Raw genomic sequence first — 144,179 nt, forward strand, 5'->3', positions numbered from 1 at the left:
GGGGTGAGATGATATCTCATTGTAGTTTCGATTTGCATTTCTCTGATGATCAATGATGTTGAGCACCTTTTCATATGCCTGTTTGCCATTTGTATGTCTTGTTTTAAAAAATGTCTATTCAAATATTGTGCCTGTGTTTTGATCAGAGTATTATATTTTTCTTATAAAGTTGTTTGAGCTCCTTATATAGTCTGATTATGAATCCCTTGTCAGATGTGTAGTTTGCAAATATTTTCTCCTGTTCTGTGGGTTGTCTCTTCACTTTGTTTATTGTATTCTTTGCTTGCAGAAGCTTTTTAACTTGATGTGATGCCATTTGTCCATTTTTGCTTTGGTTGTCTGTGCTTGTGGGGTATTGCTCATGAAATTTTTACCCAACCCAATGTCCTGGAGATTTTCCCCAATGTTTTCTTCTAGTAGTTTCACAGTTTGAGGTCTCGGATTTAAGTCTTTAATTCCTTTTTATTTGATTTTTATGTGGCAAGAGATAGCGGTCTAGTTTCATTCTTCTGCATGTGGATATCCAGTTTTCCCAGCACCATTTATTGGAAAGACTGTCTTTTCCCCAGTGTATGTTCTTGGCACCTTTGTTGAAAGTGAGCTTGCTTGTGAATTTGTTTCTGGGTTCTCTATTCTGTTCCATCGGTCTATGTGTCTGTTTTTATGCCAGTATCAAGCTGTTTTGTTTACTATAGCTCTGTAGTATAATTTGAAGTTAGGTAATGTGATTCCTTCAGTTTTGTTATTTTTGTTTAGGATAGCTTTTACTATTCTGGTGCCATATAAATTTTAGGATTGTTTTCTCTATTTCTGTGAAGTACTTCTTCCTCCTCTATTTTTTGGAATAGTTTGAGTAGGTTTGGCATTAATTGTTCTTTAAATGTTTGGTAGAATTCAGCAGTGAAGCCATCAGGTCTCAGGCTTTTCTTTTGTGGGAAATTTTTATTATGGCTTCAATCTCATTACTTGTTATTGGTGTGTTCCGGTTTTGGATTTCTTCCTGGTTCAATCTTGAGAGGTTGTATGTGTCTAGGAGTTTGTCCTTCTAGATTTTTCAATTTATTGGCATATAGTTTCTCATAGTAGCTGCTAGTGATCCTTTGAATTTCTGCAGTATCAATTGTAATGCCTCCTTTTTATTTCTGATTTTATTTATTTGCATCTTCTCTCTTTTTTCTTAGTCTGGCTAAAGGTTTGTCAATTTTGTTTAACTTTTCAAAAAACCAACTGTACATTGATTTTGTATCCTGAAACCTTGGCAAAGTTGTTTATCAGATCTAGGAGCTTTTGGACAGAGGCTATAGGGTTTTCTAGGTATAAAATCATATAGTCTTTGAAGAGAGATAGTTTGCCTTCCTCTCTTCCTATTTGGATGCCTTTTATTTCTTTCTTTTGCCTGATTGCTCTGGCTAGGACTTCCAATATTATGTTGAATAGGAGTGGCAAGAATAAGTATCTTTGTCTTGTTCCAGTTCTTAAGGGGAATGCTTCCAGCATTGGCCTGTTCAATATGATGTTTGCTGTGGGTTTTTCATAGATGGCTTCATTTTTTGAAGTATGTTCCTTCACTGCCTCATTTGTTGAGAGTTTTTAACATGAAGGGATGTTGAATTTCATCAAAAGACTTTTCTGTCCAGGTGTAGTGCCTTATGCCTATAATCTCAGCACTTTTGGAGACCGAGGCTAGCATACTGCTTGAGCCCAGGAGTTCCAAACCAGCCTGGACAACATGGCAAAGCACCATCTCTACCAAAAAAGCAAAAAAAAAAAAAAAAAAAAAAAAAAAACTACAAACAACAAACAAAAATTAACTGGATGTGGTGGCACATACCTGTAGTCTGAGCTACTCGGGAGGCTGACATGGGAAGATGGTTTGAGCCTGGGAGGCAGAGGTTGCAGTGAGCTGAGATCATGCCACTACACTCCAGGCTGGGCAACAGAGAGAGGCCCTGTCTCAGAAAAATAAATATTAACAAGTAAAAGGATTTTCTGTTTCTATTGAGAAGATCATGTGAATTTTTTCTTATTGTTCTGTTTGTGTGATGAATCATATTTATTGATTTGTGTATGTTGAGCCAACCTTGCATCCCAGGAATAAAACCTACTTGATCATGGTGGATTAGCATGTTCATGTGCTGCTGGGGATTCAGTTTGCTAGTATTTTGTTGGGAGTTTTTGCAGCTATGTTCAACAGGGATATTGGCGTGAAGATTTTTTGTTTTGTCTCTGCGAGGTTTTGGTGTTAGAAGGATGCTGGCCTCATAGAATGAGTTAGGGAGGAGTCCTTCCTTCTCAATTTTTGAGATAGTTTTGGTAGGACTGGTATCAGTCCTTCCTTGTATGTCTGTGAATTTGTCTGGTCCAAGGCTTTTATTCACTGGTAGGCTTTTTAGTACTCATTCAGTTTTTTGAACTCATTTTTGGTGTGTTCAGGGATTCAATTTCTTCCTCTTTCAATCTTGGGATGTTGGATATTTCCAGGAACATATTCACTTCTGGGTTTTCTAGTTTGTGTGCATAGAGGTGTTCATAATAGTTTTTGAGGGGTGTTCGTATTTCTGAGGGGCCGGTGGTAATGTCCACTTTGTTATTTCTGATTGTGTTTATTTGGATCTTCTCTCTTTTTTTCTTCATTAGTATAGCTAGAGTCTATCAATCTTATTTGTGTCCTTTTACTTTTCAAAGGAAGTTCCAATTTTACTATTCTGCCATCTTTATGGAGAGAACTTACTGCCATGGCTTTGTATGTGTTTTCTTTCACATTTGTATACATAGTGAGTCCTTTCACAGGTGGACCCCAGTGACGTCCCATTTCCTTTAATAAGGGTGGCGAGTCCTTCTCATTTGGGAAACCACTATTACCTTTGTGAACTGGTTGGGGTTCTGAGTCCTACATGTTTTCTGACCAAGACACAGGTGTTATTGTCATCAATTCTCAGCTACCTGGTGGATAACTACTTTCACAGAAAGGGATTGAAATTGTGACTGAAATGACATTTCAGTATTTTGGTATTTATTTTATACGGCACTGAAGTACTGGCATTTTATTTTTTTAAATATGAGGTAGAGTTGCCATTATCTTTACTATTTCATTTTCTTAACTTTTATTTTAAGTTCAGGGATACAAAAGCAGGTTTGTTACATAGGTAAACTTGTATCATGGGGGTTTGTTGTAAAGATTATTTTATTACCCAGGTATTAAGCCTAGTACCCATTAGTTATTTCTCCTGATCATCTTCCTCCTCCCACTCTTCACCCTCCAAAAGACTCCATTGTGTGTTATTCCCCTCTATGTGATGAAGGATAACATAATTGAAGTGTGCAAGTCTTAAACCTACAATCACCTCCCAGATGAAGTTATAGAACATTTGCAGTATCCTAAGAGACCCCTTCATACTTCTTCCCAGCTAATGTTCCATCTCCAGAGGTGATCAGTTCTTCTGACTTCTAACACTGTAGATTCATTTTGCCTGTTTTTGAACTTCACATAAAATCCTGAAGCAACAGTTCATCCCTTTATATCGCTGTATAGTTTTTTATTGTATGGATGTTCCACAGTTTATTTATGCATTCTTCCATTGGTGGACACCTGGGTTGTTTCCAGTTTTTTGCTATTATAAACAAAGCATGAACACAAGTCTTTGTGTGAACATATGTTTTCATTTCTCTTGGGTAATGTATTAGTCCTTTGCACACTGCTAATAAAGACATTCTGAGAATGGGTAATTTATAAAGGAAAGAGGTTTAATTGACTCACAGTTCCACATGGCTGGGAGGCCTCACAATCATGGCAGAAGGCAAATGAGGAGCAAAGTCATGTCTTTCATGGCGGCAGGCAAGAGACCTTGTGTGGGTGAACTCCCATTTTTAAAACCATCAGATCTCAACAGACTTATCACTACCCTGAGAACAATGTGGGGGAAACCGCCCCCATGATTCAATGATCTCCACCTATTGGGAGGCTGAGACAGGTGGATCACCTGAGGTCAGGGGTTCGAGACCAGCCTGGCCAACATGGTGAAACCCTGTCTCTACTAAAAGTACAAAAAAAAAAAAAAATAGCTCAGCATGGAGGCAGGTGCCTGTAATCCCAGCTACTTGGGAGGCTGAGGCAGGAGAATTGCTTGAACCTGGGAGGCAGAGGTTGCAGTGAGCTGAGATGGCATCATTGTACTCCAGCCTGGGCAACAAGAGCGAAACTCCATCTCAAAAAACAAACAAACAAACAATTATCTCCACTTAGCCCTGCCCTTGACATGTGGGGATTACTATAATTCAGGGTGAGATTTGGATGGGGACACAGCCAAATCATATCAGAAAACCTAGGAATGGGTTTCTTTGGGTTATAGGGTAGATATATGTTCAATTTTATAAGATACTTCCAGACTTTTTTTCTCAAAATGGTTGTACACTTTATATCCCCATTTGGAATGACTGAGTACTTGGCTGCTTCACATCCTAGCCAATATTATGTTGTCTGGTTTTTAGTATGCCATTTTGATGGACACATAGTGCTTTCTCATTGTGATTTTAATTTGTATTTCCCTGATGACTAATGTCATTGGGTACATTTTCCTGTGCTAACTGATTATTTGTATATCTTTTTTTGCGGAGTGTCTGTTCAAGATTTTTGACCATTTTAATTGGATTATTTTTTATTATTGAGTTATAGGACTTTCTTTTATATTCTGGATACAAGTACTTTATTTTAGACACATTTATGGTGACTATTTTCTCTCAATTAGTGGCTTCCCTACTGATTTTCTTAATGGTATCTTTTTAACGAGCTGCAGCTTTAAATTTTTATGACATCCAATTTATGAATTTAAAAAAATATGGTTAATGCTGTGAGACAATACATTTTTGTTGTTTTTATTGCCCAGTTATTACTTCGTTATAACTACCCTTGAAAACGCATACATTGGTCATTCGCTCTTTTGTAAAATTTTAAAATCAGCTTGTCAATCTCTTCTGTCTGGGATATTGATTTGAATTCCATTCAATCTGAGGAGGATGGGCATCTTAAAAATATTGGGTCTTCTGATTCATGAACATGGTATATTATTCCATTTATTCAAGTCTTCTTTAATTTCTCTCAGCATCCTTTTTTAGTTTTCAGTATACAGGTCTTCCACATTGTAAATTAAATTTATTTCTAATTATTATATCAGCAAAGATATATCAGCAAAGATATTTTTCGGCAAAGATAGATATAATAATTAGAAATAAATTTAATTTAAAATGTGCAAGACCTGTATATTTATATGCTTTAATAAATTCTGTTGTTTTCTTTGTTTTCCAATTGTTTGTTGCTTATAGAAATAAAATTTATGTTTATTATATATTGGCATGGATCTTGTGACCTTGATAAATTCATTTATTATAGTAGATTTTTTTGGATTAATTCATTAGGATTTTCTACACATAAAAGCGTGTTGTCTGTCATGGTTGACATTTGTTTAAAATAATTTGCAGTAGGATATAGCAGACTCCCTCTATGACCTTGGTCAGACATCTAATCTCACTGAACTTTGGGGGACCTCACTTACAAAGGGAAGTTATTATATAGACTCGTCTTTGAGGTTCCTTTTTGGATCTAAAATGTAGGGACCGGGCTCTACCATTTGCTTATTCTGTACCCCTGGGCAAAATACTATACCTTTCTGAGCCTCAGCTTGCTCATTTGTAAAGTGGGCATAATCATAGTAGAATATCTGTGTCATAAAGTAGTTATTAGTCTTATGCTTCCACACATAAAGACAGCTTGGGCTAGGGAAGTTTTGTAAAGGCCAGTCCAGGCACGTGGGGACATGGGGACACCATCATCAAGTGTACCCTGAGATGTGTGTATGTGTGTGCATGTGAGTGTTTATGTGGCTTCCCTAAATCCCCCAGCTTCAAACAATGGTTCTCAAAATGAAGTATTCCTTGGAATCCCCAGAGGAGCTTGTAAAAATACAGTTTCTTGGGCTCCACACCCATAGGTCTGACTCATAGCCCTAGAAGGACCCAAGAACCTTCATCTTTAACACTCTCAAGTCATTTTAATACACTGAGTTCCATGGGACTTACAGTTCCACATGGCTGGGGAGGCCTCAGAATCATAGCAGGAGGCAAAAAGCACTTCTTACATGGCGGCAGCAAGAGAAAATGAAGATGCCAAAGTGGAAACCCCTGATCAAACCATCAGATCTGGAGAGATTTATTCACTATCACAAGAACAGTATGGGAGAAACTGCCCCCATGATTCAAATTTTCTCCCACCGGGTCCCTCACACAACATGTGGGAATTATGGGAGTACAATTGAAGATGCGATTTGGGTGGAGACACAGAGCCAAACCATATCATCAGGTAAATATGTAAGCCTCCTCTCCTTACGTTTTTCTCTCTCATTCTGTATATCTCTTGTTTTGTGTCTTTGTATTTCTGTCACTCTCTGTGTTGGTCCCTTCTTTTGTCTGTCTTTCATGTGCACACATATTCTCTGTCTCTCTCGTCTGTCTCTGTATACTTGTGTCATCTCTCTGGTTGATGTCTCTGAAATGCTGCCTCTCTACATCTCTCTCATTTCTTCTTTTTCTCAAGTTGTTCTTGTGTGCTGCGGTCTCTGCCCTGTCTCTCTTGGCCTGACTCTGGCATCTCTTGCCTTTCTCTGGTCTTGCCCTGCTGTGCATCTCTCTGTGCATCTGAGCCTGTGTGTTTGTGATGCATACGTCTCTGTTATTCTCTACCTTCAGTCCTTTTCTTTTTCTCTTTTGTAAATCCCCACCCCTCTTCCACCCAGCCCGGCAGCTCTGCAGTTTTTCCTGTGAAATACAAGAAGAGTCTCCTGTGGAGAAGCCTGAAATACCAGGTCAGACGCCCAGACTCCTGTAGACCTCAGAATGTTTAGCTCTAATCAAGAGCCCCTATTGGAGTCTGACCCACTCTCCTTTAGGGCTTATCTGGGGCCCTCAGCGTCCTGTGCTGCCAGAGATAAGGTGCCTTTGGTGGCAGAGATGACTTGGGCATGACCCTCAGCAGACTAGATAAAAAGCACAGGCTCCGAGATCCTGGAGAGACCCCATCCCCCAGGTGGAAAACTGACCTTTCTATCATTGACCCTAAGCATCTCAGAGTGCACTCTTGGGGTTTATGACCCATTTAAATAGTCCTTGGAAAGATTAGACTAATTTCTTTCTTTGAGCTAATATTGTTAATTCATATTAATTAAATACTTGATTTACTCAATATTTATTGAACACACTATGAACCAGATTCTGTTCTGAGAATGTAGCAGTGAAGATTTTAAAATGCAATATTATAAATCTCAACACTCATATTATTGCGCCATGCATTGAGCACCTACTGTGTTCTAGGAGCTTAATTTATAGGAGAAGCTTTATACCAGAATTCCTTGTGGGGAGAGAACTGCCCCTTCACTGTAAAATACTTTAATTATCTGCATGTAATCATTTTAGTGATTAATTAATTACAGCTATTAATACAGTGGACAGTTAACTCCTAATATTCAGGGGTGATATTTAAATGTTTAATAAATGGTAACCTACTGCCATTGACCAATGAAAGCATTTGCCCCACTTCTCAGTTCTATTCCAATTATTTGAATAAACATCAAATTTGTCATTCATTTATTCACTCATGAAATCATTCAGTTATTCTTTCTTCCAGCATATTGTTAAGGGACTCCTGGGTATCAGCACTGTGTTAGGAACCGGGGATGTAATTAAAAGGACATCATAAGGAACTCAGAGGAGGGAGATAGAGAAAGATACTGACTGAGTTCATGGAACATGACAAAGGAAAGGTTCAGGAGTGCATACCTGGGTGTTTAACTTAGAAGAATCAGGGAAGGCTTTCTGGAGGAGGGACATTAATGCTGAGACCTAAGAGATGAACAGGGGATAATTCGATGAGGTCTGTATCTTGCCAGTTTTGAATATTCCATAGAATAGAGCCTGAACATAGTAGGGATTCACTAAATCAATAAATGAATAAAACATGATGATTCTGAAAGCAATTCTCTGGTTGAATGGTAATTGACTAGGGAAGCTATAATGGAGATGTATTATCTTTTTCAGAAACAGTACTATTAGCATGTCCTTTGTCAATGCCTGCACCCAGCACCTGACCAAGAATCAAGTGCCTTTTTCTCCACTCAAAATTCACCGTGATGTCAAAGCTTTCAGCAAATTATTCTCCTACTTACTAGCCCCAGACCAAGGGGACAAATAAGAGCCCAGGAAAATAGGCCTAGGAGGCAAAAATAGGTGAGAAAGAACATTAAGTCCTACATTTTCAAACTCATGCTTGTTGGAGGCCATGCTGATTTGTGTTCCTAGAACTTCTGTTCTTTTAGAAAAACACAAGTCTGAATTTTCATGTGAAATTTTCTAATTTTTATGTTGGAATCTAATTTTTTTAAAAAAATATTACACATAGCAAACCAGGTATCTATGGCTGTATTTGGCTGTTATTCCAGATTTAGAAGTTATTTCCTACAAATGAGGAAGGAATGAAAGGGACTTTTGTATTTACTATGCAGCCATGTTGTTTTGAACATTGTACTACATGTTCTATGGATCTTCATCATAAATATTCGTTACATGAAAATTCCTGTTATCTTATTTAATTATTGCAACAACCACATGGGACAGTTATCATAATGTCTGTTGAGGAAGATTACCAAGTTAAGTCTGCAGGGACTCAACATTAACCATAAGGAACTTAGTATTCAAACAGAATTAGAAGTAAACTAAGAAGAGGAGAATGGTTTTGAATTAGAGACCTGGTATTATAAGACTCTCAGTGGAAAGAGCCTTGAATAACCAGATAATTGTCTAGAAACCATCCTTTTGTTGGTTGGGCATCTTTTTAATTGCTTTAAATACCACTGCTCTTTTCTGCAACTTTCTTGCCTAGAGAGTTTTAACATCCTGGGATAGGAACTTGTCTCCCCTGTTATGTAAAATGAATGTAACTCATAAAGTGATTCACTATTAATTAATGTCGTGTCTGTGGTATTTCAGATCCACCTGGCTGAGCAACACTACTATACTGTCAGTTTCTGTTCTCCTGATGTTTCTGAAATAGTTAAATTGTTTGATTTAATTGTCTGTAGGAGTTGCATTTTAGAAAAGACAGTCAAAAAACACTTTCCTTAACCGTGGACTTCTGTCATTTTTGCCACTGAAGTGAGCATCCTATAACACTAGCATATCAAGAATTCCTGTATCAGTGAGGATTTCACCAGATGGGCTCTGAGGCCCCTTGGAGTGTCTCCAGGTGGGATTTAGCCAAGTTGTGGATCTGCAGATCATCCCTGTGGAGATGTTGTCTGTTCTAAGATCTGAACCCCATGAACAATCTGATAAAAGGGTTTAACTATTAATATCTCAGAGGTATTGGACAGTCAGAAACTGACCTCCCTCGTTGCTTAGCAGAATGAATCTCAAATGCCGGTGTGCATTAAACCATCAGGTTGCTTTTTAGATTGCAGATTCCTGATCCTGGTACCTAGAGAGTCTGATTCACTGGGAGTGTTTGTTACAGGAAAAAGCTAAGCAAGAGGCCCAATAATAACATGGCTTAGAAAACAAAGAAGTTATTTCTTCTGCAAGCACAACAATCCAAAGTGAGGTTTCCTTATTGGTAGAATCTGTTTCATGTGATGTGGCAGAATAAGGAGGGCCACATATTATTTGACAATCCTCTCATTGAGAAATGAGGTTGCTGTCTGCTCCCCTTGAATCTGGGCAGGCTCTGTGACTGCTTTAACCAAGAGAATGTTTTAGAAGTGACACTGTGCCAGTTCCTGGGCCCAGGATTTAAGAAACGGTAGGCTTCCACTTCTTTGATCATGTAATACTCACTCTTAGAACTCAGCAGCCATGCTGTGTGGAAGCCCAACACCCTGTGCAGAGGCACATGTGGAGAAGAGGTGGAGTTCCTAGCTGTCAGCCCTAGATGAGCTCAGTTTGCCAACTACGTGCAAGGGCTTAATTACCTCAGAGGCATTGGGCAGCCAGAAACTGACCTCTTTGTTACTTACCAGAGTTACCTTGGAAGTGGATCCTCCTGCCCCAGTTAAGCCTTCCCTCCTGGTGCCATCCTCATCAATCTCTGCCCAAATTGTACATTCACAGGTCCAATAAATGACTGTTATTTAAAGTGTCTGAGATGTAGGAGTGGTTTGTTAGGCAGCTGTTGATAACTAAACCACATAGGCATTCAAAGACCCAGGTTTCTTTCCTCTTGAGGCACCACCCCCATTCTCAACAAACATTTCTTAGTCAAGGTTAGTTATCATTTACTTAGTCAAGCTTAGGTTACAACCATATTCAGATTCTAGGCAATGGGAGAGCGTAGAGAGGCCATGCATATTTCTTATCCAGCTTGCTGAGGCCTGCCACGCATTACTTCTATTCACATTTCATTAGTGAGAACTTGTCACATGGCTGCATTCAATCACAAAGAGGACAGGGAAATGCAATCTCTAGATATGCAGCCATTTTCCAGCCACAAAGACAGAAGGGGAGAATGGGTGCTGCTGGAAGTCTAGCCGTCACCATCATACTGAGTCTGGAGCAAAGAACAGAGATCTGCCTTTGGCAACCCCCCAGGAAATTTTGATATAGGTGATCCAAGCATAGCTGTGAAAAGTATGAGTTTTGAAGTCAATCAGATCTGAGCTTAAAACTAAATTCTATTATTTACCAGCTGGGTGGCACCTGAGAGTTTTAAGTTTTTTTGTATATATAAAAATGCAGAAAATAGTAATTCCTACCTCAGGAGGTAGTTGTGCTGATTTGATAATGGCCTGCATGAAAAGTGCTAGCATAGACTTGGCACAAAACAAGATATAAAAATACGAAATAAAAATAAAAACGAGAAAAAGAAAAAAGAAAGGTTGTATTGTCAACTGAATCAAGCGTTCCATTCTATCTTTTAAAACCACCAATGTATTCAGTCATTATACTTAAAATATTCTTCTTCACCCTCATATCAACTCTAGGCTTATTCCCAATTTACAGATGAGAAAACTGAGATTCAGAGAAGTTAAGGAAGTAGACCAAAAACATCATTGGTAAGTGCTGGTGTCAAAATGTGAGCCAAGATCATTTCTGGTGGTGTTTGATTACAGATGCTGTATTAAAAATAAGTGAAGAGAAGTCAAAGGATGTTTTGGGGGCAAAGAAATCACATATCAGGACTTTGCTGTACACAGGGGAATCTGGGAGTGTTGCCATGAGATGTGTGGAATGGGGAAAAACTGAAGGCAGAAGGAGCAGCTTAGGAATAGGGTGAGGAGGTTTTGAACATGGATAATTAAAGTAAAGGCTAAGTGAATATCTGTCTTCCTGCTGCAGTTATTTACCTACACAGAGGCAAACCTAGAAATAGCAGTTCCATTCCTCACTCAAGAAGGCCCTGCCAAACTGACCACCCAGTGCTTCCACTCATGGGGGATATGACTGAAAATGTTTTTAGCATTGGTTCCAGAAACTAGAGACAGTTTTTGTGTGCCTCAGTTTCCCTATTTGGAAAACGGAAATTCAATGCCAGTGATGGCTATTTCACAGAGATTCAGTAAGAAAATGCATGGAAATAGACTTTTTAAAGTTACAGTCGTCAACCCGATGTTAAGGTTTTACTGTACCTTGAGCAACATGCAACAGCAGAAAGCACTCATATAAACTTCAACTTCATGATTGATTCTTTGTATCTTAATTTTGTAAATTTAAAATTTCAGATATTAAAGAATGAGGTAGTGGAGGGAGATTTTCTTGTGTTGTTTCCATGGTGACCAACTTGCAGGCATTAACTGCTGGCTGAAATAAAGATAAGTAAGAAAAAGATGGCAAAGTGACTGGATATGGTGGCTCACGCCTGTAATCCCAGCACTTTGGGAGGCCAAGGTGGAAGGAGTTTGTAAACAGGAGTTCAAGACCAGCTGGGGCAACATAGGGAGACCCTGTCTCAATAAAACATAAAAAATTAGCCCTGTGTGATGGTGCATGCCCGTGGTCCCAGCTCCTTGGGAGGCTGAGGTGGGAGGATCACTTCACCTCAGGAGGTTGAGACTGCAGTGAGCTGGGATCATGCCACTGCACTCCAATCACAGTGACAGAACAAGACCCTGTCTCTAAAATAAAAAATGGCAAAGTGCTTTGCACAGTGCCCGGATCATAGTAAACAATCACCACCTCTATTAAAGCAGCATAGACATAGAGGCTTGTCATGAAGAGTATCATGAGAAATTCTCTTCTGCTTTGGAATGTTTCAGCCTGAATATTTTGAGATTTAAAACATTTCTAAAGCAGGGAAACTTTACGGGATAAGACTTGGACAAGGAGTCTGATTTGTGGATTTCCCCTTATTCTGAGCCAACTGCACCATGGGGCTTCACCTATCCCAGTTTCTTTGTGTCTTGTTTAAGAAACCTTTGCCTATCTCAAGCTCAAGATATTCTTCTATATTGCCTCTAGAAGTTTTATCATGTTTCCAATCACATGGAGATCTACAATCCACCTGGAATTGATTTTTGTATATAATATGAGGTAGAGACCAAGATTCAAATTTGTCCATGTGGATGGCCAATTGACCCAGAACCTTTCATTGAGAAAGCTATTGTTTCTCCATCACTCTCCAATGGCACCTTTCTTATAAATCAAGTGTCCCTGGGCTGGGCACAGTGGTTCATGCCTGTAATCCCAGCACCTTGGGTGGCCAAGGTAGGAGGATTATTTGAGGCCAGGGGTTCGAGACCAGTCTAGGCAACATAGGGAGACCCCGTCTCTACAAAAAATTAAAGAATTAGCTAGGCTTGGTGGTGTCTACCTGTAGTCCCAGCTACTTGGGAGGCTGAGGCAGGAGCATCACTTGAGCCTGGGAGGTCAAGGCTACAGTGAGCCATGATCACACCACTGCACTCTAGCCTGGGCAACAGAGCAAGACCCTGCCTCAAAATAAAATAAAATAAAATAAAGTGTCTCTATGTGTGAGGGGTTTCATTCTGAGCTCTTTATGCTGTTCCACTGGTCTATTTTTTTTTTCCTGTATCAAAGTGTGCTCCTTTAATTCCTCTGGCTTTATTATAACTCCTGATATCCAGTCATGAAAATCATCTGACTTTGTTCTTCTTTGTGATAATCTTGGCTTTTGATTTTCCACACATATTTCAGAATCACCTTGTAAATTTCCACCAAAACAAAAACTTGCTGGGGTTTTCATTCTGATTACAGTGTCTATATCAATTTGGGGAGGATTGATGTCCTCACAGTATTGATTTTTTTTCACAATAACCCTGTGCAGTAGGTTCTGTTGTTATCCCACTTGACAAATGTGTTCTTCCTGTGTAGCTGGGGCACAGGAATGTGAATGAATCCTGTGATCTACCAAGGAAAAAGAGTGGGCATGGTTTGCCCCTCCTGGAAGATATATTTTATCATTGACTTTGTTTAGAATTACTGGCACATGACAGTAATATAAAGCACACTGATTGTAGTCAGTATGATTATATTGCTTTTAAATTTTTTCTTTCTTTTTTTTTTTTTTTTTTTTTTTTTGAGACAAGGTCCCATTCTGTCACTCAGGCTGAAGTGCAGTGGCACAATCATGGCTCACTGCTGCCTTGACCTCCTAGGCTCAGGTGATCCTACTGCCTCAGCCTCCTGAGTAGCTGGGAACCACAGGTGTGCACCACCATGCGTGGCTAATTTTTTAAGCATGTGTAGGGATGGAGTCTCCTTATGTTGCCCAAGCTGGTCTTGAACTCCTGGGCTCCAGCAATCATCCCACCTCAGCCTCCCCAAATTCTGGGATTACAGGCGTGAGCCACTGTGGCCAGCCCTTTTAAATTTTCTACTAATCATGCACCTGTCACTCTGTGCAGCTGGGGCAGGCCAGTCCCACTGCCCTTAATGTGCCGCCAACCTAATCTCACCAATTTGATTAACCAATGAAAGACATCAATCTGGAAGTGAGAAACACAGGTAGGTAAATATAAGTGATGTCTTTTTTTTGGATGAACATGGTGGAAGACACACTCAGCTTTTCACGGGGAGCAATGGCAGGGGAGTTGTGATATAAATGAGCCATAAATGGCCTCTGTATATTAACCCTAAGTTGGCCTCTGTATATTGGCCCTTGGTTGTTTATTTTTTCACTGTAGGCTGAGACCTATTAGGTAAAAAGCCCAAGAAATGAAATTCAAATTTTTGCACATCCAATTGTTTTAAAAATAGCCCGAACAGATTTCCCGTCATTTAGAGCCTATGCTGGAAAACCTCAGCTCTTAGCCATTGATAAGAAAGGGCCTTGTAATTATGAGGCCCCAGGCCACTGCTGCCCTTTGGAGCTCTCTGACTCAGAGACCACTGTGCTGATGAGCCCCAGCATCTAGACAAATAACCTACTGTCTGATCCCCTTTCTTTGAGGAGTCCCCTTGCCCTCCTCTCCTCTGGATGGTCTCCTGCTGTAAGGACTTCACCTGTCATGCAGCCACTTTCAAGCACTGCTCAGTAATGCTTGTGGTGTATTACTGCCTCTGCTGGTCATATCCTTTTCCTTGATCAGCTTCGAAATGGAAACCCCTAACAGAGGTGTTGTTTAAAACAGTTAAACTGAGGTGTCTGTAGCATAGCGGTAGCAGTTGTCCTTGCTGAAGTGTCGCAGGTTAGATTTATTCCTGACAATACAGCAGTCCCTCTTAATCCTCAGGGGATATGTTCCAAGACCCCCAGTGGATTCCTGAAACCACAGATAGTACTGTACCTAATTGCCATCCACTGGAAGACATTTCTGTTCATGTCTTCCACCTACAAATGTAATGCATTTTCCTTCTTAACTAAGCACTTATCACGCACTGTAGCCATGACTTTTGCAGTCTGAGATACAATAGCAAAACTCGCATGAATTTCTTTTTCCTTTTTCACAATTTCACGGATAGAAGATTCGTTCTTACTGTAGATCTTAGCAACCTCAGCATATGATTTTTTTTCTTCCGTCATTAAGTCGAGAACTTTCACCTTTTTTACATTAAGGAAGCATTTTGGCATATCCAAATTGCTAGCATCACCGCTCTTGTGCTTTGGGGCCATTATTAAGTAAAATAAAGGTTACTTGAACACAAGCACTGCAATACTGTGACAGTCGATCTGATGACCTAGATGGCTACTAAGTGACTGACAGGTGGGGATGCTGGACAAAGGGAGGATTCCCCGTGCGGGGTGGGACAGAATGAGATGGCTGGAGATTTCATCACGCTATTCCATGCCTCCCCAATCTAGTTCATTTGTTGCCATCTTTCTCTACTGCATGCCAACCCAGACTTCCAACATACCAAATTTTGCCCAGCTCACACACGTCAGACACCTCCTTGTCCAGAGCCAAGGATGAGAGAAATAGCAATTAGGATTCTGTCATTGAGCTGGAGTATAATGAATGGTGTCTCCCTTTGTAGTGGCCCCCCTTTGGGAATGACTCCATGTGTTCAGGAGCCCTTGAGCTCCCCCGTCCATTTGGCCAGTGTTCAATGACATCATGCAGAAGGAACCAGCATGCTGCTGGCTAAAGGACCCCAGTAAGTCATGCTGTGGATGTGAGAAATCAGCTAGGCCTTCCCAGAAAGGCATCCTCATCCAAGGTACCATTAGTAATGCTGCTATTTGCAATCATAATAAAAATAAAAGTAATAGGAAAATCGCATAGAGGCAATTCTGCTGCCTACTGGATTTTTAATTTTCTTGAGGATGCCAGCGGCAATCTTGGGCCCATTATGTCTAAATGAGGCACATTATAAAAGGCTTGCAAAGTCCAAACTGCTTTTACAGTCATTAATTAGCCAGACTTGTAAATAGGCCCATAAGATTAAGCTTGGGTATGGTCTCTGGTCTCTAGAATGGGGCTGTAGTATGCAGGGAAGTCAAATATCAGTTGTTCAGTCATTATCTGCCCTTCTTTCTTATCTCAGTTCTAATCAGATGTTGCCTTTTTGGGGGGTTGAAAGAGGGAGATGCTACACAACCAAACACCTGATGAGAATGCTCTGAACTTCCCTGCAAGGCTGTGGGCAGTGTGAGCACAGGGACTGATGGTGTCATCTTAGTTCCTGTACACACAGCATCTTATACTCAGCAGGTGTATCAGCCAGCATTTCTGGCAAGTGAAAGGAATTTCACTCTGGCTTTCTTCACCTAAAAGAAAACATACAAGAAGGATTTGGGGGTGCATGAAATGAATGAATGAGAAACTGAAGAATCAGGCTTGCAAGAGAATAAGCACCAGGAATTCCAGCAAATGTCCAGCAGCAGGAATGGTGTGGTTCATGACTTTAACCGTCTTCAGGCACTTGCTCAAGATTCAGAGCCTATATATATATATATATATATATATGTGTGTGTGTGTGTGTGTGTGTATATGTATATATATGTGTGTGTATATATATGTGTATGTATGTATATATACGTATATATACGTGTATATATATACATATATATGTGTATATATAGGCTCAGAATCTTGAATGTATATATGTATATATGTATGTATATATGTATATATATGTATATATGTGTATATATATGTATATGTGTATATATGTGTGTGTGTGTGTGTGTGTGTGTGTATATATATATATATATATATATCCTAACCACCAAGACCTCAGAATGTGACCTTCTTTGAAAATAGGGGTTTTGCAGAAGTATTAGTTACGGTGAAGTCATATGTATGGCAGGTGTCCTCATAAGAAGACAGCCATGGGGAGGCACAGAGATACAGGGTGAATGCCAACTGAAGAGAGAGGCAGAGACTAGAGTGATGCATTTGCAAGCTAAGGATTGCTGGAAGCTACCAAAAGCTAGGAGAGACGCATGGAACAGATTCTCCCTTAGAAACTTTGGGAGTAACCAGTCCTGCCATTCCCTTGATCTCAGACAGCTCGACTCCAGAACAGGGAGACAATTTCTGTTGTTTGAAGAAACCCAGTTTGTGGTACTTTGTTATAGGAGCCCTAGGAAAATAGTAGAGATGATCTGAAGGCTTGAACCTGAGCAACTACAAGGTTATGGTTGCCATTGATTAAGGTAAGGAACACTAGATAAGGTTCTCCATAGAGAGGGTAAATGACAATTGTATGCATATGTGATTCTGGGTTTACCAGACAGATTAAGTTTATTCCTATAGAACAGAGTTTCTCAGTCATGGCACTAACTATATTTGAAGCCAGATAATTATTTGTTATGCAGGTCTGTCCTATGCATTGTAGGATGTGTTTGCAGCATCCCTGGCTTCTGCTATACAGATACTACTAACACCAGCCACCCTACCCAAGTCATTACAATAAAAAAAGTCTTCAGAGGCCGGGCGCGGTGGCTCACGCCTGTAATCCCAGCACTTTGGGAGGCCGAGGCGGGTGGATCATGAGGTCAGGAGATCGAGACCATCCTGGCTAACAAGGTGAAACCCCGTCTCTACTAAAAATACAAAAAAAAAAATTAGCCGGGCGCGGTGGCGGGCGCCTGTAGTCCCAGCTACTCAGGAGGCTGAGGCAGGAGAATGGCGTGAACCCGGGAAGCGGAGCTTGCAGTGAGCCGAGATTGCGCCACTGCAGTCCGCAGTCCGGCCTGGGCGACAGAGCGAGACTCCGTCTCAAAAAAAAAAAAAAAAAAAAAGTCTTCAGTCATTGATATGCTTTAGGAGGTGTTTTAGTCCACTTGGGCTGCCGTAACAAAATAATCTTAGATTAGGTAATTTATAAACAGCAGAAATTTATTGCTCACAGTTTGGGAGGCTGGGAAGTCCAAGATCAAGGCACCAGCAGATTTAGTGTCTGGTGAGCATGCTCTCTCTCTCTCTCTCTCCCTTTGAGACAGGGTCCTGCTCTATTGCCCAGGCTGATGTGCAATAGCATGATCATGGTTCACTGCAGCCTTGACCTCCCAGGCTCAAGCAATCCTCCCACCTCAGCTTCCTGAACAGCTGGGACTACAGGTGTGTGACACCATGCCTGGCTAATTTTTAAATCTTTGTGCAGAGACAGGGTCTTCCTCTCTTGCGTAGGCTGGTCTTGAACTCCTGAGCTCAAGCGATCCTCCAGCCTCTGCCTCCCAAAGTGCTGGCATTACAGGTGGGCTTTCTCTCTCCTTCAAAGATGGCATTTCCCTCTGGTAGAAGAAGCAAGCAAGCTCCCTCAAACTTCTTTTATAAGGACACAAATTACATTTATAAGGGCAGAGCCCTCATAGCCTAATCACATCCCAAAGACCCCACCTCTTAATACCACCACATTGGGGATTAGGTTCAACATATGAATTTGAGGGGAGGGTGCACAAACATTCATATCATAGCAGGGGACAAAATTGTCTTTGGTTAAGAACCATTGTATAAAAAAACTGGAGCTAGGCTGGGCTTGGTGGCTCATGCCTGCAATCCTAGCATTTTGGGAGGCTGAGGTGGGCAGACTGCCAGAGCTCAGGAGTTCGAGAACAGCCTGTGCAACATGGTGAAACCCTGTCTCTACTAAAAATACAAAAAGTTAGCTGGGCTTGGTGGCATTCACCGGTAGTCCCAGCTTGGGGGGCTGAGGTAGGAGAATCGCTTGAGCCCAGGAGGCGGAGGTTGCAGTGAGCCAAGACACGCCACTGCACTCCAGTTTGGGTGACAGAGCGAGACTCTGACTCCAGAAAAAAAAAAAAAGGAAAGAGAGAAGAAGGAAGGAAGGAAACAGAGAGAGAGAAAGAAAGAAACAAAAAGAAAGAAAGAAAGAAAAGAAAAGAAAGAGAAGGAAGGAAGGAAGAGAAAGAAAGAGAAAGAAAGAAAGAAAGAAAGAAAAGAAAGAAAGAAAGAAAGAAAGAAAGAAAGAAAGAAAGAAACTCCCAGAACCTACATTTACTGAAACTTGAATCTTTATTCATCTATGGATTCCTCAACATATTTATTACTTCACTGAAAGTTCTCATGAGAGCCTCCTTTCGGTTTGAGCCAATTAATACCATCTGGTCATATTCATTTAATTGTTTATCATGTATTTCCATTCTAGAATATAACTCCACGAGGGCAAGGATTTTGCTTGTCTTGTTCCCAAATGTATCTGTCTCAAAAAAAAAAAAAAAGATTGACTAGAACAATATTGGTGGAAAAGGTTCTGAACTGTAGAATGCTGCACATATGGAAGCCACTAGACATTTCCTGCCTGGCCCATTTAGGTGTCTCTGCAAGTAATTCAGAAAGGCTCTTTTGAACCAATTTTTAAAAATTATTTTTGAGTTACACATGGCTATATTCTTCTTTTTTAAAAAAATTAAAACATTATAAATAAAGATAGAACTCTTTTAATCACCCCCTCAATCTTTATTCCTTTTCCACCTCTTTCTTCTGGAATGTATCCTTCCACACCTTTCTCTGTGTTGCAAAAAGTGTGCATAGAAAATATGTAGGGCTGGGTACAGTGGCTCACACCTATAATCCCAGAACTTTGGGAGGCCAAGGGGAAGAATCACTTGACGCCTGGAGTTTGAGAGCAGCCTGGGCAACATAGTGAGACCCCATCTCTATTTTTAAAAATCACAAATCATAAATAAATAAAGAAATATATAGCATTATTTCACCTGTGTTTTGTATATACAGACATAAATCATATTACACTGTATGTATCATATTGCAACTTGCTTTTTTTAATTCAAAGGGGAAAAGTATGTTGTTAAAATCCTTGAAAAGTAGTATGGCTTTTGGAGCTAGATGACCTGGTTTTGAATGTCCTGTGTACTCATGTGAACTTGGGCACATTATTTAACATCTTGGTGCCTCAGTTGTTCTGTTAGCATAATTTGGGAACCTCCTCAATAACTGTTGTAAGGATTAAGCTGTTTATTGTGGGTAGGCATTTAGGAGAGTTTCTGGAGCATCCCTGCCCCTGGACAAGTGTGCATGGATATTATTATCTATCTGACAGAGGACGTGGTCCTTTTGCTGCTACAAAGTATTTCACAGTGTGGTTATTTCCCCATTGATGGATATTAGATCATTTCCTGTATTTTGGCTATTACAAGCAACTCAGTGTTGAAAATCTTTGTGTAGCTCTCATTGTGCACATCCATCTGCATTCTTCTCTAGGATAGATGCCAGGGAAAGAAATCTCTGGATCCTAGGGCACATGCATTTTTTAGTTTTAATAAATATTGCCAAACAGTCCCCCAAAGGGGCTGAACCAAGGTACACTCCTATCTGTAGAGTGTGAGGATCAAATTCTTACCAGGTTGAATCTGTGTTTTTGGATAAACCTAACCCCTCTCATGTTCATTAAGCCACATCTATTTTCAGAGCTCAGTCGACATCTCTGGCTGCTCCCTCTTCATTTTTCCAGCTTTGTGTCCTCAAGCAGCTCCTTGCTATTGTTTTCCTTCCTGACTCTTGTTTAATGCGGCCAAGTGCTTTTGGAATCCTGGGTAATAATGGCAGACAACATGCAGTGGGTATGGGAAATTGGAGGTGCTGAATATAGCATTTGTAAGGAGTCTTTGGCATGATTTCAGCCTGAAACGGAGCACTTTGCACTCAACCTAAATTGCCTCAATTGCACCTGGCATGCTGGGTGGAGGTGGCACAACTCATACGGTCTGAATATTTCTCCGGAACAGGATGGGCTGTCTTCCCCAGCCTTCGAAGCAGGACACCAACTTACCACGGAGATAAGACTTAAACCTAGCTTTGGACTTGAAACAGCACTTTCCTTTTAAACCCTACAGATGTCAGCAAAAGACCTTTTGTTGGTAATCTTGGGGGGTGGTAATTCCTTAATATAAAGAAAAGAAAAATTTGGTAATTTAGGGCCTCAACTGACTATCCTAAAATCCACTTCATTTATTCATTATTATTTTGGGAGAAGTGTAAGATTTGCAAAACAGAACTGAAAAGATTCTCCAAAAATTCCAAATAAGCACCTTAGCAGCTCCCTGGGAGGAGAAGATGAATTTAAAGCGATCATATATTTTTATTTTTTCACCCAAAGTTTACCCCACAGCAACCTTTCATCATGATGATTGTGTTTAGTCAACTATCAGCTTAGGTGACTGTTTTGTTCTATTTGCTCTCCCTGCCTGGAAAAAAAAAGGGCTTTGAAATAAATTTCTGGAATAGTGCTTGGCATTCAAATGCTAATGAGATAGTGAGGCAAAGCGTTGGACGCTAAATGTTTACATTAAAATGGAAATATGTAATCGATTTTTCCAATAGGGTCTTCTATTCACTGTTAAAATATACTTTATGAGACTAAAAACAAAACAACCACAAAAAAATCGCCCTCTGTAAGTAATACCGGCTGAGGCAGCAACTTCTTGGTGAGCTACAGCCCCGACCAGGTATAGAGATAATTGTTTCCAATACTGCATCAGTACACACCATTGTCCTTGTTATAATAAAAAGAAAGGGAGATTCATTTCTTATCTAAGCATGGGATTATTATCACTGTAGGTACTTTCTTTCTTTCTTTCTTTTTTTGAGACGGAATCTCACTCTGTCACTGAAGCTGGAGTGCAGTGGTGCAATCTGGGCTCACTGCAACCTCTGTCTCTAGGGTTCAAGCAATTCTCCTGCCTCAGCCTCCATAGTAGCTAAGAGTAAAGGCACGTGCCACCACGCCTGGCTAATTTTTGTATTTTTAGTAGAGACAGGGTTTCACCATATTGGCGAGGCTGGTCTCAAACTTCTGACCTCATGATCTACTCACCTTGGCCAAAGTACTGGGATTACAGGTATGAGCCACCGCACCAGCCACTGTAGGTACTTTTTTAATGGTGGTGATTACTGAGTAAAATAATATCTTCTTTTTAGATGCCTCTCTCCAACCCCCCACCCCCAAAAAGTTGATCTTTCGAAATGATAATGTTGAAATTCTTTTAGTCTATTTGTTTGACCATTCTAGATGGTTTGAGAAAAAGTGGATTAAACACTAGTGTTTTGGAGTTTGAGAGATGTAAATTGGAATTGAAGCTCTGCCATTTCCTGGCTGTGCAGCTTAGGGTTTCTTTGAGCCTTGGTCGTCACATCTGAAAAATGCTGCTCAGGCTGAAAGAAGAGCTGGGTTACCAGAAAATATGGAAAAGAAAGCCCACTTTAGATAAAAATTCAAAATATCTTCCTATTATGGGCACAAGATATCAATAATAAAATGAACTAATGTTTATCTTGTGTTCATTATATGCCAGTCACTGTTTAAAAGCTATTTGCATTAACAAATGTAATTCTTCTAATAACTTTATTAAGTAGATACTATTATTAGGTAGGTACTTATATCAGTTTTAAACATAGTGGTTAACTTATTCAAACAAATATTTACTGAATGTGTTTGCATTTCTCAGCAAAATAGGATTAGTTGATTTATTCATTAAAATGTATATTAAGTACCTACTGTGTACCAGGCATATATAATTCTGGAGATATATTGGTGAGCAAAATTAAGAGTCTTTGCTCTTAGAGAAATTAGCATCTTGCCTACAACCATACCACCCTGAACGTGCCCGATCTCATCTAATCTTGGAAGCTAAGCAGGATCGGGCCTGGTTAATACTTGGATGGCAGAAGTTAGAGTCTGGGTAAAAAGGTAGATTGTATTCAGCTTCTCTAAAAAATGATGAATTGTTATAAAGTGAACAATATGTGAAGGATACAGCGACTTGCTCCTGTAAGAGAAGCTAACAAAGACATCTGTTGTAGACTGGGAAAGTGACTTGGGTGCTGAAATCTAAAGGAGATGCCAGAATTGATTAAGTGAGGAACAGAGCATAGGTGGGTGTGTTCCAGGCAGTGGGAGCAGTCCTTGCATAGGCCCCAGAGTGGGAGGAACATGGGTTGTGAGAGAGAGCCCCCCTTTAACCCATTTCCATCTCTCTTTCCCATCCTGGAAAGTGAAGAGGATCGGGGCATTTTTCCAGCACTTTAATTAAGAGGGCCACTGTGCTGTTGAGTGGTAAAGAGGAAAAGGTGTGTTATAAGATGTGGAATCATGACCATAACTCAGTTTTGTTCGAAAACGATTTTCTGGGGCTCTTGCCAATGTCTCCTTGCTTCCCTAGAAGCTGAGAGACCCAAGTCAAGGTAAAGAGAAGAAGGAACCTCTGTGAATGAAGCCTAAAGAACCAATATGGCAGCTCAATATGCCACAAGCTACAGGGAAAGCCTTGAGGGGAGCTGTTGTCTCAGCATCATGGAACAGGTGCGTAACACAGTACATGAATGATGGAGACAGCACCATGTAATTGCCTGACAGATGTTCTGGGATCTTATTACACCATGTTAGACTTGGGCAGGAGCATCTCAAAATTGCAATTCCTCCCATGGGTGGGGAGTGTGTGTGCACCCACCAGTGACTGAAAGTATGCCAAGTGTTCTAAGCCTCCTGAAACAAACTGGAATAGAAGTGTGAAATTTTGTAACTGTGATGGTTAATGATACTCTGCTTCTCAGCAGAACCAGAAATATTCTTGTTAAAATGCCCTGTGTTCTACCAACAAAAGCGGCAATGCGTGTTGAATGTTTCCAGCCTCAAGGGCCTTCCTCAGCTCTGTGTGTATGTGTGTGTGTGCATGCACGTGTGCCCACACATGCATGCATGAGGGTAAACACTAGACATAGAGATGGGGAAATGTATCTAATTTGGAAAATATCTCCGAAATTGCCACCGTAGCCTGTAAAATTGAGAAATAAACATGAAATTCTTGTATTTTTCCCAATAATTACCACAAGGACAGTCTCTGTTATACTTCCCACACTCATCTGGCCTTCTTGCTCCCTGGTAAGTCAATTAGATCCCATAACTTTTCAATCTCCATGGGCTATTAAAATAGCCTAGTTACTGGTCCATGTTTTTCTATTTTTTATTATATTAAAATATAACAAAATTTATCATCTTAACTATTTTTAAGTGTATAGTTCTGTGGGATTAAGCACCTATCGTTGTCCAACCATCACTACCATCCGTCTCAAGAGCCCTATTCATCAAGCAAAACTGACTCTGTGCTCATTAAATAACTCCCTACTCCCTTTCTCCCTAAATCCCTCGTAACCGTCATTCTACTTTCTGTCTTTGTGAATTTGACTACTCTCGGCACTTCATAAGTACGTGACATCATGAAGTATTTGTCTTTTTGTGACTGGCTTATTTCACTCAGCATAATGTCCTCAAGGCTCATCCATATTGTGGCATGTGTCAGAATTTCTTTCTTTTCTTTTTTCTTTTTCTTTTTTTGAGACAGAAGTCTTGCTCTTTTGCCCATGCTCAAGTGCAATGGTGTGATCACAACTCACTGCAGTCTCAACCTCCTGAGCTCAAGTGATCCTCCTGCCACAGCTTCCCAAGTAGCTGGGACCACAGACACACGCCACCATGCCTGGCTATTTTTAAAATTTTTTTGCAGAGATGGGGTCTCGCCATATTACCTACGTTGGTTTTGAACTCCTAGCTCCAGCAATCCTCCTGCCTCAGCCTCCCAAAGTGCTGGGATTATAGGCATGAGCCACGGCACCTGATTCCTTCTTTGTTTAAGGCTAAATAATAGTCAAATATATATATATGTGTGTGTGTGTGTGTGTGTGTGTATATATATACATATATATGTATATATATATACACACATATATATATACACACACACACACACACACACACATATATATATATTTCACATTATGCTTATCCATTCATCCATTGATGGACTCTTGGGTTGCTTCCACATATTAGCTGTTGTGAATAATGCTGCTGTGAATATGGGTGTACAAACATCTTGAGATCCTTCTCTCAGTTCTCTTGGGAATATGCCCAGAAGTGGGATTGTGGATTATATGATAACTCTTTTTTTTTAGGAACTACCATACTGTTTTCCACAGTGGCTGCACCATTTTATATTCCCACCAACCATGCACAAGGGTCCCAATTTTACAATCCAGTCGATTTTTAAACTTCGATTTTATACTCACTTCCAAGTTCCCCCTTTCAGTTCTCCAGCATTGGCTGGGCTGGCGAGGTTGGTCTGGCCTGCCCTCTTCCTGCCTCCCACACACTTTCCTGCTTCTTTTCTGCTATGTTAAAGTGGGAAGGAGGAAGGGGAGAAGAGGGCGTTTCCTCATGACATTGTTGTTGGTGAGCTGATCGTTTTCCTGTCTGTTGTCTCCACACGGGAGCATCTCCGTGCTAGGAGTTAGGGCTGCTTCTTTCTGTTGGTCATTTCCACAGATCTGGCTTCATTGTCCATAAACTCAGTGTGGTAGGTGGAGACCCCAACAGACTTTCCTGGTAATGAATTCAATCTTTACAAAATGTTATTGCTTTTCTTCCTACTGGGCCTCAAGAGCTATATATTTATGTTAATTTCTTGTCTGAGGATTTCTATATCATGTGGGGAGTATAAAAATCAGACCCACACACCATGATATGTGCATGCTTGGGGTTCCAGTTTCTTATAGGAGACTTTTTTCCACATTGTAGTAATGCCCTAAGCTGTATTCCTTTGAGACTTTTTTTTTTAAGAGACAAGGTCTCGCTCTGTTGCCCAGGCTGGAGTACAGTGGTGCAATCATAGCTCACTGTATCTTCAAACTCCTGGGCTCAAGTGATCCTCCCACCTAAGCCCCCTGAGTAACTAGGACAACAGGCATGCACCACCATGCCCAGCTAATTTTATTTTCTGTAGAGATGGGGTCTCACTATGTTGCCCAGGCTGGGAGTTTTTTTTTTTTTAAGCTGCAACGTTTCCCAGTGTGTGTCTGACAGCTTACCTTCAGCCTACCTTAAGTGCTTGCTTCTCCTTCTCTGTGTAGGAGCTCTCTTGGGTTTCATAGGAGCTTTTCTGGCTGAGTTCTGTACAGTGTGGAAACACAAGGGAAGTTAATACCCTCAGAGCAACCCTCAACATTTGGGGGATGAGAGTTGATGGATAAATGTACCATCCCCCATCTGAGGTGGAATGATTCCTAAGTGAGTTCTACACAGGCTCCCAGAGGTCCCCAGCAGGACTGAACCTCAATTGCCCACGACAGTGACTTGCTTATTATGAACCCATTACTGATTTTTCTTCTCTTTTCCTCTCTTTCTTCCCCCATTTCCTCACTATGCTTCCTGAGATCACCTCCTGAATAAACTAACTGAATCCAAATCTTTGTTTCAGAGTCTGCTTTGGGGGGACCCAGACTAAAAGACCCACCGAGAGCCCAGACTCATCTGTGCTAGTGGGAAACCTTTCTGCTTCTGTTCCCTTTGAGAGACCTCACTTTATTCAAGTCTCACATTCGGCTCCCCTCTTTGCAGAGCCCCAAATCCATGTCCCTTGTTGCCATAGTGACATTAGAACTCCAGCCCTCAGCCGCTCGGAGCTTGTGTTCTGTGTCTGAACTCCCCCGGGTTGCCCTGGTCTCAGCTGGAGTTCACCCACATAGTATTTAGTTCTTTTTGTTTTACTTTTGACCCTTTGGGGTGGGTGTTCTTTTGTTTGAGCCTGGCTCTCCATTACTTAATTATTTCTAATTAGCATTTTTGTGGCATTGAGGTTGCCTGTGCCCGTCAATGGGTCATGTTCCCAGGAGTCTATGTCTTTCAATCAGCAGTGTGGTTGGATGATTCTACTCACTGGAGTTACATCAGTGAAAGACCAGAAGGCCCTGCCCTCAGGGGTCTTACATTCTAGTATGGGGAGATGAAGTATAAACAATAAATAGATACACATGGAATATATAAGTCAGGTGATGATCTGTGTCATGGAGAAAAATAAAAGAATAAAGGAGGATGGAGGAGGAAGGGAAGGAGGGGCTAGAGGACTGATACTTTACATAGGGCAGCTGGGGAGTCCTCACTTATAAAGTGGTATTTGAGCAGAGACCTGATAGAAAAAGGAGAAGGAATGCTGTGGCTCTCTGGAGGAAGAGCATTCCAGGCAGAGGCAGTCACAGGTACGGAGGCTGTAAGGCAGGAATATGCTTGGCATGTTCCAGGGGCAACAGGGAGGTGGAAGTGGCTGGATTGGAATGAGGGAAGGGGAGTATGGAGGAGAAAGACAGAAGGTAGCTGGGTCAGAAGGTGGCAAGGACAGAAGGTAGCTGGGTCAGATCATGCAGGGACATGTTGGCCATAGGAGGGATTTGGTTTATATCATGAATAAGATTGAGGGGGTCATGAGTAGAGAAGTGATGGGATCTGACTTCAACCCAGCAATTTTGCTACTGGGTATTTATCCAAAGGAAAAGAAATCATTATATAAACAAGACACTTGCACTCATATGTTTATCGCAGCAGTATTCACAATAGCAAAGTCACAGAATCAACCTAAGTGTCTATCAATGGATGCTTGGATAAACAAAATGTGGTACATATACACAATGGAGATACTATGCAACCATAAAAAATAATGAAATCATATCTTTTGCAGCAACATGGATGGAGCTGGAGGCCATTATTCTAAGAGCAATAACTCAGAAACAGAAAATCAAGTACCGCATGTTCTCACTTATAAGTGGAAGCTAAACAGTGAGTACACACAGATACATAGATTGAAAGAATAGACACCGGGGACTCCAAAATGGGGGAGGATGGTGAGGATTTAAAACACTACCTATTGCATATAGTGTTCACTGTTTGAATGATGAGTACACTAAAAACCCAAACCTCACCATTAAACAATATATTTATGTAACAAACCATCACATGTGCCCCCTGAATCTAAAATAAAAATAAAATATTGAGCCCAGGGGCTCAAGACCACCCTGGGAAACCAACATAGAAAGACCCCCCCCATCTCTACAAAAAAATTAAAAAATTAGTCAGGTGTGGTGGCAGGTGTCTGCAAGTCCTAACTTCTCAGGAGGCTGAAGTGGGAGGATTGCTTGAGCCCAGGAGTTTGAGGCTGCAGTGAGCTATGATTATGCCATTGCACTTTAGGCTGGACAACAGAGTGAGACCCAAAATAAATAAATAAAATAAAATAAAAGTCAAAGGGGGAAAATAAATAGAATATAGGGAAGCAAGGGTAGACCAGGAGACTGCTTAGAAGCCTGTTGCATTAACCTGAGTGAGGGGGCACAGTGGCTTCGATCTGGGTAGCAACACCAGATTCTGGGAATATTTTGAAATGTGAGTTGCTGATGGATAAGATGTGGGAGATAATGAAAAGAGAGGCATTGAGGATAACTCCAGGGTTTTTGGCCTAAGCAATTGATTGGATAGAGTTGCCATTTGCTGAGATAAGAAAGACTAGGGAGGGATGGGTTTGGTAAGAGTATCAGGAGTTCAGTATTGGATATGTTAAGTCCATCATGTTACAGGACATACAGATGAAGACGTTGAGTAAGCAATGGATTATGAGACTATGGGGTTCAAGGCAGAGGCCGTGTAGCTCACGGTCTAGTGGGAAATACTGGTAAATAAATGGGCAAATTGTTCCAAAACAATGTGTAAGTGTGACTATAGTGTGAGTGTAATGGGCTAGGGAAACACACAGAAGGGACACGGACTTGTGCTGTTGGGAAATGCCATTGGAACAAGTGATATTTAAGCTGCAACCTTGAAGCCAAATTAGAATAAGGGGACAACATATTTTAGTCCAAGAAAGCAGCCTGTGCAAAGGCCCTGGGTTAAGGGGAAACATGTTGCCATTTTGGAACTAAAGACAGTTGAGTTTCACTCAAAGACAGTGGTCAGGAGGAAGGATGGAGAAAGAAGCATCACATGGTCACGTCTTGGAGGCCACAGTAAGGAGTTTAGATGATTTCATGAGCACACAAGGATATCACTGAAAAGTTTTAAGCAGGGCGCTGATGTGGTCAGATTTAACAGATGCTTCTGCTCTAGAGAGCTTTCCCCAGGAGTGTTTTGAGCCAAGTCCTGTGAGCTTATCTCCCTTGGGCCATCCCAGGCCTGCCTTCTTGTCCATCTCCATTAGCTCCACTCCCAACCTCATCAGGCTTGTCACATCTAAGTAGGTCAGGTTAGGCAGAGATGGTTCCTGGGGACTTTATCTTCCAGTGGTCAGGCCCAGACACAGGGGATAGTAATCTGCATGGACAGCCTGGCTTCCTACACTGAACTGGGGGCACCACAGGGAAAGGCAGCCTTGACTGCTTTCCAGGGCAACTCAAACAGAATAGATTTCTCTTCCTTGTGATCCATGAGTTTCCTAAAAAAGCCTCAGCCTTTGGCAGGTAAGACTGATAAGATCTAAGGCTCGAGTTTGTTGGTTTTGCCCTGGACAGCTCTTTCTCTCTATCACTAGATCATGCTAAACACTGCAGCATGGGGCATTTGAAATGCATGCGTATGTTATTCCTGGAAAGATCCTCAGAAAATCCCCCTGTGGTCTTTGGAAGTAGGATAAATCTGGATGAGGCAGATTAGGAGAAATGAACTCAGCACATAAAGACCTGAGTTCTGTTGATCTGTCATTTACTGTGTGGTCTGGGGCATAGTAATTGTCATATCTAAGCTTTAGTTTCTTCACCTTTTAAAGGAATGGGTTAAATTTGACAACTTAGGTGAAACGTACAAATCCCTCAAAGTATACAACTTAAAATTAACAGAAAAAGAAATAGAAAATCTACATAGCCCTGCATTTAAGATATTGGATTATCCTATTAAAACCTCTCCCTGCCTTTCCTCCCCTACAACTACAGGCACATTTCATCAAATATTTAAGAACAAAATAATGCCAATATCACATAAACTCCTTTATAAAATAAAGGAGAGAATTGTTTTCAACTCATTTCATTAGGCCAACATAACTCCAATAAGAAAGCCTAATGAGGATATTAATTTTTTTTTTTTTTTTGAGATGGAGTCTCTGTCACCCAGGCTGGAGTGCAGTGGCGCGATCTCAGCTCATTGCAAGCTCCGCCTCCCGGGTTCACGCCATTCTCCTGCCTCAGCCTCCAGAGTAGCTGGGACTACAGGTTCCCGCCACCACACCCAGCTAATTTTTTGTGTTTTTAGTAAAGACAGGGTTTCACCGTGTTAGCCAGGATGGTCTCGATCTCCTGACCTCGTAATTCACCTGCCTTAGCCTCCCAAAGTGCTGGGATTACAGGCATGAGCCACTGTGCCCTGCCAAGGATATTAATTTTTTTAAAAAAAGAAACTAATAGACCAAGATCTCTCACAAACACACAAAAAATTTCTTAGCAAAATATTATCAAATAGAATTTAGCAATATATAAAAATGATCAATGAGATTAGAGCAGTGGGTAATTGCCTTTCACTCTCCCATATCAAACCCTTGACAGACATCACTAATCAATTGCTTTGGTTTTTTATTCCAGCTGAATCATTCTCTGCCTAACTCTCCAGGCAGCTACTACCAATCAATTAAAGTTGGCATGTGAGAGGATATCTATTCAACATCATTGAACCAAGTAGACCCTACCAATGTAAGGCTGAGACACTATAATTCTATTATCCTATTATGATTTTGAGTTTATTTTACAGGCAAGCATTTCCTTCAGTGTGGGATGATTTACTCCAGACCAGACATGGAAAGACCAAGAATCAGTTGTTTTGCACAATTTATATGAAGGAAGAAGCCATAAAATATTAAATGCCTATCAGGACCATAACCTTGTCTGTTCTCATTTACAGTTGTATCACCAGCCCCCAAGGATAAAGTCTGACACACAGACATCCAAGACTATGGAATAAATGAGTGAATTCTGAGGGAAGCAGACAAGTGGTTCTATCTTCATAGAGTTGTTACGGTTACTGGCATTGAGTCAAGGAAAACCAGCCACAAATGATGAAACCAGGGATTAGGGTCCAACTCAAAGGCTTCCATGTGAGGTTTGGGCATCTATATCCTGATTATTCTTATATTAATAACTTCAGCCTTGTCTCTCCTCTGAATTGCAGACACATATATCCAGCTGCCTTCTTGATATTTTCACCAGGCTGCCTCAATCACTTCTTAAGCTGGTATTTTATTATAGATTACATTGCCTTCCTACTCCCCTGCCCCTAAACCTGGTCCTTTTCCATTATTTTCTGTCTCACTGAAACTCACAACCATCCATCCATTTATACATCCATTATCCATCAGACTATCTTCTAAATTTCTGAATTTATCCATTCAGAACGTAATTAATTCTCAGATATATTCACTTTTCTCTGTCTTCCCTAGGAGCGCGCTCCTCTGAGCTCCCATCCTCCCTTCTCTGAAAGACTGAAAGTCTGCTGATAGACCTCCCTGCATCTGTTCTATCCTACTCCACGCCATTTTCCACACTGCAGCTTAAGTGATCTGTTTGAAATACAAAGTACGTCATTTCCTCAGTGCTGAAAACCTGTTGGTGGCTTCTCATTGCTCATAGGAGAAACACAAAACTCTCCAGACTGGTCTACAAAGCCCTGGGTGATCTGGTCCCTGCTGTCTTCTTAAGCTGCATCACATACTACTTACCCTTTACTTTCTGTGTGTTTATCCCACGGGACTTTTCAGACCATCTGACACAGCATACTCCTTCCCACTTCTCTGCCCAGAACTCTCTTCCCCTTCCTCTTTATCTAGTTAATTCCTACATATGCTTCAGAATTCTTATCACTTCCTTGAGAAAGACTTTCCTAACCTTCCACCTTCCCCCTTTTCCCCACAGGCTATTATAAAATCTGTTCCATTCTCCCATTTATTTTAATTTATAATGAAACACTCAGTTATGTAATTACTTGATTAATTTATTAATGTCTGTCTCTCCAAGTAGAATATAAACTCCATTTGAACAGGAATCGTGTTTATTTTAGCTCCTATTATATCCCCAGGGCCTAGCACAGTGTCTGGCATTCAACAGACATTCAATAAATCATTGATTAGTAATGAGAAAAATGAATGAATGAATGAATGAATGGAGGAACCCAGTTACTTCTTATGGTAGGTTAGGGTTTCTCAATCTCGCACTGTTGACTTTTGGGGTGAGATAATTCTTTGTTGTGGGGGACTTTCCTGTGCATCGTACAATGTTTAGCAGCATTCTTTGACTCTACCAGAGATGCATCACCCCTGATGCAACAGCAAATAATGCCTCTAGACATTCTCAAATATTTCCTTGGGGACAAAATTGAGAATTGCTGTGATAAGTTACATTCAAGGTATTTGCTTGACATGTTGGGCTCTATAGTTTTTTGTTGTCCTGTGCATTATAGAATGTTTAGCAGCATCTCTGACCTCTACCTACTAGATGCCAGAGCCCTTCTCTAGTTGATAGACTCATCTGTCAATGATAGATTCATCTATCAACTAGTGCTACTTCCTGGTGTCCCTCCCTGGGTAATAAATACACTTCCTGCCCTGCTGATGTCATTACTTGGTAACACAAGTTGCTTTGGCCAATGGAGTTTCCATAGATATTAATTTCATGCCTAGAGAAGGAATTTTAAGAGCTAACAGTGATTCTAATACTGCTGCTCTTCTTCTGACTCATGACTGAGAATGGGACTGTCCTTCATTCAGTTCTGGAATAATGAAGATATGGATATAAGACAGAGCTGAACTCCGACTCAAGGAAAACTTGCAGATGACATGTACACAGGCAACAAATAAATATCTGTGGTTGTAACCCATGGACATTTTGGAGTTGTTTGTGACCACAGCATAACTTAGTGAAAGTGGTCAACAAAGACTCATTATTGGATGGTAATTGATCCAGTTGTATTCGGTTTTTTAAGGACATATGAATGGCAAAAGAATGAGGGGAAAAAGAACCAACTAGGTTCAGACTTCAAGATATTTATTCAGGTTCTTCCTGGGGCTTTTGGAGCTTTGGACCCACCATAATTGTGGAGATAATTTGATCTCATTTCTCACATTTATATGAATCTTTTCAATAATCCCTATTATCAAACCTGAGAGTGCTCCCTTTTTTTGCAACCCCAAAGAGCACATTAAAGCAAGAATGTGAACACTATATGGATAGAGAGAGAATCTGATTTATCCACTGAGGTATCACCAGCATTAGCACACTGTCAACCAGAATAGGTAGTCACTAAATGTTTATTGAGTAATTGAATCCTCATGGAGAGATTCCCATGTGCTCTTTCTCCCTTGTAGTTAGGCTATGGCCGGTGACCCACTAGCATAAGCAACACTTCTGGTCTGAGAAAGTCAAGAGGGGGGTGAGTTCTCCATTCTCTATCTCTTCCACATGCATGGCAGGAAGTGAAGAACTTTGAGATAGCAGAGTATAGATGGAAGCATCTAGGATCCCTGTGAACCATTACAGGGGAACTGTCAAGGATAGCTGATGGCACCTATTTGCATTCTCATGAGTGAGAAATAAACTTTTGTTGTCCTAACCTAGTGGTTCTCAACTGGGAATGATTTTGCCCCCCTTCCCCACCAGGGTGCATTTGGCAATGTCTGAAGACATTTTGGTTGTCATGACTAGGGAGATGCTATTGACATCTAGTGGGTAGAGGCAGAAATGCTGCTAAAAATCCTACAATGCACAGGATAACACAGGGCTGTCTAGCCCCAAAATGTCAATAACACTGAAGTTGAGAAACCCTCTGCTAAAGCACAGAAATTTGGGGGGTTTACTGGTACTGCAGCATAGCAGACCCTTTCCTCACTAAAATGATGAATAATTGAAATATATTACACATCTTACTTCTCTGACTAACAGGATATCTGTATTTTCTCCATAGAGCTAGAACCTTCACAAAGGCAATAAAGAAATTATAAATGAATTGAATAAACCAGCTGACTCCATGAGGAGCCAATGCATTTTCTAAGTGAAAACAGGTAAGTACAAGAAACTGTAAAGCCCAAATGGTGAGAATTAATGCCATGTAACTGTTAAGAGTAGAGGTTGTCATATTATGGCTCATAGGCCAAATCAGGTCCTGCCCCCCCACATCTGTTTGTATAAATAAAGTTTTATTGGAACACAGCCCTGCACATAGTCTGTGGCTGCTCTTGCACTAAAAGAACAGAGGTGAGTAGTTTCAAAAGAGACAATATGGCCTGCAAAGCCTAAAATACTTATTGTCTCACCCTTTAAGGAAAGTTTGCCAACTCCTGTTAAGAGCATAGGTTTGAGTCCCACCTCCAACACTGACTAGTTTTGTAACCATGAGAAAGTCATGTCACCTCTCTGAGCTTTAATTTTCTCATCAGTCAAATGAAGAGAGTAATAGGACCTCCCTCATATGATTGTTTAAGGACTTCATAAGTTCAAATACTTTGCCTGGCACATAAAATATGCTTAATAAATGATAGATACTATTAATAAGTTAGTACAATAAATGACATATAATAATAATAATAAAACAAAGCCACCATGTTTGCCTCAGGTGGAAGTAGATACTTCCCAGAGGCCTGGCAGTATGTTTTCTTCCTCCATCACAGACACTCCAGCAGCCTGTAAGGAAACGTGTTTATCTTGAATGCACCTGGCAGAGACGACATGGATGGGGCTGAGCTGGTGGAAAGACCCCATTTCTCAAACCCAGCTTTCTACGTGAAATTATTCAAAAGGAAACCTTATCAAGCAGCCTTCCAGCCCAGTGTCATCCATCTTCCAGAGGTAATTCAATAGCCCTTGGTAGCAGATGATTTATGGGGTGGGTGGCCGCAGGGAGGTTACTCTTTGTATTACAGGCTGTTTTTTTTAATCAATGGCCAGCAACCCACTGGCTGGGGCCAGAAGCAACAGGCTCTTTGTTTAATCCTGTTAACCTAGGCTTCGGCTGCAGCCAGCCCCAGGCCAGCAGAGGGATGCTGGCCAGTTGGACAGAGAAGAGACTTTGATCGTTCCGAGTTGAGTCTAGCTGTTAAAATAGGACTGCTTTATCTTAATGGTAGTAGAGTTCTGTCTCTTATATAAAGCTTATTTAAGCCCTCAAACCTCCTTTGATCAGTGCTACAGTCCTGTGAGGAAGAGATTGTCTTCTTCACTTTACAGATGAGAAGCTGATGCTGAAAGGTGGTTACTTGTCTCATGCCTATATTAAGAATACCAAGTGTCAATGTCCTTTATGAGGAAGCCTAGAGCGTGAGCTGTCTCTGATGTACTGGTCTTAGCTTTTGTCTCATTGCTGAACATACCAAGGCAACCTCCATGAGGCAGGATCTTGCTCTCTCATTTATAGCTTTATTTGCAACATCTAGCATTCAGTCTGGCACATAGTAGGTGCTTAATAAATATGTTTAAAGAATAAATGGTGCCCAGATCTTTGCATATGTTGCTTTTGATTCCTGAAACACTCTTCCCATCCTGTTACTTAACTAACCACCAGTTATTTCACAGCTTAGATACCATCTTGGGTCAGTCAGTGTCTAATCTGGAAAATAGGAATTATGCCAGTTAATTTAACTGAGAGCATTTAATATAGGGAATTGGTTAAATACCTATTGGAAGATGGAAAGATAAAGAGGGAACACTAAGACAATCAATAGTAATTGTGGTGGATTTGTTATCCACTTCTGCATAACAAATCACCCCAAAACTAGCAGTTTAAAACAACAAACATTCATTATCTCATATTTTCTGTTGGTCAGGAATCTGGGCATGGCTTCAATGGATCCTCTGCCTCAGAATATCCCACAAGACAACAATTGAGGGATCAGCGGGGGCTGTCATCTCATCTGAAGTCTCAACTAGGGAAGGAGCTGCTTCCAAGCTCATTCAAGTGATCGATGGCAGAATTTGGTTCCTCATGGGCTGTTGGACTGAAGACTTTAGTTTATCACAGTATGCTGGCTGCAGTCCCCACTCAGTTCCTTGCCATAAGGGCCTCTCCATAGAGCAGCTTGGCAACAGAGCAGCTGGCTTCATCAGAGTGAGTAAGCAAAAGAGAAAACCTGTGATGGAGGCCACAGTTTTATTATTTAATCTCAGAAGTAACATCCCATTACTTGTGCTATGAGAAGTGAGTCAGTAAGTCCATCCTCCTTTCCAGGGGATGGGATTGATGGCAGTGGCAGCCTGTTTGGAGCAGCCACGGCTGAGACACCAGCTGCAGTGGGGGAGATGTGGCTGGGGCTGTGTGCTTCATGGAGCTGGCAGGAGCCAGGAACCAGCAGGAGCTCCATCCCCTTCCGAGTTGGCAGGGTGAGAGCCCTGTGCTCCTGGACGCAGCTGCAGTCTCCCAGCCATGGCTGCAGACCCGGGCATCCCTGTGCTCTCTGGGACTCAGGAAGCCCCTCTGCCCCTGTAGGCTCAGAAATGCCTGCTTCTTCTCCCTGGCCTCTCCCAGCTCCTGATGCCCACTCTGGGGTGGAGCAAAGTAGTGGCCAAGCCTGGGTGCTGTCACAACCCAGCCAGGTGTGCACATGCCTGGGGTGGTGCTGACACATCAGCCCCCTGCTGCCTCAGGCCCTTCCAGACTTTGGGTGCCGAGGAGTGCAGGAGGGAGATAGTGGGGTAGGTGGGGGGTGTTGAGGACTGCAGGCACCCCTCAGCACGGACAGCCTGGGTGCTGTGGATAGCAAATTGATGGTGGCAGGAGGCAGACAGGCTCCTGGGTGGGAAGGGGCAGATTCCTAGTGAAAGCCTCCCTTCAAGCCAGGGATGGCCTGAAACTTGGGGGCGGGGCTGCCAGTTCCGGGTGGAGTCCACGGCCGTGAGTGAAATCTTATGGTGATTCTTCTGGGTTGCCCATGGCTGCTCATGGAGCAATCAACACGCACTTCCTCCCTTCTGAGCCCATAAAACTACCCCCTCCCCCAGCCAGGTTCACACAGATGTCGGGACTTACCAGCTGTGGGAAGGAGCTGCCCACTTTGGGTCTCCTCACTGCTGGACACTCGTCGGGGAAGACCTGCCTGCAGAAAGGAGCTACCCACTTAAAGTCTCCTGAGAGCTATTTTGTCACTCAGTGAAGTTCCCCTCTACCTTGCTCACCATCCAGTTGTCCTTGTACTTCATTCTTCCTGGATGTGGAACAAGAACTCCAGACCCACCAAATGGTGGGATTGAAAGAGCTGTAACACAAACAGGGCTGAAACACGCCCCCTGCTCACCCCATTGTGGGCGGTGAGAAGGAGAGAAAAGCTGGGGCCCTTTGGGGAGCCCAGACCTAGGGGTTCCCTGAGCCAGGGCTGTGACACTCTCTTTGGGACTCTGCAGATTCTGGCATCTCCAAGCTTCTGGACACCACCACACCCCCCAGTGCCCACAGTGGAAGCCATGCGTGGTATGCCTTGTCCAGCCACAGCCTCACAGAGCTGGCACCTGTGCCAATGCCTGGAGCTACACCAATGCCTGGAGCTACCTGCCCTTCCACAGCTGGCATGCCTGGGTGTACGCAGTGGCCAGACCCTGTGTTCACTCACCCCTCGCAGTTCCACATCTGGTTCACCCTTGGCAGGCATGGGATCCAGGCTGGTAGTGTGAGCTGAGCTCAGCCTGCTGGGCCGAGTGGGCGGGACAAGCCCAGCAGGCCTGAGCAAAACTCGGGCAAAGATGCCACCAGCCACAAAGGTTTTTGGCTGGAAAAGTGACACTGCAAGGATCCTGTGACAGTATTACCCAATGGCATGAATATCAGGGGACATGTGTCACTGAGGACCATCTCAGAGGATGCCCCTCACAGGCAGAAAGAAACTAATAAATCCCATAGGGCTGGAAGAACAAAGAGGAAAGATTGTGGTTTTAGAAACTAGATGTTCAGAGAAGGGTTCCCATGGGGCTGAGACTGACTCTGAGGAGGTGGCCCTGGCCAGCTAATACTGGTAAATCTGACAGGGTACAATGAGGTTGTTTCCGGGAGTATAAGGAAAAAACACCTGGAAACAGGACATGATGGCTGTTTCTGCAGCCATCTGGCACTGACAGGAACAGGATGCAGACTTCTGTTTCCATTATGGGTTGAATTGCATCCCTCCAAATTCATATGGTGAAGCCCTAACCCACAGTATCCAAGAATGAGACATCATTGAAAATAGGGTCATTGCAGATGTAATTAGTTAAGTAAAGTGGATTCAGGTGGATTCTAGTCCAATACAACTAATGTCCTTATAAAAAAGTGGAGATTGGGACACAAACACGAACACAGAGAGAAGTTAGTGGGAATAGGAAGGCCAGAAGGTATTTCTACAAGCCAAGGAATACCAAAGATTGACAGCAAACCACCAGGAGCTAGGGGAGAGGCATGGAACAGATTCTCTCTCACAGACCTAGGAAGGAGCCAACCCTGCTGACACCTTGATCTTGGACTTCAAGCCTCCAGAACTCTAAGATGGTAAATTTCTGTTGTTTAATCCACCCAGTTTGTGATACTTTGTTATGGCAGCCCTAGCAAACTAATACAGCCTCCTCCGTCCTTGAAGTCATCTCTGGAGCCATTCATCTTACAGAATCTACCAGGGAGGCAGGCAAGGCAGGATGTCGTTGCAGCCCAGCATCGCCACACAGATCAGAGGGTGGGTGGAAGCTGAGTGTTGGTATCGATAGCTGACACTCACTTCTTTTGGGGAAGCCTTTAGTGACCTCCTCCTTCATTCAGTCTCCAACGTGTACCCTTGGTCCCCAGCACCACCTTCTGTAAGGGCACTTGCTACTCTCTTGTACTAACTGATTGTATCTTTCCCTAGACTATAAACTTCATGAGGACAGGCACTCTGTTCTTTTTTCCGCACTGTATCTCTCGCATCAAGCATGGTTTCTGGAACACAGTGGGTGGTTAGTAAATATTTGCTGAATGAATGAAGGATGGTAGAAGTAGAGAAAATGATGCCTGAAGGCAGGAAGGTTGGGTGAAATAGATTGGGACACTATCATTTTATATACATAACCTCATTTAATGCTCATAATAATTCTGCAATGCAAGTACTTTTATTCCTATTTCGCTTATGAGGAAATTAGAGATCAAAGAGATAAAATGACTTGCCCAAGACCACATAATAGCTGGCAAGAGGCAGAGCTAGGGCTTGAACCTCCTTTCTATTATCCAGCTCTCCTCCTAAATTTTAAAGCCATCATGTATTAAGGATTTATGATATGCCAGGAATTGGGTGAGATGCTATCTGCATATCCCTATCTATATCCATATTTGTATTGGCTACATTATCATTTAATCCTCATTTCATAGAGTAAGCAATGCTGATTAAGAGCTAGAAACTAAAAAGAATATTCCAGTTAAGTCCAATTCCACCGTGCAGCCATTCAGCTCAAAATCAACCAATGTCCCTCCACTAAGAGTGGATTAATAGATTGTTGATACATCTAATGATTTGTTTAATTGATGGCTTCTGCCATTATTAGAGGAGAGTTTAAAGGGGTTTTTATGAGTTTAAGACCCACATCAATTAGCCTTGGAAACAAGAGTGTAAACACAAATGTTATTTGTCCTGTTGCCAAGGAAAATAAGCACCTATACTTGTAGCCAAAGCTTTAAGAATTTAGTCAGCAAATATTTGAGCGTGTACTATGTGTTTGGCGCTGCTCTCACAGCTGTGTGGGATATAAAAGTATAAGATGCACTTCCTGTCCCCAGGGACCTTGCAATGTAGTTAAGGAAGAGAGATATGCACACATGGAATGTTAATTAACAAAGCAAGGCCATCTAGGGTAAATAGCAAATTAATGGAATGAACAATAGGAAAATGGTGCTTAGGGAATTCAGAGGAGGGAGTGTTGATGGTGATAGTAATAAAGAAATTTAGTATCATTTTATTGAGCATTTATTGTATCCCAGACACATGGCATTAAGTGCTCTATGTGTATTACCATTTTACAGCTGAGGAAACTGAGGCTTAGGGAAGTTGAATGACATGCACAAGGCCACACAGCCAGTGGGTGATGACAGGAGAGTGATCTTGGGGTATCTCACACAAGAAGGAGCTCTTAATTTCTTGACATTCTTTATATTTAAAAAATTATTTTTAATTTTTGTGGGTACATAGTAGGTGTATATATCTATGGGGTACATGAGATGCTTTGATACAGGCATACAATGTGTAATAATCACATCATGGAAAATGGGGTATCCATCCCTTCAAGCATTTATCCTTTGTGTTACAAACAATCCAAGTATACTCTTTTATTTTTAAATGTACAATTAAGTTATTATTGACTATAGTCACTCTGTTGTGCTATCAAATAGTAGATCTTATTCATTCTTTCTAACTATTTTTTTTTTTTGAGATGGAGTTTTTCTCTTGTTGCCCAGGCTGGAGTGCAGTGGCACAAGCTTGACTCACCACAACCTCTGCCTCCCAGGTTCAAGTGATTCTCCTGCCTCAGCCTCCTGAGTAGCTGGGATTACAGGCATGTACCACCACACCTGGCTAATTTTTTATTTTTAGTAGAGGTGGGGTTTCACCATGTTGGTCGGGCTGGTCTTGAACTCCTGACCTCGCGATCCACCCACCTCGGCCTCCCAACATGCTGGGGTTACAGGCGTGAGCCACCACACCCGACCCTCTATTTTTTTGTACCCATTAACCATTCATTCTATTAATACATTTTGAGAATGGGTTGTATTCTGTATGTCCACAGGCAGCAGTGACTGTGTAGGGAGGCTGGGGAAGCTCATGTAAATCTTCTTAGAGTTGATGAAATTTAAACTGGGTTTTGAAGCATGAATAAGAGTACAATAGTTGGAGAAGGAGAGAAGCCATTCCATGCAGAAGGAACAGTGTATGTAAAGCATGTAGGCTTCTTCCTTATATTTTTCCTTCTTCCTTTAGCTATATCCACCACACCCCTGTCCTTTCTTTCTTTTCTTTTTTTTTTAAGTCATCCTCACTCTCTTATGTCCCTTCCTCCAGGAAGGGTTTGGATATTTACCTTTTTACTTTGCTGGCACTAGCCTTTTTGAGGGGGAGAGAGAACCCTCTGTGATTTCCAGAGTAGACCCTGATCTCATCAATTATTTTAAGCACTTGGAAGAGAAGGATGTATGATCCCTCCTCCCACAACACATACCTATTAAAAATGCTAGGAACATGTTGTTGAGTGAACAATCCTTGGGAGAACTAAAGTGCTTATTGCCAATTTTAAAAAAAGGCATTCTGAGAGAAAACTAAAGCAGATGGAAATAAATTGAATTTTCTGCCCTAGGAGATCTTGAGCTGTGAAACCCACATAACTGACCACTGGTTTTCAGAGGGGGTGGGTGGATATGAGAAGTAAGAAGGCAGGGGGAAAGAAGAGGAGCTCACAGGAGCTCAGAAGAGCATTTGCAAGGGAGGAAAGAATCATTTTGCAGAATGAAGAGTGCAGTCCCATAGGACATCCAGGTTCTTTCCCAGAGGCCAGAGGAAACTTGTTAGGCATACCAGACATGATAACCTCTTAGAGCTTCTGTTTTTTCATCTTTGTAATGGGGTAATAGCACTGAACCCGTGAGAAAATACAAGATGAGTTGTATAAAGAGTTGTTTGGCACATAGTAGAAGTTCAAAAATATTATCTATTATTAACAATAACATTGGGTTAGAGAGTAGAGTGCAAGGTTGAGATTTTAGGTTAGGTTCTGTAGAAGAAGAATATGAGATTGAGATTCTCATGAATGTAATATATTGAGTTAAGACCCTTAGAAGAAAAGGAGAAGGGGAGGAAAAGAAGCAGGAGTGATCAGGGGAAGGAGCCAAGCAAGGGTATGGCCTCAGTTGGAAACTATGGCCTGGTCCCACAGGGAGCTCTGGAGCATGAATTGTGCAGAATTGATCCCATGTTAAAGCAAGGGGATGAGCCTTTTAAAACTCCAGGTCAGTCAGTTGTTGGATGCAGGCTGTCTTGAAGGAAGTTGTGTACCTAAAATGAGCTTTCTGGGTGAGACAGTTCCTGTTTGGCTGACAGCAACTTTCCTCTAGGGCAGATGTCAGCCTTGCAGCCAATACTCACAACATCTAGGGTATGGACGTCTTGGGCTAGTAAAGTGGATCAGATTTGGGTACACCAAAAATTGTCAGGGTGAAGGATGATGAATGGGAACTCAACAAAGTGAGCATATCACTTCTGTTCTTATGTAGTGTGAGGATGAACATCTTGATGCAGAGATTAAGGGAAGACCCATGCTGATATCACCCAGGAGATTTCCAGCTAAGTCCTCATAAGGATCTCAAGAACTTCCAGCTTTCCATCAGGACCTATCTTATAGTATGCTGTTGTTTAAAGATGAACACTGTTAAAGATGAACACTTCTGATCTGTGACTTTTGAGATTCAATTGACTTCTCAGGGGCAGAAATGATGTCTTATCTTTCTTTGCATCATACATGTTGCCAAGCATGGTGACTTTTATGGACAGTTGGTGCTCAGCAAGTGTTGGCTGATTGAAGATCATCTTCCCCAGGTATTCTCAGGAATCCCAAGCTGTTGATTTTCTGGAGTAAATAGAGAAAACACTTTCAGTTATGAATGTCTAGGCTTCTTGGTTTGGCATTTGAGGTCCTCCCCTTTCACTTCACCCTCATGTTCTGGTCTCCAGAGTTATTTCCGAAGACCCTCTCGCCCACCTTTACAAGCCTTATGTTAATATTCGATGCTTTCAACCTTTTTATCATACTGTAGTATCATCATTTACTGTATTCCATACACATGGTATTCAGTGCTTTATGTGCATTACCATTTTACAGATGAGGAAACTGAGGCTTAGAGAAGTTGAGTGACTTGCACAAGGTCACACGGCCAGTGAGTGATGAAGGGAGAATTTGATCTTGGGTTATTTCACACAAGAAAGAGCTTTTAACTTCTTGCCATTCTCTATATTTTTTTAAAAAAATATTTTTAATTTTTGTGAGTACATAGTAGGTGTATACATCATACCTAGTTGTTCAGGCTAAAATCCTAGGAATGATTTTTGATTCCTGTCTTTCTCTGATTACGTCAAATACACTGGCAAGTCTGGTTTATTTTACTTTCAATTATGCCCGAATCTGCCCACTTTCTGTCCTTTTCTTTGCTATCATCCCAGCCTGTCTCTCCCCTATCCCTCACCCAGATTACAAGAACCTTCTCAGTGGTGTCCCTGGTCCAAATCTTGCTCAGAAAAGCAGGTTGTGTTGAGTACAGTGCCTGGCATATAGTGGGTTCTCAATGAATTCTTGCTGAATGGATAGGGAATGAGCATAAGGATCTCTTTTTGACATTAAAAAAACATGGATTTTTAAAATAGCAGGTATCTGAATAAATTTTGTTCAAGGAGCCATTTGTTGACCAAATATATCTACGCATTCAGTAACTCTTTCAAAGGGATGAACATACAGACATTGGCAAGTAATTGTACTGGGGATGAGACATTAACAGATGCCTTGCAATACCTCTGCAGCCCTCTAGGAGGCGGTGGCTTGCCGGTTAGATACCACTGCTCTGGTTAAACAAGGTCTTTGCTATTCCTGCAGCATGATTCATTCTGGGATTCTCTTGCCATCCTTGTGCCTTTGTTCTGGCTGTGTCCTCCACCTGGAATGCCCTTTCGAATTCACCTCAAACGCAATGTATACAAAGCTCATCCATCTTTAAAGTCTCAACCCAAATGTCAACTCTTTTGAAGCCTTTTCTGATTTCACCCAAGTGAGAAGAGATATCGCCCTCCTTGCTAAGCCTCCATAGAGCTTTATCTATACTGCCTTTATTTATAGCTGTGGCTGTCTGACTTGGAAATTTCATGATTTTTTTTAAAGAAGATGTCTGACATTGATTCGGCAACTTTGGATTTTGCTAAAAAGCCTTTGAAACAAACAGATCTTGTCACCACCCTCATTTTATAAAAGAAATTTAATTCTTTATCTTTTATTTTATTTTTAGTATTTATTTTTTAAAGATTTTTTTTAAAAATAGAGATGGGGGTCTCCCTGTATTGCCCAAGATGGTCTCAAACTCCTAGGCTCAAGTGATCCTTCCACCTCAGCCTTGCAGAGTGCTGGTATTACAGGCATGAGCAACTGCACCCAGCCAAGAAACTTATTTAAACATGAGAGAAAGGGAAGGAAGTGCATGATTTCAAAATAAAGAATTATTTTAACAAACGAATTTAGTTCTATGAAAAATTATTACAAGGGTGGTTCTTATTTTTCCCTTGTTTCTGAGTCCTAGTAAAGAATTCATCACAGCAAAGCCCTGGTCCAGAGAGGGGAATATGAAAAATTTGTCATCTAATTCTTCAGGTCCTTACTCCATTACCACTTCTAGCCTGAGCTTCTGAAGTGTCTGAATCACCACCATCTCCCCAACAAATCCTGTCTCATGGTGAATGGTGTAAGACTATTTGATAGAGGACAGTGCAGAGCAGAGACCCTGCTCTTTCTCTCAAATAGTTTTGGTTCCTCATCCTTTGGTCTCTGTGCCATTGATGATTAAAGAAAGCCCTTAGAGTAGGCTTACCCTTTTCTGGAAGGTGAGGGCATTGTAGAGCCCCTTGCATTTTTGTGCCACTTACTTAGCACTAAAGGTAATCACTCAGCCTTCCAGGAAGACATTTTCTGTCCAATGTGGGGGAAAGAGGCTATGATATTCTTGATTTTTTATGTTGTAGTAGGCTCAATAAATACTTTTCAAGTCTCTATGGCTCAACCTTGCACTCTGATGTTAGCTCTTCCTTTTGGTCCTGAGAGTTTTCTTTGCTGAACATGAGCCTTGCCATGGTTGGCATTATGTTGCAGAATACAGCTGTTCCTTTAAACAATGGCAAGATGCAGTGGAGACTAAAGGTGGCTGAGTTCTGGGTCCCTTCCAGCCATGGGAGAGTTCTTGTGGCTCATCCGGAGCTGCTTTTGATGACTGCTCTTTTTAGAGCCCCTGGGAGAACTTGACCAAAATAAACAGCATATTCTTGGGTCAAGGTGCTAATCACAGACACCCTAGGAATTTAGGGGACAGAGATGTCTCAGGAGGCTGAATGCCTAGTTCTCAGACCCTCTGTCTGAGGGATAATGAATTCTCATTTGATCATCTGCTGTGTAAATCACCAACGATGGGGAGTTAATCATGCATATGAAATGAATCCCTTCTCTGAGTTAATGAGCACAGAGCTCAGAGCAGCATCTGTTTACTCCCTCTACTTTCACATCTCTGGCAGTTTGAACAATTAATTGTACCCAATAATCTCCCTTTGTTTTCAAGCACTAGGGAAAGAACCCTGTTCTCCCGAAAACACATCTTTCTACTGAGCAATGGGTAGGGAAACTTCTGCTCAGTGTCTTTACACATTAAAAGTGTTCTAAGAATCAGAGGATGTGTGTTTGCTTGTGTGTGTGTGTGTGAGAGAGAGAGAGAGAGAGGGAGAGAGAGAGAGAAGAGACAGAGGAGAGAGGAGAAGAAAATCAAGAAGAAAGAAAAATTTTCAAGTTTATTTTATGAGTATTGCATAATGATTCACACAATGTGCCAAGTTGCCAAGGGCTTCACTTGTGGGATCGTGTTTCATCACCACAGTTACAGATAGAAGTATTATTATTTACCTTTTATAGAGGAGAGCGCTGAGGTTCAGAGGGGTAAAGTCACTTGCCCAAGCCACTGGGCTAGGAAATGGGTGGGGAGGGATTGGAGCGCAGGCTGCTCTGACTCCAAGGCTTAGAGCTTTAGTTAGCCCTTCTACTCTACTCACCCTTTCCTTGCAGTGTAGACCTCACTCACCTTCAAGTCCCTGTCCTAATGCCTCTTCTCTGATCCCTCTAGGACAGCCCACAGGCAGAGGCTCTGAACTTGCCACTTAGCAGTATTGGGCAAGTCATTTCACTTCCCTGAGCTTCAATTTCCTCATTTTTCTGCTGGGAACAACCCCAATGCCTTTGTAGATGTTGTTGTGAGGATTAAATGAGATAGTACAGAGAGAGGGGTAGAGGAGGAGAGAGAGAGGGAGAGAGAGAGAGAGAACACAGAATCCTTTATTAGTAATACTCTTATTACTGTTCTTTATGAAGCACTTACTATATCCCAGGCACTTTGTTAAGTATTTTATATACAGTATGCATCTCTAAGTCTCACAACCTCCCTGGCAAGTAGATATTAATCAATCAATAACCAGTCAATCATTCAGCAAATATTTACTGAGTATCTTCTATGTTCGGGCATGTCTTGGTGCTAGGGCTAGAGTCTAGTTGGGATGGTAGACAATAAATAAAATGATATAATTAAATGCTGGTGAAAGTTAGACAGGGGAAGTACATGTGCTGTAAGAGCACCTGGTAAAGGGAGGGGGACCTGACCTATGTTGGGGGAAGGGTTATCAGAGATGTCTGTTTGGATAAAATGACGTTTCAGCTGAGCCTAGAGGATTGAGTAGAAGAAAGTCAAACCAAAGAAAAAGGTGGGGGAGAACATTCTGAGCAGAGAACAAGGTATGTTATGCTTATTTAACCAGGATATTTCCTATTTTAATCCAAAGATGTAACCAAATGTGGGTGGCATTAGGGTCTGTGGCACACTGTTGGAGCTGAGGGAAGGGAATTGTTTGAGGCAAGAATATGTCCTATTCAGATCACCTGGACTATTTCCATGCACATGACTATAAGGTCATCAGTTGATTTTTTGCAGTGAATATTCTGCTCTCGGTAACCTTAGAAAATCAAAATTAGAAGGAAACTTGGATGTCATCTGGGGATCAGAGAGTGCACAGAGATTGCACCTAATGTGGCAGCTGTTGTCAACTGGTAGCATCTGTGATATGGTTTGGCTGTGTCCCCACCCAAATCTCATCTTGAAGTGTAGCTTCCATAATCCCCATGTGTCGTGGGAGCCACCCGGTGGCAGGTAATTGAATCATGAGGGTGGGGTTTTCCCATGCTGTTCACATGATAGTAAGACTCACGACATCTGATGGTTTTATAAAGGGGAGTCCCCTTGCACATGCCCTCTTGCCTGCTACCATGTAAGATGTAGCTTTGCTCCTCATTTGCCTTCTGCCATGATTGTGAGGCCTCCCCAGCCATGTTGAACTGTGAGTCAAACTCTTTCCTTTATAAATTACCCAGTCTTGGGTATGTTTTTATTCGCAGCATGAGAACAGACTAATACAGTCTGGCTACACTTACCTGTTGGGAAGAGGCCCTATTGGTAGCAAAGAGTGGTGAGATTGATTAGTGATGACTGTTTTGGGCATGAAATCAGAGATTGGTGGCAGGTATCAAAAAAAGCTCTTTGGCATCCAGAGGTCCTTTTAGAGAGAAAACCATCTTTGTCTTGGATATATTTTTACAGGTTGTTTTAGGTGTTAAAGACAGGGCCTGATGGACATAAGCTATAACAAAATAGCAAAACAAAATAAGAGGTCAATTGTTCTGCCAAATGAATAAGAATTCAAGATCATGGATGAGCAGGAGAGGCAGAAAAGAGAAAGGAAGTGTAGGAGAAAAGAGGCTGAGCTACATGCTGGGTAGTGGAGCTTCAAAGAGAATGGAAGAGAACACGGGAAATTCCTTATGGTAGAGCAGACAAAGATTTCAAAAGTCAGAATACCTCATTTCCAATTTGTTGATCAAAACTGACAATTCTAGTCTTTCATACTTGCTGACACTTGTGTTGGTGGCATTTGGGGAAATAAAGGAATGGGAGCAGTGTTCAGTATGAGATGACATAATAAGGGAAAAGAAGAGAGCATGTAAGGTGCTTAAGTGTTGATCCACAAAAGGAACCAACTCAGCAAAACAGAGAATCCAGGCTGGATGTGGTGGCTCATGCCTGTAATTCCAGCAATTGGGGAAGCCGAAGTGAGAGCTTCAGCGGAGCCCAGGAATTCAAGAACAGCCTGGGCAACATAGTGAGACCTGTCTCTTCGGAAAAAAAAAATGGCTATGCACAGTGGCACACACCTATGGTTCCAGCTAATTTGGAGGCTGAGGTGAGAGGATCGCTTGAACCTGAGAAGTCAAGGATCATGCCACTGTACCCCAGTGTGGGCAACAGAGACAGACCCTGTCTTAAAGAGAGAGAGGAGAGAGAGAGAGAGAGAGAGAGAAAGAGAGAGAGAGAGAGAGAGAGAGAGAGAGAGAGAAAATCTGGATATAAAGAAATACAAGCTCCACCTTCACCCTTAAGTTTCCCTGGACCAGTTTGGAAAAGAACCTGTCTTCTGCTGCATGTGGGATGAGGGTCTGGGCTAATTTCTTTTGAATTTTAAAAAATAGGATACTACAAGGTGATGTATGTAAGATAGATACCTACCTGCTTCCCTGTTCCCTGCTATCCTCCTAATTTTACAGATGGGGAAACTGAGGCCCATACATCAGGAAGAAACCTAACGGAGGTTTCATCTGGTGACTGCCCAATGAGCCTTTTTCTGTGAGACTGTGGTAGGAGATACTAGGCAAGGTTAATGAGCCAACCCTTCCTGTCTGCCGTCATCCTTGGTCTGCAGCACTCAGCTCCATTTGGGCGAAATATCACAGACTCTCAGATGCACTGTTATTTTTAAAGGGAGAATTGTCAAAACTTAAATGAAGGCTGTTTAGTCATATGCATGCTTGTGTGTGTTGGCATATTTGGGCAGGTTACGGGGTATAGTTGGGAATCTGGGTATGACTGGAAGGGAAAGGGAAAGGAAGGGGGTTTCATGGTCCAATTGCTTGCTTTTAGTTTTTGCTGTAACCTTCCTCCCCAGAGGGGTCATTTCAGTAGAATGCCCTGAAACATTAAGTCTTGCATGTAAACAGTGGGTGGTCACTTAGTAATGGGAATCTAGGGGAGCCCAAAGGGCGGCCTGATGAAAAACTGGTTCCTCCATTTTCCTCCCTACAGTGCCTAACATTTCCATCATGAGGTACCCCCTTGGGATGAAGCATGGCTATGCAAATGTCTTTGCTAAGAAGGGAGCAAACTCTGTAATATCTACCAATGCTCTGTAAGGATTCATTATTGATAAGCCCTCAAAATGTACTGCTGTTTCTGTTTTCAAAATATTTGCATGTAGACATTGTTATTTGAGCCTCATCACATTTCTATGTCAAGAACAAATAATGTCCCCATTTTTCAGAGGAATAAACTGAGCCTTGGTCCTAGAAGATAGTGACTTGTCCGGGAGCAACCTAAAGAGCAGAGGTGAGAATCCAGGTCTCAGCATATAAACTGTCAGAGTATTAGATGATTAGTGTTTTTACCTTCAAACAGGATTACATTAAAATGTTTTGCAGTTAGATTTTGGTTGTGCGAGTGATAAATTTTTGTTGTAGAAAAATCAGAAAATGAAGAAAATCCAACAAAGAAACAAAACTTTAGCCATCATCCTACAAAGATTGTCTTATTTTCATTTTGGGGTATAACCTTCTTGTCTTCTTTTCCATAGCATTATGACTTTTTTTTTTTACAAAAATGGAATAAGAATATATAGAATTCCATGATGTGAATGTATCATTACTTACTTGACAAGCCATATGGTAGCAAGCATTTACTGAGCTTATTTGTTGAAAAGCAAAATGCCAGGACAGTGATGGATATATGAATGGATAAAGCATGGTTCTTATAATCCAGATTAACATGCTGCTGAGCTAGGCAGAGGCAGACAATTCTCATTTGTTCAAAACTAGATTGAATATCTGCTATGTTCCAGGCACTGTCCAAGGCATCAGGGATGCGTCTGAGATCAGTATAGAAAAGGTCTTATGAGGCTCTTTTATTGTTGGATGGAGACGGATGATAAGGAAATAAATGCAAGAGTAGATGGGTATGTGTTTATAAATATGATGAGTTGGTAATAGGTTTTATGAAGGAAAATAAAATGGGTTCAGGAGAGAGAATGAGGAATGACAAGACATTATTTTATTTTGTTTTGCTTTTGTTATTTTTAATTGATGCATAACAATTGTACACATTTAAGAGGGAAAATGTGATATTTCCATACATGGATGCAATGTGTAGTGATCAAATCAGGATAATTAGCATATCCATCACCTCAAACATTTATCATTTCTTTGTGTGGAAACCATTTAAAATCCACTCTTCTAGCTATTTGAAAATATACAATAAATTGTGCTTCATGATAGTCACCTTGTAGTACTGTAGAACACTAGAACTTATTTCTCCTACTAGTTGTACTTTTGTTTCCCTTAACTAACCTTAGCTATCCCCCCTCCTCCCATCCTTCCCCACCTCTAATAAAGACTATTCTATTCTCTAATTCTGTGAGATCTGTTTTGCAGCTTCCACATATGAGTGAGAATATGGGGTATTTATTTTTCTGTGCTTGGCTTATTTCACTTAACATAGTGTCCTTTGAGCTCATCCATGCTTCTGTGAATGATAGAATTGTGTTCGTTTTATGCCTAAATAGTATTCCACTGTGTATATAAACCACATTTTCTTCATCTGTTGATGGACAGCTAAGTAGATTCTATTATCTTGACTATTGTGAATACTGCTGCAATAGATAGGGGAGTCCAGATATCCCTTTGACATACTGATTTCCTTTCCTTTGGGCATATACCCAGAAGTGGGACTGCTAGGTCATGTGGTAGTTCTATTTTTAGTTTTTTGCGGAATGTCCATACTGTTCTCCATAGTGCCTGTACTAATTTACATTCCTACCAACAGTATATGAGTTCCCCTTTCTCTGCATCCTTTGAGTGAAGAATGAACCAGCAGCAAGTTCAAAGGAGGTGGGAAGGAGGTTGGTGCTGGGGAGCACCATAGGAGGAGAAGAGTGGAGGAGAGTTAGGTTTGCTTGTAGATACGTTAGGAATACCCAAAAGTATTGTGAGCAGAAAGAATGTTAGTGTGGTTGAAGAGGTAGCCTGGGACAAGGTTGTTTAGGACCTTGAAGGCCACAGTAAAATAGCTAAATGGTGGAGGGATGGTGAGCTTTAAGAGAGGCTTAAGCAGATGAGTGATATGAGCTTATGTCAATTTTCAAAGGTTCATTTTGGCCTCTGTAGAGACAGTGAACATGGTGAAAGGCAGTAAGAAAAGCCAGAAGACCAATTTGGAGGGTGCTGAAATTATCCAGGAGGGAGACAATGGTGGCTTGGACCAGGGCAGTAATGAAGGGGATGATGTGGGTTCCAGTTCAGAATATATGGTGAAGGTTGAACTCTCAGGACTTCCCAAAGAATTAGCTCTGGGAGTGAGAGATGGAAAATGATCAAGGATGATTGAGACTGGGTGATTAGTGGTCCCACAACTAAGGTGGAGAGGACCGTGGGAGGAGAAGAATGGATGAGAGTTAGAGGTTTGGTTGTAGATAGGTTAAAATCATTGTTAGACTGCCAAGGGGAGATCCTAATCACTCAGATATACAAGCCTGGAAGTAAGGGGACAAGTTGCAATTAAAAATGTAAATTTCAGGCCAGACATGGTGGTTCATGCTTGTAATCCCAGCGCTTTGGGAGGCTAAAGTGGGAAAATGGCTTGAGGTTAGGAGTTTGAGACCAGCCTGGCCAACATAGCAAGACCCTGTCTTTAAAAAAAAATTTGAAGTAGCTGGGCATGGTCCACACACCTGTAGTTCTAGCTACTTGGAAGCCTGAGGCGGGAGGATCTCTTGAGTCCAGGAATATGAGTCTGAAGTAAGCTATGATTACATCACTGCACTCCATCCTGGGCCATAGACTAAGACCCTATCTCTACAAAACAATAAAATAAGATATAAATCTCAGAGTCATCAGTGTATAGAAGCTCTTGAAAGCTATGGGACTGGATGGGAAAATGACTCTTTGGTGTGGGGTTGGGAGAAGGGAGGCTTGAGTTTCAATGGGGTTGGGGGATAGTAAGAATATGAAGACTACCTTCACTTAATTTGTGGTTGTGCTGAAGACGGGCTGGTTCTATATGCTTGATGATAATGGGATTGATCTTGATGAGAAAGTGGTCCCAATTTTACCTCTAGAGAAAGATAGAGGTGAGGAGCACTGAGCATTGAACAGAAGGTTATAAGACCCTGAGAACAAGACAGAGGGAAAGGCAGGAAATTAAGATAAAAAGGAGGCCAGGTCAGGAAGAAGAGTGGAAGAAGAAGAAGGACTAGGTTATATTCAAGTTGGCAAAAATGAGCCCAGGGAGGCTTGTCTCTGCAAATAGGCTGTGGCTTTAGGTTAATCACTGACACCTAGGGAGCCAGTCATGCTGGTTGGCACAGATGCTGACACAGTCCTTTCACATCTTCCAACAGAGTCAGGCTTTCCATTGCCTCCCTCCTTTGTCCATTAGTTGGCATGGATTTTGGTGCATCCTGTGAATACAGTCATTGCATCTTGCATTATTCACCTGCTGAGATACTACCCATTATTTTATATCTATGGATTTTAAAAAATGCTTCTGAGAACTTGATGCAAGTTTGTGTGTAAACAGCAAGCTCTAGGAGACCCCAAAGTGATTTCTCCTTCCTCCCACCTTTGTTTGTTTCTCCCTCCCACCCTTCTTCCTCCATCCTTGTATACATACATGCATGCATCCATCCTTCCACTATCCAGTTCTCAATCCTTTTAGCCAATCAATAACTCTTATTAAGCTCTTGTGTTTTGACAGGTTTTGGGCTAGGTGTCAAAGACATAAAGAAAATAAGATACAGCTACTCTAAAGGAAATAGGAAGGACAAGATTGCTGTGATCTGCTCTAGACAGGTAGTGATGTCTTACTTGTAATTCCCCAAAGCAAGTCAGTCCACATACTAGTTACATTGTAATTACTTGAAGACCTTTTAAAAATACATATTCCTGCACCCACCCCAGAATCAAAATCTTCCAGGGAGTTGATTTTGAAAAGGTCCCCAGGCCATTCTAATGCTTGGTCAGGTCTGGGAATTCAGCCAACTGAGGTTCAAGTGGGTTCTGAGTCTCAGTTGCCTCTGATGAAGAATGGTGTGATTTATAATTGTTCCACCACCTTGTGGCATTGTTAGAAGTAAATGAGGTTGCATTAGAGAAAACTCTTAGCACAGGAATGCTTCCTAGTGGGTCTTCTGGACATATGTGTGGAGGCTAAGTCCTCCTCAAGACTCAAAGAACCAGCAGCATCAGCACCACCTGGTTAGAAATGCAGAATCCCGGCCCCACCCAGGAAGAACCAAATCAGAATCTCCCTGGTGATTCACATTTACGTCTGAGTTGGCTGGTAGAAAGGGTAAGCGGCTAGTCCAGCTTGTCACTGAGGCAGTCACACCTGGGAGCAGATCGTCTCTATTAAGGAACACTAATGAAACATAAAAATGATTTCCTCGGTTGTAATTGTGGGATGCTGCTCTGGAGTTGTAACTCTGGGTTGCTCTGTTTGTGGGTTATTGAAGTGCCCATTGCACAGCATGGTGTGTCATTCCTGGAAGGCAGAGGCAATAGACAGGCATGGGAGCTCTGGATAACTCCATCTCCCTGGCTGAAGTGGTCCTCTCCTCTCTATTTGAAGAGTCACACCTGCCCCTCCCCACCAGGGCAGGCTGCTCCTCTAAAGACACTGTGAGTGTCACAGGGCACAGAGCAATGTCTTCTCCCAAGAATTGAAGCTAGATTCGGGGGAGTTCCTGTCTCTTAACACTTCTTGAACTTGAATGTGCACATGAACCATCTGAATTATCTAGGGATCATCTGAAAACACAGATTGGGATTCTGCACGTTTGGGGCAGGACCTGAGACATGTGCGTTTCTAATACACTCCCAGGCAATGCTGACACTTCAGATCCATGGACCACACTTTCATGAGGAAGACACCAGCACTACTCAGTAGCCTTCAAAGAATGCCAACTTTTCCTCCCACCCACAATGAATTAAATCAGAATTTCTGGAGGTAGAACCTGCACATGAGTTGGCTTCAGAAGCTCCACAGGTGATTCAGATATGTAGTGAGGATTGAGAACTGCTGATTTAAGAAAACTCTTTTTCTTTTCTTTCCCCTTCCCTTCTCCTTCCTTCCTTTCTCCCTTCCTTCCTTCCTTTCTTTCTTTCCTTCTTTCTTTCTTCCTTTCTTTCTTCTTCCTTCCTTCCTACCCTCCCTCCATCCCTCCCTTCCTTTCTTCCTCCCTCCCTTCCTTCCTTCTTCCTTCCCTCCCTCCCTTTTTTCCTTTTTCCTTCCCTCTTTTTTTCTCTCTTTCCTCCTTTTCTTCCTTCACTTTTTTTGGAAACATTGTGATACAGAGCAGACAGGTGAATTGAGAAAGAGCTGTCTGCTCCAATTAAAGGAATGATCATGGAGAGACTATTGATAGGAATACTCTCCTTCAAGAGAATCTCTCGGTTAAGGAAGTCTTTCCAGGAGTCTAGTTTGAATCCTGCATGCTGCAACTGAATTATGTCCTACTTTTATTTCTTCTCCCGTTTATGGGAATTCGAATTCTCCTGTTGTTCATGTCTAAAGAGACACAGCCTGCACAGATAGCCCTTGGCATGACCCACTTCTATCTCCTACATTCCCAAAGCTTGCTGGGATGACATGCAGTGAAAGTTTGAGGAGAAGGGAGAATGCATCTGCAAGACTTGGCACTCTGGGTCCCAAGACACAGAAGCCTAATTCAAAGATAATTAGGCCCCCAAAATGATTTATATTTGTTCATGTAACTGAAACATTGGCCATTCCAGCTGGATCCCTTGGGTCAAATGACATCCTCTGTAGCCTCCTCTCTCTGTTCCTCTCTGTCTCCTCCCATCCTTTCCCCTTCCCCCGTCTCAGCTCTTAGTTACTGCATGTTGGTTTCATTCTCAGGCAGGCTCTCCCTTTGTGATAACAAGAAGATAACCAGCAGCTCCAGGCTCATATCCTATTCTTTTAGAAAACCCGCAGTGGCTCAGGCCTATAATCCCAGCACTTTGGGAGGCCAAGGCGGATGGATCACCTGAGGTCAGGAGTTCAGGACCAGCCTGGCCAACATGGCAAAACTCCATTTCTACTAAAAAATACAAAAATTAGCCAGACGTGGTGGCGGAAGCCTATAATCCCAGCTACTCGAGAGGCTGAGGCAAGGAGAATTGTTTAAACCTGGGAGGCCAAGGTTGCAGTGAGCCAAGATTGCACCACTGCACTACAAGCTGGGCAACAGTGAGACTCTGTCTCAAAAAGAGAAGAGAAGAAAAGAAAACCCAAAAAACAAAATGGAGGTATTTCCCTTTCCTGGCATTTCCCGCAAATTCAAAGGATAGAGTCTTGTTTGTTGTGATTGGTTCATAATCCTATCATTCAGTCAATCAATAAGACCAGGGTGATGTGAACACCTGATTGGCCAGTTCGGGGCTATCCTATCTGCAGATATGGAGCCAGCCCCACCCACCCAAACCAGAAGGAGTCCTGGATGCTGAGCAGACCCTGCAAGATGCCCTGTGCAGCCTCCTAAATGCTCATAACCCACAGTCCTGGGGCAATCAGGCCTTGCCCAGCCCAGCATGTCATTCCTCTAGGGCCCTTCATAAACTCTTCTTCAGTGTTTATTGTGTGAGGAGTTTTCTGATAACTTTGCTCTCTGGAGAACACAGCAGAGAGACTCATTTCCAGCAGGTATGGAATTGAAAAGATGGTAGGAAGGGGAGCAGAGCACACAAACATATGGAGAGGTTTTTCCTTCCTGTCCTCGTGACCCCACATTTAATTTCAAAATAGACTTCTATTCACCCTCTGGGAGAGTGGCCAAGGGCGTGGGATGGAGGCTGAAGAGCACAACTCCTGGCTAATTTTCCTCCCAGGATTCCAGAATGGAATCAACTCTTCAGTTTTGAAAAGTGCAGTCTTATCCATGGACATGAGATGATTAAAGTACTATAGGGGTGGGAGGAGGCCCTCTGCTGTTTTTGAAAGGTTGTAAATTCAGATAATGTCAATTCCCACTTCAAACCTTCCAGCAGCTTCTCACCTGTCTTAGGGTCAAATCTAAACTCCTGACACATGAGGACCTGGCCCTGTGTCCACTCCATTCTGAATTTGTGACACATTGATCAAAATGCTGATTTTGTGATACACTGGTCAAAATACTGCAGCCCCACCTGCCCGCCTTCTGTTCCTTGGTGCGTCTCTGCCTCTTGTCTTAGGTGCTTCACATGTGCAATTCCCCTCCTTGGAGCTCTTTCTTCCCTTCTCACCTGGATTCTCACCCCAGCCTCGTTCTCTTCCTTGTTCACTTCTAAACTTTTAATTAAAATGCTGCATCTGGTGATAACCTCACCTGGTCACCCACCTCCAGTCTGAATTAGGCTGACCAGCATAACTCCCTGATTTTCCCTTTTCCAGCTCCCACGTAATTTGACCTTAAACATTTCTTGCACTCTCTATGACACTTCCATTGTTCTGTTTGACTCTAGGCTCCATGAGTATGGGAACCTTATCTGGTTTTGTTCATCAGTATGTCTCTTGGTCTTAGTTTGACCCTGCCACATAGTAGGTGCTCTGCAAGTAATTGCTGAATGAATGAATGAATGAATGAATGAGTCTGATGATGTTCCCTGTGTCTCTCAAATTTGTCTACACATAAAATTCAATTTGGGGGTCTTGTTAAAAATACAGCTTTCCTGAGCTGCGTTGCAGCAGCTCACTCCTGTAATCCCAGCACTTTGGGAAGCTGAGGCAGGAGGATGGTTTGAGCCCACGAGTTCGAGATCAGCCTGAGCAACAAAGTGAGACCCTGTCTCTTTAAAAAAATTGCAGACTTCCTAAACCCTTCTCTTGGATCTTCAGATGCAAAATATCAGTGGATCCTGGGAAAACCACTAGGTACTTTTAAAAAGGTTTGCCAGGGTTAGAAATAAACAGGGCGCCCAGAGAGGACCAGGGGCAAAGATAATTTTTTGTTTTAATTTAGTTTTCAATGAATCAGAGGAGTGAAAGAAAACATGAGCAAACAGTATTAAAAATTTAGCAATGGAAGGAGAGAGAGAAATGTTTGTTTGTAAGAATGCTAAGTCATGGTTGTCCTGAACATCATAAGCAGAACCCTAGCTAAGTAGATAGGGTTCAATTTGAGTTAGTTTGTGTGCTGCTTGCAGTGTGTGCTTGTTTCTATCTTGATGACAATTGGGTGATTTCTATACACAGAGAGCTAGGAAGTCCAATAATATTCTTTTGCTGGCTCTATCGCATTTCTGATAGAACCTCCCACTTCCATGCCCAGACACTGCATTCATAGTGTGATATACCTACCTTCCCTGCTGGTTAGAATATTTTCAGCTCCTTTCCCCACACTCTGACAGAATGGATTCAAGGAATTCAAACACACTGTAGCTTCCTTTTGTTCTGTGAACACAGGTAATTAAAAGCCCACCAGCTTTCTATGCTGGCAGTAGCATGGATTAGCTTATTATTTCTTGGCATGTTCTATTAGCAACTCACTCCTGAAAAAGAAACAAATAAACAAACAAATCAGCCTTCATCTTAACTGATAAACTTCTACCTTCTTGAGGTCAGGAAGTGTTTCTTCCATTTTTCAGATATCACCTTCATTAGAACTTTGCACACATTTACCACGGCTTGTCATTAATTAATACTAAGGATATGCGTTATTATTATTATGATACTTCATAGCATTTTTATGTCACTTTGCAGTTTGCCAACACATTTCTGTATTATTTTATGTAATTTTGCAAGTGACTCATAATTAGAAACCCTTTGGGTATACTTTAAACATACATTCCTAAGACCTACTCCAGAAAGCCTATACGAATGGAATCTGAATGTTTAGCACTCTCTCGGGTGATTTTTAGGATTAGCCAGAAAGGGGGCCCACCAGTGTGGTGGCTAGGTATCTGGGCTTGGGAATCAGCCTGAGCTGGGATTATATCCTGGCCTCTCTAGGACCGTATACACATTACTACAGCTCGCCAAGCCCTAGAGTTGACCCATCTGTAAAATGGGGCTGATGAGACCAATATCAGGGGGATTAAATGAGAGCACATGGGTATAGAATGTGCTCAGTAAGCAGCACCATCTGCAATAATGTATTTCTTTCTTCTAGTGGCATAAAATAGCAGCTAAGGACCTACATTTGGGGTTCAAACCCTGTCTCTTCCATTTATAACCTAAATTACTACTGAGTCTCAGTCTCCTCATCTGTAAAATGGGGATAATGGACATATTTACCTCGAAGAATTGTTTTGAGGATTAAACTAATTGATTATGAAAAGTGGCACTTTAGAACAAAATCTGGCACACCCTGAACTCTGTATCAGGGCTAGGTATGGCAATTTTTACATCCATTTTATGAAAGAGGATGCATATACCTGCTAGGAGGGGAAATAAGACTGCAAAGCCTGTCTTCTCTGCCCAAATGCTGGGCTCTTCCCAATTGACAAAGCTAACTGTTGATGCTAACCTTTCCTAAGACTCAAAAGCAGGACAATGAATGCTCATCTCTGTTTTTTCCCTTGTGGGGAGAGAAAGGATCAAGTCTTTACCACACTCCATTGCCAGTTCTCCTTCCCTCCTGCAGCCCTTCTTTGTTTTCCTATCCCAGAGCCAGGCCCCATCACCACTTTTCAGAAATGCCATCTTACCGGGGCACCACCCTCAGAGGCCCTAAAAGACAGAGTGATTTGGGATTCTCATCTCATCTCCATTTGTCTGCTAGAGTCTGGGCAGACAGCAGAACACAGTCATCTAATTAGAAGTCTCGTCTCCTCTGGGGCTCGGGGCTACTGGTGCATGGCTCCCACATTTCCCAGGCAGGGATGGGATGCCTCATCAGCTAGGCTAGCAGTGGAGGCTTCCCCACAAAGGCCTGAGAGGCAAGAGTGTTTCCCAAACCCTGGATTAGGAAGTCAGGAGCCTGGATATTGCAGACCCAGGACCAGGGTTTACATGGATGTGGCTGCTGAGAAGGACATCACCCTGTCTCTCTGAGCCTCACTGTCTTTATCTGTATGGTAGAATTATCATTGTACCTACCTCCCAGGCTTGTTGGGCTTATGTATATAAAGTCATGACCTCAAGATCCCCTGACCTCTACCCCATTCCTTTAATGTCCCCCTTGCTTTTTCTCCTCCCTTTCTAAACTCTTTATTGGTATGGTTAGAGAGGAAGAATATAGCAGTGATTGAGAACATGCACATTGGAGTGACCTGCTTAACTATATATTTGGTCCCTGACTTTTTCAGCTATGATATCTTGAGCACATCACTTCACCTCACTGAAGCCCAATTTCCTCATCTATAAATTGGAGATGATCATCCTGGACCCTCCTTGTATGATTGTTGTGATTGTAAAGTGGGGCATATAGTAAGTGCTCAATAATTATCCTCTGTCATTATCATGAAGCAAATATGGGGATGCACTCTTACTTCTCATTTACTATGTGGATGATAGAGCAATGTTCTCTTCCAGGAACCTCATCATCTATGTGCTTTGACAACCTCAGGACTCAGCTTGTGGGGGCCCTCCTCTGCAAAGCTTTTCCTGAGAGTTGTCCTCCTCCTAACCTGTGTTCAGCTTTCCTTTCAGCCCTCTGAGCTTCCTCCATCATAGGGCTTTGCATATGGCATTCTTTAAGTCTGTCTTCTGTGCTGGACTTGGATTTCTTTGGGACAGGGCTCATGCATTAATACCTGTGTTTTTGGTACCTTGGGCAGCACCTCGGACAGCACCTTGCATCTATTTGGAACTTTGTTGAAAGAATGAAGACACTAAGAGCTTAAAGCAGTGTTTCTCAAAGCAATTTGACCATGCAAAATACATTTTACATGGCAAAACTGGTGATGCATGTGTGCACACACACACACGGTGGGAGATAAATGCTTATATCGGTTTGATATTTGTTTCACATTTCATTACACCCAATGCACTCTGATAATTCCTCCCTTCTCCCCTCCCCTCCTCTTCTCATCTATTTCATTTTTAAATGTCTGGGATCTACTAAATTCATTTCAGAACTAACTGTTCTGAGTTGAGAAGCAGTATCTTGTAATGCTAAGAGCATGAACCACTGGAAAAAGTTAGGCCAGGGTTCAGATTCCAAAACCATAGCTTACCAATTATGTATCCTAAGAACATCACTTTAACTCTATAAACCTCAATTTATTTATCTGTGAAATGGAGCTAATAATTGTACCTGCTTCGTAGGTTTCTTGTGAGAAGTTAATGAGATAATAGGAATAAAGCAGTAAGCATAGAGCTTGGTATGTATTGAGTCTTTAACAAATGGTTGTCGTTATCAGAATCATTCATGGAACTCTTGTATGACTTTACTCTTTTCCCTCAAGACCTTCCCAAGTCTCGGTATTCTCTTAATCTTTGTCCTCGGTCTCATTCACTTCCCCATAGGCCACTGACAATGATCTCACCACTCTCAGAAGCATAAGAATGAGCCATGGATTCACAGTGGTGTAGCCTGAGGAGGTGATTTGACGGAAGACAGCAGAAATCTCATCACTGACCCAGGAGGTGAAGGAAATACCCAGTGGTATGGAATCTGCCCTTTCCCTGATTCCTCCTGATGCTAGTGGGAAGTATTTAAAGATCTCAATTAATTGCCACATCTAATTTAATCCCTCCTCCAGTGACTCGATGGAGCCCAAAGACTTTCCTCCCCAGCTCTTCTCCCTCCGCCTCAGCAATTTCAAGGTCCAGGACCCTGGCCAGCATGAGAGGAGAGAGTGGAAACTAAGACATAAATCAAACTTACATCAGGAATACAGTCACCTATCACCAGGACCTCAGGATGCCTGGTCATCCCTCCAAGAACCATGAGCACTGTTAGAGAAAAGTCACAAAAACAATTCAACATTATTCCAATTCTTGCTTGCCATCCTGCATTTCTTGGCCTGGAGATTCCCTTACCCTCAAAGTCAATGCTTCTGGAGTAAGCAGAGCAGTACCAAATGGCTAAGGGCCCCTCTTGGAGGCTGGACCTATATCACAACAGTATATGCATGTGATACCTCCTAGTATGGTGCTTAGGAGTCAGGCAGATCTGGTTCTAACACAAACTCTGCCACCAACCAGCTGTGTGCCCTTGGTCCAGTAAGTTAACTTCTGTTTCTCCATTTCCCCTTTGGAATTTTAACAATATCAAAATACTACCTATTATATTATACAACAAAATAAAATAATGCACTTTAAACATCTGGTATCTTTGTTTCCTCAGTAAATTTCAGAGTCATCCTTATTATTGCTGTTACTGTTGTTGTTTTAATTAACAATAATTGCAAATAAGCACTTTAGCTTCTGAATTTAATGCTAGAATATCTTTTAACATGAAGAATTCTTGACCTCCACTCTCATCATCTCCTTTTGACCCGGGAGAACCCAGTTGTTCCTGTGGACTTGCAATCTTGTTATTTCCTAGGCAAGGGCACTAGATGCACTGACATTTGCTTGAACTTAAGCCTGCAAGGAAGGAAGAAGCAGTTCTTTCCTTCTGAATACCAGATAGTTTCTAACTGCTGCTGAATAGGGGTAGAATATAAATAGCGGGTCAGAGAAAAAATACCCTCGTTTCTTTTTTTTTTCTTCTTCTCTGGCCTCAAATCTTTCTCTCATCTCCCAGAAATGACTGATTTCACTGCTATCCTGCCACATACCTTGCACTGTGAGTTCCTTAAGGCCAGATGTGATCACTTCTTACTCTATTTCAATGTCCAGATCAGTGTGTAGCACTTAACAGAAGCTACATATATTGGGGGCTGAATCTGTGACCCCTGCTTATCTGGCCTTTGCTTTCTCTCCTCCATCACTTCCCCCAACTCAGACACATTTTTATTTAACTAATTAGTTTAAAGAGCAGAAATTTAGCAAGCTGTATCAGCTATTTCTCCCCCTCGCTGATGCTGAATTTTAGTAAATTCAGAGATGTTTCCTTCATAACTTTGAAGGAAAGAATCTCATTCTCTGATCTTGGTTAGCAATGAAAGAACCAGAGGTCAGAAGACACAGCATAAAGAATCAGAGCAATTTGAGCACCCATGTAACTACCACTCTGGACAAAAAAGAAGACATTGCCAAGACCTCAGAAGCTCCCCGTATTTCCCTCCTCCCTCCTTCCTTTTCCCTGGAGACAACTACTATCTTGCCTTTAACTGAAATCACTTTATTGTTTTCCCTTAGATTCTAACTACCTGTGTTTGCATCATTAAAAATAGTTTAATTTTCCTATTTTTGAACTTTATATGATAGAATTGTAATCTGTTATTATTGTTTTCTTCTTTCACTTGTTATGTTTGAAAGATTCACCCATGTTGTTGCATATAGTTCTAGTCCATTCATGTTTATTGCTGTGTAAGTCATTGTATGAATATACACAATGCATTTATCTATTCTGTTGATGGGCAGTGTCATAATTTCTTTACATGTTGTGGTACTGTGAAATATATATTTGGTCTTTGTTCTGGTTTCCCTTTCTTGGCATACAACTCCTAAAATCATTGCAATCTTCAAAGAGATGAGTGCCTTTTGGTTATGCTAGTAGATTGACTGGTGGGGATGGGAGGTGCTAGCAGAGAAGACCAAGGCAGGATTAGAGGGTTAGGACTTTTCAGCCCCACTCCCTAACCTCTGGAGAGGGGAGAGGGGCTGATCACCCATGGGCAGGGATTTAATCAATCGTGTCTACGTGAAGAAGCTTCCATAAAAAACCAAAAGGAGAGGACTTAGAGAGCTTCCAGAGAGATTAACAAAGGTTTCCAGAAGCTAGAGTGCCTGGAGAGGGCATGGGAGTTCCATGCCCCTGCATACACACCTTGCTCCTATGCGTCTCTTCTATCTGGCTGTTCATCTGTATCCTTTGTAATATCCTTTATAATAAACCAGTAAACATAAGTAAATGTTTTCCTTAGTTCTGTGAGCCGTCTTAGCAAATTAATTGAACCCAAGGGAGAGGGTCACGGAAACTCTGATTTACAGCTGATTGGTCAGAAGCATAGGTAGCAACCTAGTACTTGAAATTGGCATCTGAAGTTGGGGGCAGTCTTGTGGAACTGAGCCCTCAACCTATGGGATCAGATGTTATCTCCAGGTAGATAGTGTCAGAATTGAATTAGAAGACCTCCAGCTGGTGTCCCTTGTAGAACTGATTACTTACTTGATGTGTAAGGATAAAAACCCACATATCTGGTATCAGAAGTATTATACTGATTATGTGGTGAGAGTACAGTAAGAGAAAACAGAGTTTGTGTTTTCTTACATTATAACATGTTAAGGTTGTTAGTGACATTTTCTATTATTGATAATGATGGCATGGATATCTTTACAGACATCCCTAACTATTCAAATAGGACAGACTTCTAGATGCAGAATTTTTGGATCAAAGACTATGGCCACTTTTTAAACTTCCTCCAGAATGGTTGTACCAATTTGCACTTCCACCAGCAAAGTACATTTCTGTCTGTGTCCCCACACTATTGCCAATGTCAGTTTATTTGCATTTGTTTTAATTATGCCAATTTGACAGGAAAAGGATGTTGTCTCAAGATTGTAGAAATTTTCATTTGAGTGCTGGTGAGTCTGGGCACCTCCCTTCTTTACATTTATTGGCCATTTGTATTTGTTCATTTGTGTATTGCCTTTTTATATCTTTTTGCTATTGAAATACTTGATGTGTGTGCCTTTTAATAACAGTTCACCTTAGTGCCTGGCTCTGGTGAAGCATCAGTTAGTGATGTTGGAGTGTTTGGGAAGTACAGGGTGGATGGAGGAGAAGGAGGGGACTTCTCAGAGGCTCATAGATCTCAAGTGGATCTGCCAGGTGGATAGTAATTTGGAAGCTTATTGTTCAGAAACCAAAGAGGAGAGTTGTGCATTCAGCCCCATGCTGGGGCGAAAACAATGCTTCCTGGACCAGAGGCCATTTGAGAACAAGCGATCCTGCTCTGATTGAATCTGCCTTCTACCTCTTTTGTGCCCAAGAAGTCTCTTTATGATGATGACTGCCTGGGTTTCAGGAGTGTGAGGGGGATGTGGAAAAAGGGAGAGAATACATGAAGCTTGGCCTGAAGCTTAGGATTTGAATTGCCAGCATCCAAAACTGAATGTATACCTCCTTTTGTTCTCTCTGCCCTTATTCTTTCTTTGACAGATATCAATAGAACGTTCACGGTGTGCCAGGCAATGTGCTGGATGTTCGAGGTGTTTCATTCTAGTCGGCTGTGTCCCCCACTTCAGTAATTGTCAACTCCATCTTCCCAGTTGTTAAACTAAGAAGTTGAGAGTTATCCATGACTCTGCTCTTTCTGCAATATGTTACGGCCTATGCACCAGAAAATTCTTTCAGCACTGCCTTCAAAATATATCAAGAATATGAAAAATAACCCAAATGTCCATCAAAAGGTAAATGGATAAACAAATGTATTACCTCCATACAATGGAACACTACTCGGGAATAAAAAGGAACAAATGATTGGTACATGAACAACATGAGTGAATCTCAAAATAATTGTGCTTAGGGAAAAAGCCAGACATGAAAGAGTATTGAATGATGCTATTTATAGAAAATTCTAGAACTTAATCTATAGTGACAGAAAGCACATCGTGGGTTGCCTGGTGATGGGCAGAGACAGGCAGGATTTCAAAGTGGCACAGGAGACGTTTGGGAGGTAGGTATGTTCATTACCTGGATTGTGGTAGTTTCTCAGGTATACACATATATCAAATCTTATCAAGTTGTATTCTCAAGTATGTACAGTTTATGAATATGCCAATTCTACCTAGGCAAAGCCATTAAAAAACTTACCCAGAATCTGACCGGTTCTCACCATCCCTGCTGCTGCTGCTTCATCCAAACTACCACCACCACTCACCTGGTTAACCCATGCTCTTCCAGCACTCTCCCTTGCTTCCCCATGCTGCCTTCTCCTCCTCATCCTCCTCCTCCTCTTCCTCCTCCTCCTCCTCTTCCTCCTCCTCCTCCTCCTCATCCTCCTCCTCCTCCTTTTAGACAGAGTCTTACTCTGTCGCCCAGGCTGGAGTGCAGTGGTGCAATCTTGGCTCACTGCAACTTCTGCCTTCTGGGTTCAAGCAATTCTCATGCCTCAGCCTCCCAAGTAGCTGGGACTACAAGCATGCACCACCACGCCTGCTAATTTTTGTATTTTTAGTAGAGATGGGGTTTCACCATGTTGCCCAGGCTGATCTTGAGCTCCTGACCTCAAGTGATTTGCTCACCTCCGCCTCCCAAAGTGCTGGGATTACAGGTGTGAGCCACCGCGCCAGGTCCCCCATGCTGTCTTCTTAACAGAGTCCACAGTGATGCTTTCAAAACAAGGTGATGTCACATCATGCCTCTGTTCAGAACCATCCAATGGCCTCCATGTCTTCCCATCACACCAAGGGCACTTACCTGACACACTGTGAGCGTATTGCCTGTCCTGCCACCATGGTGACATAAGCTCCATGAAAGCAGGTCCATTTTTCTTTTCTCTTTCTTTCTTTCTTTCTTTCTTTCTTTCTTTCTTTCTTTCTTTCTTTCTTTCTTTCTTTTTTTCTTCCTTCCTTCCTTCTTTCTTTCTTACTTTCTTTTTTTTTAATGGAGTCTTGCTCTGTCACAAGGCTGGAGTGCAGTGGCATGATCTTGTCTCACTGCAACCTCCACCTCCCGGGTTCAAGCGATTCTCCTGCCTCAGCCTCCCGAGTAACTAGGACTACAGGTGTGCACCACCATGCCCAGCTAAGTTTTTTTTTGTATTTTTAGTAGGAACAGGGTTTCACCATGTTGGCCAGGATGGTCTCAATCTCTTGACCTTGTGAGCTGCCCGCCTTGGCCTCCCAAAGTGCTGGGATTACAGGCGTGAGCCACCACACCTGGCCAGATCCATTTTTCTTCAGTGAAATAGATAATGAGTACAATAGCAAACTTGAAGAGTTCCCAGACTATTGGCGGAGACATATGTAAATACAGTTTAAAAATAGGGCAATAATTTCTATAATAAAGAACTCCCAATGAAAGCACCTAAACCATCTTAGGGTGAAGTCAAGCATGGTTTCTTGGAAGAAGCAGCATCTAAGTGGAGGCCTGAGAGACACATAGGATGCCATGAGGAAGAAGACAGTTTTTGCCTTCATGGAATGGCATATATCACACCATGTGATAAATGCTTTAGTGGGGAAAGCAAGGGGGCTGAGGAGCAGAGAAGTGGGGGCTTGACCCAGCCTGGGGAGGGTCTGGTAACACTGACAAAGTTTCTTATAATGAATCACTTCCTTGCTGGGATGCGTCCACATCCTTTCACTCAGTCTCCACAATTCCACATTTGGGAGACTGTTGCCTGGATACAGACTGTGGCCTCAGGAACCAAGGAATTGAACCCAGATTTGGGAGATGCCCAGCTGTCACATTTCCCTGTTGCTTGCTTCCTTTTTATTTAAATTCTACTGTACTAATTTCCATCAAGTATAGTTGTTCTCCACCCTCATTTTGTATCAGAATTGCTGGGAACTTAAAAAAAAAAAAAAGATAATTGTGTTCCACCTAGACTGATAGAATCTAAATCTCTAAAGGAGTAGCTTAAACATGAGTATGTTTTAAAAACTCACTGTTTTAAAAAATACCCATTTTTTTAAACTGTTAAAAACAGCTTTTTAAACTGTTTTTAAAACATACCCATGTTTAGGCTACTCCTCTAGCCTATCTACTTTAAAACAGCTAGCTACTAGCTAGCACTAGTAGCCTAAATATAGGTTTAGGGTTGGGTGGGTTTTTTTGTTTTGTTTTGTTTGTTTGTTTTAACTCACTGTGCAGTGAGTTTAAAAAATTCATTGTGGGCCGGGTGCAGTGGTTTACAACTAATCCCAGCACTCTGGGAGGCTGAAACAGGAGGATTGCTTGAGCCCAGGAGTTCAAGACCATCCTGGACAACATAGTGAGACCCCATATCTACAAAAAATAAGAAAAAATTAGCCAGGACTGGTGATGCATGCCTGTAGTCCCAGATACTTGGGAGGCCAAGGTGAGAGGATTGCTTGAGCCCAGGAAATTGAGGCTGCAGTGAGCTGATTTTGCTACTGCAGTCTGGCCTGGGTGACAGTGCAAGATCTATCTCAAAAAAAAAATAATAGTTGTGCACCTGAGAACCACAGATGTTATTCAAGGGTCAGGGGCAGTTGTCTTACTTGGAGTCCAGTCATTCACTTATTCCTTCATTTCATTCCTGCCTCCGGGCCTTTGCACTTAACCTTTCCCTCTACCTGGAATATTCTTCCTTTGGTTTTCTGCACATCTCTGTGCTTCTCATTCTTTGAGTCTCAGTTCAAATGCAGAGGCCCTCACTGACTATCTTCCTTCTCCATCTAAAACACTTTCTCTCTATTCTCTCCACCCTGGCGAATTTCTCCCTATCACATCACTTGATTTATTTCCTTCACAGCACTTATCATAACTTGAAATGATCTTATTTACTGCTGTGTCTCTAACACTAAAGAAATGAACCATTTCAGTAAAGAGTGAAGAGATCTGAAACACATAAAGAAAGCACTTAGTGCAGTGCCCTTAACATGGTAAGGATTAGAAGATGGTTGCAATGTTTATGAATGAATTAATAAATGATTATTATGAATGAAGCAATATACAGGCCTATGATGAAAAAGATTAGCTCTCTGACATATAGAAAATGCTGTGAGACACTGAGCCACTACCTCATTTTTATTAATCAGTTAGATGCTAAACTCTCTGAAGGCAGGGACTGTGTCTTGTTCATTATGATACAACCAGAACTTAACAGAGTGCCCGGCATAACAAGATGTTCTGATTTAGAAACTGCTGGGTTACAAATAACAGAATCTCACTCAAGCTAGTACAAGCAGGAAAAAAAACGTATTTATCAGAAGAATAAAAGAGTCTCAGAGAACCCAACAATAGGAAGGGGAAGTGGGCCAATTATGGCACTTGAACCAAAAACCAAAAAGTGACCAGGAACCTAGCAGTTTTCTTGTGTCTCTCCAAAGCTGTGTGATCTTCGTTTCTTTCTGTTTGCAAACTGGTTTTCTCCCCTCCATGGGCACATGGTTGTTCCCAGCCCAGGCTTTACAATCCCCACCTGCTTCAAATGTCCTACACAGATTGAATAGTTTGCGTTCCGAATTCTCAAGGAAGAGAAAATCTGATTGACTTTAGCTCCTGCCAATCATTCACTCCCAGGCCAATCAACTAGAGCCAGGGGGTGGGAAGAATGGATAGGATCATGTTGCCTGCTGCTTAACTAGCAGAGACTGGAAATACCTCTTTGAAAAAATGGAGTGTTAGTTCAGATTTTCCCCTGAAGGCAGAGCTTGAGAGAAGAGCTTGCATGCAGGTATACTGGTTGGGAAGAGTTGCCAGGGAACAGGTGAAGGTGGCTTGGAAGATTGAAATAGGGAAAGCCAGTCTAAAGGTGTGTTACTGAGCTAAGATGTGGGCAACTAGGGCTCAAATTCAATAGGGCCCCTCTGAGAACTGTGTAAAATGCATCTCAATGGCCTCCTGAGAATGGGTGAGGGGCGAATTTATCCACCAGCTCCTGTCCTCCTTTGGTCAAGGGTTGCCCTAAGGGGTGTTAACTCCATCACATTTCCAGTTTTGCATATGCACCAGCAAGGCTCTTGGATCAAGCCCTACAGCAGAAAGCAAGCAGTATGTGGTGCCGTGGAAGCAAGATGCTAAGAAAATACACCTGCGAACAGTGATGTATCAATGGCTGGAGCGAGACAGGTGGGCCAAGAAGATATGAGGTAGAGCATATGAATTGTCTAGCACAGGAGGAATGAGCAGGTTGTCTATGAGAGCATAAGGGTGGGTGAAAATAATTCTTATCTCCAATGTCTGCTCAATGAATGTTTTCTGAATAAGTGAATGAAAAAGAGAGAAAGGTTCTTGGAGGAAGCAAGATTTTAAAACTCCCTTCAGTGTATGAAGACTGAGTCTGGAGGGCATGTAAATAATAATGATTTGTTCGCAAGTATTTTTCTACCAAGGACTATTAATTTTATTGATAAGTCTGTGATGTAGTTTGGACGGTAGATGATATTATCCCCATTTGGGGATGAAGAACAGACCTAGCCAGGCTGAGCATTTATTCTAGGTGCCTGATGTCTGCATCGAAGCAAAGTTCAAGTTTTCGTCGGCTTTGCCCTCCTGTAAATTATGTGGCTGCAGCAAGACTACAAGCTTATCTTAAGTACTAACTTCACCTCCATTTTCATACTCCCTCCTCTGTTGTAATTCAGCACAGTGAATACAGAGGCTGTTAAGATCTAAAGTAGTTTCTAATTTTGTTTCATTATGACTATGAATGCAACCCTCAGGACCCATCCCTACAGTCTTAACTAAACTTAGTCTTTCAAGCTATGAAAAGGTGAGATAAAGATCTGAATGGAGACTCCAGTGGAGGTGGAGGGCTGGGCTGACTCAGCCTCGATAAACCTGCAGTCTGCAGTCGAGAAATCAATAGAGCCTTTTGGATGTTGCCATTATACGACAAGGAAAAAAATTTCAAAAATAAATTGTGGCATGGAGTAAGATCAGATGAAGCAGATAGCAGGTTTTGCTGACTGTGGGGGCTGTGTTCGGGATGGCACAGGAAGGAGAGAATTAGCGATTTAATGAACTCACTTCTCTCCCTGCTTTTGCTATGCAAGTGTTTTCTCACTGATTGAAAAAAAGACTGAGGCCAAAGGTGAGCCAACAAATCCCAGTTTCTGCTTGAACTTCACCCCAAAGCTGACCCTCCCTTGAAATCTAGGATCAGCTTAGACTTGCAGCTTAGACCAAGAGGACTTGCAGAGTGGTTAACCCCTGTAGCCTTGAAGTCATGGATTTGAGTCAGGCTTCACCACACTGTATGCCATTGAGCAAGTTATTTCACCTGTGTATGGGCCTCAGTTTCCTGATCTTGATCGGGCTGCACACTGACTGGGGCTGGAGGAGAGCCATTGCACAAGCGAAATGTTAGGATGTTATGAGAAGAGGAGGAGATGAAGGCTGAGCAAGAACAAGCAGCAAGGGTATGCCAGGCACAGATTTGACTCTTCCTGTCTCGACTCCAGCATTTTGGGAACCCTCAAAAATGCCCCCACTGAGGTGGTCTGTGGTTAAAGTTCATATATTGATTGGTGCAGTTTTTCAATGGTAATAACTGCAGTTACTTTTGCACCAACCTAATGAGTTCATTTAAAACCTTCTTGAAGGTGCTGATTGCAGGGTTTTGCTGATTAGCAGGAGGCAGATTGGGTGCAGAGAACAACTGCAGGATAAGACAAGGATTCCCCTAAGGAGGACTCACCTGCCCCTCGGCTCCTCTGGGCTCTGCTCCCTGCCTAGTCTCAGGGCCAGGTGTTTCTTCGACTTGCCGCAGGTGACCTCTCTGGACTTTATTTCTTGCCTGCCTACACTGTTGTTACCTGCGAGACCTACCTGTCTTTTTTTTTTTTTTTTTTTTTTTGAGACAGAATCTCCCTCTGTCGCCCAAGCTAGAGTGCAGTGGCGCAATCTTGACTCACTGCAACCTCCGCCTCCTGGGTTCAAGTGATTCTTCTGCCTCAGCCTCATGAGTAGCTGGGACTACAGGTGCGCACCCCAATGCCAGGCTAATTTTTTTGTATTTTTAGTAGAGACGGGGTTTCACCATATTGGCCAGGCTGGTCTCGAGCTCCTGACCTCGTGATCTGCCCACCTTGGTCTCCCAAAGTGCTGGGATTACAGGTGTGAGCCACTGTGCCCGGCCTGCCTGATTTCTCTTAATCCTGGCCCCTCCCTTCTGGTTAGCTCAGTATTGCTAATAATGATACTTTAAGTGTTGATTAGGATATGACTACCCCCAAAGCAACACCAAAAGCCTCATACAAGCTGAGGATCGGGTCTAAGATGTGCTCCCTCTGATCTCCCCACAAAGCTCTTGTGGGTGGGTGTGGCTGGTTTTCAGGCACAGGATTCTGAATGGGATCAGCCTGTGAATACAGCTTCTTCCTCTCCCTGTCCCATGACTTCACCCAGCATTCTTCTACCAATCAGTGGCTTCCAGACTTCAGTCCACTCCAGAAACCTTAAAAAACTTTAACCTCAAATTCCTTGAGGAGATGGATTTGAGATTTCAGTGACCCTTTAATTAAACCTCTTTCTCTTCTGCAGCCTGGTGTCTTGTCTTGACTTGCTGGGCACGTCGGGCAATGAACCTATTACAGTTACAGGGGTGTTAACCCCCTGCACTTCCAGGGTTTCCCCTGCCTAAGGCTGAACAGGTTCTTGCAGCTTTAGAAAAAGCATTGAGGCAGAGAAGCAGAGAGGTTCTGGGTTCTGGAAAGATACTTTAGGTGGGATGATGTCAGCGTGCCACAGTCAGTGGAGAGCTGAGGGGATGTGACTTGGGCACCAGAAGCATCTGTTACCTCAGCAAAGCTGCTGTGTGCAAGATCAAGACTTGCAGATGTTACTGGGTCAGGAGGAAGCAAATGAAATGGCATTACCTACAGGTATTTAAAAGTCAAAATAGGCCGGGCGTGGTGGCTCACGCCTGTAATCTCAGCACTTTGGGAAGCGGAGGTGGGTGGATCACTTGAGTTCAGGAGTTCAGGACCAGCCTGGCCAACATGGAGAAATCCCGTCTCTACTAAAAATACAAAAATTAGCCGAGCGTGGTGGGACATGCCTGTAGTCCCAGCTACTCAGGAGGCTGAGGCAGGAGAATTGCTTGAACCTGGGAGGCAGAGGTTGCAGTAAGCTGAGATTTCGCCACTGCACTCCAGCCTGGGCACAGAGCGAGACTCCTGTCTCAAAAAAATAATAAATAAACAAATGTCAAAATGAATAAAAGTTCTAGAACTTTCTAATCTTAAAAACCTATTATGGTAACACACACGCATGCTCACACACAAGAGACTTCCCAGTTCTCTCTACTGCCTCTTCACCTCCCGAATTACTTTCTTCTGCTGTTCGGAAAAGAAAACATTTCTGCAGCCCGTGCCCTGAGGAGGTGGGTGCTTCTCAGGATTTCCAAGCAGCCCTTACTGGAAACCCAAGTGTATTAGGCAATTCTTGCATTGCTATAAAGCACTACCTGAGACTGGGTAATTTATAAAGAGAAGAGGTTTAGGCTGGGCACGGTGGCTCATGCCTATAATCCCAGCACTTTGGGAGGCCAAGACGGGTGGATCACCTGATGTCAGGAGTTCAAGACCAGCCTGGCCAACATGGTGAAACCCCGTCTCTACCAAAATTCAAAAATTAGCTAGATGTGGTGGCGGGAGCCTATAATCCCAGCTACTTAGGAGGCTGTGGCAGGAGAATCTCTTGAACCCGGGAGGCAGAGGTTGCAGTGAGCCAAGACTGTGCCACTGCACTCCAACCTGGGCGACAGGGCAAGACTCTGTCTCAAAAAAAAAAAAAAAGAAAGAAAGAAAAGAAAAGAGGTTTAATTGGCTCATGGTTCTGTAGGCTTTAGAAGGAGCATCATACGAACATCTGCTGGTTTCCAGTGAAGCCTCAGGGAGCTTTCATCCATGGCAGAAGGTGAAGGAAGAACATACACATCACGTGGCAAAAGCAGGAGCGAGGGAGAGAGAGAGTGGCAGGGGGAGAGGTGCCACATACTTTTAAATCACCAGATCTCGTGAGAACTCACAACCACGAAGACAGCACCAAGCCATGAAGAATTCGCCTCCATGACCCAGACACCTCCCACCAGGACCCACCTACAGCAATGGAGATGACAATTCAACATGAGGTTTGGGCAGGGACAAATATCCAAACTATATCACCAAGCGTTTAAAAAAAATTAAAAACTTGTGTACACATGTTAAAAACACAGAACCTCAGCATCTCAGGGGCAAGACCAATTAGCATGGGGTTGTTGTATATCCATTCAAAGGGAAGTGTCAGAGGTCTGATAGTTTGGACCCTGCCTATTTAAGGCCTGTGTTGGGTTGTCATCCACTCAACCGCATTTTCTCATCCCCATTTCCTCACCCTGTGGCCTTCATGCTTTGTTTCCCTCTCCAGGTTCTGTTCTGATCTTGGCTAGGAACCCTGATGCCTGTCTGTTCTGGCATTGTCCTGCATGCTAGGCATGTCAGAGACAGGAAAGATGGTGAGAGAGACAGCCTCTTAGGTGCACAGAGGTCCCATTTTCTAAATGGATATTCATTTGGATAGCGAAATGAAGCTCTGAGTTTGACTTGATACTCTGAGCTTCCCTCCTAGATAGGAGCATCAGTGATAACTCCCCATGTGATCAATGAAAACGCCGAGGCCCTGAGGGGGGAAAAAAGACTCAGCCCAAATCCCAGAAAAGCATTCATGGCCAGGCACATAGTAGGCACTCAATAGTCACTTGATTATTGTGAGAGGCCGTTTATTATTATAGCTGAGAGCTCAGGGTTTGAGGTTGGATAGACTGGTGTCATGCCCTAACTCTGCCTTTTCAGTAGCTAAGTGCTATTGAGCAGATGACTTAGCTCTCTAAGACTTAGTATTCCTGACTATAAAATGAGAATAATAACAGCACTTGTGGGTTGTTGAGAAAATTCTGCAAGATTGTGAGCTCTGCAGAATGTTTGACAGATAGTAGAAGTTACGTGATGATGATGATGATGATGATGAAGAATTAACCAGTCCTGAGCACCTGGGTAGTTAGATCATTCCTCAGCCATCTGACCTCTGAGAGTTTAGCAACCTCCCCATCTACCTTGCAGGTGAGCAGAGGCAGAGGGCTCCCAATGCTGTTTTTCTGGCTTGCCGATAATTGTTTCTCATACAAGCCAGTGTTTTATTGATTCACTATTGATTTTTGCGTGGGGCCAGGGAAATTCTTGGTTCATAAAGACAAAGGCAGCATTTTCCAGCCCAGGGGTCCCTGGTGGGTGTCAGGGGCATCACTTCCTGACTTGAATGGCTGACCTCTGCCTTGCTTGGGACAAATTCTTAATCAGAATCAGCCCTTCCCAATGGCCCCATGTCTCTCTTGTGTCCCTTTATTGCTTCCATCAACCCTTCCCCCACTATCCCCTTGCTGGCTCCGTTTGACCTTTAATAAGCACTGCTTTTGTGCAGAGCTGGTGGTGAGTTATTGCCATGTGAGCAGCTCCCCAGGGCAGGTCACACCCCAGCCCCTGGCCTCACTGCAGCTTGTAAGGGAAAATTACATTTTGATCTACATTCCTCATTTCCATTCTCTGTCATCTGGCTTTGGAGACAAAAGGAAGAAAATAATGTTTTCTTGTCCCCTCTCTCTGTCTTCCTCCTGGGTGATGCCTGTGCACACTTTCCTCTCCTCCCCCAGCTCTTTCTTCTTTCTGTTCAGTTGGGGAGAGAAAATGACCTTGTCGGGGATCTTCACCTACATCATCCACTCCTGGAAACCTGGGTTATCAAAAAAGCCCCAGCAGTCAGGGCAATATAACCCCTGAAAGTTGGAGATGGGCCTTGAGAAGAATAAAAAAAGCCATTTATCTTCAAGCCTTCCGTGACTGCTCGAGACCAGGCAGGGCTCTCCTATTAGATTGTTCTCACCACACCGTGCACCTCTTCTCTCTCCTTCACTTTTTTCTACATAACACAAAATTCACTTTTTAAACCATTTTAAAGTATACCATTCAGTGGTTTATTGTATATTCACAATGCTCTGCAACCATCACTGCTATCCAATTCCAGAACATTCTCATCACCCCAAAAAGAGGTCCTGTACTCATTAAGCAGTCACTCCCCATTCGCTCTCCCCAGCCTCTGGCAAGCACTAATCTACTTTCTATCTCTATGGATTTGGTTATTCTGGACATTTCATATAAATGGAATTACATAATATGTGGCCTTTTGTGACTGGCATTTTTTACTTAGCAAAATATTTTCACAGTTAATCCATGTTGTGGCATGTGTCAGCACCTCATTCTTTTTTATGGCTGAATAATATTCCATTGTATGGAAATACCACATTTTGTTTATCCATTCATCCACTGATGAACATTTGGAGCATTTCCACTTTTTAGCTATTATAAATAATACTGCTATGAACATTTGTGTACAAACTTCTGTTTGAACATATGTTTCCAATTCTCCTAGGTATATAGCTAGGAATGGAATTTCTGTGTCATATGGTAGTTCTTTGTTTGACTTCTTGAGTACAAGGGTTCTAATTTTTCCGCATCTTCACCAACAGTTGATAATTTCCTCTTTTTTTGATTGTAGCCATCCTAGTGGGTGGGAAGTGATATCTCTGTGGTTTTCATTTGCATTTGCCTAATAACTAATGATGTTAAGCATCTTTCCATGTGCTTAGTGCCATTTATATATCTTCTTTGGAGAAATGTCTATTCAGTTTTTTCTCCCACTTTAAAATTGGGTTGTTTGGTTTTCTGTTGTTGTTTTTGTTGAGTTATAAGACTTGTATATTCTAGATACTGTATTCTTATCAGATACGTGATTTGCAAATATTTTATGCAATTCTGTGGATTGCCTTTTCATTTTTTTTTTTTTTTTGAGACAGGGTCTCACTCTGTCACTCAGGCTGGAGTGCAGAGGCATGATCTTGGCTCACTGCAGCCTCCGCCTCGTGGGCTCAAGCAATCCTCCTGCCTCAGCCTCCCAAAGTGCTGGGACTACAGGTGTGAACTACTGTGCCCAGCCACCCATTTTCACTTTTTTAATACCATCCTTTGATGCATGACAGTTTTTAATTTTCATGTTCAATTTACTTATTTTCTCTCTTGTTGCTTGTGTTTTTGTTTTCATACATATGAAAGTGTTGCCTAATCCAAGGTTATGAAGATTTACACTTATGGTTCCTTGTAAGAGTTTTATGAGTTAACTTTTACATTTAGGTCTCTGATCATTTTTGAGTTGATTTTTGTATTCATCTTAGGTAGGGTTCTAACTTCATTCTTTTGCATGTGGCATATGGTTGTCTTAGCACCGTATGCTGAAAAGATTATTCTTTCCTCCATAGAATGGTATTAGTACCCTTGTTGAAAATCAGTTGATGATAAACACGTGGGTTTATTTCTGGGCTTCCAATTCTGCTCCTTTGATCTATGTGTCGATCATTTCCGGTGTCACATTGTTCTGCTTATTGTAGCTTTGCAGTCAATTTTGAAATTGGGAAATGAACATCCTCCAACTTTGTTTTTCTTTTGTAAGTTTGTTTTGGGGTACCTTGCAATTTCATATGAATTTTATGGCCAACTTGTCCATGTCTGCAATAAAGGCAGGCAGCTGGAATTTTGGTAGCAACTGCATTGAATCTGTAGATTAGGTTGGTGAGTACTGCCATCTTAACAATATGAAGTGTTCCAATCCATGAAAATGGGATATGTTTCCATTTCTTTAGGTCTTCTTTAATTTTTTATAACAATGTTTTGTATTTTTCAATGTACAAGAATGCTTTCTTTAAAAAAATTATAGTCATTACTATAAGATTTGTTGTGTGATTAGAGCTCAGAGTCTGTCTTTCCAGGCTACAGGCTTCCACAGGGCAGCAAGCATTTCATTTTTGTGTACCATTGTGGCAGATATGGAGATGCACTGCTCAGATCTTCCTTCAAGAAAGGACTCATTGCCCAGTTTCAATGAGTGAGGCTAACTGACAACCTCCAGCTGTTTGCTTAATCAGTATTTGCCTCAATTTTTAAACCAAAGTTATAATTCTCAGGAGAACCCCTGGCCAATGATTGAGCAAGATGATGAGAGCTGAGGGCATGCTATTCTCAAGACAGCCCCTAATCTATAGCTCAGAAAGGTGGTGGATGGTACAAGACCTGGTCATTTCTGCTCAGTGGGTCACTCCTCTAAAGGGCAGTGCTTATTCCAGAGCCTCCAGTTTGGCTAGCAGAGACTTTGTCAGGTCCGCAGTTGGGTCTGATGTCTCCTCCTGCTCAGTTCAGCTTCCTCCCTTTCCTTTTTGCATGTAGAACTCCCCAGTCACCCCTTTGAATTCCTAAGTCTCTCCTGACTTCTGATTCCTGGGGAAGCCAACTTGCATGAAATCATGTTATTCTCAGTATCTGGCTCATTGCTTGGCATATAATTCAATTTCTAGAAACACTTCCAAATAGAAAGAAAAGCACTCCTGATGTGGAGCCTTGTGCATATAAGAAAACTCTGATTTTTTTTTTGTTGCCATCGATGTATAATTTTTCATCCTTGGTTCACTTGGTAGGAAGTCCAAGAATAAAAATTAATGAAGATGCATCACCTTTTTAGAAGTTTTGGCAAAATGAAGCCTCTTGATAGTGGGGTCAATTAGGATGATAAAGGGCCTAGAATTGTGTGGTCTGAGGAAAGAGAAGGTTATTATGGGAGAAGATGAGTCCTCAGTGTGGACCACTGTGGTCAGAGTAGAGTGACAGCATAGGACAGTGCTAGGAAAGGAGGCTAGAGAGCTAACTTCAAATTTGAAAGGTGGAACATTTTTCTGTGTTGCTCCTCAAGGAAAAACTTGAATGCTAACTTCTTATCTTCCAGGTCTCAGATTAAATGTCACTTCCTCCAGGAAGCCTTCCCTGAACTTCCTCCCCTCTACCCCCAAGACTACATGAGGTCATCATGCATTCCTGTCATAACTCTGCACTTCTTTGAAACATTTTGTGAAGGCAGATCTAGGTCTGATTCATTTCCTCGTGGTATTTCTTCAGCAACAAGAACAGTTTCAGGCTTACAATAGATGCCTTATACACATAGGATGAATAAAAAAAACAAAACAAACAAAAAACAAATGAGCTAGTGGTGAAAGTTGAAAAAGGAACAGATGTGGTTTTCATTAAAACAGTTCATAACACCAAGCCATGTCTATAGTAGAAGGGGTCGCTTCCAAGAGCTGGCTGAAAAGAGTAAGGACACAAACCCAAGGCTTTTGCCTTCTGGTCCTGTGAATTTTTGTGGCACCAAAGCTTCCTTGAACCTACAGCTTGTAGCCTCCTGCATTCTTCTTGCTTCTGTCTGCATCTTTCTCCATCCACTAAGAGAGACTTGAATTGTTCTCTAAAAAGGAACAATGTGGAGTAAAATAGATTTTCCATCAGCTAGGAAAACTAATGCAAGTTGGAATATTTAAGAGCTACCCAGAAGAATAAATTTTTGGCTTCTCTCAAGCTCTAATACATTTCCCCAGTATGAGAATTTACCATTTACCATTTACTGAGCACTTACTAGGCAGAAGACACTGTGTAATCAATGTGACATACAAACTATGAATCTTCAAATTCCTCTGCTTGATGGGAATTGTTACCTCCCAAATATGAAAATTTCGTGGTTTTCTTCAACTACCTTGGAATTCAGTGCTAATATCCCACTGTTTAAGGGAGCCAGTCTAGGCATACGACCAGCTTGGTAGTGGCTTTCTACTATAGGATCAGTAGACTGACTCCAGACAGTGGGCCGAGTGTCTTCTTGCACCATTCAATGTGACTCAGATGATTTTGATAAACAGCCCAAGAAACTAGATGTGACATTTATGTTTGGACTTAGTCCCACAACCATGTAACACCCAGAAGGCTCTAACAAGCAAAAGTAAAACTTTAATTTTATTATACAGATTTTTTTTTACAGTCTTGAATAAAGGGGAGTGACATTCAGAAGTACCTCCCAAATCATCAGAGAGAGAGAGAGATTCAATTATGTTTGCTGTCATTTGCGTTATCTGTACTTTGAAGAATGCTAATTTTCTAAAAATTGGTTACCTGAGTATGGTAAAAAAAGAAAAAGAAAAAGAAAAGTATCTCCCTAATCAAACAAGCTTTAGTTCCCTGAAAAGCTTAGTGGTGGGAAAATTCAAGCCCTTTTCTTTTCTGGGAAATTGGGTTATGTTGTATAAGGTCGCCAGTGCAAGTGTGAGAGTCCTGATAAATTTTCTTTTGCATTTATAAAAGGAAGCAAAAGTGACATCTGAATAAGGAAGCCATCCAGGAGAGTTTGTGCATATAAAATTATTCATAATGGATTATATATAATTAATCTTCATGCCTCATTCTCAGCTCCCCAGAAAATGTGCGTCTACCTTTGCAAACTTGCAGGCAATTGGTCAGAATGGTGAGAGTGAGTGTTAATCTTGAGGAAACCCAGTCCCAGCCAAGTGTAGATGCTTTAGTCAGGCTTCTTTTGATTGGAGTCAATAGAAACCCCCTCCACTTAGCTCCAGCACAATGGAGGCTTTGCTGTAAGATGCAGAAAGATCTCTTGGGAGTCCAGAGAAAGCAGAACTGTAGTCCTCAGGAAGGACAAGGTGCATACCAGGAACCAAGAGGGTGGTGGTAAGAAAAATAGGCTCTTCCAATCGCTTGCTGTGTGACCCCAGGTAAGTTACTTTGCTTCTCTGTGCCTTAATCTCAACAGGGGAGATGATAGTGTATATACTGCCATTGTCAATATAAAATGAGTTAATAATTGTGCTACGCTTAGCACATACTATATGCTCAATAAATATTAGCTGTTATTATTATAAACTTTTAAAAATTACATTTGTGCAGCTGTTTCATCTTCCTTTTGGTTGCTCATGACTTCAGCCTTTACGGTGGCTCCTGAGTCCACCTGAGATTTTAAGTTCTAGTGCCTGTAACTCCCCAGAAATGATGCCTCCTCTCAGTTGAAGTTGCTAAGAGGAATAATCTGATTGACTCATCCCACCCAAATCACAGGCCCTTGCCAGCTCATGGCTGGGATCCCTCTGGGACAGAGATCTCCCTGGTCCTTCTGTCAGGGGATGGGGTCCCATCAGCAGGGTTGTAGGTGAGGAGTTTCTCATTAGGGGGCATGGGTGAGCAACAGGCAGCTGGAGCACATCTAGGAGCACAGGTGTGGTCACTTCTGGCTGGGAGGTAAAGGAAGACCTTTCGTGGGCTTCAGGAACAGGATTATGTGTGGGGCTGTAGTTATCAGTGTAAATTGGAAGCAGTAGTTAGGGATGAACCATCATGGTAGTTTCAACTTACTTATAAATGGAATAACAAATATGTATGTATATACAGTATGTGTCATTTAACGATGGGGATATGACTGAGCCTGTGTAGCTCTTAGGCTACAAACCTGTACACCATGTTACTGTGCTGAACACTGCGGGCAATTGTAACACAATGGTAAGTATTTGTGCATCTAAATATAGAAAAGATACGGTAAACATACAATATGAAAAACAAAGGGTATGCCTGTATAGGGCACTTGCCATGAGTGAAACTTGCAGGACTGAAAGCTGCTCTGGGTGAGCCAGTGAGTGAGTAGTGAGTGAGCATGAAGGCCTAGGTCATTGCTGTACACTACTGTAGACTCTGTAAACACCATACACACAGGTTACACTCAATTTATTTAGTTTTTAATTGTCTTTCTTTAATAATAGATTAACTTTAGTTTGCTGCAACTTTATTTTGTAAATGTTTTTAGTTTTTTAAAACTTTTTGCCTTTTTTGTAATAACACTTAGCTTAAAACACAAACACGGCCAGGCGCGTGGCTCACGCCTATAATCCCAGCACTTTGGGAGGCCCAGGCAGGTGGATCACGAGGTCAGGAGATCGAGACCATCCTGGCTAACACAGTGAAACCCCATTTCTACTAAAACTACAAAAAAATTAGCTGGCGTGGTGGTGGGCGCCTGTAGTCCCAGCTACTCAGGTGGCTGAGGCAGGATAATGGCATGAACCCGGGAGGCAGAGCTTGCAGTGAGCCAAGATCGTGCCACTGCACTCCTGCCTGTGTGACAGAGTGAGACTCCATCTCAAAAAAAATATATATATATATAAAAAATATATATTATACAGGAAATATATATAATATGTATTATTATATTATATATTAATATATATATTAATATATAATATGCATTATTATATTATACATAATATATATAATATGTATTATTATATTATATATAATATATTATATATATGAAATAGGATCTCACTCTGATGCCCAGGTTGGAATGCAGTAGCACAATCATAGCTCAATGCAGCCTCACACTCCTGGACTCAAGCAATCCTCCCATGTCAGCCTCCCAAGTAGCTAGTACTACAGATGCACGCCACCATGCCAGGCTATTTTTATTTTTCATAGCGACAGGGTCTCGTATGTTGCCCAGTCTGGTCTTGAATTCCTGGCCTCAAGTGATCCTCCTGCCTTGGCCTTCCAACATGCTAGGATTACTGGCATGAGCCACTGCATCCAGCCACTTTCTTTCTTTATATCCTTATTCTATGAATTTTTAAAATTTTTTAAAACTTTTTTTTGTTGAAAACAAAAACACAAATATATACATTATCTTAGGCCTACACAGGGTCAGGATTCTCAACATCATTGTTTTCCACCCCCATATCGTGTCCTACTGGAAGGTCTTCAGGGGGAATAACATGCATGGAACTGTCATCTCCTATGATAACAATGCTTTCTTCTGGAATACCTCCTGAAGGAGCTGCCTGAGGCTATTTTATGGTTAACTTTTAAAAACTATAAGTAGAAGGAGTACACTAAAAAAATAATGACAGGAAGTATGGTAGAATAAATATATAAACCAGTTACAGTCATTTATTATCAAGTATGTACTGTACATAATTGTATATGCTATGCTTTTGTAAAATATTTTTTCATTTTTTTTCTTCTATGTGGCATGGTTGATGTTGAGCCTGTGATGAGAAAGCTGGCCCCAGATTTCTCCAAGTCCACATTTCTGTCCCTCCAATTCTTACATGTCCAAAGACAAGGAATTATAGACATGCCTTTGTAGGAGGGCGTGTGTGCTATACTTTCATATGACTGGAAGTGCAGTAGGTTTGTTTACATCAGCATCACCACAAAAACTTGAGTAATGTATTGCAGTACAGCATTACAATGGTTAAGACATCACTGGGCAATAGAAAGTTTTTAGCTCCATTATAATCTTACGGAACCACCATCATGTATGTGTTCCATTGACTGAAATGTCATTATGCAACACATGACTCTGTGTGTGTGTGTGTGTGTGTGTGTGTGTGTGTGTTTTCCTTCTGAGAGAGGGAGGGCAACAGAATTTGATGAATCTAGTTGAAGGGTATATGTGTTCAGTAAACTATTCTTTTAACTTTACTGTAGGTTTTAATTTTTTCAAAATTTAAAGAATGAGAAAAATCACAGTTTAACAAATAAAGCAAATATTCTCATAATAGATACAAATAAGTATGTAAATGCACAAAGTGGGTAGTAAGCAAATGAGCTCAGGACTCAGCAAAGCCCAGATCTGCTTATCTCTTCTCTAAGTGATATTTTTCTCTCTGAGCTTCCACTTCTGCATCTGTTAAATGGGCTCACATTACTGCCTCCTAGCCTGCTGAGGGGTTTCATTTATTGACAGATATGCCATGCTGGACTGATGTTCAGCTGGTAGGCATTGGTATAGCTGTGCTGGTTATTTGCAGCTAGCATCCACTCTGACTGGTTGGGTTGTCCTGGTTGTGAAAAATATGTTTGAATACTGTTCTTGATACGTGGCATGTAGTAAGAGACAAATTCGTGGACGCTGTCTTTAGTGCCATCATTATTATTATGATCATTTGCAGCATCATTGCTGAGCGCCTTTGGTCTCCCCACCCTAGGGATTTGTAAAGAAAGAGGCTTTGGGAATAACTGCTGGATTGGGTGGGGGAGGTGGCCTCGGCACTGAGTGTTTTAGGCACCTCAGGGCACAATATTCTAACACGAAGTAGATAAAGAGATTTCAGCAGCACCTCAGGCTGGGGTGAAGTGTGCCCTCCTGGCCCAGAAGAGATATACTCTATTTGCAAACTAAATGCAGGTACAGGCTGAAAGAGCAAAGGATTCCTTGGGGCTGCAGGGAGGTGGAGGGATGGAGGCTGAGACCTTGGGCCTGTGTCTGTGGGCTAGAAGGAGAAAATGTTGCAGATAGGAGGCCAGTTGTGCATTCCTGAGTGGGCCCCAGGTACAACTGGGTGGGATACAGAAGGGTGTATATTTCTACTCTTTCTGACTGTTGCCTTGAGATCCTTTACAATAATATTGATATCTGGCATGTAGTAGGAGTCAAATTCATGTACACTGTATTTTTTTTTTTTTTTGAGACGGAGTCTCACAATGTCTCCCGGGCTGGAGTGCAGTGGCACAATCTTGGCTCACTGGAACCTCCAACTCCCGGGTTCAAGAGATTCTCCTGCCTCAGCTTCCCGAGTATCTGGGACTACAGGCACCCACCACCACACCCAGCTATTTTTTTGTATTTTCAGTAGAGACAGAGTTTTACCATGTTGGCCACGATGGTCTCAAACTCCAGACCTCATTATTCGCCTGCCTCAGCCTCCCAAAGTGCTGGGATTACAGGCGTGAGCTACCACGCCCAGCCCCATGTACACTGTCTTTAGTGCCACATCATCACTATGATTATCTTCAGCATCATCCCTGAGTGCCTTTGGTCTCCCCACCCTAGGGACTTGTAAAGAAGGAGGCTTTGGGAATAACTGCTGAATTGGGTGGGCACAGCTATGCCAATGCCTACCAGCTGAACACCAGTCCTGCATGGCACTCATTCTTGAGTGGGCCCTGGGTACAAGTGGGCTGGATACAGAAAGGTGTTTAAATCTGATGCTGTTTAAACCCATATTTCTACTCTTTCTGACTGTAGCCTTGAGATCCTTTAAAATAAGCTTGATAAATGTCCGTTTAAACCACAAATAGATGAATAGATAGATGTATGAGGGTGGATGGATTTAATACATAGAAGCAAGAATGAGAAAATCATTGAAAAATGGACAAATAAGTGAGTGGATATTTGAATGAATAAATGACTGAAACAATGAGGAGAGAAGGATTTAATAATTAATTTATGAATAATAAAAAAACTTTTATTGAGGTCTTTCTAAGTCCCAGATACTCTGCTAAGCAATGTACATGCATTATCTCATTTAATCCTTACAAGAACCCTATAAAATAGACACCATTGTCATTCCTATTTTATAAAGGGAAACTGAGGCAGAGAGAAGTAAAATAATTTACCCAAGATCACACATCTGGGAGTAATGGTGCCAGCATCCCAATGAATGCTTTTGTTTCTGTCCTTAACCACTGTGGTACCCTGTTGTCTTAGTCTGTTTGGCTGTTGTAAGAAAATACCATCAACTGCATAGCTTATCAAGGACAGAAGTTAATTTCTCACAGTTATACAAGCTGAAAAGTCCAAGTTGACAGTGCCAGCATGGTTGAGTTCTTGTGAGGGTCCTTTTCTGGGTTGCAGACTTACTTCTTACTGTCTAGAAGCAAGACCACTACCCTCACGTGGTGAAAGGGGTAATTTCCCTTGGGCCTATTTTGTAACGGCACAAATCCCATTCATGATGACTCTATCCTCATCATCTAATCACATCCCAAAGGCCCCACCTCTTAACACCACCGCACTGGGGATTAGGTTTCAATGTATGAATACTGGCGGGACAGAGATATTCAGACCATAGCAACTGTGGACCAGAAATATGTGGATTTATTTTACTCCTTGGATAGCTGTTGGTCCCAGCACCTCAAGCCAGCTTAGAGATTCATTCATACATTCCACAGATATATATTGAGCACTTACCATATTCCAAGTCCTCTTCTAAGCACCAGGGATACATCAGCGAACAAGCAGACATGGGTCCTCCATACATAGCTTACGCTTCCATAGGGAAGACTGAAAATGAACAAATACGTAGAAGTAAATGCTATGCAGAAAAACAAATCATGCAAAGAATTATAGGAAAGAGGTGTAGAGGGAAGCTATTTTAGATACAGTGGTCAGGAAACATCTTGCAGAGGAGGTACAAAGACCTGAATTATGCAAAGATCAGAGGTGAGGGCATTCCAGGCAAAGAGCACAGAAAGTGCAAAGGTGCCGAGGTAGAAATGAGCATAGAAGGTCTGAAGACTAGGAAGGAGGATGGCATGGTTGGACTGGTGTAAGCAAAAGGGGGTGTGATAGGACATACAGAGAGGGAGACAGGTGCTAGACCTTTATCCTGGATTTTATAGGTCAAGATTTAAAAAATGGACTTTGTTTTAAAGGAGATACAGTGTCTGAATTACATTGTAAAATATCACTGTGGCTGCTGTGGGTTGTTCCATTACTTTTGTCCTCAACCCAGAAAAACAATGGTATAAGAATAAAGAGCACTAGTTTGTCCTACTCTAAATGATTCCCCTCCTCTCCCTTCCTTCTTGGAACCCCATCTGCCATTGACACTACTACCAGTTGGTACCAGCACATTTACTGCAAGCCATCCTCTTCTTGTGCTCTGTCTTCTCCTGGGGATCCTGGGCCTTGCTACTCATCCCAAAGACCCAGTCACCAGAAAAGTAAAATGGCAGCAATGTATATATCCAACAATAGGGGATTGGTTATGCAAATCTATTTACTATAACACTTTTGACCGTCAAAAATGATGTCGGGACAATGACAGGATCAAATCTGTCCATACCAATATTAACCTTGAATGTATATGGGCCAAACACTCTACTTAAAAGGTACATAGTGGCAAGTTGGATAAAGAAGCAAGAACCAACTGTATGCTGTCTTCAAGAGACTTTTCTCACATGCAGTGACACCCATAGGCTTAAAGTAAAGGGATGGAGAAAAATCCACAAAGCAAATGGAAAATAAAAAAGGAATAGGAGTTGCTATTCTAATTTTAGACAAAACAGACTAAACCAACAACAACAACAACAAAAAGAAGGGCGTTACATAATGATAAAAGGTTCAATTCAACAAGAAGACTTAACTATCCTAAATATATATGCACCCAACACTAGAGCACCCAGATTCATAAAACAAGTTCTTAGAGATCTATGAAGAGGCTTAGATAGCCACACAATAATAATGGCAAACTTCAACACCCCACTGACAGTATTAGACAGATCATCAAGGCAGAAAACTAACAAAGATATTCAGGACTTTTAATGCTTGACCAAATGGACCTAACAGACATTGATAGAACACTTCACCGAATAACAACAGAATATACTTTCTTCTTATCTGCACATGGCACATACTCTAAAACCGACCACACAATGGGACAAAAAACAATTCTCAACAAATTAAAAAAAAGTCATATTAATCACACTCTGGGATCATAGTACAATAAAAATAGAAATCAATACTAAGAAGATCTCTCAAAAACCATGCAATTACATGGAAATTAAGCAATCTGTTTCTGAATGCCTTTTGAGTAAACAATGAAATTAAGACAGAAATCAAAAAATTATTTGAAAGCAATGAAAACAAAGATAAAACATATTAGAATCTCTGGGACAAAGTTAAAGCAGTGTTAAGAGGAAAGTTCATAGCACTACACACCCACATCAAAAAGTTAGAAAGATCTCAAATTAACAACCTAAAGTCACACTTAGAGGAACTAGAAAAACAAGAGCAAACCAACCCCAAAGCCAGAAGAAGAAAATAAATAACCAAAATCAGAGCTGAACTGACTGAAATTGAGATATGAAAAACCATAAAAAAGATCAATGAAACCAATAGTTTGTTTTTGACAGAATAAATAAGATTGATAGACTATTAGCTAGACTAATAAAGAAAAAAAGAGCAATCCAAATCAACACAATCAGAAATGACAAATGAGACATTACTACCAATACCTCAGAAATACAAAAAAAATCCTCAGAGACTATTATGAACACCTCTATGCAACTTACGTAGAAAAACTGGAAGAAAGAGATAAATTCCTGGAAAAATAACCTCCCAAGGTTGAACTAGAAAGAAATTGAAACCCTAAACAGACCAATAAGAAGCTCTGAAAGTGAATTCATAATAAAAAGCCTACCAAGCAGAAAAAGCTCTGGAGCAGATGAATTCACAGCTGAATTCTACCAGATGTATAAAGAAGACCTGGTACCAATCTTACTGAAACTATTCCAAAAAAGTGAGAAAGAGGGACTCCTCCCTAACTCATTATATGAGGCCAGCATCATTCTGATATTAAAACCCAGCAGATTCTGGATATTAGACCTTTGTCAGAGGAACTTAAACAAATTTACAAGAGAAAAAACATTAAAAAGTGGGCAAAGGACATGAACAGACACTTCTCAAAAGACATTCGTGTGGACAGCAAACCTATGAAAAAAGCTCAACACCACAGATTATTAGAGAAATGCAAATCAAAACCACAGTAAGATACCATCTCAAACCAGTCAGAATGGCAATTTTTAAAAAGTCAAGAAACAATAGATACAGGCAAGGTTGTAGAGAAATAGGAATGCTTTTACACTGTTGGTGGGAATGTGTATTAGTTCAACCATTGCAGAAGATGGTGTGATGATTCCTCAAAGGTCTAGAACCAGAAAAACCACTTGACCGAGATATCTGATTACTGGGTATATACGCAAAAGAATATAAATCATTCTATTATAAAGATACATGCACGTGAATGTTCAGTGCAGCACTATTCACAATAGCAAAGACATGGAATCAACTCAAATGCCCTTCAATGATAGACAATGGTACAAATATGCCATGGAATACTATGCAGTCATAAAAAGGAAAGAGACCATGTCCTTTACAGGGACATGGAAGGAGCTGGAAGCCATTATTCTCAGCAAACTAATGCAGGAACAGAAAATCAAACACTGCATGTTCTCACTTGTAAGTGGGAGCTGAACAATGAGAACACACAGACACAGGGAAAGGAACAACACACACTGGGACCTTTTGGGGGATGGAGTGGGGGAAGGGAGAACATTAGGAAAAATAGCTAAAGTGTGCTGGGCTTGATACCTAAGTGATGGGTTTATAGGTGCAGCAAACCACCATGGCACAAGTTTACCTATGTAAAAAACCTATACATCCTGCACATGTACCCCAGAACTTAAAAAAAAAAACCTGGCAGAGACACAATAAAAAAAAAGAAAACTTCAGGCCAACATCCCTGATGAACATAGATGCAAAAATCCTCAACAAAACACTAGCAAACTGAATATAGCAGCACTTCAAAAAGCTAATCCATTACGATTAAGTAGGCTTTATTCCTGGGATGCAAGGTTGGTTCAATATATGCAAATCAGTAAATGTGAATCGTCATATAAACAGAACTAACAAGGAAAACCACATGATCATTTCAATAGATGCAGAAAAGACTTTTGATAAAATTCAACATTCCTTCATGTTAAAAACCCTCAACAAACTAGGCATTGAAGGAACATACCTCAAAATAGTAAGAGCCATCTATGACAAGGCCATAGCCAGCATCAAACTGAATGGCAAAAGGTGGAAGCATTCCCCTTGAGAACTATAATAAGACAACAATGCTTATTCTCATCACTCCTTTTCAACGTAGAACTGAAAGTCCTAGTCAGAGTAATCAGGCAAGAGAAAGAAATAAAAGGCATCCAAATAGCAAGGGAAGAAGGCAAACTATCTCTCTTCATAGATGATATGATTTGATACCTAGAAAATCCCATCGTTTTTGCCCAAACTTGTAGATCTGATAAACAACTTCAGCAAAGTTTCAGCATACAAAATCAATGTACAAAAATCAGTAGCATTCCTATACACTAACAATTTCCAAGCTGAGAGCCAAATCAAAAATGCAATCCCATTCACAATAGATGCACACACACACACACACACACACAACCTAGGAATAGAGCTAACCAGGAAGGTGAAAGATCTCTGCAACAAGAATTACAAAACACTGCTAAAGAACTCAGAGATGACACAAATGGAAAAACATTCCATGCTCATGGATAGGAAGAATCAATATTGTTAAAACAACCATACCGGCCAAAGCAATTTACAAATCCAATGCTACTCGTATCAAACTACGAATGACATTTTTCACAGAATCAGAAAAAGCTATTATAAAATTCATATTGAACTAAAAAAGGGACCAAATAGTCAATGCAATCTTAAGTAAATTGAAAAAAGCTGTAGGCATCACATTAGCCCACTTCAAATTGTACTACAGTAACCAAAACAGCATGGTACTGGTACAAAAACAGAAACATAGAACAATGGAACAAAACAGAGAACCCAGAGATAAAGCCTGTTGATCTTCAACAAAGTTGACAAAAACAAGCAATGGGGAAAGGACTCCCATTCAATAAATGGTGCTGGGATAACTGGCTAGCCATATGCAGGAGATTAAAACTGGACCCCTTCCTTTCACCATATACAAAAATCAACTCAAGGTGGATTAAATACTTAAATGTAAAACCTGTAATTATAAAGACCCTAGAAGAAAACCTAGGAAATAACATTCTGGACATAGGTCCTGGCAAAGATTTCAAGACGAACATGCCAAAAGCAATTGCAACAAAAACAAAAATTGACAAATGGGATCTAATTAAACTGAAGAGCTCCTGCACAGCAAAAGAAACTATCCACAGAGTAAACAGACAACCTACAGAATGGGAGAAAATATTTGCAAGCTATGCATCGACAAAGGTCTAATATCCACAATCTATAAGGAACCTAAACATATTAACAAGCAAAAAGCAAACAACTCCATTAAAAAGTAGACAAAGGACATAAACAGACACTTTTCAAAAGGAGATGTACATGCAGCCAACAACCATATGAAAAAATGCTCAATATCACTAATCATTAGAGAAGCGCAAATCAAAACCACAATGAGATACCATCTCACACCAGTCAGAATGGCTATTATTCAAAAGTAAAAAAATAATAATAATAACAGATGCTGGCAAGATTGCCAAGAAAAGGGAATACTTCTACTCTGCTGGTGGGAATGTAAATTAGTTCAGCTACTATGGAAAGCAATTTGGATATTTTTCAAGAAACTTAAAACAAAACTACTATTTGGCCCAGCAATTCCATTGCTGTGTGTATACCCAAAGGAATATAAATTATTCTACCATAAAAGCACATGTATGCATATGTTCATCACAGCACTATCCACAATAGCAAAGACATAAAATCAACCTAAGTACCCATCAACAGAGGACTGGGTAAAGAAAATGTGATACATATACACCATGGAATAACTATGCAGCCATAAAAAAGAATGAGATCACGTCCTTTGCAACAACATGGATGGAGCTGGAGGCCATTATCCTAAATGAATTAATGCAGGTACAGAAAACCAAATACCACATGTCCTCATGTATAAGTGGGAGCCAAACACTGACTACACGTGAAGAAGTTGATAATAAACAGCACGATCTACATGAGAATGTAGGGTGGGAGAAGGATGATAATCCGAAAGCTACCTATCAGGTACTATGCTTATTACCTGGGTAACAAAATAATCTGTAGACCAAACCTCTGTGACATGCAATTTACCTACAAAACAAACAAACCTGCACATGTACCTCCTGAACCTAAAATAAAAGCTGGAAAGAAAAAAATGATTGCTGATGTTATATCAATATTATATATTATAATACCAACAATAGTGATAGCTACTTGAACATCTATTGTGCACCGAGATCAGTATTAATAATGAACATATTTTACTTCATTTAATCCTCTTGACACAGAGAGATCAATTCCACTTTTGTCCTTGGTTTATAGATGAGGAATTTAGGGCTTAAGCGTCTTGCCAAAAGTTGCCAACTTAGCGTGGAGTTCAGTAAGAGTAAGTTGCAGGTCTGTCTGATTACAAAGTCCGTTTTCTCAACCAATGCCAATTCTGCCTCTCATAGGAATATGTGCTGCATTGTTCAGTGAAGGCTGGCTATTAAATAATAAGCATAGCTTTCAAGCCCATCTTTTTAAGTACCAAAAGGTCATGCAGCTAAATGTAAAAAGTTGTTTTCTCTGGGCAGTTAATTATGGGAGAGTTTTGTGTGTGTTTATGATTTTTGTAATTAGAGCTCAACAAAAGCAATAAAAGTCTCTGTGTGTTTTTCTTCCCTACTCAACCCCTCTATCTTTCTCCCCTGTGGCCTTCAGACCAGCTCTGGAGTTCTCTATTAATATAAAGCTAGCATGGCCTCTTCCCCTTGGCCTCCCGGCTTTGCAATTTCAGCACAGTTCTCTAGATTGCTTCAAATTTGCTAGCATTCTGGATGCTGAGTTAGTTGCAAATTTTTCACCTCCAGAAACAGAAGTGTTGTTTCTTAGCTAAGGGCTTGAATAATACATTTGCAAAAAAGCCAGGTCTCTAACATTTTGCCATTTAGGGTATGGACTTGGTAATGGCCTCAGCTCCTGGAGTCAGGGCCAGGGGTCTTTGGTGACAAGAAAAAGACTTAATCTGCTCATAAGAGGCTGGACTTGGAGAATAACTGGAAGTGAGTGAGAATCTGTTGCCAACACTGAGACCAAAAATGGTCCATTCTCAAACAGCATCTCAGGGGGGTGGGGATTTATCTGAGTTTATCCTGTATTTGGAGGTAATTCCAGTGGGAGCTAACTCCTGGGCTCTGATATTCATGCATGCATTCATTCACAAAGGCAATATATATTGGGCACTGACTCTCTCCCACACTTTGCTAAATGTTGAAAAGTCAGCAGTCAGGAAGAACGACCCATTCTCACCTCTGTGGAGTTCACAGACTTGGAATTCATGGGGAAGACAAACACTGAACAAATGTTCAAATGTTTAAATGTAACAGAAGGTGGAAATGCAGGCTGCTATGGAAGAGAGTTAGCTGAGCCTGAGAATTTAGGAAAGACAGCCCCAGGAAATGATGTTTAAGTGGAGTGTGGAAGGATGCTTAGGAATTAACCAAGTGAAGAATGAAGCAAGAGAGTGTTTCAGGCTGAGGGGGTGACATTGCAGGACGTGAGATTGGGGAAAAGCAGGTGCTATCATCTGTCTGAAGGAATGTATGATGCACAGATGCAAGGCAGAGAGAGGTGTGAGCGGGCTGAAGGGGAACCTCGAGCAGACACAGAGGGTCCAATAAACCACATCAAAATGTTTGTATGCTATCCTAGGGATGATGAGAAAAATGCTGCTGATAGATTTAACTGGGGGAAAAAGTTTTATTTTTAGGTGTCTTCACAAGTGAAGGCAATTAGAACTGAGAATGAAATGACTTCTTTGTGATAGAAGATGCATTTGTGCTAATACATTGTCCTTTCATTCAACAAATATTTATGCAATGTCTACCACAAAACAGGCACAGTCCTGGATTTTGGGGAAATGGAGGGGAAACAGATTTCTAACTACATGAAGCTTACAGTCTAGTGGAAAGAGACAGGCAGTAAACAAAAGAACAAAAGAGTAGATAATGTAATACTGGGCGTCACTAAGAGTAATGAAGAAAGGAGAGTAAGAGGGAGGAATCATGTGGAAATCTGGGGAGGTGGGATGAGTGATGATATTCCTAGTAGGTGGTCAAAGACATCCTTCAGAAGTTATCATTTGAGCAGGGAACTGAAGGATGCGAGGGAATGAGTCAGACCTCTTTCGACAGAGTTTATGATGTGGTCTCCCCGTTATGAGCTTTTTGGGTGGCCAGCTATCTTTGGGAGGCAGGTGGGGCTTTGGAACAGTGAGGGATGCTGGCATTCCCTCCGTCAGCCGAACCCACAACCTTGTACCTTTAACCTTGGTACAGGAGAGGAGGAACAGGAGGAGGAGAGTGAGAGAAACTGATTGCCAACCTTAGTCCAGTGAAAACTTTGCTCCGATAATATTTCCTTGGCCTGACCAATCCAGATCAACAATCCTCTTCTTTGGTGATTGAATAAGGGAAGAAGCTCTGTGAGTAAGACTAAACAAATTTACTTCTACTTTTGGCTTTTTTTTTTTCCCTATTAACCAACATTTCTTATCAACCAGGCACCCTGAGGAAGACCCAGGCCTACCACTCCACAAATGAGATGTCCAACCCCAGAATTCACAGCCCATTCTGAGCTGCCTCCCCATGACTACTTAATGGCTGCTTCGGCCTCATTTCCTGATCACTAGTTGCTATACTGGATGTTTGTAGTTACTGACCTTTTTATTGAAAAACAGAGACTAGCCTGATCAAACTTGGGGCAGAACTGACACTGCTGCCCAAGCAAATTATAGCAATGTATCGCTGAGATGAAAATCTCCTGGTGATATAACAGGCATCTATTAGGGAGCCCGAGTTAGAGCTTTGCTCATTAATCAGAGCCTCCTGATAAAGTCTGCCACAGCCAGAGCGGTGTGTCCTTTCTTTCTTTTTAAAGATATAAAACACTATCATTGTCTTTATTGATCTCTACTACTATTATTGTCAGAATATACTCTTTCAAAGTCATCACCTGCAGCTTCCCTTCATACAGCCTGTCCTTCAGCCTTGTATGCAGAGAGGGTAGTGGGAAAGAGTAAAGGTTTGATGTCCGGTGTTTGGTGTTTAAACCACCGCTCTTTGACTTACAGGCTGGGTGACCTTGAACACATCACTTCACTTCCTTGAGCTTCAATATACCTGCCATCAAATGGGAACAATCATGTTTACCTCCCTGAATAGTCAAGAGGATTAAATTAAATAGTGAGGTAGGTGCTTCCTACAAATGGCTCCTCAAAAATGTAGCACATAAAAATGACTTATAGCATCTTTTAGAGTTCAGATTCATGAGCTCTATCAACAGAGACTCTGACCCAGTAGGCTAGGGATGCTTATCCCCAGGTGATTTTGTGCGAAGAGTTTTTTTAGGATACACTTGGAAAAACATTGTTCTATCATTTTGTTTTGCTGAAAATTTTCTCCTACTATTTCCTCAGCCTGCATTGTACAATGTTCAGCTCTGCCTTTACTTCCAGACCCACCTTTGATGCCTCCTCTTTCATAATTTCCCACCTCCTTTCCCAATTTCCCTAGATTTGAAGGCATTTGTCTTTCCTCTGACTGCCCACACAAGTATCTCTCTTCTGATTATGTACCTCTTATTATAGGTTATAGACTAAACGTTATCTGTTAGAAACATGAAAGTAATGCAGATATACTAGATATACATTATTCACTATGTATTACTTTCGCAGTAAAGCAGATTAACACACAATATTGTAATAGAGATAGATAGCATATTTTATAGATATCTTCCTTCATGCACTCAACTATTTTTTGAGCATGTACCGTGTGCCAGGCACTGAGCTAGCTACTGGGGATAGAGTAGCTAGGCACCGCTAGGATCTAAGCATGGAACCTAGAATCTATTTATCTCTCCTTCCCTAGATTGAAAGCTCTTCGTAAGTTCCTCAGCTTCTAAACCCCTTTATAATCCAGTTGCTACTGAGTAGAATAACATCAAGGTTTTTGAAGGACACAAGCTGAAGCAAAGTTTACCCATCTGTAAGATCCAACTTGTGCCTATGGGTCATGGTCAAACACTCTCTCCTTGAAATTGAGTTAAGTCTCTTTTTAGATTTTCAGGGTTTTTTTGTCGTTTTTTTTTTTTGGCAGCCAAGGCATTATCCACTCCCCTGGGTTTGTGCATTAGTCATATTTGCAGCAGCTGGACTAACATCTTTGGGCTTTTGCCATGTATTCATTGCTTCTAGCTAATTTCCTTCAGATTTGATTGCTTTTTGAAAATTCCATTTCCAAATGAGGAAGCATTATGGATTCCTCAGTGACTTCACACTATATAGACTTTCATTCATTTATTTAGTCACCCATTCACTCATTTAACAAGAACTGAATGTACACCCATCCACGTGCCTGACACTGTGCTGGCTTAAGCCTCACTGCTACAGGAGTCTAATAAATGTTGGTGGAATTAATGTTATATTGGCAAATAATCTCCATTTCTAGCTTTGGGAGTGTTGTTGTCTTTACCAGGCGGTGGGTGTGTGAATGTCATTGACCCAGTCATTTCTGTCATCTAAGCCAATGGTGCATTGACTGGCTTTGATGCACAGCTATCAAGGACATTAGAGTCTATTATCCTCAATGCACTGGGACGTGTTGTGTGCGACCAAAACGTTGATGTGCCAACAAGGGAGGAAGGGAATGCAGATTTTTACATTTGCAATAAAACTCCCATCAATCACACCACCAAGACTCAGAGCAACTGAACTAATATCTGAGCTGTGAGATTGCACTTTCTCTGATTTTCCTGTCAATAGGAAATGTTTGTGCATTCCAAATCACCGGCTGATACAAACACTCAAAGACAAGGGAGAAGGAAACATAAACAAGGAAACAGAAACATCCTGTCAACCTGCCCAAAGTGTGCTAATTACATTTAAGTCAGCACTGGGTACCAGATATATATTGGGCTCATATTCATTCCTTATTCTGCTGTAAATGTTACCCAGCTCATCAGCACAGCCCAAGAATGAACAGGTATAGCATTATTAATGAAGTCCTAATCAATGTCATCATTATCATTGTTATCATAGCAAATACTCATATAGGTTTGCCAGGTAGCCAAAAGATTACATGGGTTATTTTTAATTCCTTGAAAGCAGTCTACAGGAGATATACTATTATTATCCTCATGTTATAGATGAGGGACTGAGACACAGAGGATAAGTGACTTTCCCACATAAATGTCAAGCCTGGGATTTGCTCCCAGGTCCTTTTTTAGATACCTGAGGCAGGTGAACTTCCAACGGGATTGGCTTCTCACCAGAAAATAGCAATTGGATAGAGTGCAGGATCATTTACTTCAGCCAACTGACTTGTAAGAACAAAGCTGATAATTGGTTAATCTTGAGAAATAGATCTGAACAAAACTGGTGGCCAGATCCTCTCATAAGTGTGGGCCTGAAGCACAGGTTCCATTCCTCTGAGTTCTGAGAATCAGCCACACCGATGTGAACAAAACATAGTTCATGCCATCAAGATGCTTTTAGTCTGGTGGTGGGTGAGGGGATGAAGGGAACTCTGGGAGGAGCACCAGGTCTGTGGGGCTAGAGAAGGAGCCCTAAACCTATTCATTCAGGATTAGCAAAACCTACTATTTTGTTGTTGTTTGTTTTTTGAGATCGAGTCTCACTCTGTTGCCAGGCTGGAGTGCAGTGGCGAAATCTCGGCTCACTGCAACCTCTGTTTCCTGGGTTCAAGGGATTCTCCTTCCTCAGCCTCCAGAGCAGTTGGGATTACAGGCGCCCACCACCACACCCAGCTAATTTTTGTATTTTTAGTCGAGACAGGGTTTCACCATGTTGGACAGGATGGTCTTGATCTCCTGACCTCGTGATCCGCCCGCCTTGACCTTCCAAAGTGAAAACCTACTGTTTTAAGGATAATCTTACTGTAAGGGCAAGTTTGGTTTTTTTCTTTCTTTTTTTTTTATACTTTAAGTTCTAGAGTATATGTGCACAATGTACAGGTTTGTTACATAGGTATACATATGCCATGTTGGTTTGCTGCATCCATTAACTCGTCATTTACATTAGGTATTTCTCCTAATGCTATCCCTCCCCCAGCCCCCCACCCTACAACAGGCTCCAGTATGTGATGTTCCCTGCCCTGTGTCCAAGTGTTCTCATTGTTCAATTCCCAGCTATGAGTGAGAACATGAGGTGTTTGGTTTTCTGTCCTTGTGATAGTTTGCTCAGAATGATGGTTTCCAGCTTCATCCATGTCCCTGCAAAGGACATGAACTCATCCTTTTTCATGGCTGCATAGTATTCCATGGTGTATATGTGCCACATTTCTTACTCCAGTCTATCATTGATGGACATTTGGGTTGGTTCCAAGTCTTTGCTATTGTGAATAGTGCCACAATAAACACACGTGTGCATGTGTCTTTGTAGTAGCATGATTTATAATCCTTTGGATATATACCCAGTAATGGGATGGCTGGGTCCAATGGTATTTCTAGTTCTAGATCGTTGGGGAATTGCCACACTGTCTTCCACAATGGCTGAACTAGTTTACACTCCCACTAACAATGGAAAAGCGTTCCTATTTCTCCACATCCTCTCCAGCATCTGTTGTTTCCTGACTTTTTAATGATCGCCATTCTAACTGGTGTGAGATGGTATCTCACTGTGGTTTTGATTTGCATTTCTCTGATGACCAGTGATGATGAGCATTTTTTCATGTATCCATTGGCTGCATAGATGTCTTCTTTTGAGAAGTGTCTGTTCATAACCCTTGCCCACTTTTTGATGGGGTTGTTTGATTTTTTCTTGTAAATTTGTTTGAGTTCTTTGTAGATTCTGGAATTAGCCCTTTGTCAGATGAGTAGATTGCAAAAATTTTCTCCATTCTGTAGGTTGCCTGTTCACTCTGATGGTAGTTTCTTTTGCTGTGCAGAAGCTCTTTAGTTTAATTAGATCCCATTTGTCTATTTTGGCTTTTGTTGCCATTGCTTTTGGTGTTTTAGTCATGAAGTCCTTGCCCATGCCTATGTCCTGAATGTATTGCCTAGGTTTTCTTCTAGGGTTTTTATGGTTTTAGGTTTAACATTTAAGTCTTTAATCCATCTTGAATTAATTTTTGTATAAGGTGTAAGGAAGGGATCCAGGTTCAGCTTTATGCATATGGATAGCCAGTTTTCCCAGCACCATTTATTAAATAGGGAATCCTTTCCCCATTTCTTGTTTTTGTCAGGTTTGTTAAAGATCAGATGGTTGTAGATGTGTGGTGTTATTTCTGAGGACTCTGTTCTGTTCTGTTGGTCTATATCTCTGTTTTGGTACCAGTACCATGCTGTTTTGGTTACTGTAGCCTTGTAGTATAGTTTGAAGTCAGGTAGCGTGATGTCTCCAGCCTTGTTCTTTTTGCTTAGGATTATCTTGGCAATGCAGGCTCTTTTTTGGTTCCATACGAACTTTAAAGTAGTTTTCTCCAATGCTGTGAAGAAAATCTTTGGTAGCTTGATGGGAATGGCATTGAATCTATAAATTACCTTGGGCAGTATGGCCATTTTCATGATATTGATTCTTCCTATCCATGAGCATGGAATATTCTTCCACTTGTTTGTGTCCTTCTTTATTTCATTGAGCAGTGGTTTGTAATTCTTCTTGAAGAGGTCCTTCACATCTCTTGTAAGTTGTATTCCTAGGTGTTTTATTCTCCTTGTAGCAATTGTGAATGGGAGTTCACTCATGATTTGGCTGTTTGTTTGTTATTGGTGTATAGGAATGCTTGTGATTTTTGCACATCGATTTTGTATCCTGAGACTTTGCTGAAGTTGCTTATCAGCTTAATGAGATTTTGGGCTGAGATAATGGGGTTTTCTAAATATACAATCATTTCATCTGCAAACAGGGACAATTTGACTTCCTCTTTTCCTAATTGAATACCCTTTATTTCTTTCTCTTGCCTGATTGCCCTGGCCAGAACTTCCAACACTATGTTGAATAGGAGTGGTGAGAGGGGACATCCCTGTCTTGTGCCAGTTTTCAAAGGGAATACTTCCAGTTTTTGCCCATTCAATATGATATTAACTGTGGGTTTGTCATAAATAGCTCTTATTATTTTGAGATACGTCCCATCAATACCTAATTTATTGAGAGTTTTTAGCATGAATGGCTGTTGAATTTTGTCAAAGGCTTTTTCTGCATCTATTGAGATAATCATGAGGTTTTTGTTATTGATTCTGTTTATGCGATGGATTACGTTCATTGATTTGCGTATGTTGAACCAGCCTTGCATCCCAGGGATGTAGCCGACTTGATCGTGGTGGATAAGCTTTTTTGATGTGCGGCTGGATTCGGTTTGCTAGTATTTTACTGAGGATTTTCACATCAATGTTCATCAGGGATATTGGTCTAAAATTCTCTTTTTTTGGTGTGTCTCTAAGGGCAAATTATTCTTGACAGTTGTGCATTCATTAATTGCTTCTTTACATAAAGCAGTCAGGAAAAAGTTCAGAACACTAAGCGACAGTAACCTATCAGTTCAGCCTTCCCCCACCCCACTCCACGCCCCACCCAGCAAACCTTTTTATTTTCTACTGAAGGTACCATTAAGAATAACCCGTTATTACCCCATTGGTTTTTCAACTCTTTGCTCATGAGGCTCTCTTCTTACAAAATTTCAAAGGTCTAACTAAAATGAAAGCATGCCCATTTTCCTTGTCTTGCCTAGATCTTGGGAAAATGGGATGGAACAAGATTTATTCAGGTGAAACTCCTTGACCACAACCTGGTCTCTACTTCACTGCTCCTTCCCCAGGACAAATGACCTGCCTTCCACTTTGTACCCAGAATAATTGATAGTGATAAAATCCAGTTACAATTTTTTTTTTTCTGTTTGGTCAGGCTTCTCCTAGACTGTGATAGAAGTAACTAGCAAGCAAACAAAAATTTTTGTGATGTAAAACAAGATGAATTTAGTGAATAGCTCCAACGATTTTGTTTCTTCCCTTGTTGTAACTCAGGGATTATCTCATGGGCATGAGACCCCTTGTTGTAACTCAGAAATTATCTCATGGGCATGAAGTAGCCCAAATCTTTTGGTGCTGTGATCCCCAAATGGCCATTTGTATCTGTATCTGTATCTACTTACCTACAAAGGAAGGAAACCTACAAGGGAAGGAAACAATGTATCCATCTCTATGTCTACAGGGAAGTAAGCAGTAACATATAGAAAAGGCCCGGGAATAACCCAGCTGCAGAAACAGGACTGTCCAAGGGTCCCCTGACACTAATTCTTGGAGGAGGGGACATTTAGGCTGAAATATGAAGGATTAGTTAGGGAAATAGAATGCCCCAGGTAGAGACGATATGTCTGCAAAAATCTGGAGAAAGGAGTGAATCCAGTGTTTCCCAAGGTGTAACAAACGCTGGAAGGTAAAAAGCAGAACAGAAGTGCAAAGGAAGAAGGTTAGTGTAGGTAAGCAAGGGCCAGAAAATGGTGAAATTGCCTTGAAGTAAGAACCCTGATGTTAAGAGTTGCAGAGTGGAGATGGATTTGAGGAGGAAGAGTTCTGCTTTGGTGAAAGATTTCTGTTTAGGGAAAAACTCCAAGTATTTCTTATTATGTGTCCACATTTACTCATTTTATTGTCAGTTTATGATTAATGCTTTCATGTCTAAGAGAGACCATCTCACACATTCTAGTTACAGCCTAATATTTCCACAGGAATACTAACAGATGCAATTTTATCTTCAACTCCAAGTCTACGTCACTGATGCCATTTCCACTTCTCTCAACTTCATCATCAGCATTTAAAGTAACCCAGCCTGCCTGCTATTCTCTTTTCAGTCCAAGACTTTCCTAGGCACTCCCTCCTTCATCCTTCACTCCCAGTCATGGTTTTCCTCTGGGGGAGGCATTTCCTGGACAGGTTCTGTTTGGTTTTGTTGTAGACAGAGTCCCGCTCTGTTGCCCAGGCTGGAGTGCAGTGACACAATCTGGGCTCACTGCAACCTCTGCCTCTTGGGTTCAAGTAATTCTTCTGCCACAGCCTCCCAAGTAGGTGAGATTACAGGCATCTACCATCACAAGCAGCTAATTTTTGTATTTTCAGTGGAGACGGGGTTTTGCCATGTTGGTTAGGCTGGTCTTGAACTCCCCGCCTCAAGTGATCTGCCCACTTCCACCTCCCAAAGTGCTGGGATAACAGGTATGAGCCACCGCACCTGGCCCTCCTGGACAGGCCTTTGAGTTGGAGTGAATGTTTGAAGGGTACTGTCAAGAGCATGCCTGCCATCAAGTGAACACGTGAATCCTGCTCCCAAGCCACTCTTTCTCCCTCCAAGTTTTGGAGGCCATGAGGATCTCTTTCTTTGTCTAAACAAGCAGAGAGTCTTTCCTGTGGGCTTCACTCTAGTTTCCCTTGAGATTCCAAAAGGGCAGGGGAAATGTCCCTTCTGCCTGAGAGGGAGGTGGTAGTATCTTTTTTCCAATCTCATGAAGAGAAAAGAAAGATGAGTGAGAAGAAGGAGAAGAGAAGAGGAAGAGAAGAGTAGAAGGAAGAGGAGGGGGAGGAGGAACAGGCAGAGAGGGAGACATTGATTGCCAATCTCAGTCCAGTGAAACCTTTGCCCCAATAACATGTCCTTGGCTTGACCAGTCCAGGTAAACTATTCCCTTCTTTGGTGATTGAATGAGGAAGAGGAAGCTCTGTGAGTATGAATAAACAAATTTACTTCTACCTTTGGTTCTTTCTCTTATTAACCAAAATTTCTTAGGCACCCTGAGGAGAAGAAATCAATGCAGTAAGTTGGAGTGGGATAATAGATGCCCTATGTATATAGGCTTTTATAGGGCCAGGGACTCTCAGCCCTTAGGTGACAGAATACTTTAGATCCTTCAAGAAGAAATATTTATAGTCTGAATTCTTAGGGCTTTTCACATTAACCAACGACCTTCCCAGATTCTACAAAGCTGAAAAAAAAAAACTCACACTTTAAATTTGAAGACATAATTGGTTAAAGTTATTTGCAGGGGGTAGGGCACACATTAGCAAGATGTGGCCATGTTAAGTCACACCGTTTTGTGTCAATTAGTTTCACAGCTTAACAAACCACCTCTAAGCAAGCAATAGCATTTATTATTGCTTACCAGTCTGCAGGTCAACTGGGCAGTTCTACTGGTCTAAGACAAGATGAACTGATTTTGGCTGGGTTTTCTCATGAATCTGTGGTCAGGTTGCAGTCGGTGGAGGCTTGCTAGTCTAGGATGGCCTTGCTCACTTGCCTAGAAGTCGGCTGGCTGTTGGATGGTGTGAGGGGCGGTAACTGGGCTATGTATCTCCCACCATGCAGTAGAGTATGCCAAGCTTTTTACAAGAAAGTTGAAATGTGCATGTTTTCAGCCTTTTGAGCCCTAACCTTGGAACTTGCATGCATTCACTTCTGATATCTTCTTTTTAGCCAAAACAAGTCATTAGCCTAGCCCATATCAAGGATTGGAAAAGAGTTTTTGCCTCTTGATGAGAGGAGCTGTTAGGTCATTGTGCAAGAGGTGTGCAGAGAGGGATGAAAAGTTGCAGATATTTTTGCAATGAATCTCCTTCAGGCCTTAAGGAAGCAAAAGGTTTCTGAGAGATACCAAACCTGTGAAGTGAGTTTCATAACCTATGCAACTGACTTCATGGATTTTTGACAGATCTATCACATTTCTGAAAGTTATGAGATTTTTTTCCCCTCGGGGAAGGCAGGGTAGGAGGGTAAAGCATATCCTCCCTCCCCACCTTCCTCCTACCTTCCCAATGCTATGGTGATGCCCACCCCATGCCCCAGTTACCTGTAATCTGTGTTTAATGGAGTCGATTGAGGAAGTCAGCGAGATGGAAGAAAGATGCCAAGAACGAGGCAGCAGAGAAACAAACCCAGACTCTTACTCACTTCCCGACTCTGCCAGATGCTCAGACCCCTTCCAGATGGATGAATCAGAGCCTTTCCAGAGCTCTCAGCTCGGGCCTGCCATTGCCACACAGGTATTTAATATGGGAAAATTTTAATCACGTTTGTTTTCCCATGTTTTGTTCTAACGACAAATCATTTTTAATGGGAGACTAGGGGGTGGAAAAAAAAGATGTAGCAAATCTTGGCTGACGGTTTTATCACTAGTCTCAGATCTCTGGTCCCAGGGCTGGATTTGCCACCAACTGCAAATCATCCTGAGTGAATGAGATGCGCAGGAAGTAGAAAGAGGGGCTACAAAGGACCCATGGTGTCCCTGCCTCCTATTTGTCCACCACCTCCCAATAAGAATTCAGGGACAACTACTCTGTTCTAGTTGTTACATTTTAATCCTCTCCATAATCCTGCAGGGTAGGAAATTGCTCTTCCTAAATGGCATCGTGGGAACTGATGCTCTGAGGTCCCCAGTGACTTGCCCAAGTTCACCTAGCCAGTAAGTCATGGAGCAGGGGCTTAAATCCAGGTCTGTTTCACCTGACAGCCTGGGTTCTTCACCGTGGCACCATGCTGCCTCTCTTTACAAATCACATTTTAAAATTCCTTGATAGTTACAACTTCTCTTAGAGAAGTCTATTTTCTTTTTTTTTTTTTTTTTTTTTTTTGAGGCGAAGTCTCACTCTTGTTCCCCAGGCTGGAGTGCGATGGCACGATCTCGGCTCACTGCAACCTCTGAGGTCTATTGTCTAAGTATGTTTACAGACATGGAGAGGTTCACTTTGTCATGGGCAAATATGCCATTCAAGGCCCCATGTATGGATCCTGGCAGGGCCAAGCCAAAAACCCAAGTCTTCTGAAAACGTGGAGACTCCGTGGTTCATTGCCTTCCGTAAATAAGGCAGAAACCCTATCACCCCTGACTCTGACTAAGCCCTCGCCTGGATCACCTGAAGTATGTCCATCTTTGTGGTAGAAAGACCATTGATTTTAGGAGTTTTAAGGAGACCTGGGTTTCTAAAGTGGAATAATGGTAGCAAGGCATATAATTTTTATTTTATTTTTCAACTATACCTACCTTTAAAAATTATATGAATAATATTTGACTATATCTGGAGTAGTTTATTTATTTATTTATTATTTTAAAATAGGCTCTCACTCTGCCACCCAAGCGGGAGTACAGCGATGTGATTACTGTAGCCGCGAACTCCTGGGCTCAAGTGACCCTTGTGCCTCAGCCCCCTGAGTAGCACCACCACACCTGGCTAATTTTTTAATTTTATGTAGAGATGGGGGTCTCATTATGTTGCCCAGGCTGGTCTTGAATTCCTGGTCTCAAGTGATCCTCCTACCTCAGCCTCCGAAACTGTTGAGATTGCAGGTGTGAGCCACTGCACCCAGCACATCTGGAGTATTTTACAGCAATTCCAAGGTATTGTATCATTTTACTGAAAAATACTTTAGTGAGTATCACCAACAGATGAAGACTTTTTAAAAAGAACATATTCACAATCATGTAGCTTATCGTAGCCTTACTTTATTCACTTGTAAAATGGCATGAAATACCCAGGAAGTTCGATTAAGAGTAATAAATGAGAAATTGCAGTGAAAGATGTAAGTGAAGAGCCAGGAATTATTCCTGCATAAATCAAGAGATAGTTTTTCAGCAGAAGGCAGGTGGTTAACAGCATCAAATGTTACCAAGAAGCCAAATAGAATGAAAGCTGAAAAGTAACCATTGAATTTGGTATTGGGAGGTCCCCAGGGATCATTAGAGCTATTTTGATGGAACTATGTGGATGGAAGCCAGATGGTAAAGGAAGTAAGGGATGATGAAATAGAAATAGTGAATCTAGACTATATTTTCTAGATATTCGAGCAGTGGAAGGTTGGGGGAAGCTTCTACTCTTAGGGAGAAGCCAGGAGCAAATGACAGTGCTCTTTAGGGTGAGGAAACATGAATTTCTTGTTGTGGGTAAGGATATAGTCAAGTTGGTGAGCTTGAATATGTAGGAGTGAGAAGGAATAATTGACAGAACAAGGTCATTCTGAAGTAGGAAGAATTGGTATCAATAGCACAAGGAGAGGAGCTGGCACTTGAAAGAAGGAAGAGCTCTGCCATCATCCAATGTGCATCTATTGAGCTCTTCTTGTATGCAGTGCACAGAACACTGTATAGGACAATGAGGGATATAATGAGAAACAAGGACTGGCCTTCTTGTCAAGGTTTGCACAGTCTACTGATTGCTAAAAGCTAACTAAACAGACAATGCCAGTTGTGCAGAGAGGGTCAAGAAGAATTTGCAGAAAAATCTATCTGAGACTGGGAATGTAAGTACAAGTAAATGAGTGAGAGGAATGAGGGAAGAATGCTCCTGGCAGAAGGAATAATGTGTGCAAAATCTGGAGGCCAGAGCAAACACCATTAAACTTTTACTCTCGGGAAGAACGGAAATAAGTAAGCATGGGTAAAGATGCAGGTAAGTAAAGCGTGGTGGCTCATGCCTGTAATGCAGGCATTCTGGGATGCCAAAGTGGGAGGACTGCTTGAGCCCAGGAGTTCAAGACCAGCCTAGGCAACATAGTAAGATCCCATTTCTTAAAAAAAAATGAAAAATAAAAAAATTCTGGGCATGGTGGTGCACACCTGTAACCCCAGCTACTTGAGAGACTGAGGCAGGAGCATCTCTTGTGCTCAGGAGTTTAAGGCTGCAGTGAGTTATCATCACTCTACTGTACTCCAGTCTGGGAAACAGAGCAAGACCCTGTAAAAAAAAAAAAGATGCAGATAAGTTTGGAGATGAAAGGCAAAGTGGCCAGAGTACATATTGAATGGCTTATGTTTTCTTGGAGAGTTTGAGGCTGAGAGAGTTCATCGGGGTGATAGAGACATATTGAGCAGAGCTCATTAGAATGGAGATGAGATGAGCCCATTTATTATGTATTTAAAGGGCAGGCATCGACTTTCACCATGGAGAAAGTTTTCCTACTTCTCACCTCCACTGTCAGGAAGTAGTCCAAGTTATCCTTGCCTTTCCCCTAGATCACAGAAATAGCCTCTTTTATTGGTCTTTGCCCATCCATTCTTGTCTCCTCCATTTCCTTCTCCATGCAGCAGCCTTTTAAAAAGATGACATAACTGCCTTGTTTAAAACCCTCTGATAGCTTCTCATTGTACTTAGAAAAAAAATCTAGGCCCTTTGCCACATCCTGCAAAGCCCAGTGTGTTTTCTTTGTCCACCTCTGCAGCCTCACCTCAAGCTTCTTATTTCACTCTGTTCCAGCCACTCTGCCTTCTTTTCCCTGGATCTTCCTCTTACCTCCTGGCCTTTGCACATATGGCTTCCTGTGGCTGGATTCCTCTTGTGTCTGTTCTTTCTTTAGACCTTAGCTCTATCATCACCAACTCCAGGAAGCTCTTCCTAACTTCACAGAAGAGGTCACATTTCCCTCTTTACAGCACTAGCAGAATTGTATACCTCTTCCTGTGGGCACTTAATAGACGGGCAAGTTCACATTTAATTGCCTAATTATCTGATAAACATCCCTCTCAACCATTACTGTAGGTTCCATGAGAGCAGTTCCACAAGTGTCTATTTTTACCTCTCTCACTATTATGACCCCAGGATCGAGTGAAGGGTCTAACACAGTAGACACTCAATAAATACTTTATAAATGAATGAACAAATACATGGCCATTAGTACTCCTTGAAAAACCATTGAATCCTTAGCAATTCCTTGTAGAGCTATTGATTCAATCTGATTTCATCTGAGCATGAGCAACCTTGCTCTCCCAGTCATGTCCCTGTGATGATTTTTATCTTTCTGCACAAATATATCTACTTCCCACATGCCCATGCACGTATGTCAGTGTGTATAATCCCAACTCCAGTAAATACTTTGCTTAGACAAGAGACAGCAGACACGCACTCATCAAATCCATGCTTGCAACCAGGAGAGAAAGCAGCTGTCATTGCTTTCGCACACATGTTTATTGATGATGCAGATTAAACTTTAATCATATTGCACAGTTTCAATTTCCAATTGAAATTGAAAGTCTGAGCCATGTATAGGTTTTTATTACCATCCACTTACACTGCTGATGGAAGCGATCGGAGGGGAGCCATCTTCCTGGGCCTCAGGTGGGGCGGCTGGGTCATAAATCAAATTAATACTGCAATGTAGCAGAGGTGTTAATGCACAATAGGAGATGAGAGGGGTTAGGAGCAATTTAGGGAGTGGGGGACCTTGTCGTCAGGGTGGAATGGTGCATGACGTGCACGGCTCCAAAGTGAAGAGTGGGGCTTCTGCCTCCAGTTATCTCTGTAGTGTTTTTATAAGCAAAGAAAAATGCTATTTAACCATGCTTAGGTTAACAGTTTGGAAAACTGTTGCAGTAGCGAAAGTTCCTCCTGAGGAAGAGATCGGCTTCTGCTTGTGAGTGTTTTAAGGTGTATATCCTTAAGAGCAGCAGACACTGCCAAAAGGGATTACAGTTGGTATTAGACCAAAAGAAATTTCTGCAAACTTTTTTTAGTATTACTGTAATAATACCCATTGCCCAAAATGTGGATATCCGTATGCCCACAAATACAGAACACTGATGTCCGTGATTTTTACCTGGGCTTTTATTCTAGGGCTAGAAAGGTCACTCATCTTTTTGGGGGAGATGGCAGTATCCATGAAGTTGTCTTGGGTATCAGGCTGGTACCAGATCAAGAAGTAGAAATTAAGCAAGACTTCATGCCCCAAGTGGAGAATAATAATACCAATAAGTAGCATTTATTGAGCACTTACTATGTGCCAATCTCTGTGTTGACCCTTACCTAGCTTGCATAATAATGGTATGAAATAGGTACCTTTAATAATATGTGTAAAGTACTCATTCAGCACTTGGTACATGGTAAGTGACAGTAAGTACCGAGCTCTTGTTCAGTGTTCCATTGTACACTTGGGGGAATGGAATGAAGAGCTAGAGAGGTGTGTGGCCAGGTGCAGTGGCTCCTGCCTATAATCCCAGCACTTTGGGAGGCTGAGGCAGGAGGATATCTTGAGCCCAGCAGTTCAAGACCAGCCTGGGCAACATAGCAAGACCCTGTCTCTACCAAAAAAAAAAAAAGTTTTTAAAACATTAGCTAAGCATAGGGGCATGCACCTGTGGCCCTAGCTACTCAGGAGGCTGAGGTGGGAGGATTGCTTGAGCTTAGGAGGTCGAGGCTGCAGTGAGCAATGATGGCACCACTGCACTCCAGCCTGAGTGACAGAGCGAGACCTTGTCTCCAAAAACTTAAAGTGAGAGCGGCGAAATGACTTAGCCAAGGTCACACATCTAGGAGGTGGCAGGGATGATGTGATTGGCATCAAGATGTCTGATTTTAGTGTGTGAGTCTTTAACATCTATGCACTGCTGCCTCATCATGTAGAAACCCCACTCTGAAGAACAGATCTGTGAGAAAACCCACCTGTGTTGGGAGGCTCAAAGTTGAGTTGCTAACCAGTGAATTCAGTGTCTGTGAACTGAAGAACTTTGGGGCTCATGACAAATCAGAGGGCCGGATGAATAGCTGCCAGGGTGAATCAGTGATTGGATACTGTTTATAAGGGATCCACTCTGGGGTAGACTTTTGGGATGCAAAAATGAAAAGATAGCCCTGTTCCAAGGAATTGTAGTCTACAGGGGAAATCCATTGTTTTACATAAGTTTTGCTCAGCTCCTCAGTGTCCTTCACTGCAAGTCTCTAGTTTGCTCAGACCTCTTTCCCAACATGAGAACTCACATAGGGGTGGAAGCCTGGCTTCTTCCCCAAGCCCCTAACCCTTGTATGGCTTTGTTTTTGCTCAGCTCTATCAAAAACACCATGGGAGAAACAGCTTGAGTTCTGCCTTGTACATCCTTAAAGAGCCTGGCAATCTTCCTTCACCTAAAACAAATGCTTAAGTCAGCACAAGAAAATCCCCATCACTGGCAGGTAGAAAGGGGAAATGGGAGGAAAAAATCTGAGCTAAAATATCTAAAATCCCAGCAGGATTACTAAAGATAATAGCGGCCCCACTGGCCTGCATTGTACGATCATAGTCCCCGCTATGTGCTGAATATTTCACTGGGTGCATTGGTTATCATATCTGATTTAATCTTTCAAGGAAGGTGGAATAATCCCCATTTTACAGAAGAAGAAACAGGCTCTGAAAGGGTAAAGCATCTGCCCAGAATCACACAGCTAGAATCTCAGGGCACAGATGTGTATGTCTAATTCCAAGTGCAGGCATTTTCAACTCAGCAACGTTGTCTCTGTTTTCATTATAAATTTTAACCTCTCTTACCTTCTTGAATAAGTAATATCTGCAAATGTTATAAAGTCCAAAGGTGCAGCAGTGTACAGAGCAAAGTCTGCTTCTCAGGGCTGTCTCCTAGCCCCCAAACTCAACTGTGAACATTCCTGAGAGGAAAAGGTGAGAGATCTATGAACTTTATCCTCTGTGAGTTTCCAGGTCAGCTGAGCAGCTAGAAAAGCAACTCAGAAGCAAACTTACTGGAAAAAAAAAAGAGAGAGATGGTGTTATAGGTGCCTTCCAAGATGGATACAAATGCTCTGGGAAAACAGCTGCAATATTTTCAGATATTAGAGAAGGAAAATCATGAATACTTGCTTGTAGGAAGTGGTATTAGATCTGTCATTGGAAGTACAGAATGTGGATAAGAGAGTAGGGAGGAAGATTTGAGAAGAATGTCATTTATTTTGTGTCTTTTCTGTCCCAGGGTCTTCCAGACTCTGTTCACTTTTCCTGAAGCATATGCTTTCTTTCCCCCTAGCCAGACCAAATCCTACTTATTCTTTTAATCCAAGCTGGAGTGTCTCATTCTTTTTTTTTTTTTTTTTTTTTTTTTTTTTTTTTTTTTTGGAGACGGAGTCTCGCTCTGTCACCCAGGCTGGAGTGCAATGGCGCAATCTCAGCTCACTTCAAGCTCTGCCTCCCGGGCTTACGCCATTCTCTGCCTCAGCCTCCTGAGTAGCTGGGGCTACAGGCGCCTGGCACCATGCCTGGCTAATTTTTTGGTTTTTAGTAGAGACGGGGTTTCATCATGTTAGCCAGGATGGTCTTAATCTCCTGACCTCGTGATCCGCCTGCCTCGGCCTCCCCAAGTGCTGGGATTACAGGTGTGAGCCGCCGTGCCAGGCCTGGAGTGTCTGATTCTTAAGAAAACCTTTCCTGATAAGCCATACTAGGTTAGCCACCCCTCTTATGCAGACTCTGATGTGCTGTCTTAGTGTATGGTGCATTTTTATTTGTAGAACTTACCACACTTTGAGTTATTTGGGTAATTCTCTGAATATGTCTGTCTCTTTCTTCTAGACTGGAAGTCCCATGTTAGCAGGAACTGAGCCTTTCTTGTTCACTGCTGCATCCCTAAATACATAGTTGAGAATCGGTGAATATAACCTGGGTTCAGTCCTCACTCTGGCACGAACTTGGGCTACTGGCACTACCTTGGGCATGACCTTGGCTCTGGCTGAACAACCTTGGGCAAGTGAATTAAACTCTCATTGTTATTTTTAATTATAATAACAAACACTTTAATAACATTTTTTATATGTCAGGCCCCAACCTAGGTGGTTTTACATATAACAACCATTTACTATATATAACAAACTTTTGGGGTAGGTACTGGTGTCACCATTTTACAGATGAGAATATTGAGACCCAATATGGAAGGCAGACTTCTAAGATGGTCTCCACTGATTCCCACCTCCTGGAATGCATGCTCTTTTTTGCCTTTTCCCCCGAATGTGAACTAGACTAGTGACTTACTTCTAGTCAACAGAATATGGCGAATATGTTGGGATATCAGGTCCATGATTAGGTTCCAGAAGACTGTGATTTTGTCTTGCTAGCCGACTCTTTTAATTGCCTTCTCAGCTTGCAGGCTTTGATGAAGCAAGCTGCCATTTGTAGATGTTCATGTAGCAAGAGCCTGAAGGTGGCTTCCTACTAACAGCTTTGTAAGAATGGAGGCCCACAGTCCAACAACCCTCAGAGAACTAAAGGAAGCCAAATGTGGGTGAGCTTGAAGGTATATCCTCCCCCAGTCAGCCAATGAGATGACCAAATCCCTGGTTCACACCTTGATTTAAGGCAGATGAGAAGACCCAGCTAAGCAATGCTCACATTCCTGACCCACAGAAGCTGTCAGATCATAAATGTGCATTGTTTTAAGCTACAAGGTTGTAGGGTTGTATGTTACACAGCAATTGGTGACTAATACAAGAAAGATTAAGTCACTTGCCTAAGATTGCTCAGTAAGTAGAGAACCTTGATCTGAACTCAAAGAATTCGGCTCAGGAAAAGTTCACGCTATTAAGGACCATATTCTATTGCCTTACTGTAATCTGGTAAGGGATGCTTCTGGTACATACTTCAAAGGCTTTTCTAGAAATTAAATGCTACCATGAATGTAGAAATGCCTGGCAGAGTCCATGACACACAGTAAGTGCTTAGTGAATGTCAGCTGTAATTATTATTATCCTCGTTGTTATTTGGTACCTTCAAGACATGAGCAAAGAAAAGGGAAAACCCCATAAACATGAAGTCAGAAAAGACACTCATAGTAGCCTTGAGAGAGCAGCCATTTTCCTTCATTAAGAACCATTCCAAGGAAGGTATTTAATAAAACATTCATGAGCTACCACTGCCTGAAAGGCTGAAATGGCAGCCCCCGCAGTGACCCACAACTTTAGGCAGATGTACTTTCTTGGTCTCTCTTTCTCCTTTCTAGCATTATCAGGGAAGCCCCCGAGAGCAAGGAGGGAAAGAATAGTCTGAAACTAAGTAGATATATTAGCTGGAAAGGAATAGATTTGGAAATTCTAAACAACACTCCCAGGATACAGTTTTCCTCCAGAGTTACAGCATCACAAGCAGAACTGATGCGGGCTTTTAAAGACTGCTTTCCTCCCGATTTTTAGGGAGCCACAGGACAGAGGATATTTCTGGAGGCTGTACCAGGGGGAAAACTGTCAATATTATTCGGTGACCTTTCCCCTTTCACAGAGTTCAGGACCAGGGATTCCAAGGGCTGAGACAGTGGGTGAGGATACCATGTCCTGATAATCTCTGACTTGGGGACCCAACAGAAGGGAGGAGAACATGTAACTGCGTTCAGAGATCTGTCATCTCCCTACTCACGATGGGTACTGATGATAGAAGAGTCATAACATTATTAACAGGAAAACCTAATGTTCAAATGGAATTGGAATGCATCCTTTCCAAGGCAGAAAAATGTGAAATATATTCTGGCTTCCTCTTTATCTTCCCCACTAGGAATTTGCATGAAGCTGAATTATCCATGTTTACATAATGTCCTCTATTAGCTTTTCTCAGTTAATTTTTAGTATATCATCTCTGATTCTACTTTTTTTGCCTCCCCTGATGGAGACCTAGTTTTCTTCTTGGTAAGTATGTATACTCTAAATAATTTAAGACTCTTGATATATGACTACTGGCCTTTAGGAAAGCACAAATACATTTACAACATTATAAGAATCTGAGAAATGCAGAATGTTTGAAGACACTGATGACTGGTCTGTTAGCAACATACCTTGAAATGTCAAAACTTATATTCAGAGAAGTCAGTGCTTGAATTCTTCCCTTACTTGTTACTGCTTCTACCTTTTCATTATATAGTGTGGGTTGTTATGGTGATGGGAAACTGGAATATTGAGAGGCTCTTGGAGAAAATATCTATGTGAAATGATCCATTTCTAAGTCAAGTTGGGGATGGCAAATATTCTACTATGGCCTAATCAGTCAAGCATCATAAGGTTAAAAATATACCTAAATGTTACTTGACGTATACGGCTTTGTCTTCTTTAAAGTGCTTGAGACTCAAAGGGTTTGATGCTGTAGGACAGGGAGGGTCCTTCATGTACACAGGGATTTATTTAGTACGGGTTGGCAAACTGCAACCATTTATCAAAAAAGCCAGCCACTTTTTTGGTAAATAAATTTCTATTGGAACACAGCTACACTTTTTTTTTTTACATGTTAACTAAGATTGTTTTTGTGCTATAACAGCAGAGTAGTCATGAAAGAGGCCATATGGCTTGCAAAGCCTAAAATATTTACTATCTGGCTAACTAAATGTTTGCCAACCCCTGATGGGGTCATAGCCATGGAAGAAGCATGGTCCTGCTGCAATTGAAGTTGAGAAATATGAGTTTCAAAGACCTGAGCTCATATCTCCTCCTCTTGACTAACTAGCTATGTGAACTTGAATGCACCTATGCCCTACCTTGGTCTATCTCATTTACACAATGCAAATACTTCTGTCCATAGCTGACATCCTGCTCTAGGACAGGGTCTATTATTCTTTAACCTTTCTTTTATTTCCTCTTTCATTCCCAAAAGAATGTTGCTGATATATATAGCAGGATCTGAGCACATTTGTTGAATGAATGTGTGTGCAACATAATTATATCACAGAGCTGTCATTAGGCTCAAATGGTATAACAGTGCACACAATGTGAGACATATAACATGCTCCAGGCACCAGAGGCTATTTTAGACAGATCCATTTCTGGCTTGAAAGCTAGGGTCAGAGGAAATAGGGATTAGTTCACATGTTCTCCTCGACCTTTGTGGCTGAATTTCCTTTGTTTCAGTTGGGTTCTTTCAGTTGCAAGACAGAGACTCCTTCAAGTTACCTTTTTAAAAAGCAGTTTATTATTAGGAGCTGTGAACTGTAATTAGAACTGGAAAGTTTTCAGCACCTACAGCTGTTTTAGGAATCAGTCTCTCTTTCATTCTCTCTCTCTTGTCCTCTCTAATTATTTGTTCAATTCTCCTTTCTCTCGATTATGTTTTCCCTCATATTCTTCTTCTTTTTTGCTCATGTAGAAATTTGGTTTATTCATGATTTTGCCTGCCATGTCTCAAGGTGTCTTTTCATCCTCAGTCCTTATGCTATCTCAATTTCCCAGCTTGATAATGCTCAGTACTCCAGAGGAATCTGATTGGCCAAAGAGATCTTTTTATCCCAGATGATACAGGTCCCAAGTCACTGGCCACAGGTTGGATCCATCATACTTGTGTCGCAGAGTCCATACAATGCCCCAATTAGCTGGCAAGGTGGAAGGAGGTTGCTGAAGCAATAGGGATTGTGAGACAGACAGTTTCCTTAAATGGGTGTGTGGGAATAAGCACTGACTGACATCCCTATTCCTCTCTTTGCTCCTTCTTGTTCCTTTTTATAGGTTCTGCCTAATAATGGATTCAGAAACAGAACTTCTTACCTTTGTGGCATGTGAGTGTTGTCAATTAAAGGCAGAAGACAAATTTTACAAGCCTCTAATTTGTTTCCTGACTTATGGGCCATTGGAAAGCCATGGGATTTTCAGACACAGTATCCCTGCAATATCTGTGAGGTTTCCTCTCCATGTCGTTTGTGACATTGGGCCAGTCTGTAGAGATAAGGAAGGGGGAACATGTGACTGAGCACCCAGACCCCCTGGGAAATCAGACAGAGAAACTGGGTTCCAGGAAGACTTGTATCAGGAAGGCCTTTTGAGCCCTGTTAGTCATGCAGGATCTCTACCTCCCTATTGGAGGCTTAATTTATTGGAATCTTTTAATTTACTGGAGGCTGAAGGGGAAAAATCATTATATAAAAAAGACACATGCACGCGCATGTTTATAGCAGCACAATTCACAGTTGCAAAGATATGGAAACAACCTAAGTGCCCATCAACCAATGAGTGGATAAAGAAAATGTGGTATATCTACACCATGGAATACTATTCATCCATAAAAAGAAGCAAAATAATGTATTTTACAGCAACTCAGATGGAGCTGGAGGCCATTTTTCTAAGTGAAACAATGTAGGAATGGAAAACCAAAAATCATATGTTCTCACTTATACGTGGGAGCTAAGCTATGCGGATGCAAAGGCATAAGAATAATATAATGACCTTTGCATACTCAGGGGGAAGGGTGGGAAGAGAGTGAGGGATAAACGACTACATATTAGGTACAGTGTACCCTGCTCAAGTGGCAGATGCACTAAAATCTTAGAAATTACCACTAAGAACTTATCCATATAACCAAAAACCACCTGAACTCCCCCAAAACTATTGAAATTAAAATTAAAATTAAAATATATATATTGTACTTGAGGCTGAAGCCAAGCAAAAGAGGCAAGGAATTTGTTTCCTTTGGCAGCTGTCTCCAGTTAGCTTTTCACCACCTCTAGGGCTTGTCATCTTCATGATTCTACACTGAAATTTCTCCCCCTCCTTTTTCTCACTAGACATTACATTCATCTGGGTTCTTTTCCTTGGAAGAGTCTAAGTAATAAATGTGATAAATTACCTGTCACTGGAAGAGAGTTTCAAAGCCTAGGTGATGTTCACCTCTTGCCTTACCTCTTGCTCCTCAACTCAACAGCATCAATTAGAGATCCTGTAAGCTAATCGAGAAACAGATTCAGGCTAATTTAAGCAGAAAGTGAACTTATTAGAATGATATTAGAAGGATATTGGATCATAGAATCAATGAGAAGGCTGGAAAACTCAGCGTAGAAGAAGAGAGGAATGCTCTGATATTGGTAGTGTCAAGTGGACCACTTTCTTAAAAGGGTGTCACTCTGGAAGAAGTGGTGTCAACTGCCTTTTCCTCCTTATGACACTACATTCAAGATCCACAAAAGCTACATCAGGAAAGGGCTGATTGGTCACCCTTGGGCTATAGACTCTTGGGTGGGGGAGGAAAATTGCCTTGACTTTTGGTATCATTAAGACTACACACATCAAAGGAGAGGAAATTCTCCCAAAAGAAAATTTAAAACTATTATGAAAGCCAGATGCAATGGATGTGAAGCAGAGGTGGGGGGCATACCAAAACCAACAAATGTTCTCTTCTCTAAACCAGAGACTGTAACAGTAGGGATCTCAAACAACAGAGGTGATGACAGGAGGATGGCAGAAGGCCGCCCCATTCAGATCACATCCTATCAGCATCAGATGGCATTTTGTCAGACACTTCACACATTTTAAGAATTGAGTGGTGTTCTTTGCTCCTAAGACAGTTTCTGTTCACTGAAGCCAGTCCAGCATGTAATCGGAGCAGATAGACATCTACAAGCTGTGGTTTGATGAGTTCTTAGAAGCACTCCCTTTTTTGCCTCTGGTCACTTCTTGATGCCTGGAATCACACCACACTCGAGCCATCTCTTTGGATTCAGTAGAGCAATCTCCATTCCCTCTTTTCAAATGGTAGATGCCTCTAGGAAGAGCAAGATTATGAGTCCCTAACATCTCAGATTGAACACATTTTTAGCTCAGTAGCATTAAATCAATTCAAGAGAACACATATTGATCATCTACTGTATACCAGACACTATGACGTGTGTGGCATTTAATGGCAAACAAGATAGGAGCCCCTGAACTCACTGACCTTATGAACTAGCAGAAAGGACGGACACATCAAAATGCAATGATAATAAAGTGATAAGAGTTTTGAGAGCATAGTTTCCTGGGAAAAAAAAGAGGGGAGTCAGAACAGAGGAGGCAGGAGAAGAAAAGGGGAGTTTTGTGACTTTTTTGGAGTGAGATGAAGCTCTCTCCAAAAAAGTTCAGTGCCCTACCTTCTGCTAAGCACTCTCCAGGGTGCTGAAACACCTCAGCTGGGCTCTTTTTCATCTTCCCCTCCTATTGGAGCTCAGTGTAAGAATCTCAGTATAATCTCAGACCTGAGACCTGCAATAAGCACTTTTGGCAGATCCATGTGTTTAAAGACAAGTAAGAAAACCCTTGCTTATTCCAGAGGCTGCCAACCAGCATGGGGTACGATGACCCAGGCTGTTTTACCCAGCTGTTTGCTCTATATCTTGCAATTAAATATTACTTTAGTATCTTTTTCCTTCTACCAGATCATTAATTCTCATTATTTTGGCATCTAAACATTTTTTCATGAGCATCAGACAGCTGGGTTTTAGAGCGAATGGCTTCAAAGAATGAATCTGTCAAGGCTATGATATATGAGTTTAAATCATTTCTTGCCTGTATTTTTTAAAGGAACCCATTTCCCCCTTTTCCTATTCCTCAAAGCATGAGGCTAATGTGGTTACACTAACAAAATTAGCTCATCACTTACTAATTGTTAATTTAATTTTTAATTGTCCATTAAATCAGGCTCTGAGCTGTTTATATTTTAATTTTTAATGTCAGGGAGTTAAATTGCTTTCCAAATGAGGGTTACAAGAGAAGGCTATTCCTGACTCTCAAAACAAGTGAAATCATCTGAAGTCATAAACATGATACTGCTATTTTCTGGGGAACAAGGCAGAGTGTGGACAAAGCATGGGGAATTAAGATAATTCTAAGTATTTATTGAATACTCACTATGTACCAAACTCTGTGCTAAGTGCTTTAGATGTATTACCTCATTGATTCCTTAATAAATTATATGATGTAGCTTTTATTCTTACTGTCATTATATATATGGGAGAACTGAGGCTCAGAGAGGGGAAGACATGAACTTAAGATTCACAGCTAGTAACTGGTTGAGCAAGGAATTGATCCAGTCTCTCTTACTCTGATTCTAGTACTTTGAACTAGAATGCTATACTACCTTGTTTGAAGATGTTGCACTGAGGAAAGGATGGGAAAAGATATGAGGGTGGGAAGATAGTGTAGAATAATTGGGACAGTGAGACCTCAGAGGGATACTCATGGACTCCCCAAAGCCAACTCTCTGGGTCTCAGATTAAGAATTCCAGCCAGGCTCAGTGGCTCAAACCTGTAATCCCAGCACTTTGGGAGGCCAAGGCAGGAGGATTGCTTGAGCCCAGGAGTTTGAGATCAGCCTGGGAGAGATAGTGAGACCCTGTCTCTACAGAAACCAAATACACAATAGCCAGGTGTGGTGGTGCCTGTCTGTAGTCCCAGTTACTTGGGAGGCTGAGGTGTGAGGATCACCTGAACCCAGAGTTTGAGACTGAAGCGATCTGTGATTGCATTGCTGTACTTCAGCCTGAGTGACAGAGCAAGGCACTGTCAAAAAAAAAATTCTAGACAAGCTAATCTAAACAAGCCTGTTTGGGCTATTGCATTCTCAAATTCTGTGACATTTCACCTGTAGCTAAGTGCTATTACTAGCTGAAGTTCTCGTGGACAGAGAAGAGGTGGAGCTGGGGGCATCAGTGCTGTTAAAACCAGAGAAGCCAAAGTGATGCCCCCTCTTGGGTCCTTTCTCTGGTTCTTTGTAGGACAGAGAAGAATGGTGAAAGATGAGGTCCCATTGCCTAGCTAGTTGCACAAACAGTGTTGTGTAGGGCTGTGTGTGTGTATGTGTTTGTGTGTGCATGTGTGTGTGTTTGTGTGTTGAAGTTCAACAATAAATAAGGGATGTGGAAAGCCAGAGAAAACATATTGCAGAGGAAAGAGGCAGAGTGGGCAAAACCTACATCAGCTTCTGAAACTATTAGTTCTTTTGAGAGCATCTCTCAGGTAACCTTTTGAGAGTATCTCTAAATATCCCTAGGAGGAGCAACAATTCAAACTAACCCACAACTGGGAATTAGATGATGGCTAGCTGAAAACTAAATAAATAGCTTTCTCTCTCTCTCTCTCTCGCTCTCTCTTTCTCTCTCTCTCTCTCTTTCCTCTTCCCTCCCATTTTCCTCCCTTTTTTCTTTCATGCTTCCTTTTTCTAACAAACACTGGGCATTCTTTAATTTAGGCACTGCGTTCGATGCTGTGGATACAGTGGTGCAAAGGGTAACCCTATTCCTGCATATTGGGAATTTACAGTTTAGAAGTTACTCAAGAACAAGACCAGGCATCGTGGCTCATGCCTATAATCCCAGCACTTTGGGAGGCTGAGGCGGGTGAATCACTTGAGGTCAGGAGTTCAAGATCAACTTGGCCAATGTGGTGAAACCCCATCTCTACCAAAAAATACAAAAAATGAGCTGGGCATGGTGGTGCCTGCCTGTAATCCCAGCTCCTCTGGAGGCTGAGGTGGGAGAATTGCTTGAACCCAGGAGGCAGAGGCTGCAGTGAGCTGAGATTGCACCACTGTACTCCAGCCTGGGCAACAGGGTCTTCGCCCTCTCATCCTGAGTGAGTCACAACTGAAAGAGAAAGTATATCATTGCCAGAGAGATGTCATCAGTTTCACAGCTTTTCCAAGATCTGATTCTTCCATGACATCTTAGGAGCATCACAGCACAGAGGTAAAGAGTATGGACTCTGGCAGCAGACTGCAGGGGTCCAACCCTGTCTGCCCTCTTTCCTTCAAGCTCCTGGACTTTGGGTAAGTTACTTAGCCTCTCTGTGCCTCAGTTTCTTTGTCTGTAAAGTAGAGATAATAATAGTTTCTACCTCTGATGGTTGTTTTGGCATTAAATAAGTTTATATTTACAAAGTACTTAGGAAAGTGTCTGGCACGTCATAAATGCTAGGCCAATGTCTGCTGACTAGATAACATTTCTTTTGCATATCCTACATAGATTCTGGATTAATAGCCAAGCCTACACTTAGCTGAATTCCTTTTGGGCTTCCTTATATGCTGGGGGATCTAAAAATAGGAAGGAAGTGGGGCTTTCAAGCTAACTTCTGCTTTTCTTCCCTGACCCCTTATGAACAGGCTCCAGCCACCACCAGTCTTACTCTGTACCAGTAGTGCCCAGGGACATTTGTTTTTCAGAATTCTTGGAAACATTACTGGACAGTGAGGTTGCCTGGGTGACGTGGATCATTTCCTCATATGCTTGATACCTTTGGCCCAGATTTTATCTTCTGGGAATTAAATGTTTATGCCCTAAATCATGCCCTAAATGAAGAAGTTATATGTATGTACCTTGTACATGTTCAGGAATATTAGTCTGGTGGCAAGCCCGACTGGGACCCCAGATGTCTCCAGCTGTCTCTGTCCTTAGGAGAACATTAGGAAAGGTCTAAAGTAATAAAAGGACAGAATAAAGCCAATATTCTGATCCTGTCTCCTAGAGCACTTTCAGGCCCATCCAACGGCTTCTGATAAACAAGTGAGCCCTAATAAGAAACAAGAGGAGCAGTCAATGCAGCTTGGAGGCGTTGGCTAAATTCCCACTGTGATGAAATTTTATATTTTACCCTGGGCTGGGATGGTTTCCAGAGATCAGTTTGTGAAAACAGCTATATTGAGCCAACTCTGTTTTCCTAAATAACTGAAATTCAGAGCTCTCTTCTGAGTGGGCAGGGGCTGAGAGAGGAAAGGGCTCTCCCTGGTGAAAAACAAACCATCTTGGGATCTGATACCACTCAGTTTCCCAGATTATTAACAGGAGATGTGCAGAAAAAGACATTTTCTCAAACCAGAATGATCTAAAAGATGACAATGGATTTAGGGCTAAGACGTCTTGAGTTTGAGTCCTGGCTCTGTCATTTATTAGGTGAGTGTCTTGGGCAAGTCACTCATCTCTTTAAGCCTTAGATTCCTCATCTGTAAAATGGGTATGTTAGTTAGCATAAGGTAGTTATGCTATGGTAACAAACAGAACCCCAGCTCCCATATCTTGGTGGCTTACAGCAACAAACATTTATTTTTCACTCATATCATATTCTGGCTGTAAAGCAGAGCTCAGCTATGGTTCTGTGGCTCCTTTCCATGTAGATTTTCATTCTGGGGTCCAGGATGCAGAAGCACCTGGTTGCTATCTTGGCTTTGAGACTAGGAGACAAAGGGTGATGGCAGAGTCATGCAAGATCTCTTAAGCTTTTGCTCGGATATACTCTGTAATCACCAGTGCTCATATTCTATTTGCCCTGGGGTAGGAATGTTACACTTCTCCCACAGAAAGGCAGTGTAAGTTACATGGAAGTTAGAGGGTCCTATACCAACTCTCTTACAGAGAAGGCAGCAAATAATTTAGAACAATAATATAGCCTACCCCAGTGGAAATAATAATACTTCTTCTTCACAGGGTACTTATGAAACCCAAATGAAATCATGCTTATGAAAGTTTATTACAAACTATAAAGTTCACTGTTCACGCCACTCATTCTCTTTAATGCCAAGTTATCCATGGTTCTCATAAAGGCTGAATGGAGACATATTGTGTGCATATCTCTGTTTGTATGGAAATCTATTTGTTTTCAAATATACTTCCCATTTATTTTGAGGTGATTATCTCAGTATCAATTTTACTCCACACAGCCCTCCTTATAAGAGCCCAGAATCCAAAGAGTTTAGTTTTGTGTGAAGATGAATATTGAGCCCAATATTTCAGAAATTTGTGATAGAGAATTGTGGCATTGCCTGGCTTTGTGTCACTAAGAATGACAGACTCTCCTAAAGGGAACCAGGCTTTGTCAGTTGGAATTTGACCCTTCATTGCCAACTACTCATTGATTGACTTTTTGTTCTTACTACTGGAGAAGACATTTACAGAATCACATCAGAGACTGGCACAAATCCCCATGGACAATTGATTAGGCAACTGGAGACCTGGAAATTTTTTTTTTGAGACCTGGAAATTTAAGAAGAGGATTGGGAAACATGATAACACCAGGGAAAAACTCATTTTGACATACCAGAAGACTTCATTAGTTGACGAATTTACTCAATAAGTTATATTGCCTGTCTGCTGTCTGCTAGGCAGTTGGTATTCAAATAATATGTTTATTCATTTGCTCTTTTATTTATTTGACAAATATGTGATGAACATCTGCTGTGTGCCAGGCACTGTTGTAGGCACTGGGACTATATCAATGAATGGAACACTCAAAACTCTTGCCATTAGGGAGCTGATCTTCGGGGGATAGAGGATTCAGGATATATACAATGAATAAAACAAACAAGGAAAATATGTGGTATAATGCCATATAATTAAGAAAATAAGAAAAGAGGATAGGAAATGTTGAAAAGGGGGCTGGAACTTTAAATATGGTACCCTAAAAGGGCTGGCTGAAGGAGTGCCATTTGAAAAAACACCTGGAGGAGGAGATGAAGAAGGAAGCCTTGTGAAAGAACAATCCAGGCAGAGGGAATAGTGAATGTGTACTCTATGAGGCAGGAGCATGCCCCTGGCATGCTGGAGGAACTGCAGGGAGGCCACTGGGACTGGTATGGCATGAGCTGGGAATAGAATAGTAGATGATGATTTGAGGAAGAAACAGGTGGCCATATCCTATAAAGCCTTGTAGGCCATTTTAGAAACTTCAATCTTTTTCCAAGTAAATGGAAGCCAAATGTAAGGTTTTGAGAAGAGGATTAATGTGAACTGAATTACATTTTAAAAGGTTGCTGGCTGCCATTTTGCCATGGATTTAAGGGTGGCCAGGACAGAATCAAGGAGGTCTTGTTACAAGGCTGATGCAACAATATAAGTGGGAGATGATGGTGGCTTAGACCATGTTAGTAGATGGTGGTGATATTGGGTGGTTAGATTTGGAGTATGTTCTAAAAGTTTTAAAGGTAGAGCTGCCAATATTTGCACATGAATTAGATGTGAGGTGTGAGAGAAAGACAAATAAGACAGAGCCCTTCTCTTCATGGGGTAATAGGCACCCAAGCATACAATCATAAAGCAGATAGAAGTGTAGGGATAGAGGTACATACAATTCCTTCTGAGGTACCTAACATAGAACTGAAGAAGGTGTCTCAGCTGGATTTTAATTGATGAATGGGATGTTCCCAAGAGAAGAGCCTCTAAAAATGGTGTGTGGTTTGAATGTGCCCCCTCCAAAACTCGTGTGTTGAAACTTAATGGCCAATATGATCGGATTAATATGTGGGACCTTTAAGAAGTGATTAGGTCATGAGGGCTCTTTCCCCTCACTCATGAATGGGTCTAGGTGTCCTCATAAAAAGGGCTTGACAGAGGGAATTTACTCTCTCTTGCCTTTTTGCCTTCCGCCATGTGAGGACACAGCAAGAAGGCCTTCACCAGATGCCAACACCTTGATCTTGGAGTTCCCAGCCTCCAGAACTGTGAGGAAATAAATTTCTGTTCTTTATAAATTGCCGAGTCCATGGTATTTTGACATAGCAACACAAATAGACTAAGACAAATGGTATGAACAGAGAAGTAGAAGCCACCCAATGTTGGTGAAGGGAAAACTGTGGTTTAGAGGGTGCTAAGACATGAGGCTAACAGTGGTCAGAATCCAAACTTTGGAGGATTCTATAGGCTAACTTGAAGAACTAGGACCCCTGGTTGTAGATGTTACACTTTGGTCTTAGCAACAAGTGGCCTGGTCAGATTTGAGTTCTCAAAGGGTCCTCTGCTGCAGTGTGAATAGTAGATTTGAGGTGGAGGCAAAAGGGGAGGCAGGGATGCAAGTTAGAAGTGGGAGTGAGGCTTAACTCAAGGAAGAATAATTGTATTGAAAGACTGACATCCAGTTCTCAAAGGGGTCACAGCCCTGAGAAGGAGCAGGACAGAGTTTTGAGGCAGGGCTCCAACGATTGTACTTACTGGCTGCACCACTTCCTCCCATGTGGTAGAGGCTCCCTGCCCTTTTCAAGAACTTGCAGTGAGGTTTCGCAGCATTCAGGTGAATGCTGGAGAAAGTGACCATTTTGGAGGGCAAGGGACAGAAACCCAACTTAAGCTATAATAGCATGCAGCATGGAAGAACACTGGAGCAGTCTCATGTCCATTTCTTTCAGCTGCTTACCCACAGTAAGAAAAGTATTAACTTTTTCCAAATATCTCTTCATAAAAAACAAAGATAAGACATGGTTGGTTGTGTTTGGGTCACATGCCTACCCCTAGACCAATCATAGTAATTAGGAAAACATAGAATGTGATTGGCTTAGACTCCATCTTATGATAACCCCTGTGGACCTGGAAAAAAGTGTCTTTTCAAAGAGAAAGAGGAATAAGGAAGCTTACTGGGTAGACACAAAACAGCAGCATCCATAAGGTTTGAAGAAAGCTCTCAGGAAGGATGTTGAGGGAGAAGAGATAACCTGTGATTGAGGAGTCAACACTAGCTCCACGGTTCCTTATCTCTTGGCTGACCATGTAGGCTGCATTAAAATCACGCAACTATCATTCAATTCCAAATTAAGCAATGAGCTCTCAAACTGTATAGGCTTTCTTAGGTAATTCTCTATGCCAGAATAACCTGCCCTTCTCAAACTTGGCCTCATCCTCAACATAAATGTCTTCTCCTCTATGAAATGTTTCTGTCATAATCAAGGCAGATCGATTCTGTCTCTCCTCTGTGTTCCTGTGGCAGTTCATTATACCTCTGCTGTAACAACTGGGATGTTGCATTGTACTCGGCTGCTTACTGTCTGTCTACAAGCTTTGCCTTCTAGACTGTGAACTCCTGCAAGATGATGACTGTGCCTCATTCATCTTTGTATCTGAGTTCCACGAACAGTAACAGGCACATAATAGACTCTCAAAAAAGATAGCTCAAAACGATGATTTTCTTTTTGTGTGTTGGGACTGGGTTTGTACAAAAGTCAGCATTACTTACTGGCCATGTAAGATGGAATGCTAAATATTCAGAGTGAATACATGGTGTCTGTCATCAACTCTTCTTTTGGAGAAATGCCTTCCCTCCTCTTCTCTGCTTAATTTATTTTCACCTGACCAAACATACCACTGCATACCCCTGGCCACAGAGATTGAATCAGACATGAGTCCATGACTCAAGATGGGTAAATTGGGGAAAATATTTTCTTTCTCTGTATCATATATTGCAAGCTTGAGATTTCTATGGAACAATATTGCTGTCAACTGCAAAAGCCAAGAATGAAGCCAGACAGAGAAAAGCTGTTTTAATAGAAGAGGAGAGAGAAAAGAGAGAACAGGAGGACATTGAAGGGAAGTTGAAGGAAGAGTTAGCTGGATTCAGCTAACCTAAAGTATGTGCAATCCTAGGACTTAGAGTTACATGAACAAATAAATACTCTTTTTGCTTAAGCTGAATTCATCTGGGTTTCTACCATTTGCAACTGAAAATGTCATGATTAATACAGTATTACATCTGCTTCTTAGAGAGGCACAAGTCCTTTGGGAATATAAAAGGCTCTGTCAAGTCCTGCAGGAAGGAAACTGATGTCACCTTGTTTTTATTTAACCATGTATCTCCCAGATTTGTTTGATCACTAATTCCTTTTTTCCAGTAACAAGTATTAATATCTGCAGGCCTACTATTTTTACATTTTGTGAAATATCAGCTAAAACACTGGATATTTTAGATTAAGAGAGCATACACTTAATAATGTAAAACGAAGTTAACTAGTGTTCACAAGGTGTAGATTCATAACTTAAATCAGCTTAATTGGGAGAGCTGATATCCTGAGTTAGGGGAAATCCTCTGTCCCCAGAATTATTTGTAATGCTCGAGTTTATAATGCTAGTAATGAAGTAATAGTAGTATTAGTAATTACTACTGCTAATTAATGGCTACTCTAGTAATTAAAACAACTAATATTTGTCAAGCACTTACTATGTGCCAGACACAGTGCTAAGAAATTTATACAAATTATCTCATTTAGTCCTCACCTGTAAGGCTGGCATTATTATATTTTACCCATGGAGCAAACAGGTCAGAAAAGTTAAATGACTTACCCAATGTCATAAAATCAGGACGTGAAGGGACTAGTATTCGAACTCAGGTCTGGCTGATATTGAAACCCATGATCTTTGTCATTGCATGTTCATGCCCACGAGCTTGAAAATAAGTCATCTAACTACATGCATTGGTCAACTCCGATAACTTGCTTAATTGGCACACGTACATTTCCACCAAGGAACCTAGTCAAAGAAATTCCTCACATTTTGACATGCACATTTTCCACTACTCACTGGCCAAAGCAGCTTGTGTGGATTATAAATAGGGGCTATTAACATTATATTGTGATTTTTCTATGTGCTCTTTCAATAGACCCAGTGTTTGCAGTTCTATAGAGATGCAGAACAAAATAGAAATTTTGAAACAACAACAAACCTGGCTACTGTCTGAACACTGCTATTGGAGGGTGAGGTTGTGGTATGAACACAGGAACTGACATAGCTGGATTTCTTATCTGTCGATAGATGCTGATTTGCTAACATTGCTCTACGGCATTGCAGCAAAAGCCCCCACTTGCAGCACAAGAATCTACTCAACCCTGACTCTGATGAATGACTGTCAGAGCTTAGTTTGACTGCTTCCTGGTGTGGGAAGGTCGCTACCTGATACTACCAGTCACTATCAGCCACAGTGAGGAGCTGGATGCACCTAGACAAGCAGAAAGGAAGGCCATGTGTGTATTAGGGATACAGCATTTAAAGGGAAGGACCCTGGATGAGAAGTCTAGGACTTGGAATCCTGGCTCTGTCACCTGCAAGTTGAGTGACTTTACTGAGAAATCACCTAATGTCTCTGGGCTGTAGATTTCTCCTCTGGAAATGGAGAAACAGAGTTTGCATTTGCCATCTGAGAAGGCACTTGTCAGAGTGATAAAAAATGTGTTATGTGAAAGCATTTTTTTTTTTTTTTTTTTGAGACAGAGTTTCGCTCTGTCACCCAGGCTGGAGTGCAGTGGCACAATCTTGGCTCATTGCAGCCTCTGCCTCCCAGCCTCCAGTGATCCTCCTGCCTCAGCTTCCTGGGTAGCTGGGACTACAGGCACATGCCACCACACGTGGCTAATTATTGTATTTTTTGTTTTGTTTTTTTTTTAGTGGAGATGAGGTTTCACCATGTTGGCCAGGGTGGTCTTGAAGTCCTGACCTCAAGCGATCCGCCTGCCTCAGCCTCCCAAAGTGCTAGGGCTGCAGGCATGAGCTACTGCGTCTGGCCTGTGAAAACACTTTTAAAACTCTTAAGTGTCTGTAAGATATAAGGTGGTCACACACTACATTATTGATAACAGTTATCTGGGGGAAGGGCAGGGAGGAGTGCTGAGGTGTTAAGAATCTTTAAAAAGAGTAAAAAAGATAAGATTTTTAAAGTCAGCTGTAAAAAATACATCATAATACGATGCCATTTACATAAAATATAGATATAGATATGTGTAGAAAAATATATGGGAGAATATTTTCCAAAATACTAGCCGTTTTAGGTGGCGTTTACCTTTTTCCATTTACTTTTCTACTTTCTCATTTTTACAATGGACATGGATTATTTATATGGTCAGGAAGAAAAAAAGAAAGTAAAACACCTCTTTTCGTTTGGGAGTTGTGGCAGACACAGAGATACATTGCTCAGATCTCCTTCAGAGAAAGCACTGGCTGCCCAGTTGTAAGAAGTGGTTAGCTAACAGCCTTCCACTGTTAACTCCTTCAGCATTTGAATCAAGGTTCTGTCCTTTGAGGGGCAGCTCAAGCCAATGGCTAAACATGAGAAGGATAATAGATGCCAGCTATTTCCATTCAAGGTAGACTCATCTTTAAAAAAAACAGCTTTATTGAGATATAATTAATATATAAAAACATGCACATATTTGATACACAACTTGATGAATTTGGACATATGCATATGCCCATGAAACCATCAGCACCATCAAGGTAATAGGCAATACCTCCAAAAGTTTCCTTGTGTTGCACTGATTTCTGTTTCTTTTTTTCTCCCTTGAGACTTAGTATGTAACTCAATTAGAGCATGCATCATGTTGTATTAGATTATCTGCTTTTGTGTTTGCCTCTATTTCACTAGATGGTCAATGACTTAAGGGTAAGAACATGTTTTATTTGTATTTGTACTGCCAGCCCTCATTTATAGCTCAGAGTGTGGCACATAATAATTGCACAGTAAAATTTTGCTGGATAATTCTGACCTCATAAGTTATATATATGGGCTGGGTGTGGTGGCTCATGTCTGTAATCCTAGCAGTTTGGGAGGCCAAGGCAGGAGGATCGCTTGAGGCCATGACTTCAAGAGCAGCCTTGACAACATAGAGAGACTCCATCTCTACAAAAAATAAAAAGATAATAATTAGCCAGGCCTGGTGGTGTGCACCTGTAGCCTCAGCTACTTGGGAGGTTGAGGCAGGAGGATCACTTGAGCTTAGGAGGTCAAAGTTGCAGTAAGCCATGATCATGCCACTACTCTCCAGCCTGGGTGACAGAGCACAACCCTGTCTCTAACAACAACAACAAACTACATACATGCCTTAACAGAAGCTTGGAGTTTTTTTAATAAGTGAAACCTAGCTTGAGGAGATAAAACTGTATTCGCTGATATAAATACAAAATGTAGATGAAAATACTTCAGAAACAGCTGAATATACCCGTACAAACGAAATCATCTGCACTCAGTCTTTCTCTCCATCTTTCAGCCTGTTTTGCTCTCTGTTGTCTTCATTCTCAGGTGGGCTCTCCAAGGACGTATGTTGCCCTAAGTATATGTCACTCCAGCCAACCAATTGCAAGAGAAAGAGAATAAATATTGTGTATTATCCACTTTCACACTACTATAAAGAACTGTCTGAGACTGGGTAATTTATAAAGAAAAGAGATTGAATTGACTCACAGTTTGGCATAGCTGGGGAGGCCTCAGGAAACTTATAAACATGGTGGGAGGCAAAGGGGAAGCAAGGTGCCTTCTTCACAAGGTGGCAGGAAGGAGAAGTGCAAGCAGAGGAAATGCCAGACACTTACAAAACCATCAGATCTTGTGAGAACTCACTCCCTATCATGAGAACAACATTGGGGGAAACCACTGCATGATCCAATCACCTCCCTCCAAGTCTCTCCCTAGACACATGGGGATTATGGGGATTACAATCCAAAATGAGACTTGGGTGGGGACACAAAACCTAACCATATCATCTTTATTGATGGTCCCAGTAAAATTCCAGAGTCGAATCTCACTGGACCAGCCTGGGTCACATACCCATCTCTGAATCAATCATGATGGCCAGTGAGAATATGATGACTGGCCACACCTGGGTCTTGCATTCATCCTTGGAAAGCAAAGGGGTGTCAACCCTAACAGAATCATAGCCTGAGGATAGGAAAGGGGGTGGATTACCAATGTTCTCATCAGAAGAAGGGGAATGAATACAGGTCAGGCCAAACAACAGATGTCCGTGGTACATGTTAGGATTCCACACTGGGGATACCAGCAAAGAAAAGACAGGTGTGACCCATTGAGGAAAATGCTGCAGGCAAACACCAGATGCTGGAAGCCAGATAAACAGGGGAGTGAATCTTCTTTTTGCAAAATTAATCCAACAGTTTTCCCCCTCCTTTTCTTGTACAGTGTTCTATTACATTTTTGTGTGTACCTCCAAATTATCAAATGCATATCTGTATATGAAGCCATATATTCCTGCGCCTTGGGGAAGTAGGTAAGGTATTAAGTGAAATTGCTTTTAAAATAAAGTAGCGATTCTGTAGTGACACCATGCCCTTTTTTTCTGGTCTGATTTACCTAGTAGGAATACACTGGGCACATGCAAAGCCCTCCCCTCAAGCCCAGGAAGGGACAGTATAAGTGACTCCATTATAGCACAATATTTATAAGATTAATCAAGAGAGGATTTGCATGATCAAAGTTTGAGACGCTGAATTCAACAAAGTTCAGTAGGCATCTTTCCTTTAGGGCTTATCAGATCCTTTAATATGCTAATCATCATTGAGATTTTCTAGGAGGGACACTAGGGATGGCAGAATTTCCTGACTTTATTATTATTTTTTTCCAGTACTGAACCCTTTCTAGAAAGTGCATATCACAGGGCGTGTGTTACGAAGAAAACATTTTGGGTTGGCTCTATAATACCACTTTTAAAACATTTTCAAAATTCTAATGATGGAATTTGATCATTATATAGAACTGTTAAAAACTAAAATGATTTATATTTTTTATGTGGCAGACCATTGAACGTACATAGGCACAGCTATTAAACAATACCTCTATTTTAAAAGAAATTTCATTGGGTTTATATGGGCATAAACATAACCTCAAAAGGTGGAAAATCCCTTCTTGCTAGATTCCTTATCTGGGAATGTGTCATTAAATCCTTTTCAATCATACCCCAGCCTTATTAAGTTCCAATATCCTCTTCATTCTCCTTCCCATCCCAAGACACTGATACTTCCATTCTTTGCCTTTTTCCTACCTGTTTTTGCCTCCAGGCCTTTGCTCCTCAGTTTCCCCAGCCTGAATTGCCTTTATCTCCAGTCCATTATATCACACCAAATTGTCTACAATCCCCTCCTCGCTCCTTCCCCACCTTGGCTTCTGTGTGCCAGATTATAGTTGTGGGGGCAGGGGGCACAGCTACCGGAGAAGTGTCTAATGGTATGTGTATGTGTTGGGACGGTTCATGCTTGCGAGTCAAATCCAGTTGCAGAAAGGTCAGGAATAGAATGACTCATAGGGTTCTCCTTCCTCTCCCACACCCCTTTCTCTGGCTGGAGAGACACTGAAACAGCATGGGGAAGCAATGAGCTATAAGAGGAATGGATAGGTGATATGGTTTTGCTGTGTCCCCACCCAAGTCTCACCTTGAGTTGTAATAATCCCCTCATGTCAAGGTCAGGGGCCAAGTGGAGATAATTGAATCATGGGGACAATTTCCCTCATACTGTTCTCATGGTAGTGAATACATCTCATGAGAGCTGATGGTTTTATGTGTGGAAGTTCCCCTGCACAAGTTCTCTTGCCTGTTGCCATGTAAGACGTGACTTTGCTCTTCATTTGCCTTCCGCCATGATTGTGAAGCCTCCCCTACCATGTGGAACTGTGAGTCAATTAAACCTCTTTTCTTTATAAGTTACCAAATCTTGGGTATGACTTTATTAGCAGGGTGAGAACAGACTGATACAACAGGGACTGCAAAGTATGTGAACTCTAGTCTTACTCTTCTGCCTCTTCCAGTGTATGTGACTTGGGGTGAATTGCTTTCCTCTGTGGGCCTCAGTTTTTCCTTGGTAAAATGACAGGATTGGGATAGGCCAGTGATTCCCATACCTAGCTGATCACTGGCATCATCTGCAAAGCTGGTTAAAAATATATTTTCTCTGGGCTCTAGTCCCTGACTTTGGGTGATGACTGGGAATCTGAACTTTAACAAACTCATCCAGGTGTGGGCAACACTAGGCTAGATTATTTCTAAGAGCTTTTTCCAAAACAAAGCATTGATAAATATCCTCTCCATCTTGGGGTAGTGGAAGTCTCTCTTGCCATCCTCTCTACTACTGTGGTTCTGATGAAACTGTCAGTCACAGAACACTACTGATGATCCAAACCTGTCCAATCATAGGACCACACTCCTCTGGTCACTGAAAAGTACCCATGAGAGTCATGTGACCAAGAAAAGTCAATCGAGCTTTTCCCTAGGACTTTTTACTTGGAGCTGCAGGAGAAATAGCCTATTGGCTAAGGTCATGGAACTCAAGGGATGTTATCCAGAGCTTTCAGGTGGCATATGCCCTGCCATGTGGAGAAAGCCTTTCTGCAGCAGGAAAGTGTGAGGCTGGGCAGAGAAAAGCTGAAATAAGATGGATAGAGTCAGACAATCCTAGGAACCTTCAGTTTCTCATGTCGTGAGAACTTCCCTAATTCCTATGGTCTGTTCTCTGAGTTACTCACTGTTCTGTGAACCAGTAAAGCCTCTTTCTGCTTACATCAACTGTTTGGTGTCTTTCACTTGCAACTAGGGATTCTCTGGCAAAATCAGGATTATATCTGAGTCTGACTCCAAAGTCTGTGCTTCTAACCGTTGTCCTACCTTGTACTCTTCCATGGGGACAAACATAACAAATTTCAGAGATGTCCCTCTATTCCCTGCAAAAAGCCCCATGACCTGTAAACAGCTTCAATGATGTTTAAGGTCTTAACCCTCCTGCATGAATCTATTGCACTCTTTTCCTCCTCCTTTTCACTCTTATAATACTTTTTTTTTACAACTGTTTTGCTAATAGTCATTTACTGCAGTGGACCATAATTTCTCATATCTATACTAAACCTTTGTTTAAACTTTTTTATTTTGTCTCCTCCATTAAATTATAACTTCCTGAGGGCAAAGAACATGCATTGTATCTTTAAAAACAGATTTTCGGCTGGGCAAAGTGGCTCACACCTGTAATCCCAGCACTTTGAGAGGCCAAGGTGAGCAGATCACTTGAGGCCAGGAGTTCAAGAGAAGCCTGGGCCATCAAGGTGAAACCCCATCTCTACTACAACTACAAAAATTAGCTGGGTGTGGTGGCACACACCTGTAGTCCCAGTTACTTGGGAGGCTGATGCAGGAGAATTGCTTGAACCTGAGAGGCGGAGGTTGTAGTGAGCCGAGATCTCACCACTGCACTCCAGCCTGGGTGACAGAGCAAGACTCTGTCTCAAAAATTAATCAATTAATTAAAATAAAAAATAAATAAAAACAGATTCTTCATCATTATAAGCACAGGAGTGATCAAGAGCATTTTGAATAAGACACAAGGGCTTCACTTCTAATCTCAGTTGCGCCAATTCGTGAATGGGATTTGAACCCAAGAAGGGAGGTCCTCAGAGCTCATGTGAGTTTGTACTATGTCATCTAAAGCCACAGATGTGATGGACTGGGGACCTCAAGGAGAGAACACCCAGAGAAACCTGCCTGTTGATTTGGGATGATTTGAAGGAAGTCGCTTTCCTCTGCAAAAGCAGCCACATCTTCCCAGCAGCAGGCAGGATTCCCCAGGGAAACAGAGACCTAATTTATACATCTGGCAGACAAGATGTTAGTGGAAGTACTTAACCTTGATTCCCTTGCCTCCCTTCCCTGGAACGTCAGGAGTGATGGAAGCTGCCCTCCCAAGATCCAGAGCTCATACCCCCAAATGATGTGGGTCTCACAGCCATCCGGGGCCACTGCTCAGGGAGAATCACTCAGCCTGACACTCTGCTCCAGTCACAGATGAACCCTCATTCCGAGAGTCAGAAACAGAGACCCAGCAAACCAGGGACCTGGTCCCTGCCCTCAGCAAGTCTAGGATCTATTTGAGGACACAGTTCACATCTGCACATGAAAACCAATTTGGAATATTTATAAGGCTGCCCAGTATGCTGTGTAATCAAACAGTGCATGCTGAGTACTGATAAAGACACCCCAGTCTTAGAGCAGGAAGAAGTCTTATAAATTTGCTAGTCCAGGGTCTCTGAACAGTGGCTCATGGGCCGAATTTGACCTGTAGATGTGTGTGTTTGAGTTATACCATGTTTTTTTTTCTTTTTTTTTTCAATTTTACTATTCTTTAAATGGTTTTTAAACTTGGAGAGAATTTATATAAAATACAGACTTGAGCTTCTCTTTAAAATTAGGTGATCTGGCAGCTTTGCAGGCTTACGTTCCTGCATGGTCACATCTGGCTAGAGGTAAGCAGAAAATTCCCTCTCAAGAAAGAATATACTCTACAATTTTCCAGAGTCCTCACCAGTGCCTACTGCCTCCCCGATTCTGAGGCTCAGTGTCATCTGTTATGTGTTGTTGCATGTGTCCTATTGTTTTCCTTATAGTTAAAAAAAAAATCACTCTGTATACTCATTTCCTACCCAAGAGAGAACAGCCTCAACTTTATCAAGAGGATTGCACTTAGCTTGCTTCTCTTGCTTAAATAAACTTCCTGGTGCATTAAGCTCCTGAATGTGTGGTCCCTGTTTTCTCCCAAACCCTGTATTTGAAGAAAATGAGGTTGAGAGAGAGAAAGAGACTGAAGTTTGGCATCATGGAATGAGCTCTGAGCTCAGTTCAAGTCAAGAGGACTGGAAGCCTTGGTCTAAAACCCATCAGTAAGCATCTGATGACTATATATACCTGGGAAGTTTGTAGGCTTACATTCTCTCTGAGCCTCAGTTGGTCCATCCATAAAATGGACTCAAGAATAACCATCCTGCTATAACAAGATTTATTAGAAAAAAAGAATAACCATTCTATGGGGTTATTCTGATGATTGAAAGATGTAATTCTATAAGTACTTTACAGACTATGAAAGTGTAAGGAACAAGAATAGTGTGCCTATCAGTGCTCTGAATGTTCTAGTTTTTATAGTTTGTGTTTAATTTGGGTTCCACAGCTCCTGCCATTGGTTTACCTAAATCCTTGCAATTCTGAAAAGAACATTTAGTCTTTTAGACTTTTATTTGCTTCATCTCCCCTCCATCTAATGTGGGTAATAAAAAAGTTTTATTCTTGGACCTGCATCATCTGTGTTATTATTTATATACGCAGATGTTTTTGATGCCTCTTCCAGGGAATATTTTTGTAGATATTTCCTGAGTTCTTGAATCAGAGGAAAAAGCAAATGATCTTATTTTTGTGGCTCAAAATAAGAATAATAGGTGATAGTTCCTGAGCTGTTACTATGGGCCAGGCATCATACAAGACAGACCCTTCACATGCATTCGAACTTCACAGTGGCCATATGAGGTGTGTCTACCAAGTATTTATTGCTGAGTAACTAAGTAACCAAAATTTAGCAACTTAAAAATTGCAATAAATATGCAGTGCCTCATATATGGTTTCTGTTGGTCAGGAATTCAGGAGTGATTTCACTGAGTGATTCTAGCTCAGGCTGTCTCATTAGGTTGCCATCATCTGAAGGTTTGACTGGGGCTGGAGGATCCACTTCCAAGATGTGTCATGGCTGCCAAGTTGGTGCTGGCTGTTGGCAGGAGGCCTCGGTTCCTTGCCATGTGGACCTCTCCATAGGCCTTCTTGAATATGCTCATGACATAGTGGCTGGCTTCCCCCAGACTAAGTGATCCAAGAGAGAGTAAAGCAAAGGCTGCAGTGTCCCTTATGGAAATCTCAGAAGTCACACTCCATCATGGTAGCAACATCCTATCGGCTGCGTAGTCCAGCCCTATTCGTTTTCAAAGAAGACTACATAAGAACTGAACTGTCAGGAGCAGGAACTAATGGAGGCTATCTTTGAGCCTGGCTAGCACAGTCTATTATTCTCATATTTTAAAAATGGAGTAACTAAGGTTTAGAAGGATTATGTAACTTGTCCAAGATCATAGTATTGGCAGAGCTGGGATTCAAATCCAGATTTGTCTATTTGAAAATATGTAAATGGAAGCCCTGAACCACTCAGCTCTACTGCATCCCAGATATTTTCAAAACTGTAAAGCACTGTGCAAATAATTCTGTTATTTGATAGAACATTCCAGGAACAGGTATGATTTTATTGATAAGTGAGAGATAATCCATTCACCTACTCATTCATTCATTTATCCATTTAACAAATATCCATGGAATGTTTCATCTATGCTAGGATCTGAGATAAATGACTTGGCTAAAGTCACATAGCTGACAAATGGCAGAGTGGGTCACAAACCCAGGTCTGTATGACCCCTAGTACTGTGCTCTTTCACCACCTAGATGGTTGCTTTGAACTTATTTTATATGTCTTCAGAGCATCTTGGTGAAGTCCAGAGAAGTGAAGTGACTTCTCACAGTCTAAGAGAATAGGCTTTAGCAAATACCAGATTTCTCCCTCAAAAGAGTTCTATGCCCTAGAGCAGAGAAACATTCAGACCTGCAGGAAAAACTCAGCTGTTGTCATGATTCAGATCTTACAGTGTTTGTGGTAATGGGAATTAGGTCTGAATCTCAACATATTTCATATGGTTTGGATGTTTTGTCCCCTCCAAATCTCGTGTTGAAATGTGACCTCCAATGTTAGAGGTGAGGTCTGGTGGGAGGTGTTTGAGTCATGGGGGTGGATCCCTCATGAATGGCTTGGTACCCTACTTGTGGTAATGAGTGAGTTCTTTCTCTGAGTTCAAGCAAGATGTGGTTATTTAAAAGAGTGTGGCACCTCCCTTGTCTCTCTGTTGCTCCCTCTCTCCCCATGTGACACACCTACTTCCCCTTCGCCTTCCACCATGATTGGAAGCTTCCTGAGGCCCTCACCAGGAGTGGCTTCTGGCACCATGCTTCTTGTACAGTCTGCAGAACTGTGGGCCAAATAAACCTCTTTCTTTTATAATTTACCTAGTCTTAGGTACTTCTTTATAGCAATGCAAAATGGACTAACACAATGCTCCAGGCACTAAGCAAAAATATTATTGTTAGTATTTAATGGGTATAGAGTTTCAGTTTTGCAAGCTGAAAAGCTTCCTGGAGATAGACAGTAGTGATGGTTGCACAATGTGAATGTACTTAATACCCTAAACTGTACACTTAAAAATGGTTAAGATGATAATTTTATGTTACGTGTATTTTACTACAATTTGAAAAACATATTGTTGTATTATCTAATTACATCTTGAAGACAGCCCCAGATGACAACATGTCTTTTGGAAGAAGAAATCAAGGCTCAGAGATGCTAAGTCACTTGCTCAGTATCAAATAGCCGAGAACCAGAGCTGGAGAATTGAAACCCAAATCCTTTCTACTAAAATACACAGTGCCCTTTTCTCTTGCTCCTGGTTTTGCAGCCAAAGGGAGGCCAGGTAACCATTTCGCCATTGCTAGGGCAGCGATTTATCAGTCACTGAACACCTTGGGAGGCAATTGGCCTTTATGGTCTGCGATCAAGCTGGGGAGAAAGAGCTGGGGCTCTGGGCTCCTTGACCAGGAACAGCTGACATAAGAGCAGCAGTCTGCAATGAGCTAATTCTCTCAAAAACATCCCAGGTGGGCCTTGGCTGCACAGCTGGTATAATTAGCTAGCCAGGGAACACCACAAAAGATATTTACAGGTCCAACTGCTGTTCTCAAATATTTTCCTGCACCAGCTAGGCCAGATATTCTCGGCTTTTAAAACCCCCTGAGATTCTGGGATTATTTTTGTGTAACTTCTGTGTGAGAAGGGGTTGCATGTGGCAGTATCATTATGGGTCCAGGCAAGGGGCTGGGAGCTGACTCGGGGCTGTCCCAGTCTCCCTCCCTTGCCTTCCAAGCTTGGTGCTTGTACTTTCCACCTGCAATCTCTTGCTGGGAAAAATGACACTTGAATTCAGAACAAGTGCAAAGGAGGCTCCACTTGGCTTAATGGGAAGTGACCAGGGAACACAATGGATTAACCAACGGAGATTGTAAAGTGCTGTGTGAATATCAACTGCTGGACCACTGGGGGTGGGAAGGCATTTGAGTCCGTCTGGAAGAGGCACCAGCTTCCTGAGGTGAGGCTGAGTTAGCAGCTTCGCAACCTGCTGAAGTTTGGGACTTGCTAGGTGTTGTCTGAAACAGGCAGGCTCGTTCTGAAAAGAGTTTTCTAGCCTTTCTGGGCCCTGCAGGTGCTGCTTACTGATTTACAGGAGTAGGAACCCTGATCAAGAAAGAGAAGAAGAAAATTTTATTTGGGGAAGACCTATCAGGAGCCAGGACTTGTGCTGTGTGCTCTCACACACAGGTGGCTAAGAGCTTCAGAGCTGCACATGCCCACCTTTGAACCCTGCTTCTGTGTCTTGCTAGGTAACTGAACTTGGGTTTGCCACTTAATCTCTCTGAGCCTCACGTTCATCAGGTATAAAAGGGGGTTAACAACATCTACCTGATGAGTTTGTTGGGGGAATTCGAGAGGATTAGCCCTATGCCTCACACATAGTCAACACCCAGTGCTTGGAATTTGTTATTTCCATTGTTTATATTGTCATCTCCTGGGGTCATCATTCCAATCTAGAGAGATGCATGGAAGGTGGGTAATTTTCAATATTGATCACCTCTTTTTTTCTCCTACAGCAAGAGCCAGCAAACTTTTTCTGTAAAGGGTCACATATTAAACATTTTTGGCTTTATGGGCCAGATGGTCTTTGTAGCAACTACTTGGCTCAAAAGCAGCCACAGGCTGGGTGCATTGGCTCACACCTGTAATCCTAGCACTTTGGGAGGCCGAGGTGGGTGGATCACCTGAGGTTAGGAATTCGAGACCAGCCTGGCCACCATGGTGAAACCCCGTCTCTACTAAAAATACAAAAATTAGCTGGGCATGGTGGTGCATGCCTGTAATCCCAGCTACTCTGGAGGCTGAGGCAGGAGAATCGCTTGAACCCGGGAGGCAGAGGAGGCAGCAAGTTGGGATCACACTACTGCACTCCAGCCTGGGTGGCAGAGTGAGACTCCATCTCAGAAAACAAACAAACAAACAAACAAAAAATCCAAAACAAAACAAAAAAAAACAGGCAGCCTGCTGGGTTTGGCCTGCAGGTCACAGTTTGCAGACTCTGGTCTTACAGTGATTTATCGGACTTTTAATACCTGATCACTTTTCATTTTGTTTTATAGCTAGTGGTAAATGTGCTTAATGTTTCATTTGAACATAAGCTCCTTGAAGTCAGCATGCATTCCAGAATGGCTCTTTCTCTCTCTCTCTCTTTTTTTTTTTAAGAGTCAGGGTCTTGCTCTGTCACCCAGGCTGGAGTGCAGTGTTATGATCATAGCTCACCGCAGCCTCCACCCCCCAGGCTCAAGTGATCCTCCCACTTTAGCCTCCCAAGTAGCTAGGACTACAAGCATGTGCCACAATACCCAGCTAATTTGTTTTGTAATTTTTTTTTTTTTGGAGAGACAGGGTCTTGCTATGTTGCCCAGGCTGGTCTTAACTTCTTTGCTCAAGCAGTCCTCCCACCTCAGCCTCCCAAGGTGCTGGGATTACAGGCATGAGGCTCTGAACCTGGCCCTTAATTGGTTTTGTGTGTCTCTAATTTTCTCTAGATGAGGAACTCAATACATGTTTCCTCATTGGATTACCACTGTGGGAGGCTCCAGGACAGTGAAGAGGTTAAGATCACAGGAGTCAAAGTCATAAATGCCTAGGTTCAACTTTTAGTGACTGGTCAAATGACTTCGCTTCTCTGAATCTCAGTTCTCCAACTATAATAACGGAGATGCAGAGAGTACCTATTCCACTGGGTTGTTGGAAAGATTGAATGAGATGATGAATGTAAGATTCTTAGTGATGTGCCTGGCAAGTAAGTATATACTTAATAAGTGTTAGCAGAAGGGACAGATCCCTGAACCAGAACCAAGATACACCAGATACTCAGTAAGTATTTGTGCAATGCTGTTTATGAAGCCTGGGGGAAAGTGTCTCTTTCTCTGGACCTCAGTATCCTCATCTGTGGACTGGCAATAGGAAGGTGTGCTGTGGGACTGGCATGAAGATCTAGTGAGATGGTATGGTTGAGAACACTTAGCAAATCATACAGGCTGTCTGATGACACAGCTACTTTTACAGGTATTGTCTGCAGTATCCTCTGTCTCCTTATCTCCTTAGTAACCCCCAACCCTCAGCTCTCCCTCCCCTAATTCTTTCTGACAACTGTTTATCTACCTTGGTGTTATTGACATTTTGGGCTGGAGATTTCTCTGGTGTATGGGGCTGTCCTGCATACTGTAGAATGCCAAGCAGCATCCCTGACCTTTACCCATTCAATGCCAGAAGCACCCTCTGCCTCCACCAGTTATGACAACCAAAACTGTCTTCAGACATTGCCAAATACCCCTGGAAGGAGGTCAGAAATGCCCTCTGCTCTGGTTAAAAGCCATTACTTTAGAACAAGCCTAATGCATATAGCAAGGCAAAATTTGGAAGGAGGAAGAGGTGTCTGGAGCCTTCTGTGCTGCAGATACATAGAGAAATGATTACTCCATCTGCAGAGACTTCAGTTTAGCAAAGTGTGGCCTCAGACAAGTGTCTTAACCTCAGACAAGTGTCTTAACCTCTGCAAGCCTCAGTTTCCTCATCTGTACCTTGGGGTAAAAATTCCCACACCCCAGGGGTTGTGGTGAGGACCCAATGGAAGAGGATAACCACAGTGAAGACTGAATAAATCATAGCTATTTTTATTGTGTCTTTTGTTATGGTTACTGAGGTATGATAAAGTTCCCCTCTGCTTCTTGAATTTCAGATTTCATTTCAGCATTCATAGCATAGTTTGCAAACTGAAATGAATAAACTGGATTTGACCTTCAGACATGTTTTATTTGGCCTTCGATGTGATTAAAAAATGTTTCAATTCTTAGCTTACATTTAAATGTTGGGAGATTTTTATCTAGAATTCCAGATTTGGGGCTTTTCCTAGAGAAGTGGGGAATTGGCCAGGGCTGGAGCTGGTACCTGCCACCCCCTTTAGATGAGGTGTGTGCTCTCCTGTTTCCCCAAAGCCTCGCCAAGCTCATTTCAACTTCACTCTATGGCATTTTCCTTTTGATTCCTGCAGGTATTTGAGTTTGCAATCCCTCAAAATGTTTTTGGAGAATTTTTTTCCAAGGCCCTCAGAGTTGGTGACTGTTATCCAAGTTTTTCTATTTCTTTCTTTAAAGCTGAGCCACTTGTGAGGTAAGGGTACGTCATTTTCGATGCTCCACCTAACCTCAATGTTCCTTTGACTTTCTGACTCTTGACAGTGAGCCAAGATGGGACCATCTCCAAACCATCCTGTCAGTCTGGGGTGCTGTGCAGGGGTCCGAGGATCTGCCACCCCCATCCTGTTATCTGTTCCCATTTGCCTGACCCACGTCCTCCCCCAGTCCAATCTTCCCCAGCGAAACCAGAACTGTCAGCTTCTCGACAACCATTTATCAGACACGAGGAAATAACAGCTTTTAACCACGCTTGAAGACTGTGATCAAATTCCGAACCATTTCCAGAAGTGCCCCTTGGGGCCCAGGGGGAGACGTGGTTTCCATGATAACAAACTCTTTGCTGTCTCCCGTCTCCAGCCTCTGGGAAGAGAAGCAGATCTTACCTCCCTACGGTGCTAGAGGAAATTTAACTACAAAAGCTGGCAGAGATGACATATGCAGAAACAACAGCATCACCTTGATGGGGACCTGTAATCAAATGTGCTGTCCATGACGGCAGCTATAATGGAGAGTCTTGCGGCACCCTTCCCTCCAGACACGTCTTCTGGGTTTGCCTGGGCCGACGTCCAAAATGGAGAGATGGGGGAGCTATGACTGGAAGAAAGACTCAAGTTCTTTCCCGACAGGATTGTAGCCTCTCCTTCACATGATCTTGGGGCTTAAGTACTTTCCTGAGAATTATTAAAAAACTAAGTAGACAAAAGAGAAAACAGAAAATGAAACTAGGAAAGGCTGGGGAGGTAGGGAAGAGGCTTCCTTCATTTAAAAAAGATAACACATGCAAATTACTTAGAGGCTCTGATATCAAGAAAGCACTCCATATTTGTGATATTTATTATCCTCTGATTGGCTGTGCCTCAGAGGCTACAGTGATAACCGTGGCAAACTTCTACTGAGTTCTTAATTTATGTTCATGATCATTTTTAATTCTCATAACAGTCTTACCTGGGCATTGTTATGGCTGTCTCAGAGATAAACTGAGGCTCAGACTGGTTAAGCTTGCTGAGGTCACACAGCCTATTAGTAGCAGAATTTGATCCCAAACTCCAGTCTGTCTAATTCCAAAGTCCACGATCCTATCTACCACATTACACTGTATGTCCTTATTATAGTCTGAGTAGAATCAGTGTTAAGTCTGTAGGGAAGTGTAGAAGAGTCTGTGAACTTCTAAAGTCAATGGATATATCTACCTTATCTGTCATTTTATCTCCCATGCCTAGTGTAGCACCAGAAACATAGTAGGTGATAAATAAATATTCATGGGATTAATGAAAGAGCAATGATTAATTCAAATAGATGTATTTTTATCAGTGGGCTTTCAGGCAGGGTAAAGAGATGTGTTTGTATTGTAATTGTCTGTTTAATAGTCTTTCTCTGCCTCTTAATTGTGAACACCTGTTTCTGTGATGGTGTCTGAATTCATTTGTTAGGGCTGCCATAACAGAATATCACAGATTGGGTGACTTAAACAACACAAATCTATTTTCTCACAGTTTTGGAGGCTGGAAGTCTGAGATCAAGGTAACAGCAGTTTCATTTCTTCTGAGACCTTTCTCAGAAGTAAAATACTTACCTTGTAAGATGGTGGTAAGTGCTAAAGAGAGAGAGAAAAAAAGCAGATATCTTTGGTAGAAACATGTTTCAAATTTGAATGTAAGATGATGTTATCCAAACATGGGTCCCTGTCCAGTGATGAGATCTTGGAGGAAGGCCTCCGACTATGGTGAACCGTAACACTCCAGATCTACCCATACATACACCCGCTCATCCACTCATCTGTCTACCTATCATCTATCCATCATCGATCCATCCATCTATCCCCTCATCCACCCATCTATTCACCCATCCAAGTATTTTACTCCTTGGCTGGAGACAGCCATCTTCTCACTGTGTGCTCCCATGGTTGTCTCTCTGCACTTGAATGTATCTGATGTCTCTGTCTGTGTCCTAATCTTCTCTTCTTATAAGGACACCAGTCATTATGAATTAAGGCCCACCCTAATGACCCCAACTTTAACTTAATTTCTCTTTAAAGACCCTGTCTCCAAACATAGTTACATTCTGAGGTACTGTCGGTTAGGGCTTTTAAATTGGAGTTAGGGGAATAGAGTATATAAATCATCCTGTAACAATATCTGTTTTGTTCACTTTCGTAGTCCTAGAACTTCACAGAGGGCCAAGTGCACACAGTTGGATAAGTAGGTTTAATTAATGAATGAAGGAAAGAATAGAAGACGGAAGAATGGATGGGGGAAGGACAGGTGTCATTTGCATGGATGAATTGATGGGTGGATCGATGATGGATAGATGACAGGTAGGCAGATGGGTGGATGGGTGGGAGTATGTATGGATAAATCTGGAGTGTGATGGTTCACCGTAGTTGGAGGCCTCCCTCCAAGATCTCACCAATGGGCAAGGACCCGTGCTTGTATAACACCATCTTACATTCAAATTTGAAATATGTTTCTACCAAAATGGACTAAATCTAAGTATCTAGGCGCAGGACCCTTGATAGTCCTTCCCCAGAATATTCTAAATTACATGGTTCTCTAATCAACTCTGAAAACTGTGTAAAACACTGGGGAACCTGAGGTCATAACTGCTTGAGAATTTAGTCGTCTTCTGTCTTTATTTCTTGCAAACAGCCACCTGGTAACTTTCCCTCTATTTGTCTTAGAAGGATTTGATTTCCTCTCATAGACATGTACAAACTGTGTCACATGGAGACCTTTTCTGATTACTAACAGTGGAGTGGGAAAGGGAGTTGAGCCCCCACAGATTTTGAGAAAGTCCACATCCTTTGGTGTTTCTGTTACAAGGTCTCAAGTGTGGGAGCTGTTACCTTATAACAGAAGTGGACAGGAGACCAGGTTCTCAGGGCAAAGGTTGCAGATCCAAGGACAAAGGACCCAGGGACCAGCTGATTTATTTCTTTGCTTTTATTCACACATTCCCTCTCTTCCCCACCCCCTACCCATGGGTTTACAATGTGGATGGTTGTGGTATTACGTTCGGAAGAGGTTAGGGAATCTTTCACTGGGGAAATAGCACCTTTTCTTCTTTGTTATCTTAGACATGTTTGGAAACTGACTAGGAGCTCTTATTTCCCTTCTTTCTCCTCTTCCTCTGTCTCTTCTTTTTCTGTCTCCTCTTCCTTCATCTCCTCCTTCTCCTTCCAACAACTACCATATATTGAGCACTCAGCATAGGCCTGCCTCTATATCAAGAGTCTTACAAGTATTGTTACATTGAATCCTTAGGACAATCCTTTGAAGTACAACTATGACCTTCCCCACTTCTCTTTTGTTGTTGTTGTTGTTGTTGTTGTTGTTTTGTTTTGTTTTTTGAGATTGAGTCTCGCTCTGTTGCCCAGGCTGGAGTGCAGTGACACAAACTTGGCTCACTGCAACCTCCGCCTCCCAGGTTCAAGTGATTCTCCTGCCTCAGCCTCCCAAGTAGCTAGGATTACAGGTGTGCACCACCATGCCCAGCTAATGTTTTGTATTCTTAGTAGAGATAGGGTTTCACCATGTTGGCCAGGCTGGTCTAGAACTCCTGGCCTCAGGTGATCCACCCGCCTCAGCCTCCCAAACTGGTGGGATTACAGGCATGAGACACCGCACCTGCCCCCACTTTACTTTTAATGAGGCTGAGGTTCTGAAAGGTGAAGTCACTTGCTCAACGTCATACAGCTTGTTACAAGGCAGAAATGGGATTTAAACTCAGGTTGTCTGATGCTGAGCAAAGCTTATGCCTATAACTGTGACACAAAGACAAATAAATCCAAATGCCTACGTGAGATGCTTAGATGACAAGCAGTGGTGGGGACTGTGGCCAACTGAAGAATTCCTACCCTGGGTAAAGGAGGCTTCTGCTACCCATCTCCATCTGAATATTGCCAAGTGCGGGGGGTGGGGAGCAGTCTTCTGATTTTTCAAGATTAGCTGGAAATCCAAATCTTTATGCAAAATCTCTTACATAAAGATTTTTTTCTCTTTTAAATGTCAGCGACTAATTAATTTTTTAATTGTGTAAGTCAAACATGCCTAGAGATGGAATTTAGCTTGAAAACTACCAATCTGTGACCGCTGCTTGAAACAACCACTAGAGTGCAGCTCCCATGGGCATGGAGCTACAACCCATGACATCCATCCATTGGCCCTAGATTCTGAGAGTCAGATTAATCTTTGTCTTCTTGTATGTTATCTGCTGACTCACAAAGAGCTATGGCTTCTGTAAAAGGAGAAGACCCAGATACTCTCAAAATAATATCTTGTAGAGCTGCATTTTCCGGTATAGTAGCCATCAGTGACATGTGGCTATTTATATTTAAATTAATTGAGATTAAATAAAAGATAACGTCCCATTTCCTAATCTCACTAGCCACATTTTATGTGTTTTGTGGCTACTATGTCAGGCAGCACAAATCTAACACATTTTCATCATCACAGAATGCCTTACTGGACAGACAGCCCTATTAAGAATCAAACTCTGGACCCATCCCTTTTCTCTGTCTTTTATCTCCCATAAAATACCTCTGCAGGCTGGGCATCGTGGCTAATGCCTGTAATTCCAGCACTGTAGGAGGCTGAGGCAGGTGGATCACGAGGTCAGGAGTTCAAGACCAGCCTGGCCAATATGGTGAAACCCCATCTCTACTAAAAATACAAAAATTAGCTGGGCGTGGTGGCACGCACCTATAATCCCAGCTACTCAGGAGGCTGAGGCAGCAGAATTGCTTGAACCCGGGAGGCGGAGGTTGCAGTGAGGTGAGATCATGCCAGTGCACTCCAGCCTGGGTGACAGAGTGAGACTCTGCCTCAAAAACAAACAAACAAACAAACAAAAACACCTCTGCATGCCCTACCCTCCCAGGGAAATATCTGCTAATGACAAGGTAGCCCACCTGGAAAGAGAAAAGGAAATAATCTCATATATATTAATGGGAGAAAGCTAGTTGATCAGTCCACCTTCCTCTCATAGTAAATATGGACATCATTAGTGTCCTGAAGACTTTTGCCTGTTTCTCATTAGTTCAGAAGAGTAATTCTTGGAAAGCATTTCAGAACAGACAGATGAGCAGCAAACCCTTGGAAATGATTTTTGAGGGTGCCCAGTGCCAGCTTTCTACCCTTGAGAACTCCCACCCTCATGCTCTGTCTACTGCTGCTTCTGCAAGGACATCAGTGTAGT

The 144,179-nt window shown here is 41.8% G+C and overlaps 5 long non-coding RNA genes, 1 other non-coding gene and 1 pseudogene across 8 annotated transcripts in view; 4 read left to right on the forward strand and 3 right to left on the reverse strand.

Moving 5' to 3' along the window:
• Nucleotides 1–11,019: 11,019 nt before the first annotated feature.
• LOC107984472 (uncharacterized) lies at nt 11,020–27,450 on the forward strand. The gene is made up of 3 exons (XR_001749170.1): nt 11,020–11,087; nt 23,075–23,214; nt 27,416–27,450. It is a non-coding gene; the product is annotated as an uncharacterized LOC107984472 (long non-coding RNA).
• On the reverse strand, nt 11,615–26,347 carry LINC02439 (long intergenic non-protein coding RNA 2439). The gene is made up of 3 exons (NR_134997.1): nt 26,198–26,347; nt 25,773–25,854; nt 11,615–11,832 (listed from the first exon to the last, which is right to left on the reverse strand). It is a non-coding gene; the product is annotated as a long intergenic non-protein coding RNA 2439 (long non-coding RNA).
• On the forward strand, nt 22,492–22,616 carry RNA5SP374 (RNA, 5S ribosomal pseudogene 374; annotated as a pseudogene).
• Nucleotides 27,451–30,299: 2,849 nt separating the features above from the next.
• Nucleotides 30,300–60,844, forward strand: LOC105370018 (uncharacterized). The gene is made up of 8 exons (XR_945422.3): nt 30,300–30,401; nt 30,610–30,807; nt 33,661–33,757; nt 34,364–34,541; nt 35,516–35,796; nt 48,872–48,936; nt 60,046–60,184; nt 60,282–60,844. It is a non-coding gene; the product is annotated as an uncharacterized LOC105370018 (long non-coding RNA).
• A 3,420-nt stretch (nt 60,845–64,264) lies between these two features.
• Nucleotides 64,265–113,095, forward strand: LOC105370019 (uncharacterized). 3 transcript variants are annotated; one of them, XR_945423.3, is made up of 5 exons: nt 64,265–64,310; nt 68,262–68,395; nt 92,137–92,282; nt 92,931–93,047; nt 113,009–113,095. It is a non-coding gene; the product is annotated as an uncharacterized LOC105370019 (long non-coding RNA). The 3 variants fall into 3 exon arrangements; XR_945424.1 differs by lacking the exon at nt 113,009–113,095 and adding an exon at nt 99,538–99,770 and having other exon boundaries at nt 64,266–64,310; XR_945425.3 differs by lacking the exon at nt 113,009–113,095 and adding an exon at nt 94,620–94,786 and having other exon boundaries at nt 64,266–64,310.
• Nucleotides 81,245–81,375, reverse strand: LOC124900328 (small nucleolar RNA SNORA38). Its single transcript, XR_007063631.1, has one exon. It is a non-coding gene; the product is annotated as a small nucleolar RNA SNORA38 (small nucleolar RNA).
• Nucleotides 113,096–138,581: 25,486 nt separating the features above from the next.
• Nucleotides 138,582–144,179, reverse strand: part of LOC105370020 (uncharacterized) — a 10,418-nt gene continuing 4,820 nt past the window's right edge. Inside the window, exon 3 of the long non-coding RNA XR_945428.4 lies at nt 138,582–139,675. This is a non-coding gene — a long non-coding RNA (uncharacterized LOC105370020). The remainder of the gene's footprint in view (nt 139,676–144,179) is intronic.

The sequence above is a fragment of the Homo sapiens genome, chromosome 12, assembly GCF_000001405.40.
Source record: "Homo sapiens chromosome 12, GRCh38.p14 Primary Assembly".
Classification (NCBI taxonomy): Eukaryota; Metazoa; Chordata; class Mammalia; order Primates; family Hominidae; genus Homo; species Homo sapiens.